The sequence below is a fragment of the Perca flavescens genome, chromosome 2, assembly GCF_004354835.1.
Source record: "Perca flavescens isolate YP-PL-M2 chromosome 2, PFLA_1.0, whole genome shotgun sequence".
Lineage (NCBI taxonomy): Eukaryota > Metazoa > Chordata > Actinopteri > Perciformes > Percidae > Perca > Perca flavescens.
In genome coordinates, this window is record NC_041332.1 from 20,511,539 (window position 1) to 20,632,230 (window position 120,692).

General features: G+C 41.4%; 2 protein-coding genes and 1 long non-coding RNA gene across 3 annotated transcripts in view; 2 read left to right on the forward strand and 1 right to left on the reverse strand.

The window, feature by feature from the left end:
- The window catches only part of LOC114545351 (uncharacterized), a 59,403-nt gene extending 35,909 nt beyond the window's left edge, over positions 1–23,494 (forward strand). Inside the window, exon 4 of the long non-coding RNA XR_003690885.1 lies at positions 23,434–23,494. This is a non-coding gene — a long non-coding RNA (uncharacterized LOC114545351). The remainder of the gene's footprint in view (positions 1–23,433) is intronic.
- Positions 23,495–49,370: 25,876 nt separating this feature from the next.
- Positions 49,371–105,110, forward strand: tnrc6c2 (trinucleotide repeat containing adaptor 6C2). The gene is made up of 22 exons (XM_028595972.1): positions 49,371–50,126; positions 60,859–60,959; positions 61,272–61,293; positions 71,045–71,449; positions 81,788–84,262; positions 86,196–86,399; positions 90,012–90,178; positions 90,601–90,675; positions 90,966–91,023; positions 91,165–91,307; positions 91,638–91,784; positions 93,720–93,860; positions 94,213–94,332; positions 94,583–94,666; positions 95,642–95,915; positions 96,478–96,642; positions 97,869–98,060; positions 98,784–98,933; positions 99,906–100,121; positions 101,171–101,244; positions 101,631–101,770; positions 102,449–105,110. The coding sequence occupies exons 2-22, from the start codon at positions 60,897–60,899 to the stop codon at positions 102,789–102,791; spliced, it is 5,658 nt and encodes a 1,885-aa protein (XP_028451773.1). The 5' UTR covers positions 49,371–50,126; positions 60,859–60,896; the 3' UTR covers positions 102,792–105,110.
- A 6,412-nt stretch (positions 105,111–111,522) lies between these two features.
- cd7al (cd7 antigen-like) lies at positions 111,523–117,039 on the reverse strand. Its single transcript, XM_028601239.1, has 5 exons — positions 116,890–117,039; positions 116,085–116,426; positions 114,526–114,906; positions 112,423–112,526; positions 111,523–112,003 (listed from the first exon to the last, which is right to left on the reverse strand). The coding sequence occupies exons 1-5, from the start codon at positions 116,948–116,950 to the stop codon at positions 111,797–111,799; spliced, it is 1,095 nt and encodes a 364-aa protein (XP_028457040.1). The 5' UTR covers positions 116,951–117,039; the 3' UTR covers positions 111,523–111,796.
- Between the last annotated feature and the right edge of the window lie 3,653 nt (positions 117,040–120,692).

Genomic DNA, 120,692 nt, shown 5'->3' on the forward strand with positions numbered 1-120,692 from the left:
TTGTCTGAATTGAATTGACAGTGGACTCAAATGAAGTACAGTTATACAGCAGGTCTTTAGTCAGATTTTGTGTACAACTTGATTCGTATCCACTAGAGGTAAACAAAATATACCCACTGAATATAGTCCAGTGGATTGCACATGTGGCTGTAATCCATACCAAGAGACTCCACTACAAAAACAGCATTACAGTACATGTAAATGCCGTTTGCTTAGCTGTACAATATTGCAGTAATACCAGGTATATTATCACCCCACACACTTAGTTTCTTCATTTTCTCTGCCCACAGTGTTTTACAGATTTACAGGAGATATCTATATATATATTTTTTATATATTCACAGAAGGGCAAGACTTTCCAAACTTACGGTCTCCATAGTGTCCGTATGAGAAATGACTCATTCTGTCCATACACTATTAAATTGTGGTTGCTCATGAGTGCGTAGCATTAAAGTAGAATGATGAAAAAATAAGTCTGTCCTTGTTGTGTGTTTCCAACAAGGCCAATAGAAATAATCATCTGCTGACAAACGTTTTCAGCAAACTGCACCTTTTAGAAGCACTGAAATGCTTCTGTTGTTCTCATAGTCATAATAACTACAATAATGGAGCTCTATAGACGTCAACAGTGTGGTTCCGGAAGTGAAAATCTCAATTCATATTCTACATAAAGATTATGATTATTAGCCATAACTATCCAAGCTAGATTTGCCACGAGCTACTAGTTTGTGAAACGAGGGTTTATGCTCCTGTAGAAGCTACAAGTCCGTCTGAAGTCAACCTTGTTTTAAGAAAAACATGTTTTATTCACAATGGCTTTGAGAAGTACTACACTACCTACAATCCTAAGCGTAATAGCCAACATGCCATAACCACAATGTCTATGATTGGTGGAGCTCGCTGTTACCATGGGGATGTTTACCGCACCCGTGAACGGCTAGTGAGCTGCTATCACCACGATCATTTGTACACGATGTCTTGGGGCAGCTGTTTCTCAGGTGGTAGAGCGGTCGTCTACCAATCGGAAGGTCAGTGGTTCGATCCCTGGCCCTGTAGTCCCATGTCAAAGTGTCACTGAACAAGACACCGAACCCTCGATTTTCTCCCGATGCTGCACCATCGGTGTAAATTAGTGTGAATTGTTATCTGATGAGCAGGTGGCATGCATGGCAGCCTCTGCCGCAGTGTATGAATGTGTGAGTGGTTCCTGTACTATGTAAAAGCGCTTTGAGTAGTCGTTAACACTAGAAAAGCGCTATATAAATACAGTCCATATACCCTTTTTCAGTTTTCAAAATGTTTTTTTTGCGCTGACTCAAAGGTTTAATGGTCACGATTCATCTTGTAGTTGGTTGGCTTGGTTCCAGGCGTAAAACCTTTTATATAGGCACATTCTGAAACGTCAATGGAATAATTGAATTGGGATAATCACTTCGAAACGGGAGCCGTTCAAAAAGTGGGCAGTCACTGTTGAGCTGTATTGGATTTCTCAGGCAATTTAACAAAGCACCTCACATAAAGTTGGGGATTTTTTACCTGAGTATTAGCCATGGTGTCAGTGCCCCATTGTCTGTGGAGTTACAGTATGCATACAGAGCTCTCACATGGCTTGGCTAATTAGAGAGTTGAATTTCCAATGGCACACAATGGGCTGTTGCTTCCACTAGTAACATCTACTATATCAAGAGTTATACAAAGTAGCAGCACGCTTTTCTATTATTTTTTTATAGATAAGATAACTCTTAAATCATAGCTTTTTGTGTACTTCCTCTGTAAAATGTCTTCAATTCAGTGTTTCTTTTAGGATTTTTTTTAGCAATGGGGGCATATTTTCAGTTGTGATTGAACTGTATTTTTTGAGGAACTAGGGCACTTAAGATCTACAACAAGTCTACACTTAGAACGGACCCACCGCGGTGACGTTCTTGGTGGAGCTGTTCGTGTAATAGTCGACTTGGAAGAAAGCGAACGATTTGACAATAAACTACATCAACACAACAGTATGTGGAATTAAACTGGACGGGCCCAATGACCTCTGAATTAGTTCTACTTGTTGTTAAATTGCAATGTGAGTGGAAGCCATTGCATTATGTCTGCAGGATAATTTAAAAGGCAACCACGACTACATTTTTTTGTACAGCCCTATTTCTGATACCGTGGTGGCAGAAATGTTGCCATATAGAGGAAACACTGCTTCAGTTATTTACGTCTTTTGCTTTATTCTCCCTCCATCTCACGCTCTCCCTTTCCTATTCTCGTGTCTTTCACTTTCACACATTCGGATATAGATCTGCTTAAATGACCTTCAGCTGTCTCTCTCCCCCTCTAAACTTCTCCTCTTTCTGTTGTCTTCTAAAAATAGAGCTCCCCAATCATCAGAGGAGTTCTGCGGCTGGCCCTGTGGGCACAGGATTTGGCAAGAGGGTGCCAGAGATGAGCCTAATTAACTCATTGAGAAGGAAAGAGCAAGGGAGGGAGAGGTGGGGGAGGAAGAGAGGGACAGAGGCAGGGGGTGGCTGAATAATGACAGAGACATGAAGAGGGTGAAAGATGGAGTGGTGCAAAGAGGAAGATGAGGAGGAAGAGGGGAGAAAGAGGAGGAGATAATGAGAAAGGAGGGTTCAGAGAGAGAGGAGAGGCGAACCAGGGTCTCTGGGGTGAGGATATAGTAGTGAACAAGGCAGAGGCAGAGTGATGGAGAGGAGCACTAATTAGACTCAAGACCAAAGCCCCTTCTTACTTTACATAGCAGTAGAGGGGGAATGGAAGAAAGGAGGAATGGAGATAGATGGGTCAGGCTGCTTGCTGCAGCGCCAAGATATGAAAAGGAAATATGTAATCTTCAATATAGAGAGAGCGAGCCAAGTGACGGCAATCTAGCCAACTCAATTAGACCACGTCTATAAAACAAACTGCTCTTAATCGCCTCTGTCAGACACTCGTAGGCAAATGAACTGGCCTCTTCCTGCAGGGAGGTGGGGGTGAGATAACGGCAAAGATGGAGACACCCCATCCTCCCCTCTCCACCTCTCCTAGCACTTATATGATGTTTATTCAAGGTGCTTGTTTTATCCATTCTGGCCTGCTTTTTTTTGCTCAGCATAATTCTACTATTGCTCATGTTTCTCTATCTTTATTTTTTCTTCTGTCACCTCATTTACTCCCATGTCTACCTTCTTCAGGGTCACAGTGAATAACAATTTAAGCCTTTTGTTTTCTCTTGGAGTGCAGTATTCTTGTCTATTCTAGTAATGCGTGAATCAAAAGTATTTTTTTCATACTTCTTATTCACATATTCTACCCTTCAGTGTTGTAAGTGTGTACATTGACAGTTTAAGTTTATATACCTCTTTTGCTATTATTTTCTTTACATTCTGAATTTCTGCCCATTATCAATTAACTGCCAATTAACTGTCACAATCACATTTCCTTAAAGCACCTGGTTTTGCAGGTTTTAGTCAAATTACTACAAATCACTTCACAACACAACTTATCGTACCAATCCAGCATTTTATACGCAGGTTTCCATTCTTCCCCATCTAAATTATATCAGCACACTATTGAAACCTTTACAAAAACATCAAGTCTTTAAAAAAGTTTTTCTTTAGTAACATTATTGTAGTGAGGTTATACAGTGCTGAAATGGATCTATGATTAAAGTGCATTACCACTCATAATGTAACATTGACATGAATTTATGCAGACTTGATGTTCACGCTAATGGAAGTCAAGGGCTTTTTTCAAATGCAGGAAAAATACATTTAAGAATCTAATGCATTTGACCGGAATGATACTGGTTTGATCCGCTGACCTGCAGGATAAATCCGGGTGGGGGGGATGTAAAAGAGAATCGCTTGCCCATTCTTCAAGGAGCCCTTAAGCAAGGCTTTAAACCCCCAACTGTTCTATAGGAGCTGCTCAGTGGCCAACAGATCAGACTGTGGTTGTACTGGGTTGCTTCCAGGTGTGAATGTGTGCGTTTTCCATTGGTACCTGCTCGACTCATCTCGACTCTACTCGCCTTTTTTGTTTTTCCATTATGAAAAAAAGTACCTGTACTAGCTAACAGGTACTTTTTTTTAGTATCACCTCCATCGAGGTTCCAAGCGAGCTGAGACGATACCAAAAGGTGACGTGAAAACCTGCCGACTGATTGGTCAGAGAGAATCATCAGTAATCACTGCGTCATTATTGCTAGCGACAGACGGGGGTGTCCTGAACAAATCCACCATTTTTAAATAGTTAAGCCAGCTGTGTTTTTTTTTTTGTTTTTTTGCTGCCTCCAGCTTCTTTTGAAAGAAAACTTCCACATGCCGAGAATCAAAAACAACACACCTTCGACGTTCTGTGTGGGTGTCGCGTTAAGTCACAGCAGTTTCCTGCAGCGGTGCTCTGACGACCAGCCACGCTCGCCTCACGCAGGAGGCGGTACTAAATCTGCAATGGAGGTTGGGGCACCGCGGTCAAGCCGAGCAGAGCTGGTACTAGCAGTGGGTAAGCGCCATAACGGTGTGTGTCTGCACACAGTCTGAACAAGTTATAAAGAATGCTAACATGCCAGTATGGTCCTTAATGTTGCATAGAGGTGTGTCTCATCTTGGAATTTTACTTAGTTTGGGCAGTTTTCTAACACTTGGAACTCTTAGCTGTATGCACCACATACCACCTCAGCCATATGTCCCCATGCTAACCCTGCCTGCCTTTCTGTCTTGTGATCAGTGGCCCTTGATGAGTGTCCTGGCCCAGGCTGACTGTAATTACCAAACCGGAGGAACAAGTAGGCTAATTAACGCGTTAAGGAGCAGCCGCCAACCGACAAGGGCCTACAGCACTGCCAAGCGTGGGTCTGACAACTTCATCCCCCATCTGTCACCAGGCACACACACACACACACACACACACATACACAGACATGCACCTGTGTGTGTGCTGCACAGCATACAACAGGGTCCACCCCTCCTGCACAGAGGAGGTGAATAGAGATGTTGATGGAGTGCAATGAAGTCAAGTGCCTTTTGTTCGTCAGACTGGTGGTACCCTCCCAATGCCACTGTGCAGGGGGCCCCTGCCAAGGCAGCACCATACATCACAGTTGGCATCAGCCAGGTGGTCTGGCTCTCTGTGCCAGGCCCAGCCATGCTGTGCTGTGCTGTACCACACTGAGGAGAGGCAGACCATTTCTCTAAAGTGTTTGTCTGTGATATACGTTTTGAACAAAATGAGATTTTGAGAGGAAATTGTGTTTTTATTGAATTGTATTTGATATTTCTTTCTCATATACTCAATAATAAACTGCTATCATACCACAATAAAACACCAAAGCTGAAACTGACAACGCATACCCTGGAGTCTGCTTTTGGAAATGACACATCCAGGCTCCACCGAAAGTCCAACTGGCTTCAAAGGGAGCGTTCACTTGATTGCTGATATTCGATTGTGTCACCAGTTGGTCAATGGTGGCTGTGTAGTTGAGGAGTAAGAATCAGTGCCATTCTACATTCACTGAGTTTAAACAAGAGCGTCCCTGAATGCAAGGGAAAGATAATTGAATTAATATAACCAGTCATTTGGCTGTTATACATGTTGTTGATAGAGAACACGTTATCATTCAAACATTCAAGAAGCCAAACAAGTGGAATAAGTTGAAAGTTTAGGGGCTTAGCTTGTCCCCATGACGATAGGACAGTCTTGGAAGACAAAGTTTTAACAGAAGTTGTGGTTGTGTGGTGGCTCCTACAGACCAATGATCATTTCCAATCTAGTATGTGCGTCTATAAGCCAAGCTCTTCCTGCCAGGCTGTGCCAGCTATTAAATGCCGTAGCCCACAAGGGTTAACCAGCTGCAGCTAATGGAGAACACTGGTAGCTCACACAGATACAGACAGCTCACCATGACTGTCACAATGCTTGGGTACCATTACATAGGCTTTTTTTGGACTGCTGTTCAGAATCATGTCAAAGTTTATGTTGGTAGTCGGCTCAGAAGATCACGGCAATAAAGGATAATGGGCATTTTGGGAAAGGCAGATGGGGTTAATTCAGTGTAGATAACATAATGGGTTGTATGAACAGTTTTGAGGCAAAAAATATCCTATCTATGTCACTTCATGTTGCCTGTGTGTGTCCTTGCCTGCAGGAAAGACAAAGGTTGATGTTGTAGCACTGATTTTTGTGAGTGCTGGATGGATTTAATGGGGTTTATACAGCGCTTTTTCTCTTCAACCCTTCTCATATCTCATTCTCCGTCCACACTCAAATTCCAGGGTGCTGCTCTTGTTCTCTTGTCAAGAAAACTGCACACAGTGGTTCTGCCTCTGTGTCCATTTGTCGGTTTGTCTTCGCCTGTCTTTTTTTTATTTGTCTGGTACTTTTGGGATATCAAAGTATTTTGCAGACTGGGAGCAATATTTGGTAGCAGTTTGGCAGCAGCATCAGTGTGACTGATCACAGTAAGGCTGCATCTGACTAAATTTGGAGGCTTATGCTGATGCTTATATAAATAGAAAAATTGAGCTTTCCCTTCCAAGTTGCAAATGTAAACTCAAAGAGCAATTTTTTCCATGACCCTGTTGTTGTCTAATCAGCGCCTTATTGTGTCTGTGCCTGGAGCCTGCAGTATCATACTGTCTCAGCAAACAACACGCTCTTCCCAGCGGCTCTGCTATGCTTCATATCCAATTGGTTTGATTTTCTCTCTGAAGGAATACAAGGTTCATCCTCCTCCCACCCCCTCCCCCCAGCCTTCTGAAGTGTGGCGGATAGTCTTTTCACGCAGTGTAGACCCAACACTCTTCTCATTCATCAGCTTGTGTATTTGCATTTTCAATTAATTACCAGCGTCACGCGCGGCGACTCCGAAAGCAGCCCTAGCTTTGTGTGTGACCCTTAATTGCAATCATTACACAACGCAAGTAACTCTCCTTTGAGTGTTCAATTGTACACTGGGTTTAATTATGGGAACTGAGTTAAAAACATTACTCAACAGTCTAATAGACCAGATACTGGAGCCCTTTTCGCCGAAACTGAATGAAATGATGGTTGAATGCTGAACTGGTAATTACTCACAGTTGTGGTTGCTGATTTGCATAGCTGCAATGTTTCAAAGAGGATCTGAGCATATTTGAAAACACAGACACTGCTGATGCAGTTTGAAGGAATATTCCCACATTTTGCTAAATTAGCTTTTTATGCCTCACAGAGACTCACTTTTCATCACTGTATTCAGCACAGAGGTATCTCTGTGGGGAAGGTTAGCTGTTTCCCTCTGCTTTCAGTCATGGTGCTAAGCTAGCCTAAACACGTCACATATGTTTGTATTGAACACACAAAGATGAAATTAATATTATCTTATTTAATTTGCGGTGTTAAACACAAACATGTGGGGCTCATATCCATGCAGACGCACATACTTACAGACAGACAGACAGACAGACAGACACTCTTATTTATTCATATGCATGCAGACACACACTCACTCACAAATAGATGTCACTTCTTGCATGTGAGCAGTTTGGAACAAAGAGGCGACGTGATGCAGGGGGATGAAAAAAAGCAATTATTCTGTGTGGCTCTGTACCTAGGGTTAGAGCCTCGCCTCTGGAGTAAATAAGTTACTGGGAGAGTGTGTGCTCACGTCGCAGATCTAAGGAAGACACACATACCAACATACACACACTTGTGCACATACTCCCAGGAGCAGACACATGCGCACAAATTCAATCTTGCATCTTGCTACAAATGCAGAACACACACACACTCCCCATCCTGTGCATCCTGTCACACAGATAGCCCCTGCGCTCCAGTAATGAAGATTTTGCATTCACGCTCGGCCACTGAGCCAATAACACAAAAGGCTGCAGCAGAGAACCCCCTCTGCTCTCCAACTCCCTCCCCCCCTCACTTTTTCCTCTTTTACTTGTCATTTTTCTCGCCTCGCTCCCTCACTCCCACCTTCCCGAGCCCTGATAAGAAATCGTCTTGTCGGTGCCATGAAGGAAGCCAGGACAGTTTGACTTGAGAGCAGGAGAGAGAGATAGAATGAGTGCGTTTGAGAGAAAGAAAGACAGGGAGAAGATGGAGCAATTGCGTACAACCAGAGTCTCCGATATAAATTTTAATATCCTATTTAAGGCTTTTCTTCCTCATTGGCCCTGATTTATTAGCGGGGCTTCCCCTTTCAATTTATCAAAATAAACTATGAGCTCACTGTCGCGGCCGGCAGGGCAAATTAAAGCAAACAACAGACTGAGGGGGAGGAGGTGGAGGGGAAGAGAGAGGACAGGGTTGTCATGGAGTGAGACATACGCACACATGAAGCCATACGTCTTTCTTACTCTTCCTTTCTTCACCTCTCTCCTCTCTTTATCTCAATCAATGGCTCTGACAGGAGAGGCCAGCTAGTGTAAATGGCCAAGCTCCCCAAGACCCTGGGGTTGTTTGACCATCAGATGGTGGGGGGGTGTAAGACACTAGGGAGATCTTTGTTAAAAGCTGGATAAATTTGTTTAGGGATCTCTAGTGTATCACTTGTAAGTTAGTGAAATCTGAAATCCGCTCAATTAGTTCTGTGTGCATTGCTGAGGAGGATGGAAGAGAGAGAGAGAGGGGGGATGAGTTTTAATGGATGTGTGTGAAAATAATGATTTGCCTGTTTTTCCTTCCAAAAGGCTATATTGTATTTGGTTACTGTATATTTCTGTGTGCTCTAAATATAGGCTTAATTATGCACAAGGTTCCTGTCAGTATGTGTTTGCATTTGAGAATGAGAGAAAGAGGATAGTTCATAACATTATGCGGAATGGCACCTGCCATTGTTTTTGGCATTTCTAGTATTATGTTATTGACTGATTATTGCATTAACACATCCCATGCATTAAGCTTAAAGTGCGCAACTGTTACATTCAAGCCATTCTAAAATGAGCCTATCGGCTCCACAAAACTCTCTCTGTATTTCTCGTTATGGCTATGTACTAAATGGTTCAGTCCGGCAACATTTGCGCACAGAAGCTCTAGTGATGCGTTTTACGTCACCGCTGAGAAAGGACGACAGCAGCGTTCATCTTTGGAGACGAAGAGGACATAAGAATTACAAGATAATTACCTCTTCTGAAGAGTCCATCATGTTTTTTTAATCCTCTGTGTCCTCCTTGATTTGACGGGATAAACGCTACTACTACTACACTAGCAACTGCGTGGAGGTGGGGTGGGGTGGGGGAGGGGGTGGTGCTCGAGCACCGAAGGCTTGCGTCAGGTAGACGCACCGACAGTGTTGTTGTCATTACTTAGAATTCCTCAGGGCGACAGAAACTACGCACTATAGCTTTAAAATGTAAGCAATAATTGAATGTTGTAGTTGGTTGAGGTGGAGCTTTTAACTGTTTTATATACGTTTTAATCTATAATACCATATCATATTTTATAAAGTGACCGTTTTTTTTTTGTAAAATCTAATTTTGAAAAGTAACTGTGTAAAAATATATAGGGGAGTAAAAAATAGAATATTTACTTCTGAAATGGAAGTGAAAGGCAGTGGATACTCTGTGCTAGGGCTGGGCAATATATCGATATCATGATATGAGACTAGATATCGTCTTAGATTTTGGATATCGTAATATGACATAAGTGTTGTCTTTTCCTGGTTTTAAAGGCTGCATTACAGTAAAGTGATGTACTTTTCTGAACTTACCAGATTGTTCTAGCTGTTCTATTATTTGCCTTTTCCCCACTTAGACATTATGTCCACATTACTGATGACTATTTATCTAAAATCTAAGTGTGAAGATATTTTGTTAAAGCACTAATTGTCAACCCTAGAATATCGCCCAAATATCGATAGCGAGGTATGTGGTCGAGAATATCGTGGTATCTGATTTTCTCCCTATCGCCCAGCCCTACTCTGTGCAGCCAGGCATGTCCTCTGGGAAAGGCCTTCATGTGTGTGTTTGTGTGTGGCAAGCAAATATACACACAGCACAGTTAGGGTTAGTATGGGGATTAAATTACAATGAAAGAGAACAATAGAAAAAGCAGGAGGACACTGAGGGATGAGAAAGGGCTAGAGAGAAGTGATTCAGAGAGAAAGGAGATTTAAATGATACACACATTTTCACAACTAAAGGGAGAAAGTGGAAGCATCCAGAGGCTTACAAATGGATGGAGGGATGAGGGATAGAGATATCTAAGATGAGACATGATGGAAGCCGCATAGGATTGATCAGTTTTTCCCTTTTCCTGCAGGAGGGGAGATTATTAAATAATGTTTCAAGTGATCAGGGAAATGTCTGCTCCATTTTTTCATCTCAAATATGTGGAAAATATTTGATCATATTCCTAATACTCTTGTGGGATTAATCATATTTAATTCCCCCCCCCCCCCCCCTTCTGGGACAGTTGTGATTTCATCAGCCATGATTTCCCTGAGGGCGAAACGCAGAATTGACTTAACCCATCGGTCAATCAGCCGTGAGGTAACTGATCACCATCCAATAGCGAAAAGGCCAGATGAGGTCATCAACCTTGTCACCCTTGACCTTGCTCCTCTGATCCCTTGGTCTGGTGAGGCGGGAGTCTGGCGTGGGGACGCTGGGATAATCAATAACAGGGATTGCATGTAATAAAATAAGAGTTCTCCAGGGAGGATCCCAAACAAACCACCAGCGTCCTGAATGGCCAGGCTGCCTGTCAATCAACCACTTTTGCTCGTGTTTAGTGTCACAGTTTTTCTTAAGAGGCTGTTTGTTTTCATGAGCTGGGACACAGAGGGGATTTGAACAGAGCGGAGCAATTTTTTGACAGGAATGAACTCCAAGATGGTTGTTATCCTCCTGCTGCAGTTTTTTTTCTTCTAATTAATGAATACATTTTACAAGTTAAATGGCAACAAATCTAGATCTAGAAGTTGAATCATACCATCAGTTTTCAGTTAGGATTGTTTACATATTCATCACTTAAGCAATGAACATAGTATGTTAAAATTGGTTATAGACCATAGTAATATTTGCAGCTTTACCACAAATAGTAGTGTCCGTCATCTTTGATGTTGAATTCGAACATTGCTTTAGGAGGATATTAACTGTAAATCTAAACATTGAGCACATTTTTGAACCCCAAAAAACATGCAGAGGATGTCAACGTCTTCCTCACAGGCTGCATACGGCACCAACAACCTCAACCAGGAGGTTAGCAGGGCTCGACATTAAGGCTTGTCCGCTTGTCCGGAACAAGTGGATTTTTTGTAGGGCAAGTGGAAGAGAAATTTACTTGTCCCACTGGACAAGTTAAAACTGAAACAAACTAAAATGCCATGTTAGTTTACGTCATGTGCCACTCATTACGTCTATGTTACCGATTTGAAACGATAATTTCTTTCCCCCGCAGTCCCTGTCAGCGGACCGCTAACGTTAGACCCAGCCCACTGTTCAGCTCGTTCTCTGTAAGCAATGCAGCATGAAAGCACGGTGAACCTGCCGGTGTTAGTTAGCTAACGTTAGCTTGCTAACTCCGCCTTAACGTTACCTCCTCGCCACATCGTTGACAGAAAAGGAGAGACCTGGTGCTAATACGGCACCAGTGCCTTAACGACCGTTATCTACCGGACCAAATTGCAACGCGGTGCCACTGAAATGCCTGCGCTTCTCTCGGATGCTCCGAAAATGGACGTTAGAGGCAACCTAAACATCGCCGCATGTTACGATAGTTAACACTACACTCAACAGCAAGTGACGTTAGCCTATTGTTAGCTAGCAGCTGGAGTAAACAGTTAAAATGCTGACAGCTAAACGGTGTAAAAGTGTGTCTGTATTTCACTGGAGAGGAACATATGACAGTGTGCCGCTGCTGTTGTCGGAAAAACACAGATGTTGCGTTCACTTGAAATTCGCCCCGCCAGCGTCATGCTGCATTCAAAGTTGTTGTAAAATACCCTTTTCCTATCCAGTGGTTGTTTTTGTCGTTTAACAGGAACTTACTGGTGAAATAAGTTATTGTTATAAGTTATTGTTGTTACATTTTTAATAAATCATTTAATTTTGCCTTTGCAATAAACAAGCCGTTCTATAATGTCGTTTTTTTTGCTCCTTTTTGAAAAAAATAAAATAAAAAAAATATGCAGATTAAATATCCGGTAATAATCAACTGTAAAGTAGCTACACCTTTTTAAAAGGATCCTTTCAGTAAATCAGCCTCTGCCGGGTAGAAATTTGTAAAATTGTATAAAAAAAAGTTAACACCAACATTTAGTGGCAAAATCCATTGTTATGTCTACAAAATTATTTTAGATATAGTAGAAGTTCAAGTCACCACTACCTCTGGTCAAAATATTGACTTAGTATCTCAGAATATAAACTAAGAATCTCAAAGAAATGAGAAAATGTCAAATATTGACTTAGAATCTCAATATATTGGCTTAGTATCTCAATATATTAATTTATCTCAAAATATTGACTTAGTATCTCAATATTGACTTAATATCTCACTATATTGTTCAGTATCTCAATATATGGATTTATCTCAAAATATTGACTTAGTATCTAAATATATTGACTTATCTCAAAATATTGACTTAGTATCTCAATATATTGACTTAATATCTCACTATATTGGTTCAGTATCTCAATATATTCACTAAGTAACTTAGAATATTGACTTGGAATCTGAAAGTAATGACAAACTTTAAAATACTGACTTCTCGATATATTAACTTGCACCGGCGTGCAACATATTACTTTGTATTATGGAGTCTGGAGATCCTTTTTTCTTGTTGAAGGGGAAATCTATTGTTGGGGCAAGTTTGTTTCTACTGTTTCAACAGAATTGTATTAATGTTGATAGTGTTTGGATGCTTTCAACGTTTTGTTCAAATTCTGCATTAGCAAAACACAATTTCTTTTATAAAATGATGAATCTTTAAGTGACTTTTATGCATGGACAAGTGAAACGTAAATGTACTTGTCCGAAGGACAAGTACCTCAAAAAGTTAATGTCAAGCCCTGCGGTTAGTGTAGCCTGTATGTTCCCTGTGAGGCGAAACCCATAATAGTCTGCAAATCACTTAGGTTTAATGGTAAAGCTTAATTGCTGTGAGCGTGCAGTGATTGTAGAAGATAGGTACAGTATATTAACGTTTGGCGACCAGGGCTGGGCGATATGGAGAAAATCAATTATCACGATATTTTTGACCAAATACCTCGATATCAATACCGCAACGATATTGTAGTGTTGACTATTGGTGCTTTCACAAAATATTTACAGAATGAGATCTTTGATAAATAATCATCAGTAATGTGGATATAATGACTGAGTGGGTAAAGGCAAATAATAGAACAGCTAGAACAGTCTGGTAAGGTCAGAAAATGACATCACTTTACTGTAATGCAGCCTTTAAAACCAGGAAAAGACAACATTTATGCCATATCACAATATCCAAAATCTAAGACGATACCTAGTCTCATATCACGATATCGATATATTGCCCAGCTCTATTGGCAACTAGACAATAAGAGTCCACACAGATTTACTTGTGCAAATCAAACTAAAACAGGAAGAAATGGGGTGGGGGCAAGACATGAATTTAGAAGTAGAATCTACACACATTACAGTTGACAGATGCATGAGTGATTCTGGGTTTATATGGAATTGTGTGATTGTGAAGAGGGATGCTCTTAACAGACTGAAACTGTATGCTTGGCTTACATTGGCAAATCACAGCAGACTATTTGTCCTGCACACTCCCTACTCCTATCAAATGACTGTTTCTAGGCAGATTTATTTTCACACGACCTCTCCTTCTGTTTCCTGTCGCCTCCCTGTCTTTTCACCAAAGAAGCAGTTTGACTCTTTTCGTTTTCTTCTCTTCTCCTGATCAAACCTAGGGCCCAACCTTCCATCCCATCCTTTTTTTTTCCTCTTGGCCCATCTCTCCAGTCATGTTCCTTTTGTCTCATCAAGGTCTCTGGTGGGAGCAGAGAGGTGACAGGCGTGTGTCTGCCTAGCCCTGCTGTCTGCCTTTCTAATGAGCCTGAAACACAGGGGGTCAGCCTATTATGGAGATGAGGAGATCCAGGCAGGCCAAAAGGTGATAGACCTTGCTAATAGGGGCCCTCTCCGTTCCTTCACCCCTCCCTCCCTCCTACCTCTCCTCTCTTTTCCTCTTAACTCCTCTCCTAACCTCATTCTTCCTCCTTTTCTTCCATCTATAGTTTGTCCTGCAATGTCTAATGAAGGGGCTCATATGCTAAACAGGAGATGTGGCCTCCTGCTCGTCCTCCTCTTCCCCCTCATCCTTACTTTCATTTTCCCTTTATCTTTTCATCCTGGAGGTTTGTTTGAAGTTTCTCTCCCTCTTCCATCGGTCGGTTCAATCATCTCTCTGGGCACAGGGCCACCTCTGTTTGTCTGCTCAGCCTCAGTGGGGTCTCTTTGTAGTCGGGGCCTTGTGCTGGAACCCACTACTGCTTCCTCCAGTAGAGAAGTGTGTGTCTGCTGCATGTATGTGTGTGCTGTATTTCTTCAGCCTCTTCTTCAAGCATATGCAGCCCTCCCTTCGCCTTCTCTGTGGCCAGACCTCAGTCAGCCAGGTTGGCTTTGAAATGCAGCTAGGGCTCAGCTACACAGGGACGACAGAAGACATGGACCGTAGTGTTTCCTCGACTTTTAAAGATTTGTGTTTGAAGCAGGAAATGGAACACACAGATGAGCACTCTTTTTATCTGTCATAAATTACATGATACACATTCATCTCTCTGGTCTCCTGTCTCCTTTCCCTCTGCATATTTTTTATTTATTTTAGTATGCAATCTAGTTTATTTCTCATGAGGGGTGGAGGCAGCGAATTAACCCTGAGTAAATATGTACCTGTGACTGTTTAATATTGAGTTGTAGCCTTGATGAATCTGTGGGGGTGAATTCAATAGTCCCGGTGTAATGTGAAGCAGCGGGGTCACCCTCATCAGGTAGTGGCTCATTAAAAGTAAAAAAAGGCCCAGAAACCTACCTCGTTAGCTTTTTCTTCGACATTTGATTTTCGAGGTCCCGCGGATGTATTCTACTTAACTGTTTGCAAGTCAAAAGCTCGCCAGGCGCTTTTGGTTGCTAGGTCAAATGGAATGATTAAACAGGAAGCGATTCATTGGTCAGATCAGGTGATATGCAGATGAGAGATGCCATGCTGTGCCAATGCCTGAATGCCTGAAAGCTCGAACACCACATGCCAGGAATATTCTGAGCTGGTTGTTGCTGAGGGAAATTTGGGGGTTAGGGGAGCTGTAAGAAATACACCTGTATCTCTTCAGCAGGCTTTGTGCATCGCTTACTGTACATGCCAATTTTTAGAAGATTTGGTATTCCTGAAGATTATTTTTCCAAATCAAATGAAACCCAATGCTCACTCGAGTTGCATATTGGACCAGAAAACTACTCTACAATGAAATTAACCATTTTTGAGAATATTAATAAGTAATAACAGTGACAACAAGGATGTTAGCACTTCTGACGCCATTCAAGTGTCAAATCAAATCACACACACCTCAGCTAGTTCAAATATTTGAGACAATTTATTGAAATTGTATTAATAAAATGCTCCAGGCTCCTGTAATTATTTGATTGCCAGTGCCTGAGGTTCCTGCCTCTGAGGGATATTTAGTGTCATAGCTGAACTCACAGTGAGAGGTGGTCCCGATGATTAGCCCCTGTTAGCGTCAGGTCTCATCTACTTCTCTGTGTTATCCCTTAGCATTAGTCTAATGGCCCAGGAAACACAGATAATGACTCTCAGCACAGATTAGCATCTGCCACTGTCGCTGCTGCTAGACAATGTACACACACACACACACACACACACACACACACACACACACACACACACACACACACACACACACATTGTACATGTGGACACTTGCAGACAGAGACTATGCATTATCACATAATCACAGACACACACACACACACACACACACACACACACACACACACACACACACACACACACACACATTGTACATGTGGACACTTGCAGACAGAGACTATGCATTATCACATAATCACACACACACACACACAGAAATGTCCTAATGGAGGCTGCAGAGTAAATTACATGCATGGTTTAGCAAAGGATCCCAGAGAAAAAAAAAAAAAAACACTGTTTGACTCTACCTTTCTATAGAAACACGTTCCCTCTTTCTCTTTCTTTGTGTCTCTGTCACTTCCAGTGGTAGAAAGTAACTAAGTAATGTACTTAAGTACACATTTGAGATACTTTTACTTTACTTGAGTATTTTCTTTTCATGCTACTTTACACTTCTACTCCACTACATTGCAGAAGAAAATACTTTTACTGCACCACATTTATCTAATAGCTTTAGTTAGTTAGTGTTCATAAATCAAACAACCCAACAGTACAGTATACAGTTTACAAGTAGAGCTGAAATGTTAAATTGAGATTAGATTGAGATTATGATAGATGATTAAGTCATTTTTCATGCAAAATGCCAAACATTTCACGGTTCTAGCCCCTTAAATGTGAGGATCTGCTGATTTTTCTTTAAATCATTTCAAGTATTTTCATTATGTTTAATCATTTTAAGGTTTGTACTATTAGTTGGTAAAAAACAAACAAAACAAAAAAAACATGAAGGTGTCACTCTGGGCTTGGTAAGTGTGATGGGCATTTCTCAGTATTTTCTGTCTTTTTTTTACAAACCAAACAAACAATCAAGATAATGAGTGCAATGAAAATAATCACTGGCTGCAGACCTACACAAAATAGTTCAACATTAGCTCCAACTCCAACAGTGAAATGCTGCTTACAAATGAATGCATCACTAATAATAAATGATTTAATGTATAATAGTATATCAGTCACAGGGACAATTTTTCTAAATTGAGTACTTTTTTTTCTTACTTCAAGTACATTTTTTCTGATTATACTTACATACTTTTACTTTAGTAACATTCTCAATGCATGACTTTAAGGCTGGCTGCACACTGGTGCTTGGCGTTTTCTGTCTTTGCACACCAGAAACATGTCTGACGTTGCGCTGCTGCTGCTGCTAGCCTTGTCTGTACACATGTATGTTTCCCATTGATAAAATCAAATACCATGTTAAACATAAATATATACTGATTTCATTACAGCAAAGACAACGAAGTCTTACAGAATACAGAAGTATTGACGGCAAAATAGGCTACAGAATATTTCGTTCTGTATTGACAGATGCAATATTTGAAAATCGATAATTATTATTTCTTTTTTTTTAATTACATTTATATGCATTTATGTCAAAACCTAGAGACTTTCAAACATCAAAATGAAATGTATTAAATGTATTTGTGTCAAAATGACATATAAACATATTTTCCTATTTTAAAAATAGGTGTCGGTTCCATTTCTAGCATGCATACACAGGCAGTGTGCACGCTCTATTAACATGGGAGCCAAAATAAAAGCAGACATGCCACGCAGGTGACACGCTCATGCCACGCAGCCAGTGTTCAGCCAGCCTAACTTGTAATGGAGTATTTTTTACAGTGTACATCTGAATCCTTCCTCTACCACTGGTCCCCTCTCTTGAACCTACTGTATGCACATCCATCAACAATAAAACACCCCATCTCAAGTAAAAGTACAAAAGGGAAAAATAAACTACATAATATAACCATTTCAATTTAGAAGTAACTGAAATGTTATGCACTCTTCTAAACTGATGGCCACTGGCAGTGTGTGCGTGCGTGCTTGAGTGCGTTAGAGACAGTGCTTGGAGGAGGCCCAAGGCTTCGTCTGTGATGTGTTTTCTGAAGGAGGTGTGTGTGTGTGTGTGTGTGTGTGTGTGTGTGTGTGTGTGCGTGCGTGTGTCTGTGTCTAAATGTTTCTCTGCCACCGTATGTGAGTGAATGTTTACAGCCGTTTGGGTGAACACCATGTGTGTATCTGCTTGCTTTGTGCATGTATGCATGAATGCAGGCCTCTGTGTGCATGTGTGGCAATCCCTCCTGCAGGGCAGTGGAGTGAGCTGGAGGGAGGAGGCTTTTTCTGTGCTGTCTGAAGTCTAGCCGTCTATAAAACGGGCCTCTTCACATGCAGCACGCTGGTGATAGATAGTCACTTATGCTGCAGCTGACATCCAATCTGGTATCAGCAAATATAAAGCCCTTACCTCTTGATGTGTCCCTCTGTAGCCATCGGACCCCCTCTGCTCAAACACAGAAATCCCATTTTGTGTCACAGGGCAGTGAAATGAGGTTGTGTATGTGTGTGTCTTTTGGTGTGTCTGCATGTGAGAGAGTGGACATCCACAGGGTGAATGCATACCTTATGTGCCATTGTTCATCCTTTGTGTAATTGTGCAGTTTTGTCTAATCTAGTCTGAACTAAATGATAATGAATCTGAAACAACTTTTTGGCTGTTTTCGTGGCAAGATGTCTGCTGATCTGGTTGCTAATTTTCTCTCTGTTTCTGTTTCTAAACTAACCAAAGTGTTCAGGCTTTATTCTCTTCTTTTTCTTCTTGTAGTAGTATACCTCAATCTCTCCATTTTTCTTCTACCTACAGTTATCTCTCCTCACCTGACCTGTCCTCTAGCTTCTTGATCACTAACTATCCCTCTGTGTGACACAACGCACTGCTGTGATCGAGACATGATCAAGACACATGCACACACTGTGCTGACATTCACTAGGGAACTGTAAGCCCAGCATGGAGACTCCTTTGAGGAGTCTACACAGATACATACTGGCTGTGATTAGACAGTGCCACATTGCGTGCATGCGTGCGTGCGTAGGTGGGTGCGTGAGATATGGTTTCTTTGTACTGTATATGAGAATCAGAAGCCTGTGTCTTCTGTGGTTTTGTGTTAGCCTTTTGAAACACCAATCTCACTTGATCCGGAGGGAGTCTGGTGCACCTTTAATAAGCCTCTAGTCACAAAGAACAAATAGCTCCTGCATGAGCCATTATACAAGAACACCGGTTCAAACCCCCACAGCCTGGCTCTGCGCCATCTCAGGCCAGTCATGTATGACTGTGTGTGTGTGTGTGTGTGTGTGTGTGTGTGTGTGTGTGTGTGTGTGTGTGTGTGTGTGTGTGTGTGTGTGTGTGTGTGTGTGTGTGCATGTGTGTGTGTCTGGTGTGTGCAGCACAAACCACCAAACTAGCACCATGCAGAGAAAATTTAGCAAAGCTAAACTTTACTTAAAGGTCCACTAAAGCCAACATAGTGGAGCATTGAGCAGCTTAAGAGACAAATATTTTCCTTAGGAGTTGGTGATGAACGAAACAGAGCTAAAAGGAGAGTCAGTATTCGATTTACATTCATTAAGAGGCCAGAAACACAATTTCTAAATGAATGCTAATTTTGCTTTCTTTCTGCTGGGCATGTAAATAAATAATAATAAAAACTGTTCCTCTGGCCCCAAGTGGCCCAAAAACAATCAATGCAGCTTTTAATCTCTTTAATTTCAAATGTATCCGTCTCTAAAGGCAAATACTGTATTTGTGAATAAGCTCGATGTTAGAGATCAAAGGGGCTGTACTCGACATTTAGACATTTAGCAGTAAACAGCTATTTGCTATGTAAAGATATTGTGGAGTAAAAGGCATCCTAACCAGAGAATGAAGTCACCCACCCTTGTAATCTGAGCTTCTCTGTTCTTTGTTTTGTTTTTTTCAGTACAGCACCTTTTTTTTACCATTCTTGATGGACAACCAAAAACGAAATAAGGACCTACTGCTGCCATATTTATTAGTAAAATTCTTGCTCATAACTTTGAAATAAAAAAATTTCTACTTCACAAGTGTTATTTCTTACAGGCTAGTGTTAGTAAAGTCTTTTAGCTCTTGTAGTAAATATGTTTTGGTGGTGCCAAATAGGCCACAAATACACAAAAGAGACAAAACTCAAGAATACCATTCACACACAATAGACGTGTCCGGGTCTCCTGGAGGATGAAGATCCGGATCAGAGACGTCTGAAATAAGATAAGGCTTGTTGACAATGTCAGACAATGTTGATTGTGTGTGGTGTGGCTGTGTATGAGTGTGTACTCTTCTTTTGTATCTCTGTGTGACTTATTCGGAATTCTGTGTAAATGTCTGATTGTCAGAATTCTCAAGCTCCCTCTATTTCAGACTTGTCGAATCTGATTTTTCTCTGTGGAGCTCTGATTACAGCATATGGATCCGTATTGTAACACTCTTACAAGGTCCAAATATGGCCTGCTGCATAGCCAAAATGATTGCTAATGGAAGGACTTCATGTCCTTTCAGCAGAAGCATAAAAATGGCTTTTAAAATACCACACCAGCGCTTTCTCCATTAAAGAAACCTCTCCTTCTCTACTTACCCTGTAAAATGTAGTATTTTGAGACTCACCTCATAGGAAAATGCCAAGAAGTCAAAAAAAGTCAAAGCCCGGATATTGTATGCTTAAGCAGCTGGCGGTAATGATGCTGAATTGAGAAACTAATGGATTTTCAGAATAGCTCTTGTCTGCCAAGAACCAGCTTAACCCCTCTTTCATTGTGCTTTTTAATCTCCAGAGGACGGATGTTGTGCATTTTTTCACATTTCCTTAGCAGGGTAACTGTGTCATTAGGACGATTACACCAAGAATTCAGAGAAAAATATTGGGAATATGATGATGTGATAAAATGATATGATAGTATGTGATACTTGCTCTTAAATTAAAACTTATTCTGATCATTTTAGATGGCTGTAGCCATAGGTATTTGTTTGACAAATTATTATTTTCTTGTTTAGAGAGGGGGCTTTTAATTATGTTGGATTATTAGTTTACTAATAATTAGTTTACATATGTGGCATACGCGTCAAAGGCCTTACCTATAGAGAACAAAATTGCTTTGCACTCCCCTCGTACCCCTTAATCTAAGAGTCATTCAAGTCTGAACACACAAACATGATAAACACATTGTTAGATTATGTGCGACACTGGCGACACCACACAGATAGTGATATAGTATGTCCATTACAGATAAAATTCCATAGATCTGCTTAGAAATTGTGCATCTTATTATTTAAAGCAGCTATAATCGATGTTCTTATAACGATGTATGAATTGACAATGTGAAAACAATGCGACAATGTGAAAGAGATTGCTCATAGTGATGAACCTACAGAGGATTATCACCTGAAACAGCAGCTGCCCTCTGCTTTATAGATAATATTAACTCACTGTTTAGCTGTCTGGTCTGCAACTTTTGTTTTGGTTCACTCTCACTGCTCTCATAGCATTGTTTTTGGCTGCAACAGGCAGCTGTTTTCAGTAAGAAAGCTCTAAAAACCCACCATACACTACCTGGCACCAAAAAACAACAACACATAGTTAGTGACTATCTGGTGAACATAGTCAGGCATTTAGTAGCTAAAGAGACAGATATTTCCTCAGGAGTTGGTTGAGACCAAAAACAGAGCTATATTGTATTTGCCAAGTGGCCAGAAACATGACTCCAAACGATTTAATAATTTTGCTCAATAACTGCTGGCTGTGTAAATAAGCAACTGTTATACCATATGAACTTAAAAGGTGATTTTGTCAAATATTTGTGTTGCACAGCTTGTTTTTATCTGCCCCCAACTGGCCTAAAGAAATTAACTATTGCAGTTCTTACCTCAATCATCATGGGGGCACTGAATGAGAGTTTGCCTTAAAACCGCCACTTTTCATTTTTATTGTAATTTATGGTTTTAAGTGACATAAGATTACTTACAATTCATAAAATCTCTGTCTCATCACATTTTCAATGGTCTGCAGTTGTGAAGAACTGTTAATTAAAAAAAAAAATATATATATAATTGCATTTTCAAAATTGCAAGTTGCTGGAGCACTATAAAATACACACAAGCCCAGCATGCACAGTCTCTATCTCTTAAAAACACAGACAGACAGACAAACAGACAGACAAACAGACAGACAGACAGACAGACAGACACACACACACACACACACACACACACACACACACACACACACACACACACACACACACACACACACACACACTCAAAGGGTACATCCTGTGCTGATGTTGGTAAAGGGACCGGGACAATAGCACTGATTAATAAAATTGGACTCTGACAGTGAAGAGCTCACAAGGATCCAACATCTTTGACTAAAAGCATTCTTTTCTTCCATCACTTGTTATTCTGCGCGCATTGTCACTGTCTCAAGAGCCGTGTTTACCATTTTTTTGCATTGCAGACAAGAAGACTAGTAAGGAGGACGAATGGGTATTTGGAAAGTTAGTAGTAGTTAGTGATGAGTTGTTTGTGTGAACAGTGCATTTTGAACCCCTTTTCAATGTGTCATTCTGGGTAAAATGTACTTGAAATAACAGAAGGTACAATTCTGCTCCCAGTAAAGCAGGAAGTTGTATCTTTACAATGTTCAATTCATCTTGATCTTTCTAAAGTGCAATAACAATTTAACCACATAAACACAAATGCCTGTCGATACTGCATTTTCTAAAACACAACTCAGCATATTGTACTATTTTGTCAGTGTGCTGTCACATCATAATTAAAGCAATGAGAGCTGTATGATTTTGGTATTTAATGCCAGGCAGCCTGTTGTTTTTGTCCCCTGTGGATGATTCCTGCCTTCTTTAATTAAAGCCTCAGTAATAATTGGTGTCACAAGTGCTGCAAGCACTCTGTGTGTTTATGTGAGTAATCATTGGAAGCAGTTGTATACAACCACTACAGGATTCGGTGAATCATTCTGCAAACATCATAATGCACATGGGAGCCATTTTTTGTTTGCATTAATGAAGATCCTACCAAAAATTGATGATCGTGGATATCATGTCTGAAAGCCATTTGTGCGTATTCACTGTATAGTGCTGCATAATTCTTTTTCTTTTTGTTTTCAAAATCTTGAAATTTGTGCAAAACAAATTGGTGAAATCTAATATTTAATAATACAAAGGAGAATATCAGATTTTCTTTTAATACTGTGTTGTACAAACATTCTACAGTTAAAATGTGTATTGATTTGGTAATTATTTTAAGGAACTCTGATGCATATTCAGCAGCTAAGTTGTATTTTCTAACTATTTTTCATTCACTTTCTATCACTGGAAGTACTTTCTGACTACAACTTTTGGATGTTTGGTGACAAAATCTATGTGAAAATCAATTTTAAACAGATTAGCTCCTTTTTTTTCTTTTCTTTTTTAAATACACAAGAAAAAGCATATTGCATCTGTATAATCCAATATGAAGACTTTTTTAGGGACCAACATTCAGTGGGATAAAAGGGAGAATATTTATATAAAAGGGAGTTATAACACGTTAAAACCTTTTGTTAAGAGTTCAGACGTCAGTTGTAGTACACACTAATGGATACAGAAAAGATACTGTCACTATACAGAATGAAAGCAGCTTAACAAGTTGTCTCTTTTGTCTTTACATTTTCATCCTACAGAGTCATGCTGCTTCACATCCCGGTCAGGTATCAGGACCTCATCATCACACCACCTCAGCTGTGTAAACAATAACACACACACACACACACACACACACACACACACACACACACACACACACACACACACACACACACACACACACACACACATGCTCCATATTTTCACTATCTCTTCCTCCTGAAATCCCACACCAATTTTCAGGCCATCACAGCGATGATAAAAAGACCCCGGGCGCAGGATGGGAGTCTCCCTAATGCGCTCTCCCCACAGCGGGGAGCGCCGTCTTCCTGCACGCCTCCCCTACCTACTCCTCTTCCCCCTCAGGCCCAGCTAGATGCATCCACACTAATTGGATTAGCCATGACAGTAATGCACTACTGGATCTCAGTAGCACAAACACATACTAATAAATTGCGCAGGAGAGAATTAACGCTTTCACTATCATTTACGAGATTAAAAGAGATTATGAGTGGCAGAATTAAGTAAATGTGTGAGCCCCTTGACGAGAGGAGGAGAAGGTTTCTGACCTTGGAGCTGTGGACCGGCACCATGCCTGGACAGTCAGACACAGTAATTAGCTTGCAGACTAAGTAGCACACCAGCAGACAGCTAATAATAGTGTCATTGCTATTAATAATGAGAATGATAACAGCACTCGTAATTATGACAGTCATAATCATAATGATGTAAATCATGTTCCTAGTTGGCACTTTAATCGTGTGTGTGTGTGTGTGTGTGTGTGTGTGTGTGTGTGTGTGTTAGGAGGAATAACATGAAGGTGATTGATTAATTTGAGAGTGTGTTTATGATTTAATGTCATTAGAGCTCTGTGTGTTTCCAACATGTTAACTGCTTTGTTGTTGTTATTGATTAATTTGAGCTATCTATTGCTCACTGTTGTTTAATGTCATTTAATGGTCACTTTTAGAGCCCTTATCAACTCAGACAACAGTGTGTTTCCAGTTAGAGGGATTATTTTTTATCTAATTTTATGGTTACACTGCTTTGTTGTTAGTTATTGTTATCTTTTGCTGGTTGCCGTGTCTGCTTTGTCCTTTTTGTTTTGCCCCGAGGTAATATCTCACATTGCTGGGTGATTTATTTATGCCTTTAGCACGCACGCACAAATACCAATTACAAATGCATTTTGCTTTTTTCTGTCACTTTATCTTTCTTTCACTGTCTTTGGCTATCAGAGCAAATTGCAGTCACTCCAAAAATTACAGGGGCTGCATAATTATTTTTATATGTCATATTTCTCCATTGAATCAGCCTCTTCTGTGGAGTGCCATAATCCTGCAGGACAAATGTTAGGTGATGGGAATTTTACAATTGTTAGCATTTTATTTGAACAACCTACTCAATAGGTGACTCCAATTTTACCTTCTTCCATTCTATTCCCCCTTTTAATCTGGTGATTCACGCATGTTTTGACTGACTGTCAGTCAGCCTAAGTAGCGTATGATTGAGGTTTATTGCAGCAGATTTGGGAACCTCAGCTCTTTTTCTCTACAGCTGCATTCATTATATTCCGAGATCAAACCTCACTGTTGTGCTCACTATCATAGATATCTCATAAACATCACTCCTCCATCAAGGGACTGCACAAATACTACAGAATGGACAAGTACAAAACACACACACACACACACACACACACAACCTTTTATGGGAACACACACAGAGCCTGATGAAAAAACTTGGGTTAAAAAAAGACCGTAAATAACCACCGTTGTAATACCCATTATCTCTGATTATTAGGTTTGGCGATCCAGCTGATGCAAAGAAAGCCTGGCTATATCAAACTTGCTTTGTAGTCCACCCCTCTGAAAAGGTGGAAGTTTCCTGTATTTCACAAGAAAAAAAAAATCCATATGACAAAAATGTAAACATTATTTTGTGGAACAGAAGTAGCTGGTGCCCCCTCAAAACCCCAGGTTGGGAAACACAGATTTAAACCTCTGGACAATTACGTTGACCCCAATCAATCAGACGAGAGAAAAAAAATCCTTCAGGCACTTTTATCAGCAGAGAGGCCTTAAACTTACTTTTAAGTGTGATTATGGAAATTAAATGCTAATTTGGTGCTAGGGTCCAAAATCTGAAGAAGTTATGATTCACTTACTCACAAAGGAGAAAAAAAGCCACTGATGAATTTGTTGAAGCATTCAGATAATCGTCTCCATCAGGCTGTGTGACCAAGCAGAATGTCTGCATTATCCGTACTACAATACCCATAAGCCCTAGGGTTTACACTGTCAGCCAACCAATTAACTCCAAATGCTCCTGTCAGCCAATTATGCTGAAATAATGATACTTTGGAATCCCCCAACCACCAGTACACACATACACACATAAACACACACACACAGATGCCACCCTACTTCATCAGCATGTGTGTGTGTGTGTGTGTGTGTGTGTGTGTGTGTGTGTGTGTGTGTGTGTGAGAGAGAGAGAGAGAGTGTGATGATGATGATGATGAAATGGCCATCTGCTAGGGCAGGCGTGTGTGAATCCCAAATGAAGATGAGTCGCTGGCTTCAAACAGCAGCAGCCTGTAAATTAACGGGGAGCATTTCTGCCTCTGGGCAACCCAACCTATACCTACTTACACATCACCAGCGCCTCAGATAAAGAAACACTGGTCAATCTCTCCCTTTTCTTCAATTGAATCCCTTCTCGTCCCCTTCTCTGTTCTTTCTGTTTAATTTTTTTTCCCCTCTCTCTTTGAAGACGATACCATCAGAAGTGGGTCAACAGAGAGCAATGTCAGCTGTTTGCTGATATTTGTAGTGTGAGTGTGTGTGTGTGTGTGTGTGTGTGTGTTAGAGAGCGAGAGAGGGACTGAGAGAGAGAGAGATTTGCGTTGTTTGATGTGAGTAAGCCTGTGTTCATTAAGGTGCTCTCAGGGTCTTGCGTACTCATGATCAAATGATTTGATAACAGTCCAGCCCTAATAGTTGATGGCAATTTAAGCTCTTCCCGACAATGTGTGTCTATTAGAGGCACTCCATAAAACTGAAGATATACAACTGAAATCAAATTGAAAAAAATGTTCCATTAAAAATTAAACCTTTGATATCAATGAAATTGTTCCCTTTAAGACACTTAAACAGATTTTTCATCTACCAGGATGGGAATGATATAGTTAAAGCACCGAGTCCACCTCTTACTACAAAAGAAAATATTGCATGAAAATGAGTCTGATAAAATATGACTGTGATTGCTGCTAATTGTGATCCATATCCAGACCCTAAAGTTACCTATGTAATCACTCACAATTAGTTATACTGAACAATGAGCACCAGGAGCATTCTTTTCTTGAAAAAAATATTCAGAATTGGGTTTTGGAGTGAATCTTTCACCCCAAAAACCAGCAGCAATGAATTTTAATAGACCTTTTTCACGGCAGACGTTCTGACTTGTCATAGCAGGAAAAGCACAGGTGAAACCAATTTTGTTAACAATGTCTCAGTTCCATCAAGTGTCCCGGTAAGCCATGCCACTCAGCCAGCACGAACTACAACTAACAGCTCACCTACACGGAACACAGTCAGTTGTAATGTTCTCAAATTTCACCTGTGATTTTCCTGCTTTTGACAGGCCAAATATCTGCTGTGAAAAAGGTCTATTAAGAAAACATTCTAAAACCTTTTTTCTGCAAGGTGTGTTTGGGAGAGACAGAGCTCTAATGCATTAAAGTCAAGCAAATGCATTAGAGACTGAAAATGTTTGTGTGAGACTGTAAAGTAGGGGCGTACGATTCCGAAAATGTCATGATTTGATTCCGATTTTTAGGCTCACAATTCGATTCAATATCGATTTTCAATTCAAAAACGATTCTTGATTCAAAACGATTCACAGTATGTAAATGTAGTTACTTTTCCCATGTGACTGCAGTAGATATACAGTTTAAAAGAAAAGAAACACAAGTGAAATGTAGCTTGATATTACTTTATATGTCTTCATACAAAAATAAAAACTTTTGCAACTAAAAACTGCAAAAGTGACAAGCTTTGGCCAGCTTTCAAATACATTTAATTCAAGTATAAAACTGTTACATAAAAAGAGCTTTTACATTTAGCTTTAAAGTGCTGTACTCAGATCAAACAAAAAATACTGCTAAATGTGGTTTAAGGAGTACTTCAGCTACCAGGTTGACTGTTGAAATGTGAACTTGACTGGGCACATTGAACTTCTTAAAATGAGGCCCTTTCTTTTTAGAACTGTGGTAACTACAGTCCATTAAACAGAACGTTTCTGATGTGTCACATAATGTGTGTGTGTGTGTAACCAGTTCATTGTCCACCACTGGCTAGAATCTTTACATTCTTTTGCAGAAACAGACGCTGGTCTACGTGTTTTGGAGGGAGCATGCTCTGCTGTGCAGTTACGATGAATGAAAAAAGAAAAATGAGAATACTCTTTCTGACGCAACGGTGGGAGTTTAGAGCATTGAAAGAGTGCGTTGGTTGACTGGCACGGTACTTTAGGTTGTTGTTCGTCCACGTCTTTAATGTTAATCCCCGGGTGTACCATGTGAATTCTCAAGTTTGTGGTGTTTCCAAAATACTTAACTTTCGCTTTGCAAAGCCTGTATATAGCGTGATTCCTATGAAGTCCCGTCTTCCCCTCAAGGTTATAAAAGCCGAAATGTGTCCAAACTCTCGCCTTCAATGAGGATGGAGCAGGTTGAATAATTCTTTCTGTGAGGTTTGCCATTGTTTGCGCCGATTAAACTACTTCTGCTGCACTCGTTCTTCTTTTGATTATAACAAGAGTGCCCAGGCATGTGAATTTGACGCAGCGCCATCTATAGGAATGGTGAGGTAATGTCATTTCAGGTGAATAGTGTCAAAACGAGAAAAAAAATATATGAATCGATTTTTGGAATTCTGTGAATCGATAATGAATCGGTAGAGCTTGAATCTCGATTCGAATCGATTTTTTTGCACACCCCTACTGTAAAGCGACAGTATGACAACAAAGGTGGGATGCCTCCATTCAGAGCTTATCAGTGTCAATCACAGTGTGTGTGTGTGTGTGTGTGTGTATATGTGTGTGTGTGTGTGTTTGTGATAAATTGCTATAAGAGTGCTTGTGTGTACAGTATATTTGTTTTTTTCACTCCAGGCTGCATATGCATTGTGTGTGTGTGTGTGTGTGTGTGTGTGTGTGTGTGTGTGTGTGTGTGTGTGTGTGTGTGTGTGTGTGTGTGTGTGTGTGTGTGTGTGTGTGTGTGTGTGTGTGTGTGTGTGTGTGTGTGTGTGTGTGTGTGTGGAAGTGTACACTTGCCTCTGCAGTGGTGTAGACAAGCCCCACATGAGACCTCTCAGACACAAAGGGAGTAATATATGTATATAAGGGCCTCTGTGTCCCAGTCTTATGGAAATACAGTCTAGCTCAATGTCTCCATGCTCCCTGGTAATGCCTGCTGCTAAACCCCAAATGGACCATTATGTGTCTGCAGAGTGGGAGGGTCAAGAGACCCCTGATGGAAATTGGAATGGGGATAAGGACATATTAATTCAACTTCAGGTTTGGTGATACACACTCAAATAGGATATGCTCATTCGGTGAAGCGCACACAAACACACACTCCTAGAAGATTTGTACAATGGCTAAAAAGGCTAAATATGTACACATACAAATAGGGTGGACACATATGCACCATGCAGGATATGCAGGCATGATTAACTGCACTAAATTAAAATGTATATACACACACACACACACACACTCTCTCTCTCTCTCTCTCTCTCTCTCTCTCTCTCTCTCTCTCTCTCTCTCTCTCTCTCTCTCTCTCTCTCTCTCACACACACACACACACACACACACACACACCCACACACACACTCTCTTGGACTTCCATTCCAAAGCCCATGATGGACCTAACTTGGTCCCATAATCTACACTGGCCACATGCTTAGGAGATCAATGCTGTGATTACACCAGAATGGCTCTAGCTCTGTCTATTGCCCCCATCCCCCTTCTCTGTCGCTCTGCTCTCCTCTCCTCTCCTGTGCGACCTTATCTCCCAGGCTTAATCAAATTGCCAGTTAGAGGTAGAGGCTGGTGCTGAAGGTTGTGGATGGGAGATAGCCTAGGAGAGAGGAATAATGAACACAACCATGCAGCTCCGCTCTCAGAAAAGGAAAGGTGTTATAATAGATGTGGACAGACGTTCTCTGTTAGGAGCCAGCGCTCAATTCTGCCTCTCATCTCCTGCATTAACACCCTCGTGCCATCCCTTCACTTGCCAACCTCTTTCTATATTTGCCTGTCAACTTGTCTCCCTCCCTCCCTCCCCCTCTCTCTATCCTTGTCTCTGTCTTCCATGCTGCAGTCTGACACCCTATCTCTTTTTATTTGGTTTTCTTCCCATCCGTTCCTCACTCCCTCTTCCTCTTTTCCCTCTTCTCCTCTTCCTCTTCTCCTGATCTCTTTTGCTCTCTGCAGCAGTCTCTCACTCAGATCTACATATCTTCAGCAGTAATTGACATTTTCCATTTGCCAGCCTCTTTTCCTATTGGCTGCCAGCCAGCGTCACCAAGGCAACTGTGATAGGCCCCTGTGCTTGGCGAGAGAGAGATGGGGAGGAGGGGGGTGTAGGTCTGCCTCTGCACTGGCTTCTCTCCCATGACACACATACACACAAACCACTCCTTTGACCTGACAGGACCCTCGGCAGCCCACTTAGGGAATAGTTAATAAGCAAAAAATAATCATGAAGGTGCCGTTCAATAAGGGCATTTAAGCTAATTTAAGGAATTAATGAGCATTTTATGATCCCCCAGGGCAGAAAGGGTTGGCGAGAATGGTCATGTGCTCTATGTACACACATATAATCCTTCAATATGTTGTGTCCATATGGATTATGATATAGAGAGCTATTAAATATAATAGGCATGTCATGTCTTTGTTGGAAACATAAGAGCAGTGTAGCTGGTTGATGTATGTACAGTTGGATGGACAGATGGTATATCGTACTATTTATCTTTAATCGGTTTGTGTCTCTGTTTCCTTTTTTTTTTAAACCTCAGTTCTCATGTGTCACTTTCTCTCTCTTTTTCTCACAAATATGTAAAGTGACTGATGTCCTCATTGAGGTAATTTGTGACTTTAATGTGTGTGTCTGAAAGGCAATTTTGTCAGCCAAATAACCAGGCAATCCTTCAGTCTGCTTCCCTCCAGCCACATTCCAACTTCAGTCGTTTTTTAACTAAAAAACATTATGTATGGTATGGTTTTAAACACATGAAGATGAACAGCTCTCACTTATTATGATTTTTTCTGTAGTTATTTTATTAATGAGATTCTGCTGTTGTGTCTGCATTGCATTTTTCATAGTCGGGAAATCTTGCATGCAAATGGAAATGCCCAATATTATTGTTTGCAGGGTGGAGGTTGGCAAATGACATAAAATTTAAAATGAAACTGTAATATGGGTGACAAGGGAACAAAAGTGGAGTCAAAAGTTTGCCTTGATTTATGACAAAATTGTCTGCAACCAAAATTCCTGCCCTTGCTGTCTCCTTTTCCTAATGATCTGTCGGTTTTCAAGTCGCACTGAATGTAATGGCAGACAACCCTGAGAAAAAAAGGAAGATCAATGTAAGCAGTGTGGGATAAAATGTGCTTTTGTACATTTGTGTGTGTTTGTATGTGTGCAACACACATGTGCTGTCACCTCACAGTGTGTCTTGGGGCCAAGTAATGAGAGCATAATAGAGAGATAGGTCGTTTAATAGTTTTTCTTTTCTTTTACTCATTATTTTGTTTTTTGATTTCAAAATATATTTTTTTTAAATAGTTTGTCATTTTTTTAATTGGGCAAAAGTTTGAGTTTACTCTAAGACTTTATTGAAAATAAATAGCTCACTACAATGTTTTCAAATTAGCCTTTTTTATTTCCTGAAAAGCACCAGGTTTGGCCATACAAGGCTTTCGCCCAACATCGACGAAATGAATGTTCACATGATATGAATTCACATTTCATTTTTTAATAAAAAGAAGAAAGCTTTCAATCGTGGATATACAGTATTAGGAGAACTTTGTTTACTGTGATTCAATATGGTGCCTACACATGAAGGTTGTTCACCCAGTGCATACACCAAAAATATTTTCTCTTTTTGGTTTGATTCTGTATTGTGTGGCCCACTACACATGGGCATTAGTGTCTTTTCCATGGCCATGCCAGTTTAACAAATTGAATTAAATCCTCCCTATTTAAAAAAAATCATAACACAAAGAGTAATAATTGGCGTTGTGTGTCATTTGAGGTGTCCTGTCAACAGTTTAATGGATGTTTTTTGTAATGGAAACCTATGGAAAATTTGCAGCAAAGCTGACTTTTTTTTCTTTCTTTTATGCATATCTTGAGAACCAGCTGTCTTTCCATATCGTAACCTGTTCACAAGTGAAAAGTCCCTATTACAGTGCCAAACTGCTTTGTTGTAGCGATTTATTTTTAAACTCAACTTTGAACTCTGTAGTATGTGCAGCTTCCAGTAAAGCATACCTTCCAGGCTGAGTCAGACAGCAGCTCTTCCTGGTTATAGTTGCCTTCCCCACCTACTCATGACGTCTGTACATTACCAAGCCAACTCTGCCAGTGACCTCAATGCAAGCGCTAAAGTCTTCATTCAGTGTAAACATACGCGAGCATACTGTATTAATTACTGCGGTGAAGTGTAGCTAACCTTTTACAGTGTGTTTGATGATGCATATTACCCTCCTTCCTTCCCTATTTCATATCCAAAACAACAACTCATTCATTATGTAGACGGTAGGTGTAACATATACATTGGTTTCATGAGTTTGCATGTTCTCCCTTTATTTGGTGTTCCTCTCACAGTCCAAAGACATGTAGGTTAGATGAATTGGAAACTGTAAATTGCCTGTACTGTGGGTGCAAATGTATGCTTCAGCCCACCTGTAACCCTGTAGAGGTTAAGCTGTTCAGTAAATGATTGAATGTGTAATATTTTTGACTAGAAAACAGATGATAGGCCTTTTTCATGGACAAGACATTTTGACATACCCTAGTAGAAAAAGCACAGGGGTAATTATTACTATTAATGATGGCTGAATTCCATTTAGCTGCTTCAGTCTCAGAGTCCTGGTATTGTGCATGCTGGCTCTGTTTCACACTGTCATGGCTTACTGGGACTAGAGCAGAGCCATTGTTAATGGTATTAGTAATGCCAGAGTGTTGTGCTTTATAGTCACCAAATATATTTGTCTCCTGCTCTACATGTATGTAGTCGTTCATTACTAAATAGGATATGATTCATGTGCAGTGACATTTCTAGAAATAGCCCTAGTGTCAGCGATAACAGAGTCCAAACCATTATGGAGACTTGACTTGGATTCTAACCCAAACACGAGACTTAACTTAAACTTAACTTAGACTTACTTTTAAACATCTCTGACCCGCACTTACAAGTCTAGATTGTCCATGAGACAATACAACTGCTTTGGGTTCTCCTGCATTTAGTGTGCTGAGATGGAGAGGTAAGAGCTGATAGTGGTGTGGGGTAGCAGGATTGGAAAAGCAGATAATCAGCAGGACCGGAACGACATCTCGTAAACTGCAGCAATGGCTAAATTGAAGACGGGTGCGATTTCAGCACTGGGCTTCATACAGAGATTCTAGACATGATAAGGGAGGGAATGTACAAGATATGCCCGGTCTCTTTAATAAAACATAACATCGTACATGCACACTCACACACAGTCCTTATCAGACTCATCTCGCACATATCCAGTCTTGTCATTAAAAATGCATCTATATGGTTTCCATGTAAAGCAATCCCACAAATAGGATGTTGGCATGGCAAAGGCAGAGCTAAGAGTGACTTCCTCCTCTTCCTTTCTGTGTAATAGAAGGCTCAGTCAGCAGCTCCAAGAATGTCAGTTTTTACTTGCATCTGCAGGGCACTAAGAAAAGCCTCCTTCCAGGCAAATTGCTCCATTACTCTCTTTATGTCTTCACGCACACGTACACACTTCTCGTCTATCTCCTATTCCCCCACTTCAGGGCTTAGTCTTTTTCCCTTAATGAGCCACTAAATATTTCAATTAAAGTGTCACCTGTCAGTCAGACAGCTCCAGGTGATGTTTTGTACTGTTGAGCCAACATCAGAGTTCCCTGAACCAAACTGCCAGCGGAATTCATTTCAATCATCTCCGCCGTGTGTAGTTGAACCCAGGGACTGAGACAATCCCCCAGCCTCCACAGATACACACACCTCCTGTAATGTTTTACCTCCACCACCACCACCACCACCTCCTCCTCCCCTCTCCCTCCCTCACTCACTCCCTCCACCCCTCCCGCTTGTCTCCTCATTTTAATTAGCTCCGGATTAAATTAAAAGCTATATGTTGGCGTTAATTGATTTATCTTGAGACAGGGTCTATAATTACAGGTTCTCAATGGAGAGATCTGCGCTCTGACGCTAGAGGCTTCCCTCACTTTATTGTCTGGCTCTGTGCGTGTGTGTGAATGCATTTATGTGTTGCCGGTGTTTGTGTGTGATCACCACCGTAAGCATAATAAGCATTGTTTGAGCCAGCCAGAGGTTAGCAAGCAGGCACCACTCGATGAGCAAGGGAATAAAAGATGATGCAAATAGATGTCGTCTCGCCATAATGAAACACAATTACAGCTTTATTAGAAGATGTAATTGCTTTATTAGAGCATCTCAATTTGTCCTTGTTGTGCACCGTTTATTCCTGCCATTATACAATGCACATGCTCATCCATACTTGACCTGCTATGTAATATGTGACACCCCCCCCTTCAGTTATTATTCTGCGAGCTTGGCGAGTTGTCTTTATTGTCTTTATAGAGAGGAGAGAAGTGGGCTTTCACTGGTGATGGGTGGTTTGCTGTGAAGTACAATGAGGAAGCCTGAAGGCTCTGGCTGTATCACTGGCAATTGGTATTCTGTGGCGTAACACACACATGCACACACTGAAATATACAGACACCTCCTGTAACACACTGGCTTCAGCATGGATACAAACAATTTAAATGCAGACAAGCATGCAGACCCACAAAACTATATGCACACTTTTTTCTCTATCTCTCTACCTAAACTCCTCTCAATCAGCTCATCTAAATAGTGGAGAAAATAAAACTTTTTCCTCCCATTCTTCCTTCGTGTCCACCGTATGCATCCTAATCCGGGCCAGTAGAAAGGCGAGTGCTGTATGTCTTGTCAGTTGTAACACCACACGCTGGCCGACTGGCTGGCATCAGACCTGGAGGTGTGAAATGAGCCCACTGGGGGCTATAATCTGGCTTGAGCACTAGTCAAACAGCTCCGGACATCATGAGAGAGGGAGAGAGCCGGGGTGGGGGGCAGAGTGAGTGCAGTGAGGTAGAGGCGGAAATAAGAAAAGGACGATATAAAAGGTTGTGAGTGAGAGAAGAAAGAACAAAGGAGTGAGGAAGAAAGATGAAAAAAAAAGAGGCCAACTCAACTGGAGAATGAGGGAGAGATGAAAAAAGGGAGGATGATGGATAGAGAGAGGGGATGAGGGATGGAGAGACATGGCTCATCTGCTGCTGCTTTCTGGCTGCTGTGAGATTGCAGGATTTCCTAGATCAGCCAACTGTGGAAGTGAATTTTTCCTCTGCTTGTCTCCTCTCACTCCCTTTCTTCCTCCACCTCTCTTGTGCACTTTCTCTTTCTCCCTCATCTTCTCTGTCCCTCACGTCCCCTCCCTGTCACTGAGCAATGGATTATATTCCTATTTCCTTTCCAGTGCTGTTGTAATGTCAGATAATACTCTCTCATCCTCTGTCTATGGTACCTGTCGGTCTTCTTATGTCTACATACCTCTCCAGTATTTCCTGTTTTTAGAGTTAAATGCCTTTTGGAAATCAAAACATGGACAGATGCGAAAATGACTAAATTACATCCAGATATGTTGTACTGTATATGACCTCTGTGATCACTACATGTAAAAAGAAGGGGAAAAGCCTTGATTACTTTCAGCCAAAACTTTTTGCTCTTTGGTTTTGAGATGGGGCCCAGGGACCATCCCTAGTGGTACGTTGGATGGTCAATTCAGCGGTTAGTGTCCATCCAGCACATTGGAACGTTGGATTATGGTAGGAAAATCATTTTGTTTATATCCAGTTAGGTTTGTATATAAGTTAATTTCTTTGGCAAATACAGCAACACATTTATGACATTTTTTCTTTGTTTGATTTGTAAGTACATGTGTGTCTTAATGTGTTTTTCTTTTATTAGACAGACAAGTTCAGGTTTTACAAAATAGATGGCAAAATTTGATATGTAAATTCTTTATAAGATACTGGAAATATAACAATGCAAACTCCATAATGTTGAAAATGTAATAGCGTAATTGCACACATGTATCATCAATTTGTTATTCCTGAATAGTTGAATGAGTCTGGTGTACATGCCATACATATAACTCTAATTTAGGATGATATAGTGATAAGTTCTCACAACACATGTATGCATTTGAAATATGGATTATCCATGTGTCTGGGACAAGGGCCTCTCAGCGGTATGTACTTGTACTTGTGCATATTTTTGCATCCTTATTGAACGGCGTACCATTCTGCGTGAAATCCATCAGCTAAGCTCCATTATAGGGTGCAGCCTGGGTAATAAAAGTCCCTCCTAAACTATTTTTCTCTGTGCTTCAGTAAAGAATGACAATAACCAGGTCTCTCTCTGAATGTTGAAGCCTGTACAAAGACTTGTCAGTAAATCCCTGCAGGTTATGCTGTACCATTCAGCAAAGTACTTTTCTGCCTTTGACACATTTTAATTAAGGAGCAGTAGGTCATAGCTCAGCACTAAGGGATGTAAGGTCACTGCCTTTAACCCTAACACTTAAAGGCAACGGCAGGAGCATTGCTAATAACCACCATGTTTGGAAACCAAGAGGAAACGTACTGACCACGGATGGAAACTCCACATGGAAAGGCCAAATTCGATTTGATCCGAGGACCTTCTTGCTGTGAGGTGACATTGCTGTTTCCCAACACTATGCCATGCATGAAGGCCATTAGAACTGTATATAGAGGTAATGACATCAAAAACTTTGTTGCTTAAAATTATCTGAAAAATGCGTAAATGTACTTGTTAAAATAAATGTAATGGTACTTGTTAAAATAAATGTAATGGGAAGACCCAAAGGGCCTGCTGAGTAACGCTTTAAGCAAGTGGTTAGCTTCAGCCATTCCATTTCTGGCTAGCTGTCAAAAACCAAAGCCAGCTCCCCATCTTTTTGCCAGCCTGCCTCTATCCGTCTCTTTCTTCCTCAGGACGGATGGACAGCAGATTAGGCCTGCTTCCACTGCGGTATGTTATACCCCATACTGCGCTAAGTGACCTATGATTAATTGCACATTATTAACTTAACTGAGATTGTTCTCCAGATACGTAGGCGTCGATAATGTCTGATTCCTCTTTAATAGGCCACTTCTGACAGTATTCATAATGTGTGCCATTTGCCCTGATCCCTCCCTAATTTATTCTCACTTTGTGAAAATTTCACTCATTTAGGGGTGGGGGAAATGGGCCAAAAGGAACAGCAGATCAGGAGTGGGATAGTTTTCCCATCGCTTAGTTAGCCCACAGGCACAAGTGGATGCCTTTGGGGATGAAGGAAAAAAGCAAAGTTTGTTCATGTGTGAAATCCCCATCCTGGGCTTTTTCTAGGAACAAGATAGACAGAGTTCAGTTCCCCTTAAGGTTTAAAGGATACAGTCTCATCAGATATTTGAGAGGTTACACTATACTAATATTTATAGATTACTGCTAGTATCCCATTTCCCTACTGTTTATTTTTTGTAAATGAGGGCTTTTATGCTATTAATTTGTTCCATTAATTTAAATGGAACAAATCCAGCATTTCACTCTTAATTAAAGTAACATTGAAAATCGTATGTATCATGATTTTTTCCCTAGGATTGATTTTAAAAAACACACACACACACACACACACACACACTTGCATTCCCATCTGTCCACCAGTAGCTCTCTAATCTCTCTTCTCTCTGTCAGGTGTGTTCGAGTTTGTGTGTCTCTGTGTATCTGTCTGTGTGATTTTGTGTATACACATGTATTTGTGTGTGATATGAAAAGCAGCAGGGTTTATCTTCTGTCTCTGTGTGATGTGGCACAAACAAAGGCAGCGTCCACACGGCCCCAGCCTGCGTTGCAGCAAACTGTAAACACGGTGCCACTACAAAGGGAAAAACCCTCACCGCCTGCCTGCCTGTGTAAATCCCACTGCTTTCACCAATTAACACCAGGGAAGAAACTCTCCGCTTGTGTGCCGTCTGCTGGTGTTTACTAGTAGAGAGAGACTGTCAGAGAGAGGGAGAGAGAGGGAGAACATATTGCTTGGTCGTATAGCAACTGGGGTACAATATGACGTTTATGACTGTTTAGATAGCCATAACCACAGCAGGCGGTGATAGTAATAATGCTGTGTTGACATTAGTCCAGGTGGGAATATGTCAGCGTTGCGTCTGCATCGCCAAATTGCCACTTCTATTGTTGCGTAATTAATGGCTAATTAGGAAGCTTGCTTCAATCAGCGCTAGGGTCGTTAAGAGAGGTGTCGCACACGCTTTAAACAAATGTTACTTTTACAAATGCAAATCGGGCTGCTATTTTTTTCCCGTGCCCTCTTTTTGTCCTTGCGCCGCTGAGCATGAGGAGGGAGCGTACCAAGGCATCCATCTTGAGCTGGATGTGGGCGCTAAAGGATTGAACGAGGACAAGGTTTCCCGCGTGCTGCTTAGTTTGCACTGCTGCTGAGTTGCTTATTCTGTCTCTTTGTCCCTTTTTTTCTTTCTAAGGCAGCTCCAATGTGGTTTATTATGTGCTCTGGGTTGTTATTTGGAGATGGATCCCCCATGCCACTGTGCTGTCACACTCCAACCTATGGATGGAGGCTGGGAGAGGCAAGGAGGGATGGATGGGGTGGGGGGGTACAGTCATTGGAGAAAGGGTTGTGTTTGTGTGAGTGTGTGTGTAGGAGGGTAAAGCTTAGTTGGGGGAGGATAGCCAGAGAGAAGAGAAAAGCATGCAGCGTGCAGCTGGAAGAGGCAGAGATGAGCGGAGGCGTGAAATTGGCACTGCACCGTCCACCACCCACAGCCCCCCATCTTAACGTACCGCCTGCTTGCCCCCTCCACTCCGTTCCATTGAGGAAGGGACCATGTCTGCACTGACTATAGAACTGTCTGTCTGTCTGTCTGTCTGTCTGTCTGTGTGTCCGTGTGTGTGTCCATACCCCAATAAGCTACATTTGACACTTCTGTTTGCTCTGCACAAGTGATGCATTCTCTCACTCCCTCCCCTTATATATATCTCTTCGTTAATGCACACACGCACACGCACACTTCACCCCACCCTCCCTGCCACTCCTATGGAGTGGTCATAACTCACCTTAATTGTATTTCGTAGGTGGTGCTCAGACGTAAAGTGCATGGTGAAATGTAGCTGAGACCGTGAGAGAGCAGTAATAGGAGTAAGGGCAAGGTACTGGAAGGAGGGAAATGACCGACCTATTGACCCCTGAAAACACACATTATGCATTTAGACACACACACACACACACACACACACACTCGTAAAAACATGCTCACCCTCAGCAAGCATGAAAACACACTTGAATATACACTAATGCAGATACGTGGACATTTAAGGTGGCACACATACAAAAACACTGTATGGAAACACATATGCTCTCATTCAAAGTCAAACACATACATAGAGCACCTGCCTTTTTTACGTACACGTACAAAAAGTTGTTCATGAATGCACATGTGCATTAAGGAGTTATTGCACCCTTTCTCTTTTATTCAACCTTTTCCTGAGTTGTCTGTGTATGCTGGGGAGCTTTAGACGTCCAAGTCTGGACTTTAAAGAGCTCTATGTGCACAATTAAAATGCTAATAACATTTTCACTCCTTAAATGCATTTATACTGCCTGTATGATTTCAGACATATCCACAGTAACAGTCACACCTTAAAACGTAGTCTGCACACGCACACACACTTGCACCTTTTCCTCTCAGACAGCCTTTTTAATCAGTGTCATAGTAAATCGGAGGCCTGGGGTGTGAGGTTGGGTGGCATAATAAGCTCATCTGGTCAGTGTGAAGGTTTTCCTTGCTGCTGTGTTGACTGGTCTCAGGTAATTAAAGCTGCAGCCACAACTGTGCTGTCCAGTCCCCTCTGAGTCCTCCATTGTCACTCCATTAGCAACTAACCTGGACAACCTGCATTCGGGTTGACACGTACCAAAGACAGCCAGTATGATGCTAATCAACTGTGCTGGGAGTCTATTGAAGGAACTATTATGTGGTATTTAACTGAACACGTCCAAGGGAGGGGGATGAAAAGGGATGGCATACAACTGAACATGAATCACCTTGATAAGAGTAGATTAATGCAAAGGATGCAATACTTGACTGTCCATCATCCCATTTGTTGAGGTAAATCAATTGTACATGCATATTGTTGTTTTATTATGCTTTCATTAAAGGTCCCATGACATGGTGCTCTTTGGATGCTTTTATACAGACCTTAGTGGTCCCCTAATACTGCATCTGAAGTCTCTTTCCCGAAATTCAGCCTTGGTGCAGAATTACAGCCACTAGAGCCAGTCCCACAATGAGCTTTCCTTAGTATGTGCCATTTCTGTGTCTGTAGATATTAAGGAGGAGAGAGGGGGGTGCAAGGTGGAGGGTGGGGGTGTGGCCTTGACCAACTGCCACTTTGCTTGTTTGAAAGCCATGCTGTCTCTCTCATGGGTGGGCCAAATTCTCTGGGTGGGCAAAGCAGAGAAAGGGGAGGTAACCTCGCTTGTTATGACCTCATAAGGAGCAAGATTCCAGATCGGCCCATCTGAGCTTTCATTTTCTCAAAGGCAGAGCAGGATACCCAGGGCTCGGTTTACACCTATCGCCATTTCTAGCCACTGGGGGACCATAGGAAGGCTGGGGGAACTCATATTGATGTTAAAAAACCTCATAAAGTGAAATTTTCATGCCATGGGACCTTAAAGGGAATTTATTGGTTAACATTAAAGCTGCATTAATCAAATGTTTATATATTACTATTGCAGACTGATATCATGAAGTGTTATCAAGACGCATACTCGTTTTTTAGCGTATTGATCAACACCGTTTGGCCTCGATTGACTTACATTATCTTGCGATCGTGTGTGAATTGACACCGTAGCGAGTAGTATGAAAGGGCGAAAATCCGCATAGGGAGGATGGATAAAACACAGGACTTTTACTCAGGAGAGCGGGGATCGCGTCCCGCGTGTGTCCCGCGTGTGATGTTTCCTTTCCACGTTTGTTCTTTTCCTAAACCCAACCCACGTGTGACGTTCCTAAACCCAAGCGTAGCCTCGCGATAATAAGTAGCCTTGTGATAACACACCACGTGACTTTAGAAAGTGCCATGTGGCGTGTATGTTTACGCTGTGACGTTGCAGACTGCCGTCAGCTGTATAGAGCGTAGACATTCACGCAGATAGCTCAAATACGTACAGATAACACGCCACTTGGCTTTAGGAAAGTAGCGTGTATGTTTACCTGAAGTCATGATATCACGTTGACTGTTGAATCGGTATACACTGTGAGGAACAAGATGTCACTTAAAGTGATAAACAATCAATTATCACAACTCTACAATCATATGGCGCTTTTTAGCCTCTCTTTGCTCATTCTTTCGGTGTGATGTCTCCCACATTTATTGTCACCATTCTCATAAACTTGCTGTGATATTGCTCAGAGGACCAAACAGAGCTAAAGTGCAGGTAATAGTGGATTGGCCCAGAAACAAGACCCCACTGGTACGATGACGAAGTGTTTTTTGTCAGTGGGTGATTGTCGCAAACATGATAGCTGTAATGACTTAATAAGACGATAATATGTCAGGGTTGTGTATTGGTTTTCTCCCTGATTTTCCAAGCAGAGCTTGTTACAAGTGGACACCATTTACTGTAAATGATGGTAGTCTGCATCATTTCCAGGTGAAAATCTGTTTAAACCAAAACATATGTATTAAAACATGTTTTGGGTTGGACAAAGTGTTTAGTGTGCTTCCATCAGACAAGGTCTAGTAACGAGAAGCCAATTGACTTTCCACTGCAGCCTTCAGCGGCCAAGAAAAAAAAGAACAAACCTCTCCATTGTTATTTATTCTTCCTCCTCTTTCATCCCTCCCTCAATGGTAAAAAAAGGAAGGTAATTCCAGCCAGGTTGTACTTCACACATTCAATTTGTCTTTTGCTGCTCTCACCCCGCCCTTCCTTGTCTTCTCCTTTCCCTTCTCGACTGCCTGCCCCCCTCCTTTCCTTTGCATGTCTCCCTCTTTCCATTTATCTTTCTCTCTCTCAGCGTCCCTCTCTCTCTCTCTCTCTCTCTCTCTCTCTCTCTCTCCTGGTGCAAGGTGATGGAGGCTGGTGTGTGGATCGCGGAGAGCACGCCTCAGGGATTATACAGGCCGCTCGCATGAAAGATTCATGATGCTCAGGAGTGTGTATGTGTGTCCCTCATGCTCAGCCACTGACTGGAAAAAGGGAACAGGGTGAGACAGAGAAAAGGAAAGAGGGTGGGTGGGTGGAGGGTACGGAGTGTGAGACAAATTGACAGTGCACAGCCAGGCTAACTCTCCAGGCTGGGATTATGCTACTGTCTTTTTTGCACACACTTTCAGACACCATTTTAGCTAGACCGCCCTTATAGAAATGACCAATTGCAAAGTTTGGAACACAAATGTCAGAATTTTTTCAGACTAAATAAACTCAAATAAACTGATGTGTTCACGTTTCTGAGATAAATGGTCATGGTCTTTTGGACCAAATCATTCTGTTGCCATGTGTGCTATAGATAGAGAGAATATAATGCTTTTCTAACCAAATTTAATAATTGTGAATCAAAAACATGTTATTCAATAGCATAAATATTTTAGATAGCCTAATGATTTCCAAGAAAAAACTTTCCCACGGTTATTATGACAGGATCAAAGCTGATACTGAGTACATCCATTCGGATCCATTCAGGTATCAGACATATTTACACCAGATTAGACTGAGTCCAACCGGGGACCCAGGTCAAACCTCTACATGTTTTTTACAAGCCAGCGACAATGCGGCTTCTATGTAGTGCAAATATGAATAAATCGACCTGTGTAAACTGTGACCCGTGACCTTTTCATAGAACTAAGTGGTTGTTCAGACCGAACATAGCACTGGGATAAAAATTGCAAGAGGCTGTGTTGTTGTTGGCATAATGCCACAGGTACTGACGGAGATGAGATACAATTCAGAAGTTCGGTTTTAGTGATACGTCCATGAGTTTTAACACGGATCACTACAAAGCGGTTTATAATACTATGAAACAAGAAGTAAATACTAGGTAACACCTGCCAGAGCCCTGTGCACCAGCACCCCCACTGTGTCATCTCACTGGCTGTGCTTTTCAATGAAGTAATGTTGGTCTGGACACAGCTTAACAAGTAGAGATACCCACACAAATACACAATGCTCTGTGTGTCTCCCTGTAAATATCTTGTGCTGCCAATTACTGTTCACAACCTGTTCCTATACTGTTTGTAGTGCAGCTTGCCACAAACCGATGCAAGCATTTAATGGTTGGCTATGTGCAGGAGATGGCCAAGTTCAATGTCAAGACAAAAATCACTGTCAGTATGATGATACAGCAAAAATAATAATTACTTAACAGTTTTGAAAATGGTTTGTAGTCAGGAAAGGTTGTAGGTCACCAATAGACACTTCTAATGATTTAAGAAGGTTGGCACACTTAAAACTCTTCCCCTTTCCTCCCGCTTTCTCTCTCTCTCTCTCTGTATCTAAGTCCCTTGTTGCCAGGTCCATGCTAGGAAAGTTCGGCTGGCACAATAATTAGAATCACGAGCTTCTCAGCCAGAGGAAGTGTGTCATTGCCAAATGTCTATTGATGTTGGACAACTCTATTCATGTGCCTTCACGTGGGCAGTCTGTCTGTGAATAGAGGGAGGGGAGGAAGAGCGGTGGTGGTTGTGGTTGCGTGTGTGTGTAACGTGTATGTGTTTATCTAAACCTCATTGGCTGCTCTAATAGACCCTTGCAGGCCTGTTGCCCCTTTCTCTCTCCAGCATCTTCAAACACATTATATTATTGCCCCGTTTGATTGCATTTCAGAGAAGAAGAGTGACGGTGGAAAGAGAGCAAAAGAGTCACACAGAGAGAAAAAGAAATGATGGCCGAGAGAAAGAGATGGATGAGGATGAGAGATATAGAACATAGGAAGAGAGGAAGGGCAGATCAAGGGGAGACATGGACAGACAGACAGGGAGGATGAGAGAGAGAGTTTAAATGAGAGACAGACGGAGAGAAAAGGGAAAACAGAAAAAACAGAGAGGAAGAGCCTCTGGGTGAGCGTATTATATGGCCGTTACCCCCCTCCGGTGCGGCGGCGAATGGGAGAGGCTGAGTACCCACTATTCCAGTGACCTTGGAGGTCAGATGGAGGAAAGCAGCATTAATCAAACTGACGCCCAGGCTGAGGTGGATGATAGCAGGCAGCAATGCTCACAATAACCCCCACCCCCCCACACACACACAAACACTCACCCCACCAACAACTCCAGAACCCCCTCTACCACATTTATATGCATTCTTCATCTGCCTTCATATCTTTTCTGTCTTTCTTTCTGTTGTATTGCTTTTCACACATAACCCTCTTTTTTTCTTTTTCTTTCTGTCTCTCTTCTCTTTTTTTCCCATCATCCATCTCCTTCCTCTTTGCATGCCCTGAACCCTCTCTGGATCTCTGGCTACAAACAGTAAATTAACCCATCTCCACCCTGTGTTAATGGACTTCTAAATATCAGCCCTTGCCTGTGGATATGCCACCAACATTTACATTGGATGTGGGATTGAGTTAGTTGCCTTCTGGACACTCGCAGACATGTAGATATCGATTTGCTTGTTTTGCTCTCTGCTTTGGTGCATATTTTGTGGAAACAGCTTGTTGGAAGTCAGATTGGGATGTTTGTGTGAATGTATGTGTGCATGTAATGAATGTGCAGAGGTACGTGAAAAATGCAGTACCAGACCTCCAATATTGGCCTATACTTGCAGCATTCTTCATGCCCTTTTCTCTTATGTCAAACAAACATGTAAATACAGAATCAATAATTAATAATTATCATTATTTGTACAACATTGCAGAGTTTTTACCCTACGGTCAGGTATAATTAATTTTTCATTTTTTTTTTTTTTACTTTTTTAAAAATACAATTACTAATACTCTACTGTTTCTGCAGTTAGGGATCCATACAGCTACAATATAACTTCCCTGACCCAAATATACAGCTTAGACCCTATACTACCCCAACTATGTAATGCCAGCAAGCCACCCAGTGACAAATAAAGTCAACAAGCAAGTGTGTACATGTGGTAGTGTGGTGTGTGTGTGTGTGTGTGTGTGTGTGTGTGTGTGTGTGTGTGTGTGTGTGTGTGTGTGTGTGTGTGTGTGTGTGTGTGTGTGTGTGTGTGTGTGTGTGTGTGTGTGTGTGTGGAGGAGGCTGGGTTAATCTTTGACCGCTCGTCTGCGCTGATGATAGTATTGATCTGGTGAAGATCTTCTGAAGGTCAGGATATGTTGTCTCTGTTTGGACCGCCTTGATCTTAATACACTGTCTGTCCCTTTACTGCTGGTATATAACAGCATATACTACTTCATTTCTAATAGAAACATTAAATATAACATCAGAGGGCCCATAAAGAGCAAAGCAGTGGACAGAAAAATAAACCTCTGCCTTTTAGGTTTTACAAGTATGAGTTTTAAAGATAAGTTGGACAATGTTTTTGTGTCTGTGTTTTGAGTGATAGGCAAGTAGAACAATTCATGCATGACATTATTATAATCAATTTCTATAGTAAACAGGACTAAGGAAGAATAGTGGATCCTGTACTGTGATGTTAGCATTTTTTGATTGACACTACCTTCCCTCTCTGTGGGTCATTATCATCATTTTAGAAGGATGAAGCAGAAACTAGGCTTGTTAGCACGTAATTATTCATTTGAATCCATAAAGGCAATCAATTAAGCTTAAGTGTGCAATAAATCTGATTAATCAGTCAGTTCCCAAAACACCATAAAATCCATGCAGGTCTTATACCCTGGTAATGAGTTTGCAAGTAGGGAGGGGGAAGGGGCTAATAAGTGAGGGTGCTCACCCACAAACACATACACGCAAACCCCGGTATACAAACCACTTTTGTGGTGATGCAGGTTTTTTCGGGTGATAATTTGACGTATTAACAATTGGGGATGAAAGATAAGCAGGGCTTAATGTATGCTAATATTAAGGTCTGCAGCTTGTAACTAAATAAAGCAAGGTCATCAGGAAACGGCACTCTTGTAATTAATAGATAAATTCATTACAAAAACAATGACTCAGTTCAAAAACACTCATTAACAAGATAAGGCATTTGAAATGAAAATAGAAACGCTAATGTGTTGACAATGAGAGCGACTATATTCAACCTTGAGATGCTGTTAATGCAGCGTGGCTGTGCGTTTGATTGGGGCGAATCTGCCGGCCTCTTTTCCGTCACCGCTGTATCATTCCTCATTATTCTCTGACACACTGGCTCTCTGCCTGCCTCCCTCTATTCCAGCCTCCTTCTATCCCTCTCTCCATCCCTCCCTCCCTCTCTCGCTGGCCTTTACCTGCTCGCTCGCCTCAGGGGAAATTACCACAGCTCAGAAACGCTGTCCTACTGCACTGCAACGCTCTGCCCTGCCTCCCTCCCTCCACCCATACAGCACACACATATGGACACACACAAATACACAAGCGTACGTATACTGTGGACATGCGCTCACACAAGCATGCGTGCACACCCTTTGCACACAAAAGCAGCACCCCCACATACAAACAGAAGCTGCATAACCCCAAGCATTACCCCTTTACCAGCTGCTATGTAGACTGTTTCTTCTTACTATTGTCCTCCCCCCATAATATATTATGTACTATACATAGGTACAGCAGTATATGGAGGATTAGAAGAATTTAGTTGCCAAGGTCTTCTCTATTTTTGTATGCAAGAGTCTAATATTGTATCTGTGTGCTTTTAAAAAAAAAAAAAAAGGAACAGTAACTGCCCCCATGTTTGTATGTACACGTATGCATGTGTGTTTTAGTGCAGAGGAGTGTGAGTGTGTATATAGTCCCCTACCTAATGGTTTTTATGTGTTGAACCTCTTCTGTTCAGGGTAATTCACCCTTTAGTCTTAATGAAAGTTAATGAAAAGGATCCCTCCTCCTCTTATGGACTACCAGCTACTTGCAGTCTGTCTTATCTCTCAAGGCAACTCTGTAGACCTTGGAGATGAGCAATGAGCAACTCAGCAGGATTTACTCTTAACTATTATTTAATGGATAAGCACTTCTATCACATTGCTAATCAGAGCAAGAAAAACTCACAATGAATGTTTCAGCCCAATCGCACAGCTACTACTTGCAAATCTTTGCCTTGAAGTAGCAGAACTGGGAGAGTTAAGAGATGGTTTCATTTGGCTCCTTCCTCTGTCAGAATTATCATCATGACGGTCCTTTTGCATATGTCAAGTCATGCCTTTGGAAATGTCACTTTGAGCGAAGCAGCAGTAGCTTGCTGTCTGCATTTTGATTACACACATACATAAAGTCCAGACTGTGGAGGAGGATTGAGTATTCATAATCAATACCACAATACTGACACCCCCAACTCATCAGTCATTCTGCATCACACAGCAAACTATGAATGTCTTCTTCTAGAATTCAGTGTCTGGGGAATTAGGGTTTAAACTAAGATCTGCTTTTGGATTCAGTGCTGTCATGAAATGTTTGGCTACCCCTCAGATCATGTTTTTCTGGTTAATTCCACAAGATGAAATGTTAAGCATTTGAATAGAGCCTTTGTATTTAAAAAAGAAATGAAAATTCCTTTGATGATCCTATAAATTCAGCTGGTCTGGCATAAACTATGGAATATATTTTGACTTCTAAAGCAAAAGATATAGCCTGTTTGGATTCCTTTTATGTAATTTGTCTGGTCATGTGTCTGCCTTATGTGATTATTGTGTGATTATTATTGTTTCTGGATGGAGTTACTTTTTCTCATGGGAAACATTTTAAAATGATAAAATGTAGCCTCAGAGCACATGCATTAAATATACATGTAGCCACGTAACATACAAGTGTGTGTACTTGTGATGTGAGAATAAAGTGAGTGTGTGTATGGTATGCATAAGTATCTATGGTTTGGTGTATGCATATCCACAATCTGGCGGCAAGCTTTAAATTAAAACCATATGCGGAACGCGGCTCATGATTGGAGTAGGATTAAAACTAAAGGCAGAAGAGCGCACTGAAAAAAAATGATGAGAAGAGAAAAAGAGAATGGTGAAAGGAGGAGAAGTGTATTGTCTGAGAGGGGAAGGAGTGAGCGATTGCCTTTGCTGCAGTCCTACAGCTTGTGTCTGGACTGTTTCCTATTATTATGTATTCCTGTTTCCAGAATGCCAGGCAGACATTTCCCATTGGCTCGCTTCTGTCAGCAGTCTGCTTAAATGTGAAAGCAATTGTGGAAATTGGTGGAGTCAAAGAAACATCTCAGAATAGCTGTGATGAGCTGGAGAGTAGATGTACAGAAGTAAGGATGTACTCACACTTATATACACATAAATACATGCGCATGTCTGCACTGATGCTTTAAGTCGGCACATTCAAAATGCTTACACGGAACACAATTTAATTAGGTGGCATGAACAAACAGCAAATATCTGCGGTTTAATAGTCTGTGATCTGCAGTGAACTACATATCCCTTCAGGCATTTCTGAAGGCATTGCCTTCTGCTCTCACCTCTCTTAACCCAGAGTATGGAACATCTGCTTTCTCCATTCAGATGGAGCTTGCTATTTTAATAGCTCTGGGCATATTGCCTTGAAAAGGAGGGAAAAAAAGTTTTGGCCAGGGCCCCTGGCTTTCTCATTATTAGCAGTCTCTCCCAGTGATGTATAGGAGCTCAGATCAGAGCTTTGCTGAGAACTCTCTCTTACTGGTCAGCCTTCCCCTTTGTGGACTGCAGCCTTGACCTATTCCCACCTCACTGTGTGTGTGTGTGTGTGTGTGTGTGTGTGTGTGTGTGTGTTTGTTTGTCTGTGCATGGAGCAGTCATTTCCATAAGAAAGGAGTGCAGAGAATGAACAGGGGCCGCATTTTCTTTCTCTGAGACGGCTGCAGATGTGGTTCAGGGGGCACGAGGGCGACCTCATCCATCATGTTGGGAATAGCCTGGAATTATCGCCCTATGTTTCTGAACATCATGTGATCAAGAGATTCCTGACAGAGGTCATCTTGGGTAGAGAAACTTGGGGTGGGCCCTTTAAGAGACATTTGAGCCTGCTAAATAAAGTTCTTGATGCAAGTTCCAAATTGCTTGTAGACTTTTACGACTCATCTATTTGCGTCTCTTTTGCACTATTTTGGTCACGAGTCACAGGAAGTATGGCATCTTATTATATTATATAAAGTATAGCTACTCGGAGCCAGAGGTGGTACTTTCTATCTTTACAATATCAACCTCCCAAAATCCATAACAGAGTCACATGTGTTTCTTTTTTAAGCTCACAGTATTGGCTGCACGCTTCAGCAATTGCTTTGGAAATTGCCTGTCCATCCTCTGTGTAGCCGCTTGGAGGTTTGGCAAACGGGGGAGGGCGGGCCGGAGAGCGGCAGGCGGAGTTGGCGTCTGGTGTTTTGGTTGGTTGGGAGTGACGTTTCTGGAGCCACTTCCTGGTCTGTCTGCTCCCTGGGAGGAGGAGAGCGACTGCAGTGTTGTTAGTTTGAACAAAATGGCTGCGAGACCACTGTCAACGAGAGATCACTGAACGCCTACCATGACTGTCCGCTCCGCTGTCTGTATCCACACAGAATGTATTTCCCAGGAGTCGTTTCTCACTTTGCATTCGCGGTAGCCAGCCCGTTGCTAGTCGTCCAGCTGGCGACCTAAACAAAAATATTTATTTTGCACTTTAAAACAAGTTGGCTGGCTGGCTGACGGCCGTCGGCTTGTTCTTATGCGCGAGAACTCATCGGCGATTTTTAACGAAAACTGCCGGATTCCCCCCTTTTGCAAAACCTCGCAACGATCGACGACTTACAACGTCAACCAGCTAACGTCAGCTTGCATTATTTAGCTGCTTTTAAAAGTCATTTTATTCGCGTTATTTTTTTGTTTTGTTTTTGTTGTTAGTGGTGCTTCGTTCCCCTCCCCGCCCCCCTGTATATCGTGACGTTTTAACAAACTGTTTTTCGGCTAGTGTAATTTCATGGAATATTGTACGTTTTCTTTGCTCAAAGTATAAATTACCGTACTTGCTGTGTGTATATCTGGCTGAGTAGCCGTTGTTTACCTCGGTATCACCAAGCTGCTTCAGCAGCAGTAGTCGGCTTATCTGCCAAATCTGACTTTAATTGCGACTGAATCTCTGCTCCATCTCTTTACGGGTAACTTCAGAAAAGACATCGGAGAATGCTTTTCTGCGTATTATTTTCTGACATGCACCGACTCTTCACTGAAAGCTGCCAAAGCTGTGGTTAACGCAAGGTAAGTTTCAAATGAATAACGTTTTTCTTATGTGATAAATCGATGAATGTGTTTAAAAATCGAAATCTTAGGAGCTAGGGGAAAGTGGAGAGAAGCTAGCTGCAATGTCAAATAAATAAGCAAAATAACTACTGTTTATCGCAACATTATTTTTCATTGCTCTATTCAGCCCAGTTACAACTGCGACGTCACAGCAAGCAATGTCAAGTTCCACATCATTAAAACACCCATTTACAATTATCTGTGGTTATTTGTGGGGTCACAGTTAACGATTTCTTCACAACATCAATCGTGTCTGTCCTCAGAAATAAGACTGGGTTATTATATGGATTTCTTCCTGGCGAGCAGCCAAACCCAAAGGGTTTTTGAAGGGGGTCCCCTGCAAAATTAGGAATAGTGCTTTTTTGTTGTTGGATAGATGAGAAAAAAACCTACAAAATCAGAGGTATTCTCCCATGGGAAGCGTTCGGATATTAATAATGAAGGTGATTACTAAATTTAGTATGTGCTTATTTTGTAGGGGCTGGAAAATGGCAGAAACTGTTGGGAACTTTTGTGTTATATCATAGCTCTTAAATGATTGGCTAAGTGGACTGGAACCCACTCAGTACATGGGAGTGTGCAATTTGATGGTTTTTTAAACTGACAAAGACAATTACTTTGCCTTTTTTTTTTATCACACAGTACTATCTAATGGTAGGTCATTGACAGAGTAGAACCTATTATGACAGCACTGTATTGTTTTGTGCTTGCACATTGAAGCTGCAGCGTTTTCTTAGTGTGACACGTTCTTACATTTTATCCGGATTGTTCTGTTGTCACTCTTTAGTCTTTGGTTCATTCCGTAGCTGTATCACATCCTGTATCTTGCACACTATTGTACATTCCACTGTAATATTTCCAAGTACGTTATTAAACATAGCTGTCCTGTCTCTCTTCCCTCCTTTCCTCCACCCCCCACCCCTCCCCGGCTCGGTAAGAAAGCCGGAGATACTGATTGAACTGTCGCCTTCCATTGCATCCCCCCTTCCTTCATCGTGTCCCCAGGCACTGGAGTATAGCTTTTAATATCTCCTCCGCATGTCTTAATTGAAGTACATAATTTCCCGTTCAATTTTACCCCCCACACACACACACACATCTCTGTCACCACTGTCTTATATCGTCACAAATGAATTTTGAAAAAACTGAGAGCGAGCAGCAGTGGCACACATACATTTGCAATCGGATAGGGAGACTGTTCAGGCATTTATTTGTGTGTACGGTACATTCACATTGTGTGTATGCATTCATGCCCGTTTGTGTGTATGTCTGTGCCATGTGTTGGAATGTCAGTATGTTGTCGCAAGTGTTGTGTGTTTGTGTCTGAATCAGCCAGTGAATACACACGTGGAATACCTGTCTTTTTTTTTTGCCATGGGAGTGTGTGACCATTTGTGTCAAGCTCAAAGCTCCGGCAGTTGGTAAATGCCTTGCAGTTGTTCAGGTCGTGAGCTGCCTCCTGCATACCCTAGACACCCAGCTGAGTAACAGACCGACACACACAGAGCCCTGTTCTTACCCGGGGTCAAGGGTCCTCCTCCTCTCAGTGTGCACGCCCATCTTTCCAAAAAGCTAAAGAGCATGCAGTAAGGGGTTGGCTGTGAAAAGATGTTGCAGGGGCCCCTCCGGTGTGTATGTAAAACAAGTGAATAGGGAGAAAAGAAAGACCTAAAGCCTGGAAAGAGAAGGAGGGAGTCCTAGTCTGAGCTAGTTTTCTTAAATATCATACAGTTAGGCTTACCTGTCCCAGACATAACTGCTTTAGCACCATAGTTACCACTACATCCACAGCAGGTGGCTCATCTGGCGGGCACTAGGGCAAATGGTGTGTGTGTGTGGGTGTGGGTGTGGGTGTGGGTGTGTGTGTGGGTGTATAGGTGTGAGGTCACCAGCACTGGGGTTATCTCCAAGCCAAAACATGTCTATCAATGAATGCCAACATCTGCAAATCTAGACACAGAAGTTGCAGAACTCTACATTATCTCAATCTTGAGGTGTATAATTGGTTCTTTCCCAGTGCAACAAGACCCAAAATGAGAAATTCGGTCTCTCACTGGGTCCCACACTCAATTGGTTATATTGCTTATACTTTTGCCATTTTGGCTGCTCACTTGCAGGAAACCCATAACCAATGTTGGCTCTGGATCGGACCAGGCTGTAGGCTGTTGGCATTAAGACATCGTTTTGATTAGAGTGTATTATAACAAAGCCATGAGGACAAACTCTGGCAGTAACTCAATCTGCAGCTCCTTATCACAGAGGAGGCTGGGTCATTTGTTTGAAAGGAAAATTAAAGCTTGCTTTCCCTTGTTTGACCCTTTACAGACAAAACCTGCACTAGTTGCTGTCATTAGCCTGGTTTCCACTACAGGTCCAAATGTAATGGGAATGGGCCTGCTGGTTGTATGTCACTGTATCCCCCCATACACATTTTTTTTCTTTTTGGATTTTATTTCTGTACAGTAGTTAGTCTATTTTCTCTGGAGACTGCAATTAAAATAGGCTAAACAAAAAGTTATTTCTATCCCTCGTCAGACATTTTGTGTTTGCTCTAGTAAATCCCACTTAGTCGTGCTTTGGAAAAGTGGCTTGGGTTGTCTATCCCTTTCCCCCGTCATTGACCTTAGCCCAGGTCTGTCTGTCTGTGGTAGTTACTGAGCCTGTGATTATGAGGCTTTTCAAACAACTGGCACAATCCTGATAGATAGCGTGCTTAACATTGCCGCAGGGTGCTGCTGCAGTAGGGAGGCGTTGACAGTAGAATCAGCTGGATTCAATGGGAGGCTGCCAAAATCCATTACCCTCTTCCTCTGCTGCATGGACGGCTATATTGAAGTCGGGGCGGGGGGGGATATTGAGACTTGCCAGGCAGGTGTGTTTGGTGTGGCCATTGTACTATATGAGGAGTGTTTGTGTATGTGTGTGAGAGGTGGGGGAGTGTATGTTGACTGTGGTTTTGGCAGTAATAACTATAGGGAGTACCCTTAGTTGGATAGACATCACCCTGAAATCAAACGGTATCAGTCTGTCATTAACACTTCCAAGTGTCCACACTGACATTTTCTGTGAGGGGTGTGATTTGTCTTTCTATTTGTGGTGTACACGATTGGTGTCTGGGTCTTCATGGTTTATGCAGCCTGGGTCTGCATGGTCTCACCCACTAATCTGATTTGGTACGAGACAGTGATCTCATGTTATGATAGTCACAATCTTGTCTGCTTATCTCCCAGCCCTAAATTTGACACTTCCTGATAGCAAATGTGTAAGAGTAAGCTGCATTCACTTTTTAGGCCAATATGGTAAAATAATGCTTAGCTTTTCATGGGCAGGTTTAAAGCATAGTTTCAGTCCCGTGTGAAACCAGGTATCTACAAACACAGGTTAACCTCCTGTACATTACTCTATCATACACAGGGCTTTTGCATTAAAGACGTATGGGAGAGTAGCAACCAAATAGTTCTATGGGTGTTTGGGTGGTTTGGGGGTCTGTGTAACCCCCACCTTTTTGTCCAACTTGTGTGCCAATGGAGGGGGCAGAGCTTGGGGGGCCCAGCAGGGGTAAGCCAGCCTGTGATGGAAGCAGGGGGATGGGGGAAGCAGAGCTGAAACCTGCGAGCTGCTGCCTGTGAGTCTTGGCAGTGGTCCAGGGGAATGTTCAATGTGCCGAGGTTTGGTGGGGGCCATCTTCCCTCCCTCTGCTCCATGTCGGCTAATTGGAGAGACGTGGAGAGAAGGAGAGGGCCAACACATGGAAGATGACAGAGAATATGCAGGACATCCAACCTACAGTGTTCCCTTTTTCATGCTCCAAACCGACATTAGACAGCCTTACTCCTTATGCAAAAGGACTTAGGCCCTAGAGCACTTCCAAAGTCTTCAGTTATGTCTATGTAAATGGCACTAGCATGCTCTGCTTTCCTCTGTGCTGAGGCCATGGCCTAGAATAGTAAGCTCAGGTCATTTGTTTGCTGTCTAGAATGTTTTGTCGCCTTAATCAATTTAGGTGCAGTCAATGAAGTTCAAGTGTTTACTTTCACTTTGTGTATGTGGATTGTTAAAGCACATTTGTAAGGGCTTTAACTGCTGAAAAAGTATCAACAAAACATTTCTTGTAGTTGTTAAATTACAAAATAGAATTTCTTCTGGGCAGATTGCATTTTAACAACAGAGTTTGGCATAGCCTAATTCATATTAATTCAGGCATAATCCAGAGTATTTGAGGATACTAAATAATTTTGGCAAAACATATTGTTTACTAATGTTTTGATACAGAAATTGCTGTAGTATTTTTTTATTTTATTTTTGTAATTCATTTTATTTGTTAGGGACCATGTACAATTTTTAACATGTATTGTTGCCATTTGATGCATTGTACCAGAGTTAGCCTTAGGCTTACATTTGTAGTATTCTGTGTTTTTTCATGAGCTGCAATGCACATCTGCAGGATGTAACTGGAGATATTGAGTGTAGATCTCAGGATGCCCATTCTCAGAAGTTCAGTGACATAAAACTAGCTATTTTTTACTCAAGATAGAAACATTACAGTGGGGTCTGTCTCTTACATCTCTCTCCCTGCTTGTTCTTGTCCTCATCTCTGTCCTCCTAACATGAGAGGGGCTCTGTTCCCACAACTAAGCATGTCACTTATTTTCTGTCTCTCTTTCAGAGTCTGTTATTGCTTACACTGTTGACAGCCAGGGAATTGTCTACTGACATTTTGTACATGGCGGCTAAGTCAAAGTAACCTTGAGGGGTGTATAGCCCAGCCGATTAGCTCATTTATCTTAGCATGCATCGTGAGTGTAGTTCTTTTGATTTAGTTTGACTCTTCTGATTTTGACAGTTTGGTGGTTTCAGTGAAGCATTTGAAACAAGTTAAAGACATTCTCTGTCCCTACTCATGTCCCAAACATCAGTTAAGGGATGCATAAAAGACAGCAGTCACACTCTTTTGTAAACCTGGATAGACCTGTTTCCTACACTACATTGCTTTAATAACATGTTGACATCAACAGAAAGCCATTGATGCTTTTTGTAAAATGTAGTATAGTGAATATATCAATCAATGTAAGAAATGGGATACATAACATTTATTATTTGATTGATCTAAACTACAGTTTGAATCGCTAACAGCCAAGCAGTGCTTTCTGTGGTCATCGTAAAAAACTTAGGCTAATTAATAAATGCCAGTGTACGTTTAGAGGTGCTCAGTAAAAAACTTTGAGGAACTCCTGCTTAAGGTTAATTGTGTGAGGTCAGGCATGTATTAATGCTAATAGCACCTCATAGGCTAACTATCCAGACCTTTTAGACAGGGAGTCACCTCACAGCCTCTAAGCTGCCAGGCAGGCACACAGATTAAAACAAATACGCAAAATATGCAGAGCAGGCACAACCACTTATTCTCATAAAACACAAAGCAGTCGTAAGTAAAGACAAACGCATACACCAACACACTCGGCCTGACAGCTTCTTCTTTAATTCAATACGCTTTAGCTGTGGTGCTGGCAGGGAGCAGGCCTGCTTGGTCTTGTGCATTGTGCTGTTTTCCTATTTAATGAGCTGCCACTGTGTTAAAGTTTCATATCGACTTGGCAGAGGAAGCAGCCAAGACAATGAGAGCTAATTTTCTGGAGGCAAACCTCAAAGCTGTTATTTATAAGTGATTCTTTGACTTTCTTTCTCCATCTGCGTCGTCCTTCATCGCCGCTCTCCACCCACCCGTTTGCCCTCAATCAGTCCCTCCTCTACAGACTCCAACAACCAGGACTATTTCAAGACAGTTCATTGAGCAAGTGCAGTCTAGTAGCAATACAGTGTGCTGTATATCTTTACAGGCCACTCTCTCTCCACCTGCTGAAGGCAAAACTGGTATCCCCCGAATGCTTACAAACCTAGCAGCCAGTGAGACTGTCAGTGTGGTTGAGGGATGAAAACACACACAACAACATTGTTATTGCTGCTTATCAACTGTGGAATTTACAAGCTTGTTTTCCCCAAGCCATTCGGGTCGAGTGAACACAAATGCACACCCACACACATTTTTGGAGAGAAGTTGAGGTCTGTAGCAGGTTTTGAGGAATTATTACCCAGGAAAAGGGCTGTCTATGATAATGTTCCATGTAATACGGCTTCTCTGATGCCACAGGAATGGATGGCTTGCTGGCTGAATGGGAATGTTGGTGAAGTGTGGATTTACCACATTCTGTAGCCACAACCTGATCATATTACTTTTTTTTTTTTTTTTTTTTTTTTTTTTGAGAGAGGAAAGCCTCTCCTCTTCTTCTTCCTTCTTTCCTTTGTGATTGGTGTTGTGTCTGTGGTTGATCTGACAGCCTTTTTCAGAACACGTGAAGCTGCATGTTTTCCTTTTCCTAGCCCCTTTTTTTAAATTTCTCTCTGTCTCTCTTCCTTTGTCTCACTCAGTCTTCAGTCCTCAGTGTGTAGCTCTTTTTCTATCACCCTTGCATGGTTTTCCCCCTAACCCCTCTCTTTTCTCCGTTTCTCCCCCTCGTCCCCCCCCGTGTCTTCCTGTCTGCCAGCCTCAATAGTGCTCCGCTCATTTTTTTTCCCCAACTCCTCCATTTCTCTATTGAGGATTCTTTCTGTCTTTTCCCTCTTCCAGCGTAGTCTCTCTCCTTTCTCCCTGTGCCCCGTCTGGTTCTCCGCCGGCTGTCGTTCTTAATTGGTGTTGCTCTGCGTCTGCTTTCATCCTCCGCCTGTTTTTTTCCCCTTCCTCTCATTTTCCCCATCCTCATCCCTCCTTCTCGTCCTCCCACCTCCCTCTCCTCTGCATCGCTGGCGGAAAAAGACAGGCATCAGACAGACTCCTGCCTGTGTACATCAAGCTTTCCCGTGTGTGAGCCTGTGTGTTTTTATGTGACTGGGTTTGTGTGTGTTGTGAATTTCTAGCCCCTTCATTCCTGTACAGTGTGTTCCTGTTGTCATGCCTCCTCTATAGCTTAGCCCCATAGTCCCAGGATATGGAACTGTTTTGTGCAGCACAGGAAGAGAGGATACTGCCTCATTATGCGATTTCTTCACAATTTCCCGGCGGCCCAGTTTGCTTAGACTTGGGATGTTTTCCTACTCAACTCTGTGTTCTTAAGAAAAGCCACTATGTCAATGTAGGATCACTGGTTAGGTTAGGGTTTAAGATAGAGGAGGAGGAAAAAATGGGGCCCTCATATGTTGTATCTCCTATAGCTTTGCTTTATAAATGTGAGGGGATGGTGGTAATTTTGGCTCTAAAGACCCTGGCTTGTCTGTGTGCCTGTTCTAGAGATTTGCATGTATTTTGTATTACTGAGAGAAATTTACTGGTCGCACTGAATTTTTCATAATGTAAAATTCAGTCGCACACTCAAATTTGGTCCAGTCTGGATCCCTGTACATGTAGAAATAGGAAAAGAGATATTGTGGTTTAACAAGCTGTTAGCGTGTGCATTGAAGCATATTTTTGACCAACAGATTGAAATCATCTGCCAGCTTTGCATACATTTGCAACTTTGGACAATACACAGTGCCTCTTTGGACATATTGGTGAACAGCTTGCTAGCTAAGATGACACACAATATGTAATAAAACAATTTTGGCATTTGCTGGGAAGCATTTGTTTTTTTTTTAGCATATTAGTTACTGGTTATTTTAGCTAAAGTGATCTAAGCCCCTTTAATGTAAGAGTAGACTGAATGACACACTAGCCGTGTAGGTCAGTAACTTCAAAACAGGACATATTTTGCCTAATTCAGTGTTATACTGCCAGCGAGGGTAAACCGAGACACCCTAGGGTCAGTGCTGGTGTCAGCAGTACTGGGTGAGAGGGGGAGAGTAGGTAAGGATATATGTGAGGCAAAGGATGTCAGGAGGGAAGCTAACTTTGGCATGACTATGTCAGCTCAAAAGACAACTGTCCGCTCTCTCACATTTCACATAAGTGGTTTTCTACTAGGCTGCCTCCAACATGACAGTAAATATCAAAAACAACAATTTAACTTTAAGCCTTCCATAGTGTATTGACACCTATGAAATTAGATGGTTAATAAATATATTGTTGTGCGGCTGTGGTGGTAATGTTGTAGTATTTGTACCCCTTGTCCTCTGTGACAGCAGCCGTAGTAACCAGATAGGGTAGATCCCTTATTATCTGGGGGGTAAAAGGAGAGACTACCAGGATGATATCGTCAGCTGTAGGCTCTGTCACTTGTAGCAACTGATCGTGAAAGAAAAATCTAGCACATAGTGTTAATGGAAAAAGCCACTTCCCACTTATATCTCCCATCCCTTTCTCTGCTTGCATGCTGTCACTGTGTCTCCGCTCAGAGAACGACTACTGCACATATACTGCATATAATTATCTGAATGCACACAAACACCCACACATAATTTGAGCTTCTATTTATTACCTGAGGGCTGCCTTACCCTTGCTGCTGAGATACAGTAGCACAGTGACACACACAGACTCCTCAGTATGAAAAATAGGACCGTGAATGTAGGAGAGAGAGGGAGAGAGCGATGAAATGGGGGAACAGGGAATGAAGAAGAGAAAATCCAGATGGAGCTGAAAAATGTAAGGATATCTCCTTGCTTTCATTTTACCCTGCTGCCATGGCCACTAGCCTGGCAGTCTTCCCCAGGGTTTGGCTCTAAACTCACTGTTGAGTAGTAGGGCTGGGCAATATATCGATATTGTATGGACATCGATATATATGGCTAGATAGCTTTACATTTTGGATATCGTAATATGACATAAGTGTTGTCTTTTCCTGGCTTTAAAGGCTGCATTACAGTAGAGTGATGTCATTTTCTGAACTTACCAGACTGTTCTAGCTGTTCTGTTGTTTGCCTTTACCCACTTATCCATAATATCCACAATTACTGATAATTATTTATCAAAGACCTTGTGTAAATATTTTGTGAAAGCACCAACAGTCAACCCGACAGTATCACCACAATGTCAATGTATTTGGTCAAAAATATTGTGATATTTGATTTTCTTTATATCACCCAGCTTTACTGTTGAGTGTTCAATGTCTCTCTTCCTCCATCTCTCCGTCTGTCCATCTGTATGTCTGTTTAACCCTTGTCTACTTTCTCTCTTTTTTTTTTCTCTCCCTTACCCCACCATCACGGAGTCTCTGTGAGGCCTCTCCTGTCTTTTTGATTGACAGCTCCCTCCTCCTGCCAGTGGGCAGCACAGTGGGAGGCAGGCCTTTCATTAATCTTCTGTTATGAGCGTTGTGATTCATTCATACATTCAGATTTTGATTAATTTCCAGGCCCTGTGTTGGCACATTTTGTATGTTGTGTTTATTTTGCTTGTCAGGGACAGTACACATTAATCAACTAATGATTTTAATTATCGATTAATCTGCCTTTTTTTTTTTTTTTCTTCTCAGTTAGGGAAATAAAATAAAATAAAAAAAGATTAACAGTTTAAAATCACAATAATGTAAAGCTTGAACCAGCAAATGTTTGACATGTTTGCTTGATGAATTACTTTTAACGATGACTTGTCAGACCTTATTTGGATATCATCATTTAGCTATTACTCTAAACACAGTCCAACATTATTATGCAAAATGATCAACTAACCACTGTTAAAAAAAGGATTTGCGGAGACAGAGTCCATTGTTATCGCACACACACATGTTAAAAGCTGGTATACATTACATGCAATCCAAAGAATTTATCCAAGTTATAACAGACACCAACCCATAAAAAGAAGGTTTTGCACGTGCGTACATGCACTCTTTGCAGGATAGCCTGCAAATGAGAATAGACCATTCTGTTAGACTGGCATGAAGATGATCGATTGTATTTGCATATTTTAGAGAGCGGTATCATTGATTTGATATGACATAGTGCTGTGTTATAGATTAGTGTCCATTGCACTTAGTGAAGACTGAACACACACATTCAGTCCCTATGGCCCAGCTCATGCCTCTAATCGTTTCCAGGAGCTGTCACTAAAGCTGAGCCAAAGGAAATACAGGCTGAAAAGAAGCACTTAGTTTCCCTGGTCCTTGGGTTAGTTATCTCACTAGTTTGACTCACGGCCGCTTACTTTGTAAAAAAAGAAAAGAAAAATGGCCTTGTGTCCTATTTTTTTTAGTCCGTTGGCCTTTATGTTTTTTTTTTTTTTTCAGTTCTTTTTCATCCCTTGCCTTTTTATCTTCTTGCCATTTTCTGCTGTATTTAAACCAGCCGTTTTACACAGGCCTTCACTCTTACTGTTCACTCACTCTCTCTGTGTATTTATCTCTCTCTCTAACTCACATGCACGCCTTTTTTTTCCTTTTTCATAACCCGTCCATTCCACCATCTCCTTTTACACTTTTTGACCATGAGGAAAAGTGTTTCTCAGAAGTGCCTGACATGATTTTTGTATGAGGTTGATGATTGTGGATGGAAAGGTTTTTCCAGACAGAGTGCTCTTTGGCTCTGGGCTACACATGGATCAAAGGAAAGGGGTTGAAAGTGTATATGCACTGTGTGTGTGTGCACATATTTATGCATTTTTGTGTGGAATATTGTTTTGCATAGACAATGTGAATGTGCCTGAATGTCATAATTGTAATACTGTAATTTTAATAAGGAAAAAGAAATGGACATATCTGAGCTGAAACCTAGCCCTTCTCCTTTATGTTTTACTCATTACTTTTACTTTTTTTCTTTTCTTGTTGGGCAGCTGAGAGAAGCTAGCGACAGAAGAAAGAGAACCATTTGATGGAAGAAAAGAAAAAGAAAAAACAAGAAGAAAAGACCAAGACGGACATCGCTCAGAAAAAGGTGAAAGTTAAATGATGCACGTTCACACAACCATTATAGAAGCTGTGCATATGAATTTTTAGTCTACCAGCAGGAACTTAAAGCTTAGTGTGTACAGTTAGTGCTTTTTTAAATTGATTTATTATTTTTTAAACCTTGAACAACTGAAACAAGATTGGATCAATTTTACTAAGTAATGCTAGCCCCTTTCCTGTTGAATAAAGTCTAGGTTTTGTCATAAGGCTCTTGATTTATTTACAGTTTTGAATGATTGTTAAACATTACCCTCGTTGTATTAAGTTCCTAACTTCATTTCTCTCTCTTTCCTTGCAGGCTTCTGATCAGAAACCCAAAGGTGAGCGTCATGATCAAGTAAACTGCACCCTCTCATCTACCTTGTTCTCTAAAGCTGCATCCCAACCACTGACAATACATTAATCAGCTCTGATTAACACACACTGGCCCGCAAAGGCACACCCACATATTATTCACGCATTACACACACAGCATTTAGCATTCTCGTATACAGATGGACACACACATTTTGCACATGCATGCACAATTGGGCCATTTGACTCTCATGCGCGCACACACACACACAGCAGAGCAGAGCAAATACAGTGGAGTCTAATGCAGAGTGATGCAGAGTGACACCCAGTGCGCCCACAGCACCAGGCAGTGAAGCGTGAGGGCACCCAGACAGTGTGCGTAGAGGGATGGGGGGATGGGGTAAAGGAGGAAGACAGAGAAAGAGAGGAATAAAAAAGGGCATGAATTTCAGCTGAAATGCAGAGAGGGGGGGACTGAAAGAAGAGTGTCCTCACATGCCCTGTGTATTCTTTTAAGATGCTAAAATAGATCTTCAGAGAACATCGCTATTAAATTAGCTTTAGTTTCTTTTGAAATGTTTACAAACTAGCAAGAGTTGCCTCTACTTATCTTGCTTCAAAATAATGGAAAGGTCATACCTATATTTCTCAACATTTTAAGAAATATATAATAAAACATTTAAATAAACGAATGACTGTGTGAGCGAATGTACGAGTCCCTATCGCCTTTTCTCTGCCTATTGTCTTGTATGATGTCTGCTTTTAGACCTGAATTTTCACGTGTCTTAGCCACTGCTAATTGTCCCACATAGCATCCTGCTTTGTTGTCTTTTTACAAAGCACCACTCTGGTGTAATTCCTGCATTTACAACTGTATATGATGTAATTAATGCAAAAATGCTTGAGAGGCCCACGGACAGTGGCACAGCTAAGAAGAAGAAGGGAGGAGGGAAGGAGAATAAGAAAGAGGAAGTGTAACAGGGCGTTCTGGGGTCAGATAAAAGCAAAAGATGAAGGAAGGAAAGGGAGGAAAGAAAGTAATGAAGCCGTGAGCACTTTAGACGAGTGCCAAAAATGACCGTTGGGAGTCAATGACGGTGCTAATATGGAAGAGGACTAATGACATGGACATTTGTTTTATGGTATGTTTAATGAGAGATGGAGAGAGAAAGGGACATAGAATGAGAAACTGATTGTGTGTATGTAGTGGGTGCTCATGCAGACAGAAAGATAAATGGGGAAAGAGGGCCTGTTTGAAGACTAATCGTTCAGTGAGCCATCAGGATCTCTTAAGTTTGCTCATAACCTCCCATCTGCAATATCTCTTAAAAGGAAGGTGGCATCAACTGGAATGAGTTGAGTTTTCATGCGTGACTCTAAATAATAGAGGTGTATGTGTATGCATGCAGGGAGAAAATCAGTATGCAGTAGTGATTTGTCTTTCCATCCATATCAGTGAATTCTGCCTTCCTTATACACTCTCAGAAATTCATAGACCTACACATGCACACCACCTCCCCCATCCTCAACGCCTTTTTCTGCTTTCCTCTGCAGGCCTCCTTGGTCCCGGGCATTTCAATTTGTTTGCGGTAATCGATCTCGGCCTGGCGCGTTCATATGTATGAAAATGAGATAAAGCTTTGGTGCAGTGGAATTAACTTCTCTGCCCCCCATTAGGCATGGAGCTAAACCGAACGCAGGGTTCCAGGAGGCAGTGTCCCACTGCCCCAACTCACCTCCCCCACACAAACAGGCTGGACCTCTGATGCAGGGCCCTCCCTCCCAGTTCCCATTACCTCAGAGGGATGCTGATTATTCACCCCCAGCACACACGCAGCTTCATCACAATATCTGCCCCCACTGCAATCACAATCAGTCAGTTTGACTGCTACACATACTTGACAAAAACATGCACATGCCAAGACATACAACACACACACACACACACACACACACACACACACACACACACACACACACACTGCAGGACTGCAGTATCTGAAAAGCGAGTATCTGTCAAGCTGCAGATGTTTGTTCCTAGATGCCCACAGTCATATTAAAAGACATGCACCCTCCTCCCTACAGCGACTTAGAGCCTTTCAGTGTACTCAGTGACTAAAGCAAAATGCTTACATTGTGAAACGGCAAAGCAGCAAGGGCAGTCATTTCCTAGCCGTAGTGGCTTTAAGCATGCACACACATATTATTGAAGTCAACAGGAAGTTACACAAATGCTATTCATGAAACAGGTGGCTACACACAGGCACAGAAAGCCACAGTAATACCATAGTGCAGCCATCGCATTCCCGCACCCCGATAATCAGAAAATCTGCCATCTCCATTTTTGCTGCTCATGCACTTTTCCGCTGCTGAAAGGTTAGAGAACAAATGTAATGCCCGTCACTGCCTCGTCCCCTCCCCTTCCACCCTACCCACGCTGTTTCTTCCGCCTGTTTCATTTCACCCACGATATGCTCATCCCCGGCGACCACATCTAAGGAGAAACATATTTTCACGGTGTCACCACAATGATAACAGCATTGTGTTTTTCAAAGTGGCAAGAGACGCACATAAACACAAGTGTGTCGTATAATTCTGTATTGGATTAATTTGTGATTTCACATGCTATTAATTGCGTCTTCACTTGAAAACGCATTTCATGAATCGCAATCTAATTAGAGGCTAATTTACTTTAGCATTTGCACTGTTTTTCTCTTCTGTTAAACACATTTATAAACACTCAGTGACTTAATAGTGAATAGCTTGTGAATTATATCCTTTTGGATTTATGACTGCCAAGCATAATTGTTTTTCCTCTACCCCCCCGTGTGCTCACCCCACATGCATGTCAAGTGCGAGAGGAGAGTGAAGGGATGGAGGGAGAGATGGGGTAGAGAGAAAGGAAACAAGAGGGGCGCACAAACTCGAACAATGCTTTCCTCTCTGTGTATTCATGTTGTATGATCACTCACAAGCTGCTGACAAGAGAGCCCAATTGTGTGCCTCTTGCCCCTCCCCCGTCACCACCTCCTCCCCCAACAGTGAGCTGCTTCATGTCAAATATCAGGCAGATTAATAGGATGTAGCTCAACCGATATGAATGACAGTTTAGCCCGTGATATGAAGCCATGGTGTTCGCATATATATGTGTCTGTAAGGTTCAAACACCGCCAGTATGCCTGCATATAGAACACCTCTCGCTTTTCCCTCAGGCCATTGTCAAATAGCAGTTAGAAGAAAAAGAATGTTGAGACCATAGTTGAGATACAATATTATTCTGCTAATTGAATTTGACTTGATAAGATTGCTTCTATTAATTGTATATAGAGAATGGTTATAATGCCCTGGAATAATAGTCATACTATATACACATTGGGACTGTAAATAAGTGGTACTTCATTTGCCTGCTGTGTTCCCTATGCTCTAATGACCCTGGGGCTCTGACTGTGGGAGACCACATCTTTGATTTGGGTGTCAGCATTCAAATGTTTAAGATACCAATCATCATGCTACATATCTATGAAATTCAAAGGACACTTATCCTTAGGCAGTTGTTGCCCTCAGGCACAGACCTCGAATGGAGGTGTAGTGTGATCCTGTTGAAGCTTGTTACCCAGAGAGAGACTATAAGTGCTAAAAAGCAAAAGGGGGTTTCTTGGGGAAACTCTTTCATAATCTTAGCAGGCCATTGAGGGACAGCTGAGATGAACAATCGAAACAACTACTTACAGAGAGAGAGGGTGGACGATGCGTAGTATGGGAAGAGGTCACGGGAGGCATGGGGTCACGACGCAAATGGAGGTGCGTTAGGCAAATGTCAGTCTCTATAGCAACGGCCCGTTATAGGAAGGCTGAGGGGTGATAAATCTCTCCTTTTATTTTGTGTGTGAGTGAGGGTGTTTCTGTTTTGCTCTACTAATACTGACAGATGGGACCTCATAGAGACACACCCACTTGACCCTCCCTTGTGTTCATAAACCCGTCACGGACATACATTTGCCTTCCATGACAAAAAAAGGTCCTCTTGGTTACCGTTTTTAAAACAACCAAGTGTCATTATAAGCGAGAATATAGTCAACGTAGTATGTGGATTGTAGACCAAAAGTATTGAATAGTGTAATGATTAACTACTTCCATAGAAGGAAACAGTCATATTGCTAGTGAAATGAGGAAAAAAGGAACCTAAATCTGCGCTGACCGAGAATTTGCGGGAAATGAGAGGTGTGATATTAAGAAGGTCATGAACTCCAAACTCATTTTGTTAGTGTGTGCCCTTAGTGTACTAGGCAAACCCATCTAAACCCTCTGCCTCTATATTGTTTTGATCAGTTTTTTGGGGCAAAACTGAGTGGACCATGTCACACTACTTTCACTAAGGCAAGGGCATGCTTCTTTTCTTAAGCTTGTTTTGATTGATGCACATAATATTACACCTACAGTACCAGTCAAAAGTTTGGACAAACTTTCCCATTAAATTGAATGAAAAAGTGTGTCCAAACCTTTGACTAGTACTGTATATGAAACCACTTAAAAAAGCAGTATGTGTACAATTGTTGTGCACAGATGTAAACCCATTTTATAAGCTGTATTTTCCTTTACCTTCCCTACCTCGTAGCTCTTATTGGATTAAGAAACCCACCATTGTGCAGGGCATACAAGCCTGTGTGTTGTGTCCATCCCCCAAAAAAAAAACATGACTGCATAATAAAGTGGCTCTGCAGACAATAGACAGAAGAGATGTGGGAACCTGCGCTGCCTGGCACTAGGCTCAGGGAACCAATCACAGTTGTTAACTATAGGCCTACCTTCTTGCCCATTTTGCCTTGTTTATAGATGTTCTACTCTCTATCTGATTAGTTTATGCATTTCCCTCTGCCTTGTATGCTGTCCCCCCCCCATCTATGCTCACTTTTTCTCTGTTCTTATGCAGTTGATCTTTCTCTCGCTCTCTCTCATAGTGTGTAATTAACCATTTAGTGTGAAGAAGAGCTGTAATTAAAAGTTTGGTGCAAGGTTGCAGAGAGCGCCTCAGCTGGAGGGTTTAATGGAATTTACAGTGCACTGGATACAAATGCTAATTTAATTGGCAATCCTTTTCAGCTTCAATTGGAGGTACTAAGGCCATCACCACATTAAAGTCTACATTTAGTTTTCACAACACAACTTGCACTTGCACCGCTGTAACTTAAATATTTCCGTGTTAACCTCTGCCAATTAAGATGGTTAAATTATTTACAGCAGTCTATTTTTGTCTTATGTATTAGTTTCTTATTAATATATCTTAAAGTTACCAATTTATAAAGTACTTGGACATATTGCAGTCAAAGGCTATTGTTTTGTCTCTTCATCACTTTTGTAGTAAGAGGATGATTATTATTGATTATTTAAGTCCGTCACTGACCATCAAGTCAAAATGTCCGGTGTGTCAATTCATTTTGGAAATCTCAGTAAAAATGTCAGTTTGTAGATTTCCTGAAAAGCTTCCTGTGAATAAACATTCATTAAATAAGTTTGATATTAGAAGCTGTCAATAAGTAGTCCTAGAAAGAAACTTTACTTACAGTAAGGGCTCAAATGCAATAAACTTGCAACTTCACTAATATACTGTGTATCTTTCATTGCCAGTCAGTTCATTTATTTATATTTGTTCAGGGCAGAGGGGCGCTGGGTCTCTCACACATACTTTTCTTCTCATCTCTTACACATTCAGACTGCCATTTTTGCCCTCTCATTTGTATGTGTATGTCTGCATACGCACACTCATTCTCACTGATACACTTGTTAAAAATACAGATTACATCATCGATGGTTGCACATTACCCAGCTGGATAGTCTAATAGCAGCACCTTACTTGAAAATTTATATTTTAGCTTCTTTGCGAGAATAATGTAATGATTATATTCAAGAAATATTTCATTGCTTATGCAAGAGAAATTAGATTAGGTCATCTGCAACATAAGGGAGTTGCAGCATGGATACACCCTTGTTACTACAGCAACACAAACACATGCTGTATGCAGCAGGGTCTGTATGAGGCATGCCTGAGCTAAGGGACTTGTGTGTCTGTCTTCTGGGTTTATCTGCTTCTTGTACCAGACTAGCAGAAATAACCAGTGAGCTGACTGAGTAACATCCTCATGTGTAGAGGAAGACTAAATGTTAGGAGTTCAGCTTGTTTGTGTGCGTATGAATGAATTGTTTTGAGACGGGAAACTGTTATGTGATTGTGATGTTGTCAGGAAGGAAATCAAAAGAGGCAGAAAGCCAAAACGCCCATATTTGAAGTACGTCAATGTTTTTTTTTTTGTGTGTTTCATTTTCTGTTCATGTAATAACCACACCAAAACAAGTGGTAAACATAGTCAACTTTGAGTTTTGTTTCTTGCTTCTCAACTAGTCAGGACTTGGGTACATAAGCTGTCATTTAAATTTTAATATCAAATACATTAAATGAATATTCCTTCCCTAGGTCTGAAATTGATTCTAGCAACAACCATTATGTGCTTCTTATTGTTTTTTTTTTTGCATACACATATGCTGGCATGGCTTGGCACAACAGCCCAGCCTGGATTTGAATTTTCATTACAAAACGGCCACCAGCTTAAAGGTGTGTCTTTCGAGTGCCAGTGAGTTGATGACACAGCACTTTGTTAAAAATAGCCTACATGTGAAGTTCGTGGACAAAGTATCTGTTTGAGGGGGAGAAAGGGGGTTGTCACGGGTTGGTGAGACGCCTACGCAGCGTGCTTGGAGGTGGGTTGGTGAGTTTTGGACCTACTCCGAGAAGGTCCACCACGGCCACCCTAAAACTAGTAATGGAAATGCAAATCAGCATGCCATGGTTTGGCTCAGCGCGGCCTAAAGTGCTAATGGCAAAACCCCACTTGAGTCCAGGCCCTTTTTGGTGGCAGGAGCCACCAAGAACCAAAACAAGAACTAAGTTTCAACTTTCTAATTTCTTTAGGTGTCACTGGGTTTCATAAAAAGTTCTGTCACTACCTTCTTTAGTAACACCTAACAGCAGGGGAAAGAAGAGGTAGGGGGGCAACAAAATGTGCACTAGGTAGAAAAATGTGGAAGTTTGGAGTAGGAAGAGATGAAAGAAGTAGAAAAGATAGCAGAGAGAGAGGTTTGGTGGAGAGGAGACATTTGGAGTGGGGAGATGGAGGACTGGAAACAAGGAAATGGCAAGTTAAGGGGACAGTAACAAGACGGGGTAGAAAAGAGACCGGAACACAAGAGATGAATAAAGGCCTAGAGGGAGGATAACATGGTTAGCAGAGAACACCAGGCTGAGAGACGGGTAGACACAGAAAAAAGAAAGACAGAGCAGTGGTGTTATGGAGCAACCCGCTGATGGAAAGGCAGTGTGTGGAAGTCGGTGAGGAAAGGAGGCAGGGCAGCGTGTACTCACCGTCCTGCTGTCTGATTGGTCGAGACAGCGTCAGGCGGGCCGAGATGAATTTAATCAGAGATGTGCGTCACCAGCTGTAGTTCCAAGACAACAGCTAGCCAGGGGGGGCGGTCTCTCTCTCTTTCTTCCTCCCCCTCTCTGCATGTGTGTTTGACTAAAATCTCCTTGGTGAAAGGGGGTGCTGTGAAAGTGTATGAGTGTATTGTATTTTTATGTTTTTCAAGAACCATGTAGAGGCGCATGTGTTTGTGCCCGTCTGGAAGCGTGTGTCTGTGAAGAGCATCAATATAAGGAAGAAAAAAAAACAATGTTTTGCCTTCAAATACTTTACTACATATGTAGTTATCTTCATGTAAAGGTGTTGTATTTTGGATAGGTCTGTGTCACTGCCAATTCAAGTTTTCTTAATATTACTGCTGTTTCTGTGTGTCAGCAGGTAGGCGGCCATCTGGATTAGTGTTGTGCTCACTGAGAGGGCCTCTGTTTTTAGCTTTTATACAAGCTCTTGGCAGGCACAGTAAATACCTATGCGCTGTGAATTTACTTTAACCTCCGGTGTGGCAGCGTCGGCCTTTGTGTGCGTGTCACTTTGTGTTTTTCCCCCCCAGCACTGCAGTTCAGGACTGCTGTAGGAATAGTTCTTACACTGGACATTGAAGGAGTGAAGCTTTATTTATGCCGTCAGTTTACCGCTATTTCATGGTTTAAAAAAAAAAAAAATCCCCTTCCCTCCACACACACTCGCACAACCTGTGTCTTTTTCCGTCTCTTCCTTGAGTGAAGGCAGTCTGAGCTGTTGTGTAGAACAGCCATATCTATCTAGGGTCGATACAAAACAACATAATCAACTCTAATCATCATGCATTTACCCATGGACCAAGTAACTGTAATTCACGGACGCTCTTAGGTCACTAGCATTTAGAAGCCATAATGAAAGCAGCTGTTTCTGTGTGGCAGGGAATGCTCAGGTAGAGTAGTGCTTATACCAGATCTAGGTTCCTCATAGGTGCATACAGCCACAGACTCACACCAACATCGTCTTTTGATTTTCTCAGTAGGAATTATTCAGTGTTTAGGTCAGACAGTACATTTTTCTCAGTCTTGCAGCAGCCCGGAGAGAGAAGTTTAGCCAAGCCAATCTCTTTGGTTGCTAGCTGTCCAGGGCCTGCTAATAATAACACCTTTCAGGCTAACGCTCAATTAGATGGCTGGCTAGTCACTGCAACCACAGGGAAAGGGTCAGGCTGAGGCCAGTCCAGCAGGGAAAGGTGTGTGTGTGTGTGTGTGGAAGAGAAGAGAGTAACGAAGAGGAAAGGAGGTGTCTCGATGTGTTTGTGTGTGTCGGTGTTCAGTCAGCAGAAAAAATATGACCTTTTCATAGAGTGCGTCTGGGCCAGTAACATATGTTTGACAAAAGGCTGCATGAGGCAGTTAATTTAAAGGGACAGCGCACACCGGCATACAGTGCAGACAAACCAATTCAATTACTAACACCTGCTGAGTACTATACATAAAATACAATACACAAAATTCAATTTCCAGAGACTGCGTGAACACGTGTTGAAAGTAAAACATGTCTGCAGCGCATTCTTTGAAGATCTTCCCCATAAATAGGACCGTTCCATCTAGAGCTGCAAAGATTAATTGATCAATCAATTAGTTTTCAAGTAATAAATTAATCGCCAACTATTTTGATAATCGGTTTGAGTCATTTTTTGCGTTAAAAGTTAAGAAAAATTCTCTGATTCCAGCTTCTTGGATGTGAATGTTTTCTAGTTTTACTCCTCTCTCTTCACTCCTCTCACTATGAAAGTAAACTGAATATCTTTGAGTTGTGGACAAAACAAGACATTTGAAGACGGTGCTTTGGAAAACACTGATCGAAATCTTTTACCATTTTATACAGACGTTTTATAGACCAAACAACTAATCAAATGATTGAATACATAATCAACCGATTAGTCGACAATGAAAATAATCGTTAGTTGCAGCCCTAGTTTCATCACATACTGCTAGAATATAACTTGATAAGATGGCTAGTTTCTGTGCTATCACCACATGTGCAGGTCATATAGTAATTTAGAAAAATTTGGGTTTCCAAGAAATTGATTAAACTGGACTAACATATATGAAAAACCTCACTGTTTAGAGACTGCAGGATTTACTTCGAAAAATTTCAGCTGCTATTTTTTTGTTACCGTGTGTCAAATTTCAGCACTACCACGTCAAATATAATAAACGACTAATGGTGGCTTAACCCAGACATTAATACCTTGCTACCTGCATGTGTCTTTCTGTGTGTTTGTGTGTGTGTGTGTGTGTGCGTGCGCGTGCGTGCGTGCCTGTGTATTGTATCCATCCAGTGCCAGAGCCTGCTCCCACTAAGCCCAGTCCCGGCCCACCCCACCACCTCCACCCCGCCAACCCTACGCTGCCCCTCTTCTCCTCCTCTTCTTCTTCTGGCAATGGCAAGCGCGCCTCCTCCAGTAGCCAACTCCCGACTCAGACTCCCCCTCAGCCGCAGTGCCAGTTGTCCTCTGCCAGTGCTCGTTACCCGCCCAGAGAGGTGCCCCCACGCTTCCGCCAGCAGGAGCACAAGCAGCTACTGAAGAGAGGCCAGCCACTGCCTGCAGGAGCCCTCAGCGCTCTCACCCTCTCCTGTTCCTCTTCCTCCTCCTCTTCGCCTTCATCTTATTCTTCTTCTTCTACGATTACCAGCAGCACTTTCCCGAACTCTACCACGTCCACTGCGAGCAAACACCACCAAGGTTTGTGTCAATACAGTAAAAAAATTGCCTTGGAATAGATTCTTGATTTAAATTTTTTCATTTTATAGCTATCATGGTGGCTGTGTGCAAATTGTCTCACCTTATAAACTTTATTTAGTCTATCGTTTTCATTTTTGTGCATGTCCGCTGTATTTTGGCTATATAACATAAATATGTTGGGAAATTGTAGACATTTATATATAGAAACAGAATTTTTTTTTTTTTTTTTTTTTTTTTAAGTACCCTACATTAAGCTTAATTTCAGAGTTTGTATTCAGTTTAGTTTGGGACAGATACAGTGGTATGCTATGCAGCTTTGACAGATTTACTGCATTATAGGCATAATAAATTATGGTGATTATAATTGTAGTTTAACGGCACACCTTCGCTTCCTGTCATTGTGAAATAATGACGAAATACAGCTCCTAAATAATGTGGGTTGGCTGACCAATTTAAAGCCAAATTAAAAATTTAAGACTCAAGTCTAAGCTGTTTTCAATTGGCTGCTCCCCCCACTTTTCCAGTGTTCCTTTCTTTGGCCTTCTGAAATGATTCTGAAAGCTATATGCTAGTTTCCATTAGTGTGCAAGTCTGCATCCACGTGCTTATAACACTGGCAATAATAACGCCAAATCTTTTCAATCCTTGGAATATTTTGTTTAGATGTTTTAGTCTAAGTCAGAAGAACATGGTTTTGTTGTTGAAGCCTCTGCATGCTCTTTTGCTCGACTCACAGGACCCCCACACTCACTGTCAGTCCTCTGTAGCCAGCGGTAATCTTTTAATGAACTCACCGGTGGCCCCTAAGATCACTAATACTGAACCTGCCTTTAGGTGCTCATTGTGCGGCAGCTTGTGTGTATTTGTATGCAAGTAATGTGTTGATAATGGATGACCATGATTTATTTATGTCATTATTACTCCAGTTTTTTTCTCAGTTTATGGATAGCACTGCATTTCTTTTCGCACGCACACTCAAGACCTTTTTTTTTGTGCATTCGTCTAAAGGGATTTTCTTTGTAAAGGAATCACAACCATCTGCTTTATAGTGTACACAGACACAAAATGCAGCTCACATCCTCTAACACAAAACAATGTAACTTTGAAGACATAGATGCAAGGACATCTCTGTAGCCCACCACGCAATGTTTTCATGTTCAGGTTAGCAGAAGCTCGCATGAGTATCTGCTCGCATCTTGGTTGTGTTTCTCTTCTCAGACTTTTTTTTTTTTTTCTCTCTCTCTTTTCATCAATGCTCCTTTGCCGCTGTGTGATGCTTTCCATTACTGACTCAACATTTGCTGGGACAACACCAGGCACTCAGTAAACAAATCTGCAGCAGCTTTGGTGCAAGGCTTGTTAGTCAGCAAACTACAGCCCTCTGCATCACAGGGGCAACTGGTCCTATTCTGTCTAGTAGCCGTTGTTCTTGTACTTGGGCCTTTGCTACCAATCACAGCATCAAATAAAAGCTTAGTCTGTGTAGCCTGTTAGTGGAAGCCTTTTTTTATTATTTTTTTTTTCCAAGTTGCCGTATTTACTAGTCCATTTAATGAAAAGTGTTGTAAATCAGTCTGTTTTCTTTCAGCATTTCACAAACAATTAAACATTAAATAATTGAGACTAGGGCAGCAAGATATTTAGTTTCATAGTCTACATCGCGGTGTGCGCATGTGCGATAGTCACATCGCAGGACGTGCTATGTTAAAACGCTACAACTTTTTTGCTGCTTGATATAGAAAAGTAAACTCCATTTTCTGTTCTCCTTTTACATGATTGTTATCGGTCGACCCTTCTCCTTTAAGACAGGTAGCCATGTGGGCAATGTGTGTTTGTGACGTAACGTTAGTCCAACGGCGGGGCTTGTTATGGGAAGTGAGGCTCTCCCATGTGGAGAAAAGTACCGTAAGCGGCAGCTCCCGCAGACACAGTGATGCACATGCTTTTCTATGGGTAGTGGACCTACAGTAGTCAGTGTTCTACGTTTGCCGCAAAGACAAAATAAATCACCTGATTAATGCAACGTTATCACAACATCTCCCGACACTTTTTCACCGCAGAGTTGCCAGAAACCTACTACCAGCCAGGCTAAAGCTGATATAGTTGGCCTAAAGAAACAAGGGGTCTGTCCCAACTAACGTTATGGTTCACACCCGCGAATATTAATATAATTGACTTTAGCCTGGATTGATAGTATTTAATACAATGGTGTTATGTAACAGTCAACCAGTGTATTTAACTACCTAATGTCCCTCTCCTAAATCACTTCAGAAGAGTAGTCACAGTGCTTACTTGCTTTGGTGTTTGTAAAGTATTAAAGTTCAACAAAGAATGGTTCACATAAGAAAAGTTCCTTTTTCCTTTTTATTTATATGTAGATGCACTCTCATACAAAATCACCACAGTACTCAAATTATTTATTTCAAAAAAGAGCTATTTATGTCATCTTGTAAAAATGTGTCTTTTTTTCATATCACAATATATATCGCAATGTCAGTTTTTTCCAATATCGTACAACCCTAATTGAGACTGATTTGTTTTATCCTGGATGGATCTTTTTGTTAATTATTAGTTCAGAAGCTGAAACTTTCTATTATGATATTCTCTGGGTTTAGCTGTTTATTGCAGGGTTTCCTTTGCTGTGGGCCAGGATCTAAGCAGGCTGCAGGCTTAACTCACGCAAGAGAAGCAATACCTCTAAGCCTTTAGATTTAAAAGAATATATTTGTCTTTTTTGCTTCAAACAAGTCACGCACCCTTGGCTTCTGTAGTAACCTATAATGTCCTTAATATTGTCCTCATCCACTGGTTGTTGTCCTGTTTGGCCTTTACTTCGCCCCGGTTTTCCCAGGGGCCTTCCAGTACAACGCAGCCTGTGGCGTAGTAGCCATTGGCTGGATTTTCACCCCCTTCCCCTTTGGTTCTTGTCCTGAGGGCTTCCACTTCACATTCTGTTCTGTCCTGTCTGCTCAGCAAATAGCCTCAAGCTAGTGGCCCTGTTGTGGCAAATATTCTAGCATACATAATTTAGAGAGGGGACATTGTAGTTAAACTTATTACCGTGCACTTGAAGATTTAAGCCCAAACCTCTGCTTTATTTGTATAAAACATCACTGCTTTTGTAGTAGAAGAGCTTGAGAATTAACTTAAAATCCCTGCCTGCAAGTACAGATAATTTTTTTTATATTATACGTAAGTATGGAATTAACTCTGTTTTGAGGACATGTTTCTGACCTCTCTGGTGAGGTTACTGTGGCCCAAATGGATGTGATGATGTACACACTTTTTCAGTTGTGCACATGTAAAGGCAAACACATGTGCATAGATGTAGTGGCTGTCCAGCAAAAAGAACACACTAGTCTGACCTAGTTGTGTCCTCTCAGATCAGGTCTGCCTTGCAGGCCAGCTGGCTCAGAGTTTAAAGGGCACACACACACACATGCATACACACACGTGTGTTAGTTTGTGAGCCAGCTGCACTGCAGTATTATTGGGTAGATATCCTAAGGTGGTTAAATGTGGTTAAAAAAATTCTTTTGACCCATTTTTTGGTTATTTTCCTCACGTTTGGTTCAGAGAAATTCTACTGATTTAATTTAGAAGCCATATTAAATTTAAGTGTGTGTGACTAATAACAGTCCAGCCACAGACCTAAAACAATAGATGTGTCATGTGTAATGGGATAACCGTCTTACCGTCTCCTACCTGGGTACTGCTTAAAATCGCCACCTATGGGCAGCACCTAATATATATTGTCTGCTGTGCAGCCCCTAATTGCTTGATACAAAGGACCAAAGAGACCAGGGAGGCAAACTTAAAAAGGTTCAGTGAACTGCAAAACCTTACCATTAGCTACCAACGACCAGCTGAGTTGTACAGTAAGTCAGAGTTATTGCTGATTGCTAGCTCTCAACAGCATTGATCTGTTAGCTAAACAGATCATTTGTGACCAGCAAACATTGTTTTGTTAGCTATCCTAACTTAGCTCAAATGTAACATTTAGTAACCTTAACGTTATGAGTTATTTTCCCTAAAATTTAAATGCTAAGCAGCTGATTCCATGCTAATCAAATGTAAACATACAACCTGTTAACAACAAGGAGAAGTGCTGGTCCCATTTCACAATATTTCAAGACAAATCCAGCAAGCCCGCTTACAATCTGTTACAATCTACAAAAAGAGGAACACCCAGGCAACACAACAGTAACATTAACCACATACTATCAACTAGGGGCTATCCACACACACTGCAACATCCACAAATTCTGAAAGACAATCCCATCCAATTTCAAGGGCATTGACACCACTCCCAGTGACCTCTGCTCTCTGAACCCCATTTAATTGTCCCAAACACCAGACAGAAACCCCCTGTCCCTTCTCCCTCCCTTAACACACCCACCATCCCCATCTCTCCAGCTGACTGGGGACCATTAAGTAGTCTGGAGTAGCCAGCAGCCGTCCAGACAGGCTCCCCAGTAGCAGGTGCTGGAGTGGGGGTCTCAGACTGTGGGAACTGCAGCCCAACAGCTGTTTGCTGGTCACCCAGACGGAGCATGTAGCCAGAAGGCACTCTTTTAAAACACTTGGCCCAGTCATTTGGGCCCTTTTGATTCGCAGGTAACACAGTTGGGTTTTTGAGCTTATCTATGAAGGTGGAACAGAAAGAGGGAAAAAAAAAAAAAAAAAATTGATAGGTTGAATAAGGCATAAACTATAATGGTGTATGTTTTTTTTTTTTTTTTTTTTCCATCGCTTAACAATTTCTTGAAGGCGCAATATGTAATACTGACAGCTAGTGTTTAAAATAGTTACTGCAGTACAAATTCAAAATATTGGAGTCGTCTCCCCCGCCCCCTCCTCCCCAGTTCACGGAGGCTGCCAGGCTGAGACCGCAGCATCCACGACAATGTTGCTAGAAGCTTGTCTCACATAGCCAGACATTACTGCATAGCGGAGTAGCTAACGTTAGAAGCTGGCTATATTGACCGTCATGAAAGCCTGTGCTGACGCGCTGGGTTTATGTTTTTACAAGTATATCTGGCAACCTGGCCTGGCTGTGAAACTGGGCAGTTGATAACACACAGGCCAAAACACAAATTCCATCACGAAAATTTCAAAAGGAGAAAATACTGGCATTAGCATTGTTGTCAGAAAACATAGTATTTACACTTAGCATATTTCCTTAATATCTGATGATGCATTGGGGTCATTTTTTGATTTAGAACAGTAAAGACATTACATATTGGACCTTTAATTTTAAAACCTGTAATGTTCTTCAAGTACCTTCTTGTAGAAATGCAGGTCTGCTTCTTCAAACGTGGTACCATTAAGATGTAAAAGTCTCTACCACTTAGATTATGTTTTAAAATCATAATCACAAGACTACTTGGCCATAATGAAGTCGGGGAGGTATAGATTGCCCCATGTGCTCAGTCTGTGACACACGTATGCACACACAAGTGAGAGAACCCCCTATTGGCTTCATTAATCCAGCCTATGTGAGGGAAACCAGAGAAGTCACCATGGTCTCGCTCTCCTATTTTTTCTCTTCTCTCAGCAGAGGTAAACCGACATGAATAATGAGCTTTTTAAGCCCTCCTGTGACCATTCCTTCAGTCCCTTCCGGAAAAACAAGTACATACCGTCTTCCGATCCGAGTGGGCATGAAGCACCCCTCAAAGAGAGATAGAAGGGGTCTGTTTGGGTGCAAAAGACTACTAAACGTCCCCTCCTGTCCTGGTTCTGGTGTTATGTCAACCCACGGTTTGCTCTGAGAAAACCATGCGTAGTCTTCAGCTCACAGTCAAACTAAGGATTCCATTTATTGCCACACCATCTCTCTTAGTCTGTTCTTTCTTACCGTCTCCCTTGTTTTCCCTTGCCACTGCAAATACCAACCCCTCCCCCCAGACTTTCCTCCATCTCTCCCTACCATTCTCTCTCTTTCTGTCACCCTGCCTTTCATTTTATTCAAAGTGGAGGGGAGCCACTTAATTCTTGGCTACCTGCCCATTTTTATGATGGCAGCTAGTCTCATCAGAAGCTCATCTCTTGCTTATTTCTGCTTATGTTGTTGCTGTTGTTTAATGTCACTTTTTCCACACAAGCTCTGCTGGGGTGCGCATCATTAGGGATTTGCTGTTATTATTTATGTAGTCCAGGTTCTTTCCTCTAAAGAGAACAAGCCTGTATCTGCACGCATGGACTTGCACATTCACAAAAAGGCAGCCTTGGTCCCTGTTGGAAGCATCTTAGGGTCCCTTAGTTTCTATTTTTGAACCTTTTTCATTCACAAAATGTAATAAGAGACTGCCCTCCTAATTGCAACCAGAATGAAAGCATCACTGCATTACTGACGCATGATTGCAAATGGTGGATGGAAATAATTGTCCCCTTTTCTTTGTTTTTCATGCTAAGCTTGCTTTCGTCTCTTCTCTGCCAAATCACTGCTTTGCCAAGAATCAGCAAGATCTTTCTATTGGAGTGTCTGGTGAGGGAGTTAAAGTGGAACAATCGGGGCATTTTGAGGTGAAAGGAAAAAGAGGCTGTTTTGCATTAGTCCACGCATGTACATATCTACAGAAGTAGACATAATAGCATTAGCACCCATTCAGTATAATGCAATCCAATACAATAGTCCCGCAATAAATACTCCTTTTGTAGAGCTTATAATGTTCCATTTTGTTAACCACATTTGCTATTTGCATTGCACACTCAGTAACTGCACATGCTATTGGTCCAAGCTGTAGCAGCAGTGTTTTGGTGGTGTGAGGAATTTTGTGTTTGACTGCGTAGCCGCAGACATACTAAGAGGATGTCTGCTGTTTCCCCATCCTTGCATGGATCTGTGTAAGCACTCTGAGAGTGCTGCTGGTGCACCTCTCCTCAGGTATTTTTCCACTCTCGCTCTCTCTCTGACTGACCCCTTTTTTTCCCACAACAGGCAATGCACACTCCTGTTTTTTCCTTTTTTGTTTTATGTTTTTTTTAAATTAAGAATTTGGTTTGTTTACACCATCTGTGACAGGAGTGATTTAAAAAAGACTGCTTTCCAGGCTTTGATTAAGTTATTATGTAACCTATTTTTACACTCTTTGGGAAACCGAATGGGTGAGAGAGAGACCAGGTGGGTGAGGGGTCAACTGAAAAAAGAATTTCCAGAGGCTGCAGCCTCTGCACTTCTTGGCTATGTTTCAGGTCTGATAAAGTGGCGCTTGTCTTCTCTTTCAAAGCTAGCATTGACAGAGCTAGGACAAAACAGAAAGGGAGTAACATTAGTAGCTTTTAATGGTGCTGTCATATTTCTTAGCGTTTAGAAAACAAAACGCCTACAAGCCAGTGAGAGTTTGCAGTGGTAACTGAAAAGACCAGCTGTTTGGGTTTTTAATTTTTTTTATTTCTTTACAAATTGACTGTGTGACAAGCTGTCATGTGCAAGATCAATAGATCTGAAATGGTGCCAAACCAGCCTTTTGTGAAACAGAGCTACTCTACACACAAAATTGCAGTGGAACTCCAACATCAAAAACACCTACATTTAGATGCATGTAAAATGCTTTTGTAACTAAGATAACTCTAGATATAATTAAAGGTGCTGTATGTAGGATTGTGAAGAACCAGGACTTAGCCAAAAAATTTGAACATCAACAACTTCTCAGTCCCTCCCCCCTTTCTGCCAAAGCCCAAAACGGTCTCCTAAGCCCCTCCCCCCACAAGGGAGAATGAATGTGTGTGCAAGAGCAGCGATTGACACGCAGTTAGACACCCTCCATTGGAGCATCTGAACAGGGACCTGTGGATTTTTGTCTAAGTCTTACCTACTGCACCTTTAACGTATCTCATCCTTCATTAGGTCTAGTATATCTGACACATGGATATATTGGTGTTAAATTCCAAGTCCCTTGAATATCTTCGAAATGATTCCTTAATGCTATATTAGCTTGCTGTTTTTTGGGCATCTGACAATTTTTTTTCTGTCCACTTTTTAGGAATGAAAGTTTGGACAGGTATGTGTGCAGGCATTACTTTTACCTTGGATATTTGTCATGCAAACCAAAATTAGTCCAGGCAATGAAACCAACTTATTGTCAAATGGCAAAGAAAACTCGTGGAAAGTCCTATTAAAGGCTTTCCAATTGAAGGCTCACATCTGGCTTTATAGTTTGAGCAACTTCTTACTTTACTCCAAAACAATTGGCACTGTCACAGCAGTTGTGAGGGATTACATTTGCTGTGATGTTTCAGTAGTTGTTTTTTTTTAGTGTTCTACTGATTTGATAGTTATTTGTGTGTGTGTGTGTGTGTGTGTGTGTGTGTGTGTGTGTGTGTGTGTGTGTGTGTGTGTGTGTGTGTGTGTGTGTGTGTGTGCGCGCGCGTGTGCGTGCGCGCGCCATCAGTCTGACGACCCTGTGCGATAAGGCTGCCTGGGGAGTGGAGATAAGTGTGTTGAGGCAAGAATTGCATTCACAGCCATTCTGTAGCATGTTGCGCAGCATCTTAAAGCCACATATCTGCCAGCGTTCGTGTTTCCACACACCTTAAACAAATGGACTTTTCTCTCATCTGACTGAATTGTTTTGACCACTGGGTCTTTATCTCATGATGGATAACTTATAGCTATTATGGAAATTACTGCAACAATCTGATGGAAACTAATGGCAGAGTAATGGAAGGTAAAATAGCTTAATTACCAAACAAGACAAATATTTTACAGACACAGTCTGGGTCTTATAATTAAAGGTTAGTGAGCCACGCTTACTGCAGCTGCTCAGGAGGGTAGCCAGAAATGTATTATTGTCTAGTAGGCTTCTAATGCTTGTTAAACAGAACTGCTTATGTTGCATATGGTTTGTTCATGTTTAATGTGTTGCAGCCAACTTAAAAACATATTAGTATATTGTCATAAGGAATATTATAAGGATACATAGTATTTACATGCAGCAACATGTCTGCTCTTTTACCCCTGAAAAGTCCACTTTTGCTATATGTTGGAAAACACAAACGCAGACAAATATCTAGCTTGTGCACAATTTGGCTGTTTCATAATACACATAAATTTTCCTTTCTCCTCCAAGAGTTACTGGATGAATTTTTCCTTATCATTGATTGGCCTGTGAGCTGGTGATATTCCCAGAAGTTCACATTGGTTTTAAGACCATTGCATGAGGCTGGCCTAGTGGTTAGGATGTTTGCATGCTGGATCAATAGCCTGCCTGCTCTCACCCACTAGCATTAATAAGATCATTGATTAGCTGCCTCCCATTGATTGATTACCCCTTTACAGCATCAAATCATTCTATTATTAATTCCCCCTCTGAGGGGATGCTTTTCTGCCTAATGAAATTTCTTGTGTGCGATACCATGTTGGTTAGAGAATCGTTGGAAATGCTCTTTTAGTGGTGTGGTACTTAATTTGTAAATCATGCTTAAAGCCTGTAAGTAGTAGGACAAGATTGACGTGCCGTCCTTAGTTCCCAGATTGTGATTAAAAAATGTATGTACACGCATACCTTTTCAGTAATATGTATATACAGATAGTGAGAAGCCAACAGAGACACACACATATTCACACAAGCTTGTAGGAAGTGGTTTGTGGTTTCTTAGTGTAGTGAAGTTGGAGGAGGAGTAGGCCCGGTGGAGTGTAGGGAGTGATGGATGAAAAGCTGTCCTGGTTTCATTCCAATAAATGAGCGGCGTTCCACTTGGGCTTCCCTTCACAGCCCCAGCCAGTGAAGCCACGATGGAGACGGATGGGCCTCTCACTGCTGGGTTTAGAGGAGAGCAGAGGGGAGAGAGGGAGAAATTAAAGGGTGAGGAAAGAGATGGGGGCAGAAAGTGAGAGAGGAGACATGGACAGAGCGAGAAAAGGGGGAGGGGGGCGGGGTAATAGATAAAGGCAGCTAGATGGTAAGAAGGAAGAAATGTAAGGGGCAAAACAAGACAGCTAGGGACGAGGACGCGGGTCGGAAAGGAAAGTGGAAAAGAAAGTTAAGTGAAAAGTGAAGAGAGAGAGAGAGAGAGAGAAGGAAAGAAAGATTGATAAAGGCAAGAAAGTGAGGGTGTCCCTGTGTCTGTCTGGCCAACTGTACCAGCCAATCAGATACAATTGGTCCAGGGGACTTAGGGCGCTGTATTACATGATGTTCCTTAGTCTGTATTACATGATGTTCTGTCTAACCTGATGCATTTTTCTTCTTTCCCCACACCATCCCTCCTTTTTCCTCCTTTTGTTTTGTCTTTTTTACTCTTTGTCTCTATTCCTGTTGCTTGATCTCTTCTATATTTCTTGCATTTCAACTTTGTCTTAACCTCTCTCTTCTCTCTCTCTTTTCTCTTTAGACATATCCCTTCAGAGTGGCTCAGTTCCCCAGTATGAGGCCTCTCATTGGGGAGCCTCTTTGCCAGTTGACAGCTCCTCCAGTGCCAATAGCTGGGACAAAGTGATTATTGACAAAAGTGACACAGAAGCTTGGCCCTCCATCAGCCGCAGTAGTGACCCCAGCCACCCCGCAGCACCAGAATGCTCCTTGGGCTCAGCTAGCTCTAACGCAGACACCAGTGCTGTCACTACCACCACCAGTAGTAGTTTTCTGAGTATGGCCACAGGTGCCGCAGGCCAGCAGGCCCACTACCCTTCTCTTAAAGCTAACAATAACATGATGACGGGACCTGGGTCAGCCAGCACATGTGGTAATAGAGGCTGGGGCTCAGATGGGAAACAAGATGGTATGAATGGTGGCAGAGTAGGAGCGCCCAATAACTGGGGCTCTCCCAATTTTAACTTGAACCTCAATCCCAATGCCAACCCATCAGCCTGGCCTGTTCTGGGACATGAGGGTGGTGGGGGTTGTGGTATTGGCCCCAACGCTGTGTCAAACTCCCAATCCCTCCCACCAGGTATTAATGGCAATGGAAACATGGGAAATGGAAGCCTGGGAGGTGCAGATAATGGCGGGGGAGGTTGGATTGGCATGATAAGTGCTAACGAAAATGATCAACAGCACCCTTCAGCCAACACAAGCTTGTCCTTCAAAATGGAATCTTCTAACCTTAACACTGACGGACCAAACCACACTAAGCAGCAGCAAGCTCATGAGCCAATGAGCCCTATCCATGGGTTAACTGGCTGGGGAGGCCAGTCACCCACTGAATCATCTCAGCTCAATGGGGACACAACAGGCAGCTCTGTATGGGGTAGTGGAGAAACCAAGGCAGCTGACTCTCCCAAAGACTCAGGCTGGGACTCAACTCCCTCTGCAGGTCTTTCTGCCTGGGGCCGCCAAGGCAGTGGTGGTGGGAGTAGTGGAAGTGGTGGCTGGGGTGACTGGGGGAAATCCTCTGGTGGCGGAGACACATCTAAAGGCTGGGACACAGTAGACGCTGGTAGCTCTGGTTCAGGCCAAGAGCAGCAACTTAGCTCATGGGGCCAGCAGCCCAGAACAGCCCCAGCAAGCGACGGTAGTGGGGACAGCAGCGAAAGTAAATCTGGCGACAGAGACAGGTCCTCCAGCACGGATTGTACCCCTCTGTTCCCCCGGCAGGACCTGGACCCTAGGGTGCTGAGTAACACGGGTTGGGGACAGACCCCCATCCGTCAGCACACTGTATGGGAGATGGAAGAAGCAAATTCTGATGATGGGAAGAGCAAAAGCAGCTCAGACACCATGGGAGGCTCCAGCTCTAATGGTGGACCCTCATCCGTCAATGGAGGTATCATCAACCCGAAAATTTGCCCCAGTCAGAGGCCTGGGTCTGGAGAAAAAAATGACAGTGAAGGATTATCATCCTCAGGCTGGAGAGCCCCTCCACCTCAGCCTATCCAGACTGGATCAGGATGGGGGGACCCCCCACAGTCACTCAGCAAAGCACCAAATAGCACTACCAGTGGCTGGGGTGACCCTTTGCCTTCCAGTGGTCCTAGAAATGGAGGCACACCATCTTGGGGTTCTGAGGACAAGTCACCCAGTTGGGATGATGGCCAGAAGAAAAGTCAGCCCACTAGCTGGGGAGATGGCCCCAAAAACTCCCATGGATGGGGCAACAATAATGGGGGCTCCAATGGCTCCAGCACAGGGGAGTGGGGAGAGGCGGAGGTCAAGAAGAACGGATCCTCCAGCAGCATGTGGGAAGGAGAAGGAGGAAATGGAGGAAGTGGTGGATGGAAGGAAAGCCCCAGGGGAGGAAATAGAGGAGGAGGAGGCTGGGATAAGCCTGCTCCTACTGTGAGTAATACCAGCTGGGGGGAGACCCCACGTGCCAATGGCCCAGTACAAGGATCATGGGGCTCTTCCAAGCCCCAGGAAAGCAGCAGCAGCAGCAGCACTGGTAGCGGAGGAGGTGGAAGCATGGGTTCATGGGGTGGTCCTGGTACTGTGAAGCAGAACACATCAAGCTGGGGCAATGGCAGCAAACAGGACCAGGGCATGGATCCTACCGGCTGGGAAGAGCCCTCCCCTCCCTCCATCCGCAGGAAGATGGAGATTGATGATGGAACGTCCACCTGGGGCGATCCCGGCACCTACAAGAAGACTGTCAATATGTGGGATCGCAAAAATCCCAATAATAACACAGGCAACAGCGGCCCACCTCCCAGTAAGAATGGTGGAGGGATTATCCCCAACAATAACAACAACATTCACTCTGTCGGCCCTGGCAACAACAATCACCATCACACTCACCACATGCACCACCATCCCCATCATGGCCAGCCCCCAACTCACCTGCAACACCATGGAAACAACAATGGGTCATCCAGTAATGGCCCCCCACATTCAAGCGTGGGGACCCAGGGTAGACCCCCCCTCGCCAACCCAGGTAACACCGTATGGCTGTGCTGTTTTTGTTAAAAATTTCAAATTTGTTTATAGAATTAAAAGCTTGTATTGTCATTGTATTAAATACAATAAAATGCGAGCTGAGCGATAATCAGTGCAATTTAAGATACAGAAGGAACAAAAAGTCAAAAGTAACTTTATTAACCTAATTGGATATTACTAAAAATAAAAGTTTTTAAAAATGCAATATCTACTAGGGGTGGTACGGTTCATAAAAAAACCGCTAAACCGCTTGCTTCGTCGGTTTGGAGCGTGTGTGCATCGCACGGTTCATCCGTACACTGTTAATGTGCACTAACCACTTACTGCCGTAGTGCCCACTTTCAACACCTATGTTAAAACTTACTGGAAATGAGAAGCGGGATGAGCGTGACGAACGAAACACATGGCAGCTGATTGGATGAACACGTCACATGGGTCTTGCTGCTCCCGAATTTCAAAACAGACTCTTATGGCGTCTCGTTCTGAATACGATCTCGTATTTTTACATTTTAAGCGAGAAATAGGCCATACAGTTGCTGAATCTGTCTGTTTTTTTTGATCGACAAAGGTCAGTTTAAAAGATTTTTGTCAGATTTTGAGAGGCGCCGAGCTGACCACTCCTCAAGTGGAGTGTGGAGTGCTGCTGCTGCAGGTCACATGCAGAAATCTCAGGTGGGAGAGAAAAGGAAGGCTGCCGGAGTTGGAGGATGCGCTAGCGTCGTATATAGTTTGGTGTATGGGAACATTTTGGGATTTCTTGTCACCTGTGATGACAGCGGAAATAAAACAATAGATAGAACTGCCACTGTGTGCATGTATTGTGCAACATGCATTCAATATACTAATTTTAGCTATATATCATATGCTGAAGTATATTTCTGGAGTGTTAAAGATTAAAAGAAAAAATAACAAGAACCGTACAGAACTGAAAACCGCGACCCTAAAACCGTGATACGAACCGAACCGTGGGTTTTGTGAACCGTACCACCCTTGATATCTACATAGATTTTCAATTAAATTAAAAACCTGATGTTTTAGGGATCCAAAGCATAATTAATTTTTCCTGAATGGTATTAGGCTTTAGAGTCGTTCTTGATAATCCGCTCCATTGAGTATGGAGAGTGACAAAGCTTAAGTTAGTTTAGTTTTTGCTCATAAACACACAGTGACAAAATTACAAACAAAAAGGCATTGTTGGCAACAATGGTTATTCCATTTAAAGATTGTTATTAAGCAGGTAGTCTCAGAGTTATGGAGGGCATTTTAATGGTCATGCATACATAATTAACAACTGTACAGCAAGCTTAAGTTACCTCTGCAGCCATTTCAATTAAGTCTTTGTAAAGACAAAGGCCATGCATATAGACATGGCACAGCTTAATGCCCAACAGTCTCATCTCCTTTTTGATTGTGAATGAGACCATTGCCCCCTGCTGTTTACCAATTGCACTGCAGCTACCAAAAAGCATATTGACCACCTAAATACACACTTGTGCTGATCACATTTATACCTTATCAGTAATCACCAGGTTGAGCTGGTCGAGGGCCTGCTGCTGTCATGAGGAGGCAGAAAGGCTTCTATATACAGACAGCATGGCACTATCTCAACTACTGAAAACTAGCGTACTGTTAGTCTCTCTTATTAACATGCCACTACAGTGCTGGGGTTTTCAGTTGCTTGGATTATCATAATATAGGTTTTGGTAAAAGAGTGTTAAAGCTGAGTATAATGCAGATTTCAAGGCCTCACTGAAGCCAAGGTGTTTATCACTACTCTACTACTTGGGAGCATCCTTCCATTGTTAAGTACTCAAGGAAGGACTTGGGGGAATGAAGTATAACTGCAAGTTAAAAGTAAATATTGCTAGTGGATGAAGATTTTACTCCAGTGAAACATTTTTTTCATTAATCAATTTACCTCTTTCTTCCAGGTTGGGGAGAGCTTCCGAGTGTTCAACCCAAGTCAGAGCCTGCTTGGGGAGAGCCAGCAGCTCCAATATCAAGTGTGGACAATGGCACCTCGGCCTGGGGCAAGCCCTCAGGGGGAGTAGGAGGATGGGGAGATGGTGGCCATGAGCCCTCTGGACCCTATGGCAGGGCCAACGGACCCACCGGTTCTGCACCCTGCAAGCCAGGTAACACCCACGGATGAATTATATTTACAGTGATGCATTATGTCAAACATGGGAAATCAACATGTACCAAGATGCAGGACTGTGCACACCTTTTCTGCACGGGTTTGCTCAGTGCAAATAAACTCTGTGTTCGGGCAAGTGGAATGCAGCATCCGCAGAAGACCTCAAACTGTCCCACTGACATCCTAGCCAGCCGTGGTAGATGAGCTGCGTGAATATTCAAACCTTTGTTTAAAATTAGCATCGCTGCCCGTATAAATAGTTTTGATTCGTGACTTTTATATGTCACGCCCCCAGTGTGTAAAGGCCTTTAGTTTGCTAAAGAGAGAACGTGAATTCAAAAGGTGTACAGTTGTATTTTTCTATTTAAAGGAACACGCCGACTTTTTGGGACTTTAGCTTATTCACCGTATCCCCCAGAGTTAGATAAGTCCATACATAACCTTTTCATCTCCGTGTGTGTCCTAACTCTGTCTGACGCACCCACCGCTAGCTTGGAAGTAACCGGCTCCATCTAGCCTACTGCTCCCAATAAGTGACAAAATAACGCCAACGTTTTCCTATTTACATGTTGTGATTTGTATAGTCACAGGGTGTAAAAATAACAAGTTCACATGAGACACAGCCATCTTCTAACCGTATACATACTGGGGACTATGTTCTCAGTGGCACCAATTGGTCAGGTTCGAACTCCAGGCGAACTCTCTGCTCCTCACCACGGAGCTTCTCAGGTGCTGCGAGCAAATCACTCCGCCCAAATAGCAGGAGTAGAGTTACGTCACGTACAGAGATGAGAAGGGTATGTATGGACTTATCTAACTCTGGGGGATACGGTGAATAAGCTAAAGTCCCAATAAGTTGTCGTGTTCCTTTTTAATAATAATAATTTAAGGACAATTGATGTAAGAATTCCTTTCTTGATATTTTGTGAGTTTCTATCAGCAATCAGTGGTTGTTGAGGGTGGCTGGTTGGAAAATGTACTAGGTACAGCAACCTCACAAGTTGATACTTGTCATTTAATTTTATTAGTCATGAAAGGGTTTAAAAAAAAAAAAAGACAGTCCCTCATTTGCCACATAATATTAGTGCATGCATAGAATTGTAATTTTTTGTGTCCTATCATTCACACCCATGTTGATGATCTTATTTCAGCACATCCTCCTTGTAGGCTACATTAACGACGTCGTTCAGGTACAACATTCTACAGGCTCATGATAACAGCAAAAGGCATCACTGCACAATAGCTGAAAAGCCAAAGGCAGCTGGAGCAATTGAGGAAGCCCCTTGTTCCTCCAATAATTGAAGAAATAAGTTAGAATCGTTCCAGCTATTTAATTGCTACCTGTTAATTCTATGTTTTGTCCGTTAATAAATTATTATAATTATATACTGTATCTAAATCTCTGTTAATTTTATTTATTTTCTAATAAGCCTTTACATTTTCCATTTCGGACAATTAAGTTTAGCTATCGGGCAAGTAAAACATGTCTGTCTTGTGGCTGCTATATTACCATAGCAAACTGACACAGAACAGATTATATAGAATACATAGTTTCCGGTGTGCTGGGGTACAAAACAAGTCCACAGAATCTAGATAATACCACAAAAAAGACTGATTTTTGTAAAAGACTGATTGATGGTATCACCCAGAATGTGTGCACTACCACACTTCAGTTAAGTGAACAAAAACAGGAAATTTCTTCAAAACTGTATCAATTGTGCCAAATGAAGGTTTTTGTTAGTGTTACTGGAGTTTTGCTGTTATTAAAGCAATTCCATGCTTGAGTAGGTCTTGGTTATTTGCGGTGTTGGTTTGAAATGGTAGAGGGAGGTGTAGGGTAAGGGCCGTTACAGAGTCAACGCATCGGTACGCATACGCGTCCGCAAGGCTACACATTGCTACGCTTCGGCCGCCATTATGCGTCGATGCGTAGCCAAATGTGTCGTCCTAGTTTTTGATACGCGACGCGCCGGTGCGCACAATACTATGCGTTGTCGGTGGGGGCGACACTGCATGTATTGTAGTAGTGCCCTATATTTAAATATAGGATACTATATGCTACATTATCAAAAAATATTGAATCAACTTAGCAGAGCAAATTCATCAAACCTAGGACTACTGAGTCACATTTTTCGGTATGTATCAACGTTCTGTGTGTGTGTCTATGCTGTGTGCCCTCCTCAAGAGGCTGAAATAGCGTACAGGAGAGAGAGAGAGACCCAAATGTATTTACACTACCGGTCAAAAGTTTGGGGTCACTTAGAAATTTCCATTCCACTCCATTCCAGACACAATACCTGCTGAGATCAGTTGTATTGTTTTTTTTAACCAGGGCAGCAGTTTTCAGATTACATTATTTGCTTACATAATTGCAAAAGGGTTCTCGACTGTTGTAGACAGAAGTGGCTGAAGAAACACTTGAAATTCATGCTTTTTGGTCTAAACGTCATACCCAAATTAAAAGTGGTACAGCTCCCATATACTTTGACACTCAGGGGTGTGCCTGATATCATTGGAAAGGTGATTGATGTGGGTTTGTTTGTGTATTTGAGAAGTGTTGTATTTTGTAGTTTTTTGGCTTTTTATTTGCACTTTTCAAATAGAAATAAAAAAAACACAGACATATTTGTAGAAAAGAATTCATATAAAATCCATTTTTGAGTCTTTTAGCTTCTGAATTTTTTTTCTGTAGTAAGCTGAGACGTGGCTAATGCTGTGTTGTCTGTCACCGGTCAGATGTGTTTACAGCAGTGTATTTTAATAATTTTACAGATTTATAACTTGGACAGAAATAAAAATCTCCATTCTAGCCTCTGTAACTCTGTGTCAGTAAGGCCTAGAATCGCCCTGACACTTGTAACAAAAACTTGAGAATGTTTCCTTTCCAATGATATCAGGCACACCCCTGAGTGTCAAAGTATATGGGAGCTGTACCACTTTTAATTTGAGTATGACGTTTAGACCAAAAAACATGAATTTCAAGCATTTCTTCAGCCACTTCTGTCTACAACAGTTGAGAACCCTTTAGCAATTATGTAAGCACATAATGTAATCTGAAAACTGCTGTTCTGATTAAAAAAACAATGCAACTGATCTCAGCTGGTATTCTGTCTGGAATGGAGTGGAATGGAAATTTCTAAGTGACCCCAAACTTTTGACCGGTAGTGTATATATTTTTAAAACCTGCTAAATGTATTGGTCAGTGCTACCCAATCGTAGTACACTGTACTGGTGGGGAAACACGGCAGCATCTGATAAAAAGAAGTCAGCCAGCCAGCTGCTTCCTGACCAGAGCCACTCTCCGGGAGGGTCTGGCTCTGCCTACCGAACACCATGGAGCACTCTGCTGCCCCCTGTTGCGTGGACGGTGTATTGCATTTCACGCATCGTCCGTGACGCTTGCGTCTACTTGCGTCTGCTGTTTAGACTATGAAAGGGAGAACGTCGCTCGCGTTGCTCGCGGCACCAAGTAGTCAGGTTAAAAATCACCTGCTCTCCTCTGAAATGGCTTCTGTATTCTCAATGTGCATGTAAGATGTGTCACAAATACTAAAACACTAACAGATTCAATTATTAATGTTGTTACTATGTTATTTTATCCCTTTCTCAGGCCCCAAACCTATGCAAGATGGCTGGGGAAATGGAGGAGAGGAGATGGGCATGTCTACTGGTCAGTGGGACACTGAGGATGGGGACATGTGGAACAGCCCCACCTCCCAGGAGAGCAGCTCTTCTTGCAACTCCTGGGGCAATGGACCCAAGAAGGGCCCAAGCAAGGTCAGAGAACACACCTAAATCGTCATAAGTACACTGGCAGATGTTAAAGCTGCAGTAGGTAGTTTATTTTTGTTGCATTTGGCAAGAAGAAGAATCATAACAACCTTTCAGTATGTTGGGGAGAGAGAGAGAGAGAGAGAGAGAGAGAGAGAGAGAGAGAGAGAGAGAGAGAGAGAGAGAGAGAGAGAGAGAGAGAGAGAGAGAGAGAGAGAGAGAGAGAGAGAGAGAGAGAGAGATCTCCTATTGGCTGGTCTGCAAATGCGCATGCACATCCCTTTTTGGTTAGAGCTGCAGGAGGTCTCACTCTACTTCAAATTGTAGCGTTTGAAAAAAGAATTCTGCCTCCCGCAGCTTAAATGGTGGGAATTAATGTCATTTAAATGATAATTCAATATTTTTATACTTTGCTTGTGTGTTGTCAGGGGAAGATGGGTAAGCCAGATGATGCTTGGATCATTAACCGTCTGATCAAACAGCTCACTGACATGGGCTTTCCGGTAAGTTCTCACACTGACACACAGCACTGACACTCTTTCTTTTAGGCAGATCTTTATTTAAAGATTTTACCCAACTAGGCCAAAAAATGTGCCACCTTTTAGCATTCTTATTTAAATACAGGATCCTCTGCTGTACAGTGTAGAAGCACATAAGGACAGTCAATCAATTAAGGGGGGGAAAAAACCCTCCAATTATAAATACAGCCATGCAGCCTAAACTTGTGTTATCAGACCTTTTTCTCCAACTTAACCATGGTCAGTGACAGGCTTATGTTATCCATGTGTTACAGAGAGACCCTGCTGAGGAGGCTTTGAAGAGCAACAACATGAACCTTGACCAGGCCATGAGTAAGTTTACAACAGGTCTCCTTCTGTGTGTATTGCAAATGCTAATATGCAATTTTCTCAATGCCACAAAACAAATACGCAACTGTCCTACTTTTGCTTACTGTCTACTTTAAATCTACCTTCTTCCCCTTCTGCTCCCAGGCGCCCTGTTGGAGAAGAAGACGGACCTGGACAAGCGGGGCATGGGCATGTCTGATTACAGCAACGGCATGAACAAGCCCATGGTGTGTCGGCCCTCTGCACTCTCCAAAGACCCCTCCGAACGCACCTCCTTTCTTGATAAGGTCAGACATTAAGCAACTGACCAGTCATCAGGCTTTTACCAAACCTATGTTAGAAATGAGTGTAGTAAAGAAAAAAAAACATTGATTGTTTTGCTTTTATTTGGACTTTGATCTGTACTTTGTTTTTGCAATTTGTTTAACCTTTTGGGCCATTTGCCTTTTTTATTTTTGACTGTTTTGACTTGATACATAGAAAGGTTAAAGGGTCATTATGACATTCATTATCTGATCATTCTTATTGTTGGTACTAATCTTCACTCACTTAATCATTCATGTTTGTAATGATTAATCCTTTATCCCCGGTCAACCATTTATTTTGCTCTGGTACAGGATGGTGTTCTGTCAGATGATGCCCCCCCCTCACCATTTCTGCCTTCCCCCAACCTGAAGCTCCCCCTGGCCAACAGTAGCCTTTCTGGGCAGGGTCTGGGACAGGGCAACCCGGGGCTGGCCATGCAAAACTTGAACAACAGACAGGTAACACATTGAGCACGCAAAGATATACTACACACTGTTGCAGAACTGAAGTGAAATTGGAAAAATAACAGAAACACTTAACAGTATTACACAATCCAAATATAAGATCTGCAGTAAAAACTACCTTTGTGAAACGTGCATATGACATTGTTGAGATTGTGGTTTGTGTGGATTGTGATAATACAGTATTAGGGTTGGGTATCATTTGGATTTTTTCTGATACTGCCTGAACCGAAATATATATAATATATTTATAATGTATATAATATAAAAAAAAAAAAAAGGAGCACACAATAACAGTTGGCGACATTAAAGAACGGCTTGTTTATTGCTAAGGCCATATGGTCAAAATGAAATGCTTGATTAATAATGTAATAATAACTTACAATGACTTATTTCACCAGTAAATTGCCACTGTTCATCACACCCCCAACCAGCCCCGTCAGACACCGCCTATCAAGAGTCTGGGTCTGCCGAGGTTTCTTCCTAAAAGGGAGTTTTTCCTTGCCACTGTCGCAATAGCCACTGCTAATGCTTGCTCTTGAGGAAATTGCTGGAATTGTTGGGGCTTTGGAAATTATAGAGTGTGGTCTAGACCTACTCTATCTGTAAAGTGTCTAGAGATAACTCTTGTTATGATTTGATACTATAAATAAAATTGAATTGAATTAAATTGCTGGTAAATGACAAAAACAAGCACCAGATGGCAAAAGGTTATTTTACAATAACTTTGAATGCACCACAAGGCTGGTGAGTTTCAAGTGAACGTTCCATCGGTGTTGTTTTTCTGACAACAGCAGCTGCAGACTGTTACGTCCCAGTGTTGGAATCCTCTACAGGGAAATACAGTCACACTTTACACCGCTTAATGTAAACTGTCAGCATTTTAACCATTGTGTTTAATCCAGCTACTAGCTAATGGTAACGTAGCGCCCCGTGCAGCGATGCTTTTGAAAAAAAAAGTAAGGCACAGACATTTTCGTTCTTATTCAGTCTCGTTACTACCGTTTACGTTCATAACCAGTGCCCTATTGGCACCGTGTTTCGGTACCCAATCCTATACAGTATATAGAACAGCAATATTTTGTGAGGTGGTAATTTACCCTCTCTTTATAGTAAAAAAAAAACCCAGAGTTCATAGTTTCAAATTAGATCGCATATAGGCTCAAATTGCTCCGATTTGCACCATCAACATTTTTACAATTTAAGACCAAAATTTTAAGCATTTCATGACTGAATGCATTTGCATCTACTTTATTAACAAGATAAAGAGAATTGAAATTGACTTGACTAACACCAGAATATGATGACAGATTGTGCTACCAAACCTTATTCAGTGCAAAACAATTTGATACAATTAGAAAGTAAAGGCCAGTAGCAGGCTGTGTTTATCACACTGCAAATACATAACCATCATTTTAAGATTTAAGTGTATATGATGCAGTAATGGCAACAACTGCTACATTTAATTTGTTTTACACACACCTCTCTACCCACATGCTCTCCCAAATCTCCACTTTCTATTGCTCACTTATGCATCTATGACCTTGCCTGAAGTACCCATTGACATCAGATAGTTATGCTCTATTAGATATCACCCCTAGAGACAGTCATGGCCCAGAAAAACTACAGTATGTCATTGAAGCCCAAACAAAGGCACTGTAAGCTGGCCTTTTTCTGCACTCAATAGAAAGACCTCGCTCGCAGTATGGAAACGGAAATGTGGATGAAGCTGCCTTTTAACAGGCTAATTGATCTGGGCAATTTGGTAAATGGCAAATAGATAAATAACAACTAGCTGCTCTGGAATGGTCAAGAATACACACATTTCTTCCCACTTCAGTGGCTCAGCTCTTCAGTTAAGAAACGGCTTCATTCATTTGACTAAACGTGGAGGTTTTGAAGACGTTTCACCTTTATGACTCCTGCTTATAGATACCCAGTGGAATGTTTGGCAGTAGTGGAGCAGCACAAACCCGGGCCATGCAGCAGCAGCCTCCTCAGCCACCAGTGCCACCTCTCAGCTCCTCCCAGCCTAGTCTACGTGCTCAAGTGCCTCAGTTTCTTTCCCCTCAGGTAGATACACACACACACACACACAAGCATATTTCCTGTGTAACATGGAGCTATATTGGTTCATAACACACAAGAACAAGTACAACTTGGCTGGCAGATTGTACTGGTTGTCCCATAACCAGGGAACAGGATTTGTTATATGCACTCTCTGACTGATATGCTTGACAAGAAGCCAAAACTGGTAGTATAATTTCTGCCTAGCAAAATCAAAAAAATGTTAAGTAAATCAGCAGAAATGTATTGTGAAGACCATATATTGTGGGGACCATACTATGCCTGTTATAACTAATTGGTTTTACAAGATTCCTCTAACAGACCCTATAACTTGTTATCTCTCTTGTTATCCCCCCAGGTCCAAGCACAGCTCTTGCAGTTTGCAGCAAAAAATATTGGTCTGAACCCTGCACTTTTAACCTCACCAATAAACCCTCAACAAATGACCCTCTTGTACCAACTTCAGCAACTGCAAATGGTGAGTCAGAGTCAGTCTTTCCACCTGTATTAGCAGTACATTGTGTATTTAAAGGTTTGAAGCAGAGAATGTGTGTTATGGACTTTAATCTAAATGGAAAGGAGATGAAAAGTAAAGCTAAAATTAGTTAAAATAAAGAGAGATTCATCAGATGGAAACAGTTGACCCCTCTCTCCTACTCTGTTGTATTTTTCCCTCCAGTATTGTATCTTTTAATCATTGTATTGTACTTTTGGTTCCCTTTATTCAGGCATACCAGCGTTTACAAATCCAGCAGCAGATGATGCAGGCGCAACGCAATGTTTCCGGCCCCATTAGACAGCAAGAGCAGCAAGTGAGTCAACAAATGCATCATTAAACCCACAAAAAGTATGATCATGAACGTAATTCATTTTGTGTGTGTGTGACCCCACTTGATGCTGAGACAACTTCCCTTTTTCTCAGAAAATATTTGGATTCTCACATGATACCATAACAACAACAGAGGAAGAAGCATCATGAATTGTTACAACTGCGGTTGCTCAATAGATATTTGGCAGCTCCTATGTTTACTTGCGTCTGACTCTTCGCTCGGTCAGTCTGCCGTTTCGTCTTTCTTTGTTCCTCCGACAATGCTTTCCTAGCTTTCTGCTTCTTTATTGCCAACTCAGCCATGACGATAGCGTAAAAAACTCCATCGCTACCTTGTTAGCCGGCCCAAAGTTGGAAGGGTGGTTTTTCCGCCCACAGGCGCTAGGGGGGGAGCGAGACAACCACCATTCAACTCTAAAAAAAGTCATATAACCATTCCAGTGACTCCAAAGCTGTTCAGTTAAGGTAAATTAAGCTAAAAAAAAAACTGCATAGTTCCTCTTTAAGATATCAGCATGGGAACAGGTTACCTCTCGTTGAACATGAGCCAACCACTCTTTCTGCTTTTGTGAAAAGGAGGAAGAGTTTGTTCTCCTTTTTCAATATTTTGGTTCGTTTGTTAGACCGATATCAGCGGCCCGCTGCAAGTTAGGGCCTGTTGAAAGAGGGGATGCTATTCTGAACAATTTCCTGTTTCTCCCACCTTTTTTTTTCACTTTCCATACCACCTCTTTCCTTTTGATCCAACACCTTTTAATCCTCTCATTTTCTCATCCTTTACCTTCTAACCTCCACTGTTTCCTCCTCCCTCTTTCTTACTCTATCTTGCCCTTATTTTTCCATCCATCTTACTTTTACCGCCCTATAATGTTATTAATCTTCTTGTTTTCCTCCCCCACCATTGCCCAAATTGCTTTTTATAATGCTTTGTTTTGACACTGCATCTCTTCTCTCCTAGGTTGCACGTACAATCACCAACATGCAGCAGCAGATCCAGCAGCACCAGCGTCAGCTGTACCAAGCGCTGCTGCTGAAGCAGCAGCAACTTCCCTCCCATTCCTCTTCCTCCTCCGCTGGTCTGCATCCCTCCGGTGGCCCCGTCGGAGTCCATGGTTCCGGAAAATCAAACCTGGACCCCTACACAAGCCCACACCAGGCTCCGGGCCTAGCCGACACACTGCACACCAAAGAGCCACCGTCTTCGTCCAACGCCTACAGCACCTACCCTCTCTGTGAGTCTGGGGTTGGGACAACACAAAGTTGAAAAGAGTCACTTTTGCTGAAACAATTTGAATCTGACTAAATGTAGCTTGCTTGTTGACAGTAGCTATCATACGTTGTGGCCACCCACAATTCATTCAATGAAAACACAACTAAACTAAAATCACAATCCGTCCATAGCAATTCTTCTAAAAGAAATACATGCAGATTTATTTAGGGTCTTCCACCTTGACATCTGAAAACATAATACCTACCTCGTCATGCAATTCCTGTTTTGTTTTGAGCGGATTTCATAGATTTTTAAATAAAAATCTTCCACCACTGAATTGCATATTATGAAAACATTTAAAGTATTCTTTGTGTGTGTGTGTGTGTGTGTGTGTGTGTGTGTGTGTGTGTGTGTGTGTGTGTGTGTGTGTGTGTGTGTGTGTGTGTGTGTGTGTGTGTGTGTGTGTGTGTGTGTGTGTGTGTGTGTGTGTGTGTGTGTGTGTGTGTGTGTGTGTGTGTGTGTGTGTGTGTGTGTGTGTGTGTGTGTGTGTGTGTGTGTGTGTGTGTGTGTGTGTGTGTGTATAGCTGGACTGAATCCAAACATGAATGTAAACTGCATGGAGGTTGGGGGTTTGTCCCTAAAGGAGCCCCCTCAGCCCCAATCCCGCCTGTCCCAGTGGACACACTCCAACTCCATGGACAGCCTCTCTGGCAACTCCTCAAACATGGAGAACAACCTCAATAAGCACGGTATGTCAAAGAAAAACATAGACAGGCATACACACATCATACAAATGAAACCACCTTTAGCATGTCCTATGAAGGTATCTCATAAATAAATCCCAATGCCATCTTAAATAAATGCGCACATTATACAGATTCTGTACAGTCCCCCTGCACATGTGTTGTAAAGTACAACAATGCAGCTAATATGTTGTATAATGACCACTATAATTCAACAGGGATTTGAATTATATTAAAAAAAGTAATTCCTTTTGGTATATGCAATAGTTCTTTGAGATGGATGGACTTTTGGGATTGTTAGGGATATTTGCAAATTGTTCATAGCTAAGACTGTAAAATTATCTTTCATAATCAATGTCAGCCACCTGTCCTCACACATTTGACCTGATCAGACTTTGCAGATGGGTAATTTAACAGCATCTTTTATTGAAACACTTGAGGTGTTAAACGCCTTTTTTCTGTGTGTTTGTTGTTTTCACACATTCTAACTGCAAGCTCATTCTCAGCTAAAACAGAAGCTGCTCAAGCTCTTCTTATATTTGAGCCAATGTGGTACCACTGAAATACATACACACAAAACACACCCATTTGAGATAAGAAACTAACTCACATTATCTTGTTAAATCCTACGCTTTCCATTATAACATTTGAATTATTCTCAGCTCTGGGCATTCCCCCCACACACACATACACACACACACACACACACACACACATTCTGTGAATGCTAATGATAAGAATATATCAGACACAAACACTTGAAATGACATCCATCCTTGCCTGTAATGATCAAAGATGTATTTACATCCTTAAAAGACACTGAGCATCAGTTAAATTTAATTTCAATTAAATTGTATTAATAGTGTCAAATCATAACAGATGTTATCTCAGGACACTTTACAGATATAGGAGGGCTATCCCCCCCCCCCCTACCCCCACCCCCAAGAGCAAGTATTTGGTGCAACAGTGGCGAGGAAAAACTTTCTTTTAACAGGCAGAAAACTTGAACAGAATTTGGCTCCAAGTGGGCAGCCTTCTGTCTCACCCGGTTGGGGAAGGAGAGAGTGGGGGGTTCATAGTTCTTGTGAGTACACGTGCCGCAGCATTCTGGATCAACTGGAGAGTCTTAAGGAATTATTGGAGCAAGCTGACAATAAGGAAATACAATAATCCAGCCAGGAAGTAACATTAGGGTTAAGTCGTATTCTCCTATTTGTCTTTGCATATACTAGGTGCCATATCTGCTGCCTCTACCCTGTGCCCCCCTGGTAAGCCCCCCCAGCTGGAGGACTCATACAGCCCTTACAATCTAATGTCCAGCTCTGAGTCCCCCAACAGCCCCCTGGTACCCTCGGACAGTTGGGGACAGAGCAAGAACCCCAATGAAAAGATCTCCAATGGGACCAACATTAACTGGCCCCCAGGTGAGGACAAGATGCATTTAAATATCCCTAACCATAATCATGGATTTACCAGCATAGCTTCAACCTGCCTGAAGGTCCCTTTCAGCCAGAGTAATTGAAATCACCTGTGTCAATAGTGATACTGGCAGCAGAGGTGTTACTGATAACATTTACAATGGTTCTGTTTTATTCAACTGTCCCAGTAATTCATGACATATGACAGTGTGACAGTGAGCCAGCATGCACAACACCAGGACCCTTAGACTGAAGCAGCTAAATGGAATTCAGACATCATTCATTTTATTATTTACACCTGTGCTTTTTCTATTGGTACATGTAAATGTCTTCTGTGAAAACAGCCTGTGGTCAACTGCAATTCCACCGTGTGTTTTAAGAGTCCAATTCGTGGTCCTCAGCAAGAGCAGTAGCTACTGTAATAGCAGCTAATGGGCATCCAAATAAAAAACTAAAGAGGAAGACATAAATACACAAAAAGAGAAATATTTTGGCTTGGGGACAACTCTGTATTGTAGGACATCCAAATACAATGTTAAAGGTTTTGACTACAATGTAAAAAAAGAGGAATTGCCTAATTCATTAAATATGTTCTACACCAGTTGCAGGCTTGTGTGACTTGCTTGAACTGTGGGAAAGTCATGAGATGGCGAAAAGTTCATCGAGATCTGACACTTTTTTAAATCCTTAATTAAGCACTTTATTAAACATTTTATTTTGCTCCATTAGAGTTCTGCCCAGGTGTGCCATGGAAGGGCCTTCAGAACATCGACCCTGAGAATGACCCCAACATGACCCCTGGCAGCGTCCCCAGCGGTCCCACCATCAACACCAACATCCATGACGTCAATCGATATCTGCTGCGGGACAGGAATGGAGGTATGAACTAAAGCAAGGCCACACACACCTTCATTTTAAGACAACCAATAGTCCTAAACCAAACACATGCTGTGTAAAGTGAATCAGATTTTTCAATTACTTCACTTGCACATGCTGACCCATGTTACTATTTCGGCAACTCCACAAGCCACAATATCATGTGGTTGAACTGATGGATATATGAAGTTACTTGTTTTTTCTTTCTCTCTGTCTATGTTCACAACAATGTTACTTCAACAACCATATAGCCACTTCCCCAGCTCTGTCACTTCAGAATGGCTCTCTGCCTCCAACCAGCAGTGACTGGCCAGTCAGTGGCTACTCTAGCTCTTTCAGTCTGTCGTCCTCTGATGGAGACGGCTCAGGTACACATCCAGAGTGTCTTCCCTCCATGTGCTGACCTGCCAAACTTCTCCTCATCCAAATGGGAGCCCTGATGCAACACTTAGTCTTGGTTTTAGGCTCCCTACTTATCCTAAACCTTACCTAACCCCTGACCCAAGTTTATGACCTTTCTTTTACTCCAAGTGATGCCTAAACTTCTGCCCTCAGTGCCTTTAGACAACACCTGACAGCAACCTCACCTAAATGTAACCGTCACCCATCTGTGCCTCTTTGACCCAACCCACAAAACAAAACAAGCCTCACCCCGCCAGTCATGACATCAGTACACAGTGTGTGTCACTGTGTGTCACTGTGTGTCACTGTGTGTCACTGTGTGTCACTGTGTGTCACTGTGTGTCACTGTGTGTCACTGTGTGTGTGTGTGTCTGTCTTAAAATATACAGTTTTTAGACACTATTGTTTATACTGGTAGAGTCTATTTAACTAATGTTCTTGTTTTTGCATTTAATAAATTTGAAAATATGAATACTGGACCTAGTAGCCTGTAACTAACTTAGTTGTAACATCACATCTTTGTCTGTTACTAATTTTCTGTCCTCAATCTTCCTACCCTCTCTCCATGTAAAGGTAAACTGTCTGACATGAAGTCCACCTGGTCCCCAGGGCCCATCTCCCAGAGCCAAGCCTCTCTGTCCCATGAGCTGTGGAAAGTCCCTCAGGGGCCGCGCAGCAACGCAGCCCCTTCCCGGCCCCCGCCAGGCCTCACCAACAACAAGCCCTCTTCCACCTGGGGTGGAAACTCTCTGGGCCTGGCCCAAGGCTGGAGCGCCACCTACTCCTCTGGTGAGCACTCTCCTCTAAACTACAATGCACTTGTTTAATTTCTATTAGCAGCATCTAAAGGAAATGACTACCCCCGTCACAAAGTCATGCACTGTTTCTCCAGACTTTTCAAACAACCTGCCTTTCTGACTGCATTTCAAAGCATAAAATTAAAAAAAAAGTTGTATCTGTTGCATCTTTTTATTAGTTATTTGGCCAAATAAATTCTGTACATGTTAACCATTGCTAAGTCCATTCACACTTCTAAGTCTGAGGTTTCACTTCAAGGTGTTTCAGGACTAGATCTCTTAAAAATATATTAACATCATTACAATCTCCAGTCCATTAACTTTTGAAAAAACAAACCTGTTGCTGCAAATCTGTTAGCTAACTAAAGTAAGTAGTTCCAATGAGATTAAATTAAGAAGTATCATCATAGCCTTTATTTCACACCCAGCAAACACAGGCGTGATTGAAGATTTGTACATGTGCCGAAGTTCACAGCTGTGACTGTGCGCTGACAGCACTTGCTATATAAAGGCTGGGGGAACACGCCCTGCCAAACTGACATTTTGAGGTTTACCGGCTCTGCGAGAAGCTTCATTAAACATCATATATGTGACCTTGTTTTGACATAACACGTCTGAGTTCATGCAGATTAAAAAGGAAAGAGTACTTGTAGTTATGTAGGCAAGAAATTGTGTGTGTGGAAATAGATAACAGTTGGTGGAAGGCATGTTCATCTGTTTAAAAAGTTAAACTCTCTGACCTCGAGCCCAGAGCTCCCGGGCCCCCGAAGAGATTAAAAGCATTACAGTCTTCACACACATGATTACACAGGAAATTACTATTATAAGCATACTGTCATTTCACTTTGAATCTATTTGTCCCATACTCAATTTGTCTTCACATTTGCCTACAGTATTGAACCAAGTTCTCATGAGTGTAATGGGAAAATAATTGCTTTTAAATCACAAATGCACTGACATTTCATCACGGCAAACTTCAGCTCTGCTATTTTTTCTTCTTACACTTAATACTAAACATTATCTTTGACATTTCTGTTACAGAGGGAACCACCTGGAGTACTGACAGCTCCAACAGGACCAGCAGCTGGCTGGTGCTTAGGAATCTCACCCCACAAGTATGTCCTCTGTGCTGCTAGTTCTTGCTAGATTGAAGCCACAGTGTATTATGAGTAAAGCCAACATATAAATATGAGCATTTCATAGATAGATCTGGTCAAGGATCAATGTCTCAAACAACCCATCTGATTGCTTAGGGGGTAGGATACTCAAAATGTAACAAATATGATTCTGCACTTTTAGTTTGCCTTCTAGCAAATGTGATACAAAACACAAGATAGAAAAAAAAATGATAATAGAAAAACAACATTCTAAAAATAGAGCGTGTACAGTGAATAAGAGAAATAAATAGTGACTGAAAATACAGTGTAATGCCGCTGATTAAACTCAGATATTAGCTGTAACTGCAATTTGTAATGCACTTGTGTTTTCTATTGTCCTCCAGATTGATGGTTCCACTCTGCGAACCCTGTGCATGCAGCACGGCCCCCTGATCACATTCCATCTCAACCTGACCCAGGGGAACGCTGTGGTGCGCTACAGCTCCAAGGACGAGGCTGCAAAGGCCCAGAAATCTCTGCACATGTAAGCCTCAGCAAAGTCTCTTATATCCGCCAAAGTGGGATCCCAATAGCAAACAGAAACTAAGGAATTTCTTTCTCAACTTTTTTATATTAATGTAGCTAAAGAAGCTATTAGAGAGAAAGAAAATTGGAAACACCTAATGGTTCTGCTTTCTTAAAGGTGTTTTCCAATCATGAGAACAGTTTAGCTTTTTGCATGTGTATAGTTATGTTATTTTTGTATCTGGGCAGTCACATGAAAGAGGAGGTGGCGAGTCATGCTATTGTCAGCTGTATTGTAATATTACTGTGGTTATTGTAATAATCAAAGTGAAATGGAAGGAAAGACCAGCGCAGACATGGTCTGGAGGCACATTGGCTGTGTTTAATCTTAGGTTTGTCCTTAATTTTGCTTTGCTAATAGTGGCAGCCACTGCAGCTGGTTGTCATGGAAACAAAATACAAGATGCGTGACCCACTTTTCATTATCAGCAGCACAAAATGTGGTTATGGCAGAGCACAAAAAAAGCATGGTAAAACCCTAAAAAACCACTACAGTTTGCTTGAAAAGTATGTCAGCTATATGCTGTGCCATTTGTTTTCATGAAAGAACACATTTTCATGACAAAAAAACTATTAATTCCTTATTTCTGGTTGAATTATCATTGTAAGACTGATTTCCTCTTTTGTCCTCTGTAAGGTGTGTGCTTGGAAACACCACCATCCTGGCAGAGTTTGCCGGTGAGGAGGAGGTGAACCGCTTCTTTGCACAAGGCCAGTCGCTGGGGGCTAACACCACTAGCTGGCAGGCCAACCCAGGAACCAATCAAAACCGGATGGGCGGGGCAGCACAGTCCCACTCCATTGGCCAGTGGAGCAGCGGTGGAGGCAAGCCCAGTGGAGGCGACCTGCTGTGGGGCGGTGTGCCCCAGTACTCCAGCCTGTGGGGGCCGCCAAACGGAGAGGACGCCCGCGTGATCGGGAGCCCAACTTCCATTAACACCCTGCTGCCTGGAGATCTGCTGAGTGGGGAGTCCATGTAGGATGATGCCACAATACACTAACCAACCAACCAACCCACCACCACGTCATGTAAGCCATCGTTGGAGGGTGGGGCGGAAAAAAAATACAACAAAAAAAAAAAAAAATATGAACAGGAGCAAAACCCAAGCAAATCATGTGGCGATAATCAGTATCAATTTGAACTGTTTTGAACTGTGAATTGTGAATTGTGAATCAGAAGGCCGGGGTCCCTACCACATAGACTGCAGACTCCAGTCCTTCTGTTTTGCTTTTGTCCTTTTTTTTTTTTTCTTTTCTTTTTTTTCCTTTTGGTATTTTTGAAAACCATCGTATAAAACAAACTGAAGTGAGACACAACACAAAGAAACCTTTCAAGTGTTTTAAGTTTTTCCATAAGTATACATGACATTCTGTGTGAAGTTTTTTTTTTTTTTTTTTTTTTTTTTTTTTTATTAGGAGAAGCAATCAAAGCTGCCATCTGAGACTTTCCTTTTCCCTCCAAAAAAAAAAAAAAGTCATCCCAAAATAAGACTTAAAACGACCATTCCCAGCATGTCCATGGCCAATGATGTGGTTCAAAGACCTTTAGACTAGTTAACGTTTGTTTCTCAGCACTAATATTAGCCTTAAGTGCTCTCTGGCCCAGGTCCTTCCCAAGCCGCCTTTTTTAGTTTGTTTTGTAACTGAAGAAATAGCTGAAATCTTGCACAGTTTCACCTCTGAGCCAGCAAGTGGTACAGGACATGGCTGGTGACCAACTCTGTCACTGGGCAGTAAAAAGGCCTGGCCACGTGACTGGCCCTACCAATCATCAGCTTAATTATTTAGATTTTGTATTCTCAAAGGGATTGACACAGCTGTTAAATGTTCTTTTTTTTTTTTTTTGTAGATCTAGACCCAAGCGCATTTTTTGATATCTATCACATATAAGCTGAGAGAAGATTATTTGTCAACCTTGCTGCGTGTCTCCGTTTCCATACATGTCTATGTATGTCCGGTGGCACCTAATCATTGACGTCAGCAAGCCCAGATTGTTCTGGTCACCTTAAACCCAGTCGCTTACTGATGCTTTGTTGAATTTTCTATTGTCGGATTTGTTATGAAGCCCAGTCCATATGGTCTGCCAGTTTTCGGAGGAAAAAAAGAACACAATTTCAACTTTAGTTACATTGTGCAATATACACCATAGACTTTTCTTCCGTCCATACTCTATGTCCACCGGAGCTGGTTTTTCTTTTCTTTTAGTTTTTTTGATTGTTGCTGATTGCAGCAAAAGACTGGAACTTCAAAAACCTTTACCCCCTTTCAAAACTTGGATTCCCTCCAGGCCGCCAATCTCCCTGAAACTGTTGGGAAAACTCTGCAAAGAGGAAGAAGCAGCTGTTGAACTGTGCATGCAGCAAAGTGTACTAAAGAGTGACTGGGTACACAATATTGCACACTTCCTCTCTGCCACAGCCACACCCAACAGAGACTGAATCTACTACAGTGGGATTGGATGGTTCTGGGTCTCTGGCACAATACCAAATAAGGTTTCTCCTAATGCAGTAGACCTACGAGTGTTCTTTGTGTTTGGTACTGTACAAACAGAAGAGACTAAGACTTTTATAAATTCAAAGGGTTTTATCATAGCACTTATGAAGAGCAAATCGCTTCAACTGCAATCCAATAAATCAAAAAAGGAGCATCATAAACATTGAAAACAAAAAAAAAATACTGCTCTTTTATGTACTATATCTATTCCTTGGAAATGTGTCTGCCGTTGTTCCTCTGGTAGCAGGATGAAGGGAAACAAAACTGAAATGTACCATTGGACATTGGGGAAAAAAAAAAAAACTGCAGTCAATGATTTTTTTTTTTTTTTTTTTTTTCCTTCTTTGAACAATATCAAAGTGAATATCACTGTTACTCCAAATGTTAAGCCTTGTTCTGTTTGGAGGCACTAGACTTGCAACGTCAGCTGTCTCTGACACCCGCTGGCCAGTCAGCCAGTCGATGGGTGAGTCGGAGTGGGGTGGGGAGTGGGAGTGTCCACTGAGTGCCTCTCTGCTGTGGTCCTCTGGGTGTCAAGCGGCAGCCCCACAGCGCAGCACTTCCTCCTGGGCTCCACTTGACCCTCTCTCAGTCTGGCAAGAAATGCGGCTCCTCCAAGACCGGCCAATCGCGGTTCTCCGCCACACACGGCATCTCCAACCGGGGACCCGCCACCGCTCGACCCTGCTATCATCCTGCCCTCTCCCCCATCTCTCAGTTCTTTGACACAAAGATCACTTTAGCTGGAAGATGTAATAGTCATATTTCTGGAATTTTTGCCAGTGTACTTTTTTTTTTTTTTTTTTTTTTTTTTTTTTGGTAAAGATCATTTTGACTGTTTTTTTCAATGTGTTATATTGTTATTTTTGTCTACATGCAGTGGTCTACAAAATACTGGCTGCTGAACTAGCCCTTCACTGTTCATATGCAGAAACACTTTGGTCAGAGGTGCCTCTGTATGTTCATCCTGTGTATTGAATGCAAAACGAGGATCAATACTACAGAGTTATTGATTGTCTATTTGTTTATAACTGATCATGCTTTTGTGTTTGACAGTATTCTGTAGTACTTCCAGGTAGTATCTTTAGGTTGTGTAAAAAAAAAAGGAAAAAAATAGGGTGTCTCAGACAGGGGTGTGGGTGTTTGTTGCTCTAAACTGCTCCGCGTGCCCACAGGCTGTCCCCCCTTGCCCTTTGCCTAGCTGCTACGCTATGACCTCCTCTCCTTCTCCACCTCAACCAGACCCAGTAGCCCTCCCCTGACCAGGCACCAACAGTCCCTCCTATCTGTTTCTATGCAAAAGACTAGAGGCTGGGGCCCTTTTACAGCCAAACCTGACTCGGGAATAAGCACTCCTCCCAGAGCTTGGCACACCCTAACCTTGTCCCCTGTGCGCTTCTGTCAGCACTTCAGAATGGCCCCCGTTTCTGTAAAGTCAGGCTAAGCCACCAGAACACTGTCATATACTCAAGACCGAACACTTTATCAAAGGTCGGCCTTTTTCTCTGCGCTGAAGACACTTCTGTCCAGCTTGATCTCAGGGTAGGGGAGTAGATGATACCAAGTATAAGATGCAGCTCTCCGTATCTGTCCTTTCTACTGTGAGAGCAAAGTCTTAAATTAAAAGGCCATCTGCGCAACAATATGTACGGACCTCATGCCTCGAACTTAATCCTAATTGGAAGGGAAAAGCCTTGTATTGAATTCTTTTCTCAAAAGATGGTCTATTGTTAATGTTTCGGGGCCCATTATTGCGTGTAAAAGTTGCCAACGTAATGTGCCAATATAAATTTGTTGTGTCATACTGTATCTGTATAAAGAGCACTTCTGTTCCCTGTTTGGAGGAGCTTTGATAACCTTTGCAGAGGGTGCAGCGGGGGACAGGAGGGATCAAACAAATGGCGGCAGCATCACACCCTTAAATGACTGAGATTTTTATTTTATTTTTTATGCTTTTGTGGAGAATGCCCCATGCTAACGAGAAAATCTTTACTCAGTTGGGGGTTTCAGTTTGCTACAGTGCACAGTTGATGATGGGTAATCCCGGGTACATATTTTTTTAAAACCAAAAATGAAATCGCATTTTAACGTCATTTTTATGAAGTTTGACATAAAAATCTAAAAAATGGTAAAAAATCTAAGTGAAAAAAAAATCTATAATATGATAAAGCTCTGCACTTCTAGCTGAAACGTCTCTGGTCATCAGCCTCTACTACCCCTATCTAAAGGAGTAGAGTGGTGGCCGGGGTGCCTTTTTGTGGATGCTGTATTTATCTTGTTTTTATGTTTGTGTCCTGCTCAAAGCGGGCCCACTGAACTGTACATTTCCACAGACCCAGATGGCTTGGGCCCACTGTATCAGCCTCACTCTGCATCAGCAGGAGGGGAGGGGCACATTTCAAGAGGTACAAAGTCTTAAAAACATTAAAAAAATAAATAAAAATAAAAAAAAAAAAGTTAAAAAACAAGAAAAAATGGAAAAAGGCTACCTTTCAGGACTTGGAGTCCTGCAGCACACAAGCAAAAATCACTATTGCCTGTTTCTGTAACTGCCTTCATTCAAGCTCAGACAGACCCAATAGCCGAGGACCTCCCAGCATCCTGTACTAACTGGAGAACCCTGACAGGGAAGGGGGTTTCCCATGCTGCACCAGCATCGAGAGGAGAACCTCTCTACAGCTCTGTTCTAGATAACAGTATATATGTATACACTACATATACATATACTGTGAGTTTGGTGTGTGGTATCACCTCTTCAGACTTCTTGGATCGTAACCTCTGACACTTAATTTTTGTTTGAAAGGTCTTGGTTTAATACAACTGAAAAATGAGCAATATGTATTTCCCCGCAAATAAGTGATACGAAGGAAAGGATTTGGGTCGGGTGTAATCTGATACTTGATTGATTGAAAGCTACGTCTTTCTTATATGGAGTTGGATATGCACGTTCTGGTTTTGATGACATATTGCAGTACTTTGAAGTGCTTGTACTGTATATATGTGTATTTGTTAATTAGCCTGTCTAAAAGCCCAACCCATCCAGTCGATAAAAAAAATCCCAAACATATCAAAACAAGACAAAATATTGAACGCAAATACTTGAATCATGAAGCGCCAATAATGTAATGTGAAGTCAGTAATTCATTTCTTGTTCTCTCCATCTGACAGGTACACGTAGGGGCTTTTAATAAATATTAAAAATGTATTGCATTAAGTTACAAATACAAAATCTTAAAAAAAAAAAAAAAAAAAGTCATCTTAGACGTGTGCTTGAAAGTCAGATGTTTGTATGAATGTGTGTGCAAGAAACTGTGTGTACCGGGCACATGGCCTGTTATGTTCCACTCAGTATGTTATATTTTTTTGTCTGTTTTTATCTTCTTCTTTTTTTGTTCTGTCAAAAAATATTCTGATAGACATTGTTATTATCTTCTAACGTTGCACTGAGTGTCTTCTACCCCTCACTCAGCTAATGGTAGATAAACGAGTCTAAGTACGGAGGGGAGATGGTGACAATTCATGTGTACATGTTTACTCAAGGACTTAATGGATTTTTTTCATTCTATCTGTAAAAGGTTTATCTACCTTATAGTGGCTTTTATTGTGGAATAATCCAGTACAAGGATTATCATTGAGTATTGCACCATTTTGTTCCAGTTATACAAAAAATTGCAAAAAAAAAACATACAAAAATTAAAAATACAAAAAAATTACAAAACAAAAAAAGGGGAAAAAAACAAAGAACTGTGGCCATAGATAGCTGTAGAATGACTAGTAATCCCTATGTTAACTTCATGGAGAAAGGGATAAAGTGTGGGAGGTGAGTTTGTTACAAGACTCATTTCAGAGGTGCCTATATTTTCTTTTTTTTGTTGCAAAAGCCACCGGTCGTTTACAAGCATTTCATTTGTCTAAAGTTCAAGGAAACAGGAATTTATAACAGGAATGTTGTAAAAAAATAAAATAAAAATAAAGACAAATTTTCATTCTTCCATCAAATATGGACATGCAAACCTTGCAAAATGAAGATTTATGCTACTTTAAGAACTCTGGGATTGATCAGTGTTATGTTATATTTCAATTTTTAAGTTCTCTCAGTGTCGAAAGACTATCTCTGTATGTATTGAGTTGTGATTTTATGTTTCCTGTAAGCGACGTAGTTTGCTCACTAACTTGCACACTCAAAAGATGTGGATTTTGTCTCAGGAAGGCCAGGGTTCCAGATACCAACTCCATAATTTCTAGGATTAGTGTTTGTGTGAAAAAAAAAAAAAGCAACTGAAAACAATTAAACTCCACGCAAGCACTGAAGGTCATGAGTTTAACAGAATATAAAGAGTTCCATTATTTCTTTAAAGCAACAAAAAGTTTGTAGCAAGTTGTGTATTTACCAAATAAGACTGAGAATCAACTTTGAAAAAAGTGGAGTGCTTTACATGTGAAATCTAAGTAGAATTGCTTTACATTTAAACTGATCAATGGTTTGATTGTCAAAAAGACATGCAATGTGTATGTTATAACTTTAAAGTTTCCATCCTGTAGTCCAGGAGCATTGTGCAAGAATTTTTCTTTTTGTTTGTTTTTAATCATCTCTCCTGTCTGTTAACATGTTCTTGTGACAGGTTTTTCAATCGTTGAGAGATTTCTTAACATGTAACAGTAGGTTTTCAGAGGTAGGTTGAAGTGGAGGAATAAAGCTGGTTTTTAAAAGATCATGATCTATGCACAAGTGGGAGGGAAGAGTCCAAACCCAGCTGCTATACTGCGGGTGTTTGTCGACTCAGACTCTGGGGTTCAGGGTTTGACGTAGGGTTGTTCTTGTTTTGTCTGTTGCTCAAATTTCCTCCACTCTACTTCCCTCCTCCTCCTCATTATCATCGCCATCTAATGTTTTTTGCAATTCTACACATGCTGTGTAATCCTTAACCAATGAGCGCTTATCCTTCTGCTAAAGCACTGTGGGTTGTACTGAAAAAAAGCCCATGACTTTTAAGGCTGTCAGTTTTTTAAAGGGGAGGAGGATGGGTGGGGGGATGGGGGTACTTTGCCTTTCTCTTTACTTTGAAGAAAAAAAACATTAAGGAAAAATGTCTGTAACTGAAATACAAAGTTGTGGCTTTTAATGTTGTTCTTTTTTCTCCTCATAGAATGTGATTGTTAAGGACATGCACCGGAAAAAATGTTTCCATGAATTATGGAGCTTCTTTCGGACTATATTAATAAATTACAAATTTTCTTGGCTGTTATTAAGTGTCTTGTCCCTTTTTTTAATGGTTTCCTAGATCCAGTAGAAAGGCAAAAGTAATATTAAACAGTTTGTTATAATTATATTATGTTGAAATGACAGTATATACAGTGAAACGATGTAACATGTCATAGAATAGGATGCTATAAAACATTTTATCGTATAGTATGTCGCGATATAAAATATTCATAGTAGAGTATGCAAAAAAATTTCATTAAAAGTCTGTATAAAAATGTTGTAAAAAAGTTATAGTATAACATGAAAACAATTCATTTAAAAAAAGTCATAATATAGTATGCCATTAAAAAAGGCCATAGTCGTAAAAATAACAATTTAAAAAGTTCATAGTATAGTATACCATGAAAAAATGTATTTAAAAAAGTCATAGTATGCATGTCGTAAAAAATGTCATTAAAAAAACGTCAGCGTATAGTATGTAGTCAAACATTTTTTAAAGTCATAGCATGTCATCAAAGAAATCAGTATAGTATGTAATACAAGTTTGTAAAAAAAAGTCATAGTATGTCGTTAAAAAAAATTATTTCAAAAAAGTAAAGTCATAGTATAGTGTGTTGTAAAAAAAAGTCATAGTAGCCTATATAGTATCCTTTAAAAAAATTATTTAAAAAGTTCATAGTATAGTATGCCATAACATTTTGTAAAAAAAAGTCATAGTATAGTATGTCGGAAAAATGTAAAAAAAAAGTCATAGTAGGCTATAGTATGTAGGAAAAATGTAAAAAAAAAAAGTCATAGTATAGTATGTCGGAAAAATGTTGTAAAAAAAGTCATAGTATAGTATGTCGGAAAAAGTGGCATTTAAAAAGCAATCATAGTATAGTATGCCATAAAGTCATTAAAAAAGTCATAGTATAAAAAAATATTTAAAAGTCATAGTAGGCTATAGGATGTAGTAAAAAATTAAAAAGGTCATAGTATGTTGTAAAAAATGGCATTTAAAAAAAGTCGTATTATAGTATGTAGGCTAGTCATAACATAGTATGGTGTAAAAAGTCATTAAAAGTCATTGTATAGTATGTTGTAAAAAAAAGTCATAGTATAGTATCTTTTTTTTTAAATCATAGTAGGGGACGTAAAATGTAACCGCTAAACTTCATTAGCGGTTACATTTTTTCAATTATTAATGAGTGTTTTTCATTTAAAGGTTCGACTACGTGCTTATTCAGTAGACCATTTAGTGTTCTCCACAATCCCAGACTGTCAGATTGCATGCTTGTTTACATGCAAAGCAAAACAGGTTATAATGGCATATGTCGATGTCGGGACGGTTGAAACAGCTGTTTCAACTGTCCCCGACCTGGCTGTAACTCCATGTATTTTAAGTAAATGCACAAATATCTGTGTTTATACAATAATTTATGGAGGGGAGACATGGAAAAGCAGTTTTAGAAAGATGAAAATATATTTGGGCCCCACCAGGTAGGGGGTTGAGTTTTCCCATGTTATCCTATGGAGACTGCAGGGCTGTGGGCACTTATTTGGATGTGCAGTGACCTAACCCACGTAAAAACTTAGTGAAATGACATTTTCCACAATAGAAACATGATATAAATGGGAAAACGTACTGTTGTAGCTATAAAAATAGCAGTGCATGATATTTCAAAAACTGCTTTATAGCCTACACGCTTCAAGGTGACGCAATAGTGGTTAACATATATTCAGCAAGATGTAGGGGGAGACCGGGTACGGTTGTAACACTTTTTTCTTCAGCACCTAAAACTACCTTTTTTTTTAGCTACACATCTGAAATTTCTAGGCAAAGTACCCACATTTGTCTACTACAAATGGCAACAATTTAAATTTCTTCAACTATATTACAGACTTTGTGAGATGATGACAAATACAAGGTGGTCCTTTGTTACAATCTACCCCACTACTGGGGTAGGTTGTAACACATATTGGGGTAAGTTGTAACAGGTAGACAAAATTAACAAAAACGAAGGCTAGTCAAGTGATATGCCACAACAACAGTTTTATTTTAAATGAATGGCTGCAACAATAAAATATGCTTACAACATGTTTGTTAGACCTGGTGAGAAACAGTGACATGTTCACTAACAATATTATAAACAGTGACATAACTTTGTTACCAAAACGTGTGAACGTGTCTGTTAAAATCTGTTAGAGAAACTTCAGAGTGCTAATTGGAATTCAGTGAGTTTCAGGCAGCCGAGTTGATGAGTTAGTCTAGTTCCTGATGCTGGGGACAAGGTCTGATATTTCATTTCAAGACTCACTCCTGGGGCTCAGGGCCCCAATGGGGCTTTCGTAATGGTTTTCAGTACCGGATCTCTTCACGGAGCAGTTTCTGTACTCTGAAGAAGTTTCCTCCAGATGGCGGGGGTGCAGTTTTCGACTGACAGGCTGCAACCCGGTCATCTCCTCGTAAATGGGTACCTGAGGGTGTGACTTGACGCTGCGGCTTGCTTTGCTCTGTCATTGAAACAGAAGAAAAACAAATCAGTGAAGAGAACAAACAGAGTGAACGCACTCTCGATTTCCTGTTGAAATCAGTGTTATTTTCTGTTGAGGCAGCATTTTCACTGTGAAGTCCGAACCAAATCTAATCCTCACTATATATTTTACCGCAAAAAAAGAAGCTTAAACTAAACACTGCAGTTCACTACTTAGGCTACTTGGTTAAACTAAAAAAAAAAAAAAATAGAATTATGGGTTTCACTGCCTCCCTAACTGAATTGTAAGAAAAGCATGCTGACATCTGATAGCAACAAGTTATGAAACCGTGTGGTTTTGTGGTGAGCTGCAGAGGAACTCTCTGGCACGCAGGTGCTGTTCGCATTAATCACTTATATTTTTCTCCTTAACTCTTGTGTTTCTGTCAGCCCACTCACTTTATAAATCACCACAAATCCAAGGAGGAGGAGGAGGAGAACGACCACAGCTGAGGACAAAGCATATAGCAGAATGGAGTAGTTGGAGCAGCCGCACTGACCTCCTGTGAAGAAGCACAGAGAGAAAGGCTGAAGATAAAGAGGGTCAACTTCGCTGCTGCGGCAGCACACAAACACTCCGCGTCTCAGCATCCTCTGAGGAATCGCACCGACACCACGACCAGCTTCCTTGCTGCACTGGATTCCCGCCACTGACATTTGCATGTTCATTCATAAAACAGTGTAAGACAAACACAACAAATGCTCAAGTATAACGTGTTCAGTGGAATTGCAAAAACCACTGACCCAAAGTTCCTTCCTAGTTGTAGGCTGCAGTTTGAATATATGAATAAGGTTCAACATCACGGAAACATGTTCATGAATAGGGAGACAAACGCCTGTTACTGAGCAGCAAACAGGAGTTCTGGTTGGTCTGATATCAGGAGGTGAGTGATAGCAGTTTGGTTTGCTCAGTGAAAAGTGAGAAATGAGCTGAACTGGCAATGACATTTGACATCTCAAACACAAAATTCTCAGTTGAAATTGAATCATCTATTTTAAACAAACTTCACTGAGCGCCTAGATAGCACAGTTGGTAGCGCGGGCGCCCATATATAGAGGTTTAGTGGGTCCCGGTTTGACTCTGACCTGCGGCCCTTTGTTGCATGTCATTCCCCCCTCTCTCTCCCCTTTCATGTCTTCAGCTGTCCTGTCAAATAAAGGCCTAAAATGCCCCCCAAAAAATATCTTTAAAGTCAACCTCCTTCAAAGGAGAAATCCAGAACAAAATGAACCTAGGGGTTAATAACACATGTGTACCGAGTTGACCCTTCTCTGGGATCTGTTTTCATGCTAATCCAATGTGACCAGTTTTAGCGCAAACCGCTAATTAGCTTATGAAGCTAGTCGTCACTATGTGCTAGTCTGTCTCTCAATTCTCTCTGACTTCCCGACCCTGTGGCTCTCAGCCCCAAGCCCATTTGCTGCAAATGAAGACGTAAATCTTTAAAAACGGCCACAATATATGATTGAATTAACATCACGATTACAACATTACCGTTCATTATAACCATAAAAAACAATGTGGCTCATTTACACAAAGTAATAAGATATAGCCTAGGCATATCAAGCTTTACCTAAACGGACAACACTTGTTAGTAGGAGCAATTCATTATAAGTTCGGTCTTTTCATGGGATTTGTTGATAGAAAGAAATATATAGAATAGCACCAGACTTATCCTTTAAGACACATAATTCTGAATAATTTTGCGTCTCTGATTTAATGGTTTGTTGCCCAACCTTGCTGACATGTCAGCTGTAGTGCGAGTGATCAATGGATTAACCAACTAACTGATTACTCTGAGAAAAGAGTTTTAAGTACAGAAAATGTAGTGATGTCTATCATTGTCTAGTGTTATCAGTTGTGCACACAACCACAGGTGTGCAAGTGAACAAATAAGGGAACAATGATAGTGCTTATAAAAAGACATTTTGCGCGGGTTTCTGAACATGCCAGTGTTCCACAAAACTTGAATCTACTCAGTTCAAATCATTATTTAAGAAACAAACAATAACAACAACACTGTGAGATTGGAAAATATGAGTGGAATCTTTGCTAAGGTTATAGCCATTGTTATTGGTATAATTAGTAGGCTAGCAGGTATGTTAGTAGAAGGCTGACATCCTTAGTAATCAGAGTTGGACTGATCAGACTGATATATATTGAAAAAAAAAAAACAGCACAAAAAGGAAACAAATTGGTACAACAGAACAACAGTTAGTATTAAAAGAAGTTTCCATTGTGGCCTGGTTGGCTCAGTGGGTAGAGCAGGCGCACATACTGTATACTGAGAGGTTTATACCTCAACGTAGAGGTCCAGGGTTCGAATCTGACCTGTGACGATTTCCTGCATGTCTTCCCCCCCTTTCTCACTTAGCTGTCCTTTCAAATTAAAGGTGGAAAAGCTAAAAAAGAAAATATTCTTTCATTTTCAAAACCCTGAAAAACAAAATGAACTAAGTATAAGTAACCTGGCGATCAAGTCCCTCTGTGACGTGACCCACCTTGCACAGAAACAAAGAGTGCTTGTCTTCCTAGCGTGGTGCTGGTGTCGGACCCGCCGCTGAGGAGCATCTGGCAGCTGTACAGGCCGCTGTCGTCCGGCTGCAGCTGCTGCAGGGTCAGGTTGTAGGTGATGCCCCTGGGACCGGGGGCCGAGGACAGGTGGACCCTCTCGATGGGGAACAGGGAGGAGGATGGAGGGCTGCTGCCGCCATGGTGACGCTTTGAGTGGTACAGCACCTCCACAGGTGCCCGGCCCCTCTGTCGCTTCACACTCACCCCTTCCACGGCCAAGGCCCCCCCGTGTGGGGGGAGGCAAGGGAGCACGGCTGAGCCCCCAGAACATGTCTCCACCAACCCAATGTCCACCGGCCCAAGGGCATCTCCACAGGGGAAAGGGAATAAAGCTTAGAGTATGACCTATGGTAAAACCCCTTTTTCCTCTGAATAATCCAAAAATATTTTTGGGCGTGTTTAGCAGCCATAAAGTTATAAGAAGTAGTTCTCAGTAGATTATATAGATTATTTAAAGTAGTGGCATTATTGAGCACAATGTACTAAATGTAACCAGTAATCATACATTTTTTTCAGACAGGAACTTCAGTGTATCTGTAAATATAAATTAATATTATGTAAAACAATAACATACAATCATCTACCCTTGAAAGCATATTGAGGGTGCTGTAGGAACATTTATATTTGGGGTACAGAGAAAGAACAGAGAACACAAAGAACAGTTTCCTCTGGGATGGTGTTTTAAAAGGTGTAAAGAGGGTGAGAGGGGCTTCCAACTCCACCTTGTGTTGTGAGTAATATTTCTTAGCATTTAGAAGTTTAATAACACTTGTTTTGACTTGTTTCTGGAACTAGCACTGTGAAATAAGAGGAGGGGATTCATGGCCAGGAAATTCTAACAATTGGCAACGGTTAAACACAAACGAAACTGACCAGTGTGAGTCATCATCGGCAAAATGCAGAATGTGTGTCAGAAAAAGAAAAACAACAGCTTAGATTTCAAGAGAGCTGTGTTGAACTTTGAGCTGCTCAGAGACCATGTTAGTTTAGTTCTTTCATAAAAATAACAGTCACACAACAAAGAAAATAAGACTTCATGGTACCAGTTTTAATAAGGCATCATTTATATAGGGGTTATAAGACTTATTAATAACTGAAATGTCTGTAAAACATCATTAATAAGTGGAACTTTTGGGTTGCCAGGTTGTGAAAAATCCCTTTTACTGGTGTATATCCTCCTCCAGCATAATCTGCTTTATATCTTTAGTTAGCTCTTTAAATGGCCCCTACATTTTCAGTTCCACTGCTTTCCTGCTGGCTGCAAGGCACCTGGACCAAACCTCATTTAATTTATAAAGAATGCTTTATTAGACAGTGGCGCTTAGTGGAAGCACTGGTAGTGAGCAAACAACAGCACCAAACACACTTTTCAAATGTCAACCACCTACAGGATATTTAACCTTCTTGTTTTGTGGTAGTTTTGGAAAGTTTCTGTGGGTGACAAGTGAATGGAAGCGAATGAAAGAAAAAAAAAAGTAACACTCACCATCATTAACAAGAAGGAAGAATTCAGTCTTCCCCCGTATTCGGTCGTCTTCACCTAAAGGGTTGTTTGCCACAAACTCACAGTAGTAGCGGTCTGTGTCGCTGGCACTCAGCTGAGAGATGGTCACGTTCAGAGAGTGGCTGCTCGGGTCTCCACTGACACTGATCCGGTTATCTGCACTGACGTCGTTCCCGGTGTGCATGAACAGCACTTCACTCGTGGGTTTCAGCCAGTTGCGCATCAAGTAGACACCGAAGGGCGAAGGGTTTCTTTGGTCAACTACACAGGGAAGAACCACAGATCCCCCCTCATGCCTCTCCAAGAACTGAATGTCACTGCACACTTGATAAAAACAAAAACACATATATATTTTTTTTTTAAGAATAAACATCTTTTTGGTCTGGTGAAAAAAGTGATTATATGCTTAAAGATGAGTCAGTTTCAAAGTAAAAGCAGCTAATTAACATGGTAAATAATATTGGATTCAACTTCATGTCCCACAAAAACACTATGCTAAAAAAAATAAAATTAAAATAAAAACTTTGGAGCTGTGCATCCCTCCCAAAGAAAATCCTATTTGGTAATCTTCTGACCAAACTATTCCACATACATTATATGGACAAAATAATAGAGTACCATGATACCACAACAAACTGCAACCCCCAAAAATGTATCTGGCACAATCCATAGCGGTGCATTATATTGTTGTGAAGTAGACATTGACTCCCAATGACTTCCCCATTCTTATTCTTACGCTCCAAGAACAATTCAAAGTGGAAAAAAATGAAGCAAATGATCAATTTACCAAATCCAGTCTGTGTGATGAACAGAGTCCACAGACATGCCAGGTACTGGATCCCAGTCATCTTTAATACTGTCAGAAGACACTAATTAAGTTCCTAAGGGAAGTCAGTGATGTAAACCATGACAGCACACATGCAATCACTTAGGACTGGATGACAAAAGTTTAGTTAACTGTAAATGAAACCAAGAGGAACTCCACAAAGCTCCACCTTCAAACCTCAAGATGAACACAAGAGGAAGCAAAAGCTAACCAACACTGTGTATATTGAATCAGCTCCTTCTAAAGCAATATAGTAATACATGAAAAATGTAACACTACAAAACAGCTGAAAGTTTATGATTATATTATAAAGTATTTTACAAGGATCAGCAGCATAGTAAGATCCAACGTGTGCATGGAGGTCCCTGACGATCCAAGTTTTTTTGTTTTGTTTTAGGCAGTTTGACCCAACTCTTAAGTTCAAATAGCATCAGTGACGTTTTTTTTCGTCAAAATTTGCATTCATTGTCTCTCACATGCTCGACAAAAACTTTCCACAGACCAAATAGTTTGTGCATTTCCCAGAGGAAATTATTGTGACTGCCTGTTACAGAACAGGATGTGTCTGTTTTGTATTGATTTAATAATTTGCATCAGTGGAAAGGATGTCAACTGTGTCAAAATGCCTGCATACTGAATGAGCTTATGCAAGAGTTCAATCTAATTTAACTGTGAAAAATAGTGACTTGAGGCTTGACTGCCCAAAGACTTGACAGCAAAAACATTCAAGTCTCAATATTTGATTATTGGGCCTAAGCACTGAAAAAAAAGCCTTGTCTCAGCTATAGAAAAAAAACAACTTTTCACAGACAATATGAACAAGAGGAATGAATACATAACCTTTTCAATGTACAAACAAGTACACACGCAAGTGTGCACACACGCAAAGCTGTAAATTGTGGTAGCCAATATTTCTCTCTAAACAGGCGGTTTGCTCTTTGGTTCTTGTATCTTGTACTAGTCCGGCAGCAGGAAACCACAATTAAGTTCATATATGTATAGCAAAGTAGGTTTTAATGACTGTTTACTGAGTTCTGCCGTTTGAGAGGCTGCAGTTTGAGGGTTTTCACTTTCATAGATGAGCTAACCTTTTGTTTGCCAGTGCCTGTCAATACACTCCTGAAGCTTTGCTAGTATTGCTTGGTAGGATTGCTATGAAGCTAAATGTGTACGAGGTCTATAGAGTCTCTCTTCAAACCACAAATTCCGGATCAGAAATCTATGACAGAAATGTATGCAGCCCAAACAAGGAAGAAACCTTAAGGTCCTCAAAGTTTCCATTTGACTTTTTCATTCAATACATACATCTAATGGCTGCAGTGGTTATATAGGTAATCATATCAATTCAAAATGTATATAAAGCTAGTGATTTATTGCAAAATGGCCAATGTAAAATACACAATACTAACTCAATATTAGGGAATACTCCTATTCATTAAAACTAAATTAATCAATTGTTAAAATAGTATTTTCTGGAACCTTTTTCACTAGATCATATCTTTATTTTCAAAAGTATTTTTACTTCATGGTCACTTAGGAGTAAACGTTTAAGGAGTTAAGCCCAATATTCTCATCTCAATGGCTAAAATAGTGACAAGAAATAACCAAATATGAAATGCTTTAATAAAGTCATCTTTACTATCACTGCATTAATCAGGCTTCATACTCCATGTTATTAGAATCCTCTCATATAACAGTATTTACCTTAAACTATGAATTGATCAGACTGTCTAATACCACAGATTTCATTAGGATTTCTATCATGGGAAGTAGCTCGTCTGTTAAAGGGGTCAATAATATCCCCCATATGCCACTAGGTGGTACACTATTATTGAATGGCCACATACGCACACTGAGCACCTAAAGGCACTGGGAGCCTCAGAATAGTGGATTTCACCTCAAGTCTTAATTTAATTAAAGGAAAACAAGTGGCAGCAAAATAATGCAATAGTTTTATTAATAACAAAAACATAATTCTGACATTGTGATGCGTAACATGTTCATTCAGTCAATCTACTTTCTGGACAATTATTCTCTATAGGGCAGCTTGTATTCCTTTTAAGGGGCTGTACTCAACATTCAGAACATTAATATAGCAGCAAACAAATATTTTCCTTTTTTTTCTTCTAAAAAAGGTAGTAATGGCGTCCTGAGCATCCTTAGTAATGGCGTGAAGTCACACTCCCTCTGTGTGTTGTAATTCAAGCTCCTCTGTTCTTTGTTTTGACAGCCGGTCCGGCGGCGTGTGCATGCCAGTGCCTCGTGCAGAGGGCTGTGACAGAGCGTCATTATTTGACGTGTTGGATTTAAGCCGTGTGGAGACAATCCCAGACCACTTTTTTTTTTTTTTTTTTTTTACTTTTACAAGTACAGCACCTTAAAATACAAATACAACTGATCCAAAAACAAGTTTGCAAACACTAATTTAAAAAGGGGCCAGTGATACAGACTTACATGGGATTTTGACTGGTCATGACAGTTGGTCAAAACCACATTTATCTAAAATGTAATACATTTAAACTTTAATGTCAAAGAAACATTTTCCTTAAATACTAGTGGTAAACAGCTCATCATTCATAATGAATACATTTACTTCTAACACTTAAGTACATGTTGCTGCCAAAAACTGAGCTTTTACTTAGTCAGTTCACCCAAATTAAGAAAAAATATTTCCTCACTTCTCTCTAGTGGCATCTAGCCATGCTGACAATGTTGGTTTGATTGGTTTAAGAATCAGAAATACTTTAATAATCCCAGGGGGAAATTTTTGTTACAACTCCAGATATGTAAACAACATATACAAACAACATAACATTATCCAGACTAACATATATATTAAAAACAAATAACCGTAAATAATATATAAAAGATCAAAAGTTTTGAGATTATGTTGAAAGAAATAGTCCCTATATAAAGTGTAAACTGTTTTCTGTGGTTTATTCAGACTAACAAGAATGGTTTCTGGAAAGTAGCAGTAGTAGAAAATGTTGCAGTTAATTTTAATGGATAAATTAATTTTAAAATGCTTTACCACAAACGAAATCCTATTCACACAGAGGCTATAACCTGTGTCATGTAGTCACATAGGCATTGCTTCATTTCAAAAGGGGCTCCCAATTTTACACATTAAGATCAGTGGACTACCACTCAGCCTTTGTTCTGTGGCTCTGGACTCTGAAAAAAATAATCTGACATTAAGTTTAAGACTTCAATTTTTGACAGAATGCCTGTTTTATGAATTGCTGTTTGAAAGACATGGGTGTTTATCAGGTGGGAAGGGTCTAATGAAAAATGCTATTGAGTTACATTGTGGAAAATGTAGGATTCAATGTTTGTAGACGCTGAACTTTATGGAAGTAAAATACCCATTTAACGGGCCACAAGCCCAAAAGGCCACTGCACTAGATACCACATAGGAAAAGTGATAATTTCTCATTAAGGTGAGCTGACCCTTTAAAAACACACACAAAGTTTTTGCTCCTTTTAATAGCTACAAATGCTCTTCCATCTCTTTCACACAACACTTATACAATGGTCTTCAATTATCTAATAGATTTTGACAACATACTTTAAAAAAAATTGTTTGTGTAATACAAGGCCTAACATCCAGTTGTACAGGACAGACCCACACTATAATAAACATTGGGTACTTACTGGGTTTAACTGACCTTTCATGCCAGCTGAGTGGGTTTTAAGGCTGATATGGATGGGCTACAGACAAAAACAAAATACAAAGAAGTAAGTGATATGTGCAGAGGAAAAAC

Excerpts from the sequence above, each read along its gene's own strand:
- cd7al (XM_028601239.1), bottom strand. The coding sequence starts at position 116,950 with ATGACTGGGATCCAGTACCTGGCATGTCTGTGGACTCTGTTCATCACA. Across the intron at positions 116,427-116,889 it reads CATCACACAGACTGGATTTG|TGTGCAGTGACATTCAGTTC; the intron begins GTAAATTGATCA and ends GTTTTTATCAAG. Across the intron at positions 112,004-112,422 it reads GATTTGTGGTGATTTATAAA|AGCAAAGCAAGCCGCAGCGT; the intron begins GTGAGTGGGCTG and ends TTTCAATGACAG.
- tnrc6c2 (XM_028595972.1), top strand. The coding sequence starts at position 60,897 with ATGGAAGAAAAGAAAAAGAAAAAACAAGAAGAAAAGACCAAGACGGAC. Across the intron at positions 93,861-94,212 it reads CTCAGTTTCTTTCCCCTCAG|GTCCAAGCACAGCTCTTGCA; the intron begins GTAGATACACAC and ends TTATCCCCCCAG. Across the intron at positions 94,333-94,582 it reads AACTTCAGCAACTGCAAATG|GCATACCAGCGTTTACAAAT; the intron begins GTGAGTCAGAGT and ends CCCTTTATTCAG.